This window comes from Lepidochelys olivacea (genome assembly GCF_965140295.1).
Source record: "Lepidochelys olivacea isolate rLepOli2 genome assembly, chromosome: 8".
NCBI classification, from domain to species: domain Eukaryota; kingdom Metazoa; phylum Chordata; order Testudines; family Cheloniidae; genus Lepidochelys; species Lepidochelys olivacea.
The window spans coordinates 11,686,619-11,830,797 of NC_140418.1; the positions used below are offsets into that span (position 1 = coordinate 11,686,619).

The 144,179-nt window shown below is 41.5% G+C and overlaps 1 protein-coding gene across 4 annotated transcripts; it reads left to right on the top strand.

The window, feature by feature from the left end:
- Window positions 1-10,502: 10,502 nt before the first annotated feature.
- Window positions 10,503-81,830, top strand: MACROH2A1 (macroH2A.1 histone). Of its 4 annotated transcripts, none has more exons than XM_084636755.1 (9): window positions 10,503-10,661; window positions 23,216-23,416; window positions 46,252-46,358; window positions 48,077-48,274; window positions 50,831-50,941; window positions 64,534-64,633; window positions 70,812-70,901; window positions 74,553-74,727; window positions 81,096-81,830. In XM_084636755.1, the coding sequence occupies exons 2-9, from the start codon at window positions 23,245-23,247 to the stop codon at window positions 81,259-81,261; spliced, it is 1,119 nt and encodes a 372-aa protein (XP_084492881.1). In that variant the 5' UTR covers window positions 10,503-10,661; window positions 23,216-23,244; the 3' UTR covers window positions 81,262-81,830. The 4 variants fall into 4 exon arrangements, with proteins under 4 accessions (XP_084492881.1, XP_084492883.1, XP_084492882.1 ...); XM_084636757.1 differs by lacking the exon at window positions 64,534-64,633 and adding an exon at window positions 66,231-66,321; XM_084636756.1 differs by having other exon boundaries at window positions 50,834-50,941.
- Window positions 81,831-144,179: the final 62,349 nt, after the last annotated feature.

Below are 144,179 nucleotides of genomic sequence, written 5' to 3' on the forward strand. Positions count from 1 at the left end.
CACAGATTCACCATGGTGACATTCCCCTATCTTTGTAATGGGTAGAACAGCATAGGAGTAAGTCATGGAGGATGGTAGGGTCAAAACATAGGACAATGGGCAACTTTCCGTGATGATGGACAACAAACATACTGCATTGCTGAAGAGTAGCACTGTGGCTATCCCACCCAAAGCAGGACATATAAGCACACTGCTGTCGCTAAACTTGTGGGAAAATTAACACAATCGTTGGATAGCTCCATGAGAGTAAACTCTTTTAAAACACAAGTTCTGAACGGGTAACAAGGCACCAAGGCTTTTATTCAGAAATAACTGGTTGTGGTTCTTACCCTGAGCCATCTGTTTGCTGTCTGCCCACACAGCATATTTTGAATTAACAGTGCAATTTACTGGGGCCTGCTGACCAGTTAATCAGCATTGTAGAAGTTTTAGCTGGCAAGAGAGGTTGGGCGATGCAGCACAAGTGAATTACTCAGGTAGGAGATATTTCAACCCCTGCTTTTTTCTTTTTTTATTAAACTTTTCTCATTTCCATATACTGGGGTGAGGAGGGGGAATCTGCAATCACCAGACAGACATTTCATGACATCCAGATTTTTGGAGCCAGGCCACGTACAGCACCAGAGCTTTTCATATAGATCACGTCATCTCATTTCTATTTGTTAATGCAGCTCTTTCCAGTCTTTTAATATGAAGTCTTTATATAGCATTTTAGCCCTACATAGAAGACAGCTACTTAGAGGGTGACACTGTGGATATCACTTGCCAAGCTATACGGAGGTAACAGGAGTGTACAGTACTGTGATGACCTCAGGTTTCCTTTGAACCAGTTTCAAATACCTGCTGCCACCACCAAGCTTCTCACTTGGAAATTTTATCTCAGGTCACCTCTCCCCCTGCTCCTTTGTTACAAGAACTCCGTCGCCAGGAGCAGGAGTCCTCTAATAGGCATGGTAGGTGTTCAAAGGCCACTGAAGAGATCCCCATTCACTCCAGCTCCACTCCAGACTGAATTAACTAACTTGTAATTTATTATTTACAATTTACAATTATTTACAAACCTATGAATGAACTCTGGTACTGACCATCTGGCAGTGCCCACTGGCCTTTTCAAGCCCCAGAAAGTCCTATTTCATGCCTCAAGTTCACCTTTCATATGTAATAGAGTCCGATGTTCTCCTCATCTGGTCTCACCACCGCCGTCTCCACTATTCCTCCACTCCTCAACCCCCCGCAATACCATATCCAGGAAGCACCCTCCTAAATGGTGGGGTGGCAGCTGTGCCCCTCTGAGGCAGCATGACTCAGCACTGCTGTCAACCTGAACTTGTATCTAACATGCACAATTTGGACTACAATCCTTATCTCCCGATCACAAACAAGTTCACACCCCTTTAAATTAATTCTTTCCATGCCCCTTCATCTCTCCAAAGAAAAAAAATACATCAAAACATAACAAAAGAAACAAAGAATCCTCTAGGATTTGATGAATTTATGGCACTGTTTCTAATCCCACTACATTAGCCTTCAATAAGGCTCTGTGTCCTTCGTTTTCTATGCCAGTTAGTGACATTCACGTCTACAAGAAAGGTCTTGCTTCGTTTCAAGACTGGTTTGCTAAATTCATGGGATGAATTTGAAAACCTTCCAATTTCATTGCTAGCACTTTGTTGTGGCTTACTGCAATTATCTAGACTCTCTCATGAGTTATGTTCTGTCAAACATGTGATGTCCAGCACTGATGGTTTTTTTTAATTTACTATTCCTAAGAAAGGTGATCTGATTTTGCTCTTGCAGGCAAATAAATGAGTCAGTTTTAAACAATATTTTTTTATTTGAAATGAAGTAACTCAGAGCTCACTGTGCCTTAACTAAACTCAGAGGTTCTCAAAATATTACATATCAGGAACCACATTTTAATACACATTGTCTCCTGGATGCCTCCCTTTGCATTTGCAATCACTGAGACTCTCTCCTCTCCAAGGGAACCAGGTAAAATCCCTGTGGCAACTTCAGCTATAGCTTACATGGAAAATTGTCAGGAAAGTAATATATTTTAACAGTCAGTTAATAGGATTTAGCAACTGAAATAAGAAATATCAGATAGTACCATGTGATCATCCAGCTTTCCAGAGACTACCCCCAAGTGCTTGGCAGGCCACCATGGATCCATGGGCCACAATTTGGAAACCTTTGACTTAAATTATTATTAAATGCTGGCTCTTACATTCTATACTTTTTTAGCACAACATTGGAATAGTACTGAACTTTTCCCTGCCACTTTACATTCAAAAATATTTGTATAAAGCACTGATTTTCAATACATGCCAGCACACTAATCTCTCTACTATATGTGAAACCTGATTCAGGTCATGTATGTGCGACTGAACATAAGAATGATAAATATGGAATGCCCTGCAGATGGGAGACAATTCTTTATTTTTTGTGCTCTGATCTCAGTAAGAACAGGCCTCTTTTGCATTGGCCATGAGGCCAGCAATTACGCTTCCTCGTGCCAGAGTGTCAAACTCATTGTAATATTGCCACACATGTGTATAAGAACATAAGAATGGCCATATTAGGTCAGACCAATGGTCCATCTAGACCAGTATCCTGTCCTCTGACATTGGCCAATGCCGAGTGCTTCAGAGGGAATGAACAGAACAGATAGTCATCAAGTTATCCATCCCCTGCCACGCATTCTGAACTTCTGGCAAACAGAAGAAATAGCTACTATTGAATTTTCCCCTTACTATTACTAGCTCTTATATGGAGCTTTTCATCAGTTGACTTCAAAGCACTTTACAAAAGAGATCAGTATCATTGTTTCCATTTTCAGATTTATTGCCATCCTACAGAGATCTTATTGCCAGGTACGGCATTCAAAATACCCACCAGCTGCATGAGATACCTCACTGACTTTTTTTAAAATGTGTGAAATATGTCACAGTTGTTTCCAATTTTCAGGCTACAAATGGACCCACTTTTCATTTCTGCAAAATATTTTGATTGAAAATGTTTATAAAAGGTATTATCCAAGTGGTTATCACTGTTCATTTTACCAAAACACCTGGTCTTGATAGACAAAAAATACTGATAATTATTTTGATAGTTTTTTCCAGAAAATTTTCAATAAAAATGTCATGAAAATGTTGAAAAAAATGATATGCCAAATATTTAATTTGGTGGGGGACAGGAGGGAAGAGTCCCTTTTCCAAGAGAAAAACTTAGTTCAAAATGTTTTGTTTATTTCTACTCATAACTATCTACCAAGCTGGGAAAGTAATCCTCAGTGGGAAATAAGAAGGCAACAAAATGAATGTCCTCTATAACAAACTGCATCTGAACTAAATACAATATGGCAGCTGCCTCCAGTAACAGCAGGCTACTAGAAATGTAAAGTGGAGTGCACTGTAAACCAAATTGTTGCACTTAGAGATTCATAGATTTTAAGGCCAGAACCCACCATTAAGATCACCTAGTCTGATGTCCTGCATAATACAGGCCACAGAATTCCACCCAGTGGTACCTTCATTAGCCCCAATAAACTGTGGCTAGAGCTAGAGTATATATCTTGGAGGAACAAACAGTCTTGATTTACAGGCTTCATACGATGGGGAAATCCATCACATCCGTTGGTGGTGGGTGGTAGATGACGTGGACTGAGGGAAGAACATAAACCGCTACTACAGACATATACTATGTGTGCTTGCCCACTCATCTCTGCATTCACCACTGGCCTCAGCTCCCAAAGGGAAGACTTGCCGATGCCGAGTTTAATCAGGCCCTGGTGGAACCTGTTTAAGAGTGGAAGAATCATGTGGTTCCACCTCAGGACAGGTGAAGTCAAAAGGCCTATCCCCTGAGGGTGGAGAGGGGTACACTCAGAAAGACCAGAAAAGGACACAGAGGTGCAGCTAGTCCAGAACCATGATAAAGAGTATCAGAGAAGTCATATGTATGGGGGTCTGATGAGTCCGTTCATTCTTCTTACCGTTGAACAACAGCAGAAGATGGAGGGAGAACATCAGGGAGCTGCTGGCTCTGCACATTGTATTTTGTGATGGCATTTGCAAATTACATTGGGGGCATTTGTACATGATATTTCAGCAGATTGTTGCAATGTAATAAAATCATATCAAGAACTCTTAAATTAGTATAACAAACATACACAAAAATGCAATGATGGCAAAATCCTTAAAGTTCAGAAACTGGATAAATATCCTAAAGTGCAGATCCTTATCTAAGTCTAGGGGGGCTTCCACCATACACAACACTTCCCCCACCACAACCATACCTCCATTGCCTTTTCTATCCCAGTGTAATGTTCCCATTTCTACCTCCTCATCCAGTGTTAAAGGGCTAGATGCCAATACCCTCAATTCAGGCTGAATAGCACCTTATTCCACAAATAGTCCACTGAAGTCAACAGGAGTATTTACAGAGTACTGGTGCTAAACTATTCATGGAGTAAGAGTTGGAGGTATGAGAGACTGTAGATTATAGACACTTTAAATTTATAAGCTGATAATAGCTCATCTTACTTAATTAGCCTCTTACAGTTTGTATGGCAACTTCCACCTTCTCTGTATGTATATATATATATATATATATCTTCTTACTGTATGTTCCATTCTATGCATCCATTGAAGTGGGCTGTAGCCCACGAAAGCTCATGCTCTAATAAATTTGTTAGTCTCTAAGGTGCCACAAGTACTCCTGTCCTTTTTTAAATTTATGTTAATGGACCTTAGAGCTCTGGATAGATGCCTTTTAGCAATATAAATCTAAATAAATACACAGCAAAATAAGCAGAGGGAATAAAGCAGAGGGTTAAGTCCTATATTTGGTTGATACTTGAGGCATTGCAGTGTTTCCCAAATTTTTGAAAGCTGCGTTTAGTCTCCCCCCACTCCCTGCCCTTCAGTCAAATTAAACCCATTGTGCCCCTCATGTGTTGTTAAAAGAAATATAAAAGGAATGGTCACTCAAGTAGATTGGAATGCATCCGATGAAGTGAGCTGTAGCTCACTTATGCTCACTTATGTACCTCACTTATGCTCACTTATGCTCAGATAAATTTGTTAGTCTCTAAGGTGCCACAAGTCCTCCTTTTCTTTTTGCGGATACAGACTAACGCAGCTGCTACTATGAAACCTGTCAAGTAGATTGGGTAGATCTTCAGAATATGATGATTTGTGTTTTGATGAGATAGTTAATGCTGACATTTAAATGAATATCAGTGGCCTTTGAGTTGCCATTGAAATAAATGGGGAAATTCATAACTCAGTGCTACTGTTTCAGGCTCTCTGCAAACTCAGGAAGACATCACTGCATCAGTTACACTCAGGTTATGTTTTAAAGGTTTTCTTCACACCCATAACAGCTAGAGACTCCCTTTAAGAAAATTGAAAGATGAAAACCTACAGAACAACTGAGATACCCATCTTCATCATCCTCCAAGCTAATCCTTGATGCCCATCCTAAGGCTAGGACTCTCCCTACACTTAAAATGCTGTTAGATTGATATCAACTCCCAACCGAAAGTCATCGCTCTGCTTTTTACATATTGGCAATATTAGTACTTATTTTTTAAACTAAAATTTGTGGGTCACAACAGCAGGTGGGGATGGGCAGAGAGAGGCACTGGGAGCATGAATGCTGTTCCGTGCTCTGCGTACTGTGTGAGGGAGCAGATGCTGCATGGATAGCATTATTAGTAACAAAGGGGATGAGATAGGTTCTGGTGTGGATAAGATGAGGAGATGGGAGGGAGGTGGTGGGTGTGGATTACAGTTAGGGCAAAGTATGCTGTATTCTTAGCCATATCTGCAAAGGCACTGCAGACAGTCTAGGGGTGTATCTGTGTTCTTATGGAAGTTAGGAGACAGAATACCTTTACAAATCTGGGCCAAGGTGCCTGGCTATGCACGATCGTGGTATTTTCTTTAACAGGGAGTCTTTGTCAAGAAAGACCTAATGTATCATTAGTGTTTGATTTACAGTAGCATTCAGAAAGTGCAGTCATATCAGGGTCTCCTTTGGCTGTGTTGTACATATATGCTAGAGTAATTAATCTGTGGAACTCATTGCCCCAAGTTATCATTGGAGGCCAAGCGCTTAGCAGGATTCAAAAAAGGACTAAATATTTATGAGACCATCCACAGTTATAATAGTAAAGATTTAAAAACTTCAACAGTTTGGAAAGGATTTAAATCCATACGCTTCAGGGCCTAAACCAATCTTTAACTGTGAGGGTTAGGAAGAAATTTTCTCTATGGGCCGCTATTAAGTGCCTTCTGCGGGGTTTCTTATATATTTGGTGCTGGCTAGTGTTGGATAAAGGACACTGGATTAGATGGACCACGAGTTGAAACCAGTATGAATGTTCTTGTGTGTCCTGGCCCAAAGAGCTTTCTGTTGGCTGGCAGGTGACATGTCTCTAATATGAGTCACTGAACCTTGCAGCTAGCAGTGTCTGCCTCACCTTAGTCCAGCCCCCACACCACAGCACCACGGAGAGAGGGTGGGATGGCTGCCTGCATGCTATGAACCCTGTGGGCCTGCTCCTGCTCTCACAGAAGGCAGGAGAGAGGAAATGCTCTGGTAAGATAGTGGCAGCAGCAGGAGGGTAAACTGTTTCAGCAGGCTGTCAAGTGTTGGGTATCTCATGTGACAGTCAAGGGGCTCCAACTCTCCTCCCCTTAATATCGCACTGGCCACACGCAGGCAGGGCGAATTCCACTGCAGTTACTCCTCCCCATCCTCAGGGCCATTGAGGTGCCTGCTGAGCCAGCAGCCTCTTTGCTCCCTCTACAGCAGCAGCCAGGGTGTGGGAGGGAGCACAGCCAGTGGGAGGTGGGATGCAAGCATGGGCCCCCAGGTGCTCTCAGCTCACTGCACCCAAATGCCCAGCAGCCCCAATGCCTCCCGCAGGGATGTAGCTTATTGACTCCTGCAGCCATGAAGTTATCACTCCAGCAGGGTAGCATGCGGGCCTGGCAGCGCACAGAGGGGACAGGCCCTTTTGGGAGGCCTGTGCAAGGAAGGGGGAAAGGGGTTCCTTGTATACAGCCCCCCTCCCACTGCATAAAGACCTGTCACAAGCTGGAAGAGGGGTAGGTAGCAGCAGCAGCGGGGGCTAGGCAGTAGAGAGGCAGGTGGCATCGGGAGGGGGGCATGTCGCAGGCACAGACCAGAGGGAGGATGAAGGGAACTTTGCCCTGCTCCTCTCCATGCTCCTGAGCAGCCAGGCACAACTGCAGCCCTTGTGACCCTCCCTTCCCGCCAGTGCAGCACTCCTCCCCTCCTAAACACTTCCTAGGCTTCAGGACAGCAAGGAGAGAATGAGACAGAGCCACAGCCCCACCTGCCTCTCTGCGCTGACCAGCAGAGCGGGTTGGTGATGCAGTGGGGAGCAGGCTGCACCCCAGGAAGAAGAGCAGCAGCAGGCACGCTCCCCTGGCATGACAACGGGGTACACACAGACGTGTTTGCATCTCTAAGGCAGAATTCCTCTTACGAGCTGTGTGAGGAAGCAAGGGGTGTGGGGCAGTGTGGGTGGCCATAGCCGCCCGGGGCGAGGGTATGTGTATCATGTGACTGTGTGGGAGAGAATCAGAGACACTTTCTTCTAACACTGAACAAGGAACTTTATTCATATAAGGAAACATTATCCCTCAGCTTCACTGTAGCCTTTTGCTTCCAATCTCCCCAGCCTCTTTAGTAAGGAAGCCAGACACGATTGAAAGAACCAGAGCACACTGTGCTGCAGCACAAGGCGTGGGTAGCCGCAGGGAAGAGGCAGTCGTGCGGGGAATGGTGCTGAGGCACTTTGCAGTGTGCTCCACACCATGAGTGGGGGAAATCCTCTACTGTGCTCACTGCCTGGATCTGAGTGGGAGAGGTAATGAGACGTTGTCATGAAGACTGGATTGTGCATTACATACTTTTTCAGAGGATGGAGGGGAAGAGGCAGGGAGGGCCCAGGGTGCTGGGCAACGCATGCTGAGTCGGTCACAGCAGGAGGCTGGGGGAGAATCCCTGCAAAGGGAGGCACAAGGTGCTGAGTTAGGCCCTGCCCCAGGGGAAGTGGGTATATAGGACAGGTCTGCATGGGAGAGAGCAGCAAGTGCTGCTGTGCTCGCCACCCTGGGTGAGAATCAGCAGGAGATGGGGCACTGGGGCTCTGTGTTCTGCCCACAGCGTAGGTGGCAGACAGGAAGAGAAGCAGATGGAAAGGGTGCTGGTCTCTGCGGTGTGCTGCTGCACATTCTGTGGGTAGGGGAGCTGTGGAGGGAGGGAGAGAAAAAAAGGGGGATTGGGGCCTCTAGGGTTTTGCAGTATGGGTAGGGGAGCTGCAGGGGGAGGGGGAACAGGGCTATTCCACCAATTTGATGGGCTGTGCATAGGGTGTGGGGCGATGCAGGGGCAGAGGGCTCTGTACACAGGATGGGTAAAAAAGGAGGGTCCAGTCCAGGACTCTGTGCACAATGGGGAAGAGAGGAGGCTGGCGGCTCTGTGCACAGGGTGGGGGGGGGGGGGGAAGCAGGGGAGGTTCTGTGCACACTGGGAGGAGGCAGGAGGGTACTGAGCACAGGGTGGGGGAGAGAAACGGGGGGCTCTGTGCACTGGGGGAGGGGGAAGAGGGGCTCTGCGCACAGCAGGAGGGGTAGGGGCTCTGCGCACAGGGGGGCGGGGGGGCTCTGTGCACAGGGGGGCGGGGGGGAAGCAGGGAAGGGAGGTTCTGTGCACACTGGGAGGAGGCAGGAGGGTACTGAGCACAGGGTGGGGGAGAGAAACGGGGGGCTCTGTGCACTGGGGGAGGGGGAAGAGGGGCTCTGCGCACAGCAGGAGGGGTAGGGGCTCTGCGCACAGGGGGGCGGGGGGGCTCTGTGCACAGGGGGGCGGGGGGGGAAGCAGGGAAGGGAGGTTCTGTGCACACTGGGAGGAGGCAGGAGGGTACTGAGCACAGGGTGGGGGAGAGAAACGGGGGGCTCTGTGCACTGGGGGAGGAGGAAGAGGGGCTCTGTGCACAGCAGGAAGGGTGGGGGCTCTGCGCACAGGGGGGCGGGGGGGCTCTGTGCACAGGGTGGGGGGGGAGCAGGGAAGGGAGGTTCTGTGCACACTGGGAGGAGGCAGGAGGGTACTGAGCACTGGGTGGGGGAGAGAAACGGGGGGCTCTGTGCACTGGGGGAGGGGGAAGAGGGGCTCTGCGCACAGCAGGAGGGGTGGGGGCTCTGCGCACAGGGGGGCAGGGGGGCTCTGTGCACAGGGGGGCGGGGGGGCAGGGAAGGGAGGTTCTGTGCACACTGGGAGGAGGCAGGAGGGTACTGAGCACAGGGTGGGGGAGAGAAACGGGGGGCTCTGTGCACTGGGGGAGGGGGAAGAGGGGCTCTGCGCACAGCAGGAGGGGTGGGGGCTCTGCGCACAGGGGGGCGGGGGGGCTCTGTGCACAGGGGGGTGGGGGGGCAGGGAAGGGAGGTTCTGTGCACACTGGGAGGAGGCAGGAGGGTACTGAGCACAGGGTGGGGGAGAGAAACGGGGGGCTCTGTGCACTGGGGGAGGAGGAAGAGGGGCTCTGCGCACAGCAGGAGGGGTGGGGGCTCTGCGCACAGGGGGGCGGGGGGGCTCTGCGCACAGGGGGGCGGGGGAAGGGAGGTTCTGTGCACACTGGGAGGAGGCAGGAGGGTACTGAGCACAGGGTGGGGGAGAGAAACGGGGGGCTCTGTGCACTGGGGGAGGGGGAAGAAGGGCTCTGTGCACAGCAGGAGGGGTGGGGGCTCTGCGCACAGGGGGGCGGGGGGGCTCTGTGCACAGGGGGGTGGGGGGGGAAGGGAGGTTCTGTGCACACTGGGAGGAGGCAGGAGGGTACTGAGCACAGGGTGGGGGAGAGAAACGGGGGGCTCTGTGCACTGGGGGAGGGGGAAGAGGGGCTCTGCGCACAGCAGGAGGGGTGGGGGCTCTGCGCACAGGGGGGCGGGGGGGCTCTGCGCACAGGGGGGCGGGGGAAGGGAGGTTCTGTGCACACTGGGAGGAGGCAGGAGGGTACTGAGCACAGGGTGGGGGAGAGAAACGGGGGCTCTGTGCACTGGGGGAGGGGGAAGAAGGGCTCTGTGCACAGCAGGAGGGGGGGGGGGCTCTGCGCACAGGGGGGCGGGGGGGCTCTGTGCACAGGGGGGTGGGGGGGGAAGGGAGGTTCTGTGCACACTGGGAGGAGGCAGGAGGGTACTGAGCACAGGGTGGGGGAGAGAAACGGGGGGCTCTGTGCACTGGGGGAGGGGGAAGAGGGGCTCTGCGCACAGCAGGAGGGGTGGGGGCTCTGCGCACAGGGTGGGTGAAACACGGGCTGGGGAACAGCAGAGGCGGGCGGGCAGGAGAAGCCGCGGGAGAGGGGGCCGCGCGCTCCCCTGGGCCCGCGGCCCGGCAGCGCCCGGCGGGGGCGGGGGCTCGCCCCACGTTGCGGGCGGCGGCACCAGCGCCGCCGGCCCGCCCTGGCACAGGCGGGGAGGGGATGTGACGAGGCGCTCGCGGTGCATTGTGGGAGCCCACCCCGCCGCTCTGGGGTCGACTTGTTCCAGTTCACACGGCGTCGGGCTGAGCCCAGCGAGCGGGACGGGCAGACGGGCCGGAGACATCGCGCTGCTGCCGGGAGCCGCCCGGTAAGTCGCCGGCGGGGTCGCTCCCGGGCTCCGGCCGTTGGGCTCCGCGCTGCCCGCGAGCTCGTTACCGGGCCGGGGGCGGTTGCTCTGTAACGTTCCCGTCTTGCCCCGGGTACAGCCGCCGGGCGGGCGCTCCCGGGCTACGCTGCTGCGGGGGGGGGAGAGCGGGCTGCTCGCTGAGCCCGTTGGCAGCTGGGGCTTCGGGGAAGAGAAAGGAGCTTCCTGGACCCCTTCCTGGGAGCAAATCCTCCTAAAGCCCCCATCCCCTGCTCTGCCTTTCGTAAAACCGGGACGTCAGCTCCTTGCCCCCCAGGGCGGGGACAGGGGCGTTGTGTTCGCGTTGACTCCCAAGCAGGGGGGTGGTATTCAGGCTGGAAGGAGTCCAGTTGACGCCCGGCATGACAGTGTGTTGCACAGCGATGAAAATGAATCGTGTATATGTTGAAACAAGCTCTTCCCTCCTCCCCGGTTTCCTCCTTCTCTTTCCCACCGGGTCATTGGACAGGAGAAGATAATAATGTGTAGCGGCTGCCAAAAAAGAATGGCTGAAGAACAAGTGGGAAGACATTTTTGGTACATTGCACTTCAGCCTGAGGAGACGATGGCACGAAGTTGTTTTATGATTGCAAAATGGGAAGGATGCAGCCTAGAAAGAACTAGCTGACATTTTAAAAACAGAGAGGGAACCTCCAAGTGGGAGAAGTAAATATTGTTCAAGGAATGGATACGGCACACGTTATTTTAGGACTGTCACTTCTTTTAAAGCCTGTGCAAATCTTCCTGGCAAACACATCACAATCCATGCAGTGTGGGCCTGGGTGTGGGTGTTTCTCACATGGGCTGCACCCTAAATGCATGTGCTGTATTGCATGCTGCAGGTGAATACAGGTTTCTCAGTCTCGGGAATAAGGCATAAAACAAAGTACATGGATTTAACTTGAAAACTGAAGAGTGTGTGTGTGTGTGTGTGTGTGTGAGAGAGAGAGAGAGAGAGAGGAAAATAAGAGGAGCAAATACACACAATTTGTGTGTGTTTAATCTAACAGTAGTCTTGTTTGCAATGCAGTCTTTAGAGGTAACTTTCACAATGCCTCCATTTATAGTTGTAGCAGACATTTGGGGGCCAGGTTTTGATCAGTTAAACTGGTGTAAATCTGAAGTGACTCATGGAGTTAACTCAAAAAATCAGTGTATGTTTGAATGGTAGCAGCTTATGATTTCATATTTTGACCATTAGAATGAGCGTAACAATTTTTCTTAAGATTACAGTATAACTGTCATGTAGCAACAGGTGTGTAAGGAATTTTACAGCTGAGGCTTCTCTCCCATTCCTAAAGGTTTATGAGAAATAAATGAGCCAAATAGCAAGTTAGTCTGTAATTGGAGAATGAACAACTGGGTTCTTATGCACAGAATGGAAATAAGAGATTTAGGCATAAAAACTATTACAATTTCTCTGACAAATCTATTTCTGTTATTTTAAATGCTGTTGGTTACAGTGAGAATTTATACTGAGTAGACATTACAGGACAATTTCTCTGGACTGCTGTTGTTTTTATTTTGATTTTTTAAGCAGTTGAAGGAATTACCTTTAAATATTTTAGGGCCAAATTTTAATTGCAGGGCACTTTGTTGTTATGCTAGAACATGGCAAAAATGGTGTAAAAAAAGTGAAACCTTTTAGGCCACTTAAACTCCTAAGTGAAAACTTTATTTTAAATAAAATATTCTTTTGTCTGTTGAGTTGAATGCAAACTGTACACACCAGACCAAATCCTGCTCCACCTTTACAGTGGTGTAACAGAGGAGAATTGGCCAGCTGACATTAACACTGGAGGGTACTCTCAGGTGTTCCTGATTTTAGCTTTGTGTTAACAAAATTATAACTGCTACAAACATCAGTGTTTAGAAATTAAACATTCAGACATTTACATAAAGTGAAAATAAAATTCTCTTGGTGCTGCAGGACAAATTCCACTGAATAACAGGGAGCTCCTTAAAAAGATCCATTCTCTGCAGGACAGTTGGAATATTAACACTCCAGAACAATAGTTTGGATCCAAATTTCCCTCACTCTCAAAATAAGGAAACGATGATGTACATTTCACCTTACCATTTTAAAGGCCCCAATCAGTCCCCCTGCTCTGCATGCTTACAATGTAAGTATATGACAAGTAAAACAGTTGGAGGAAAGGAGAAGGCCTCAGAATTTTAAGAGCTGTGTTAAGGAGAGGGACACTGGCCCAGTGAGAAATCTGGGCAGCATTATGCTTGAAAGCAGGCACAGTGCTTTCCAGAGGTCTAAGTTGGGGAAGGGGAGCATAGCTATTCCCCCTCTTTACCCAACCATCCCTACTGGATGTTGCTAGGGAAGAATGGGAGGGAGGGATGGTCTATGGTTCCATCTCCTTCTCCCTTCCCAGCCCACACTGGAGAGACTAATACCGGCATTCATCTTAATATAGTTCTTAACAGTCAAAGGAGTTAAGTGTGAGGATCAAATTGTGCCTGACATCTACTCAGGGGCAGGTGTTTGTACCCTCTCCTCTATTTGTGCACCTGCACAGGGCCAGGCAGTATTCTTGTCTATTTTTAAACTTATTCTACCTCAGGATTTTGGCTGGGAAACATCCACATCAACTGTTTATTGCATTTTTGCCTGCTTCCAAAATAGTGGTTGTGGTAAAGGAATTTCTGAAACATTCTTTCCCTGAAACACATTGTCTGTCTTGACATATATCCCCAGTTCTTAAATGGTTCAATGATTTAAAGTCCTTTCAGTCTTAATTTTATGCCTGCTCATGTACATACAGCATTTCTCTTACAAGAGGCTTCCTTTTTCCCCAGTGTCAGCACTTCCAAGAGTGGTCAACAGAGACAATAGTATATTTACATTAGTCTAATTATTTGCAGCAAGAAATGCCCTGCAAGGAATCATAGCACACCTCTAATACCATTCACACAGTCTCATTTATTTATTAAAAGGGAGCCGTTGCCTAAATATCTTGCAGCTTTGTAAAAAGCCCTTTTCTCAATATGCTAAAATTGTGTAACTATTTTCATTCTTGCACACAAACTTAGTGGAAATAAAACAACCATTAGCTTAAAAAAAGTAAGTTACCTTTGATTTAGACACTTTCATTTGTTATGGAACCTCCATAAAATGAACAGCCATGGGGCACTGTAGTTGAGGAGAATTTGTCTTGATAGAGTTTTTCTGTGGATGTATTCATTTTTAACTGTATATTTTGATGTAATGCTTTTAGATGAGAAATGAATGTAGTAGGGTAGTAGTAGTGTATGGGGGTTGTGGCCATTCTTGTTGTTTGATTCTTCCATACTATTGCTGCCTCTTCACAGGCCAATAATAAAAAAGTTACTGCCTCAATAGAGGACTTAGTTTCATGTGAAATCATGTTGTTCTATCAAATCATTGCTTGCCTACTTGCTGATATAACCCTATTTATTATTTGTATTACTAATAGAAGTCTTAGTCAGGGACCAGGAATCCTACTGTACTAGGCTCACATATTAGAGACCATTTTATTCATGCTTTTAGACACTGTATTTTATAAAGTATTTCTAACTAGCTTCTGATTAGCTGAAGGACAGAGCAAGTCTGCAGTCAAAGATTATCAGAATGCAGCTTTTCAAGAGTAGTACAGTGAGCAATATACATCAGATGGGATGACAGCATTTACATTGTTACTGATCTGGGATGATGGAAAGAAAATGAACAGTATTGCAACAGAATTAATCTCTGCTGGAGCAAAAAACAAACATCTCTCTTTTGCCTTGATGGTGAAAGGAGGAGGGTGGGAAAGGCAAATGCCCGTGTTTCATCTTGATGTGTACCCAGTTGCAGAAGAACATTATCCTGTAAAACGTTCCCCTTGATATGCTTATATAAGAGCTAGTGAAATCTGTCATCTTTGTTTGGTGAGTATAATTAACATGTGGATGTAAGTATCTAATCAGACTAGTCAGTGTCTCTGACCTGATTAGCACGAATGCTACTTGCTTGACTAAAATAGTCACTTAGAGTCAGCACTTGATGACTTTTAATAGCAAGTTATTAGCTTGACCCTCTTACCAGACGTTAATTTGGTATTGGCTAAACTAATGTCAAATGCAGGGTATGACAGCCACCTGTTATTATGTACCTTTTTACTAAGATGTGCACTGTGTGATATGAATTGTATGATGCTTAGGCTTTCAAACAAGGAAGACCTCCGTGTGCATCTGGAGTGTATATTAAAAGTGTGCCTTTGACTGCAATGTATGCATTCTTCACATACAGTGTTGAATTCAACCAAGAATATCCTAGCCAGTTTCAAGCATGAATTAAAGAAGTAGAGCTGAATTATCCTGACTTGCAGAGGTACAGCTGAGCATTGAGCCTATTGACCTCAGTGAACTTAAAGCTGATTCACACTGGTGTAGGTCAGAGAAGAGTAAAGCCCATAGCTTGTGTGTGTTCTTTTCTTTCTTGTTAGTTATTTTGATGGGGGATGGAATCCTCCTAAGGGCTTGCCCCACTGAAGACAATGGGAGTCTCAACATTGGTGGTTATTAGTGTAAACGTTAAGCTTTTAAGAAAATTCATGGCTGAACCACTGCCTGGTACGTTATTAGGGATCTAACTCATCTAGTCTGTCTTTATCCTTGATCCAGAAGTATCTGTAATATAAATCACATACTTTTGCTCTATGTCAGTGTGTCACAGTCAGAATAGAGTTGTATTCCCTACACATTCGCGGAAGTTTGCCAAATATTGCAATGGAAAGTCAGTGGAGAAAGAAGAGGAATGCGCCTATTACATGTGTTGTCTGATTTTTTTTTTTTTTTTTTTTTCAAATCTTGTAACAACTGTTGAGCACTCTGTGCAGTTCCTTTTGGTTAGCTTTACCTTGTGTGCAGTGACTCAGCAAACTGCCCTAGGTTTCATGAAAGTTGGCAGCATTTCGGAGTTTGTTTTACAGTCAAACTGTTTGTGAGCACCATGTAAAGTAAAATAGAATTTTCTTCAGCATCAGACCTATGGCCATTATCTTTACAACTGTATTTTCAATAAGTATGTTTATTTTGGCCATTGCAAATTAAATCCCTCCTCTGCCTCCAGCCTCTTCCAATCATGTACAAGTTATACAACCTGATACTCACAAATCCATAGTTAGAATTGAAGGGATCTTTTAAAACTTTGTCTTATTTTTATCCCTTTTATGTTAAGCAGATGCCAGAATAAAGGAGGGTATTAGAGCTTCAGCTAGGAATTCCCTAAAACTTTTTTGCATTTACAAATTGAGTAATTCCATGTATACATCAAACAAACAAACTCATCCTCTCAGCTTGCACTATATTTTTCTGATTAGGTAATCAGTTGTTGTCTGATCACCTCACAGTACACTTATTTTTTGATTCTTAGTGTAGGTCCATGGTTACAATTAATGTTAGCAGGAGCTACTTGTGGTCATGCGGGAGTAATGTTAAAGCAAGCATAGTATGGAAAAAATACTACCCATTGTGTATATATCACTAGTAGCTAAAATCCTACGCTGTCACATGGATGTGGCAGTTGGACCAAGTAGTCCACCATCTGTACATTCTCCCTCATACAGCCAATGAAACTGTTACATGCGGACTAGCTGTAGAGTAATGGTGGTGGTTGGTTGAGTTATCTCTGATATCACAGTGGTCTAGCACTCTTGGCATGGCCCAGATACACGCCTTGCACAGGTTTACATCAAAGTTAAAATGGCAGAGAATTTAAAAATTGGATGGTAAAAGACCACAGATCCCAGTGATGATCGAACTTGGTGATATTCTGAACAAAGAGAGCTCTCAACCATGCTTGTAGCCGTTTCCATCACTTCACGCTGACTCATATATTTTAGGCTTCAGAGTTACACACAGAGTGACAATCCTAGACTCAGTCTTGTTATATACATTGCATCTTGAAGGTGCTTACTATGAGCACAGAAGCCTCGAATGTTATACATTAATGGGAAGATTATTCTACTGAGCAAGAACTACAAGATGGGTTGGAAAGCACCAGCCAGGCTCTTTTCTGCTGCCTTTGCTCAAGCCCGATAATGGAAGTTGAATTTGATAACGATCGATGACAATTGGCAGTAAGTTAACGACAACCTTAGCATCACTCAAATAGACTTTCTATATCCACAGACAATGACGTAGGTACAATCTGCTTCCACATATGAGGGAATAACTTTCATAACTCACATCTCCATCTCTCATGAGTTGAGTCATTTTCTTGGTGGTAGAAATAAAAGTGTCATGCCATGTGGTCCCATTGTACTGTACATTGTGGCACTCTACCACGACGGTCCATGTAGGTCTTCAGTTTGTATTTTGAAAAATCAGATATGCTGTATTTAACACCAATTCAGTCAAAATGTCAGAAAAATGCTATTTTGCTACACGTTTTACTCTTACGAATTGGGCTCCAAGTGTTAGCCACTCAGGGCTAGATCAAACATGCACCCTCCCCTCCCCCCAGTGCACGCGCACACACACACAGTAAAATCCACAGGGGCACTAAGGGAAGGAAAACCGAGACTCTTTCAGATTCCCCTCCAACCATTCCGAAGGAGAGACTGCCCCATGGAGTAAGTTGCCAGATTGCATAAATCCAGAGACTGGGGCCACCTGTAGAGAGGCTTTGTGGAAACTGGCATCCGTTTCAGTGAAGCCACATTGCCAAAGAATGGCAGCCAAGCTACCAGGGCCTCCATGGGCATGGCTGCCCCAGCATCTCCTACACGTGGGGGTTTCTCACCTCAGACAGGACACAAAATATAGCCTAAGAAACTCCAGGGTGCTGCTGGGAGGATGTGCTCCCCTGTCCAATACCTCACTGCTGCTCATTGACCTACCCTGTTCCATGTGGGAGGGGTGAGACATGCACTGAGATCTTGGAAGTATGGTCCTACCTGAATTCTTCTTCCCCTTCTCTGGGTGTCAGAGCTATAGGAACAAATCTACAGACACAAGCATTTGGATTGTATATTTTTTCAAAAGTTTCTAGAGCAGAAGTGGGCAAACTATGGCCCGCAGGCCACATCCGGCCCGCGGGACTATCCTGCCTGGCCCCTGAGGTCTGGGCCGGGGAGGCTAGCCTCCAGCCCCTCTCCCCGCTGCTCCGCTCACCCGCCTACCTCCCAGGCTTTCCAATAAGCCAGTCCTGCTACTCTGAGCGGCATGGGGGGTGGGGGTTGGATAAGGGGCAGGAGGTTTGCGGGCGCGATCAGGAGACAGGGAGCGGGGGGGTTGGATGGGGCAGTAAGGGGACAAGGAGCAGGGGGGGTTGGATGGGGCAGGAGTTCTGAGGGGGGCAGTCGGGGTGGATGGGGCGGGGGCCAGGCTGTTTGCGGAGGCATAGCCTTCCCTACCTGGCCCTCCATACCATTTTGCAACCCCGATGTGGCCCTTGGGCCAAAACGTTTGCCCACCCCTGTTCTAGAGGTCCGACAATACTATTTGAAATTAATTGTTTGGCCAAGTATAAAAATATCCCATATGCCAGCCTTTGGAGCGGTATAGCACTCTTCAAAACATAAGTAGAGCCACTCTAAACTTCACTAATGACTAGCAGGCCCATTGCAGGTTAGAGTTTTTCAAATTGGTGAACAGGAGGCAAACTGTAACCTGCTAAGCCAGACTGGGCACTAAAGAAATACAGGCCTTGGAGCCGCTCCTCGTAAGCTGCTGTGGAGTAGCTTTGCAGAAGAAACGTTAGCCCAATGGGTGAAGTAGACTCCATGGAACATTCATATACCCCTGCCAATTGGAGGGTGAGTGGAAAGGAGAATTTATTCAGCCCCAGCATTTTTGAAAAACTGGGAAGTTCTGTTTCACAGGGGCTCTCTCTATAGCTGTGGAGGAGCCTAGATTTGCCTCTAAATGAATAATCACCATTTGGAAGCAAGGCTAATGCATCACAAGATGCATTTTTTCCACTTACTGTGACAGTTAATGTTCAGTTTTCATTTATGACCATGCTTCATTCATTAAATGTTCACTTCACTAGTAAATGTTCTGTTGTAGAGTTGGAAAAATGAAGTTCTGGTAATGTGGCATCTCATTACAGCCTCAGCTAATAAATCCTTGCTGAGAGACTGTCGGATGTTTGCATATTTTAGATTGTGTGAACAAGCAAAGTTTACTTGTATTTGTAAAATAGCTGGTATTTTGTTTTCCACCAATAGCTTTGTTTGAAAACTATGTACTGAAGATTCCAGCATAGAATAACACATGCATAAATGTTGCTTTAATTGAATTGCAAGTAGTTCAGAACATGCCATATACTTTTGGGGATTTCATATTTATAGAATCATAGGAAGGGACCGTGAGAGGTCATCTAGTCCAGTCCCCTGCACTCATGGCAGGACTAAGTATTATCTAGACCATCCCTGACAAGTGTTTGTCTAACCTGCTCTTAAAAATCTCCAATGATGGAGATTCCACAACCTTCCTTGGCAATTTATTCCAGTTTTTAACCACCCTGACAGTTAGGAAGTTATTCCTAATGTCCATCCTAAACCTCCCTTACTACAATTTAAGCCCATTGCTTCTTGCTCTATCATCAGAGGTTAAGAACAACAATTTTTCACCCTCCTCCTTGTAACAACCTTTTACATACTTGAAAACTGTTATCATGTCCCCTCTGTCTTCTCTGTTCCAGACTAAACAAACCCAATTTTTTCCATCTTCCCTCATAGGTCTTGTTTTCTAGACCTTTTATCATTTTTGTTGCTCTTCTCTGGACTTTCTCCTATTTGTCCACATCCTTCCTGAAATGTGGCACCCAGAACTGGACACAGTACTCCAGTTGAGACCTAATCAGCACAGAGTAGAGCTTCTCATGTCTTGCTTACAACACTCCCGCTAATACATCCCAGAATGATGTTTGCTTTTTGTGCAACAGCGTACACTGTTGACTTATATTTAGCTTGTGGTCCATTATGATCCCCAGACTCCTTCCTAGGCAGTCATTTCCCATTTTGTATGTGTGCAACTGATTGTTCCTTCCTAAGTGGAGTACTTTGCATTTGTCCTTATTGAATTTCATCCTATTTACTTCAGACCATTTCTCCAGTTTGTCCAGATCATTTTGAATTATAATCCTATCCTCCAAAGCACTTGCAGCTTGGTATCATCCGCAAACTTTATAAGTGTACTCTCTATGCCTTTATCTAAATCATTGATGAAGATACTGAACAGAACTGGACTCAGAACTGATCCCTGCAGGACCCCACTTGTTTTGTCCTTCCAGCATGACTCGGAACCACTGATAACTACTCTCTGGGAACGGTTTTCAAACCAGTTTTGCACCCACCTTATAGTAGCTCCATCTAGGTAGCATTTTCCTAGTTTGTTTATGAGTATGTTAGTTATATTTGTTCCTTGCTTTCAATGAAGGCCATCTTTTTTACATACCATAATTAGCCAGCTTGCAATGGAGACCTTCAGTACTTCCACACCCAGAAGAGCCCCTGTGGGGAAGAAAAATTATATATCTCTACTTCTGCTTTTCAGTTAGGAAATGAGAGAAACTAAAACCCACACTTTTTTTTTTAAACTTCCTCCCCTGCTTTTCCAATGCTTTGGTTTAGTGAAAACATGGATAATATTTTGTTAAAAGTTTGATGGAGTTAGCATCTGTAAAATTGATGGGAACCCAAATTGAGATTATTGACTGTAAAAATATTTGCTAGTAGGGCTATAGTAGGTAGAAAAATGGTTTATACAATTCCAAGTTGGAGCTGACAAAGAAACCACACCATTTTGCTAAGAGCATGCAACGAGACAGCACTTAGTAGATGGTACTGTTTTAAATAAAGTTTTAAATCTGATTTTTGCAGTCGTGGTTTTAAAAGGGGATGTAAACTAATTTGAGTAATTTCCCAAAGCAACGAGGCCAGCTTTTGCTGTCATATTCACTGATGAGCTGTTATGGCAACTGGCTCAGTTTGGTGGGAGCTAGCAGAAGTGGTTTGATTTTTTTTTCCCCCTCCAAGGTTGTCTGACTTTGTTTTTGAACAAAGTCAGTTTCATAACACTAATATAACCTGTGTCAAAGTGAATAGTCTAGAGCTAGATTTGTTTCCCTTCAGCAGGCAATAAAACACTCATTGATTTCACTCAGTCTTTCGCGCAGGTATTGAATTGTTGAGGAATACAGCCCTCCGTGCAAGTGGGAGGGAAAGAGCATGTTCATTAGATGTTTAAAATAAGGTCGTAGTCATAAGAAGTAATCCTAATTTGAGACTGATGCAATCTGGTGCTCAGTGACTAGTTGGGATTTGAAAGTCTGCAAGGTATATCAGCACACATCAGAAGCCTTATAGCCAAAGTTGCAGAATTTAAAAATATGGTTGGGTGAACCTGTTTTACCTAATTTTGAACTCAGTCATTGTGTGTTTCAAGTTTGACACACATGGTATTAGGTTTGTGTTCCACTGTAAAGAGATTGCACAGAAAAAAAAATCCAGTTGAAGAACAGAATGAAAAATGGAGCAGAGCATTAGCCGAGTGAAGAATAAACACAAACTGTGAAAAAAGGAGAGAAAAAAATTTACACTGAAAAACCTGTCTAACAGGTGCTCATTTGTGCCAGGCTGGATTTGGGGCAGGAGATGGGAGGACTAGGGGCTGTATCGCTAATAGACCATTGGTTTCCGTCTGTCTAATAAAATATTTTTTTTTAAACTCAATCTCCTTTCTGAGAAAAAAAATCTCATTACTATATGTGTATTATGGGGAGCAGTGGTGGGGAGGAGAAGAGAATCATGAACTGGTTTTACAAACCAGTAGCCCAACCCCCCAAAAATATTTTGGGAACTTGGGAGCTCTCAGGCTCTATGGGGCTTTGCCTGTTTCTGTTTAAAAGTTATACTCTGGCAAGTATCAAAAGGTAACAAGGCATTTGCCAGAAGTATCAGCAGCAGGTTTCTATACTGCAGTAAATTAAAATACGGTTATCAGACATCTGTCATGTGTATAGACTAGTCATATTAGGGGAAGAAAGGAATCAGATTGAAGTTTATCAAATTCCTGGAGTCGATGTCTCAGTGGTTTGAGCATCAGTTTGGAGACAGCTAGATTCCTATGAGTTCATCTCATCCCTCTGTCCTTCCAAAACAGCTAAACTACAGGAGTTATAGTTCACTATGCATGGGTCTTCTGCGGAACTTTAAACTGAGTACTGCTCTTCTGCAGGGACCTAGAATCATACAAGTATAGGGCTGGAAGGGACTTTGAGATTATCGAGTCCAAGGTTTCTCAAACTTCAGTGCACTGTGACCCCCACCACAAAATTGGACAACAAAAATTACTACATGACACCGGGAAGAGGGACCGATGCCTGAGCCCAACTGCCCCATACAGTGGGGTCAAAGCCCAAGCTCGACCGCCCTGGGGAGGGGCCAAACCTTGAGGGCTTCAGCCCTGGGCTGGGAAGTTGCAACCTGAGGCCCGTCGCCCAGGGGTGAAGCCAAAGCCTGACTCCTGCCACCCAAGGATGAAGCCCTGGGGCTTTAGCTTCAGCCCTGGGTGGTGGGGCTTGGACTTTGGCTTCATGCCCATGTGCCAGCAAGTCTAACGCCAGCCCTGGTGACCCCATTAACATGGGATTGTGACCCACTTTGGGTGCTGACCCACAATTTGAGAACTGCTAAGGTAGGGCCCTTTATACCTAGACATCTGTTGCTTGTATATCTGGCCTTAACAATAATTTAATCTAGATAGGCATTAGTGCAGGCTATTACCCAGTTTTGTGCACACACAGTCATGGTAATTTCACCTACACATTAGCAGCACAATTATATACTGTACTTTGAAAATGTAGCCAATGGCTTTTTCCATAAGAGTAGAGGTTTGCTCGGTGTCTTCGGTCAAAATTTTCCCTCCCTTCACTCTCAAGCCCTGTTTTACTATGACTGCCATGATTCACCTCAGAGATGGCTGCATTCAGTGATACTTATCTATGGTAAAATCCTTTAGGATCTTCAAGGATAAGAGGAAGCTCTAGATGAATGTAAATATTGAAAGGTCTGATTTCTCACCAGCCAATCTCTGGATCACACATTTTGTATTATAAACAAAGTTATGGCAAGTAAAATTCACCATTTTAAGGAGTTCAGAGTAGCAGCCGTGTTAGTCTGTATTCACAAAAAGAAAAGGAGTACTTGTGGCACCTTAGAGACTAACCAATTTATTTGAGCATAAGCTTTCGTGAGCTACAGCTCACTTCATCGGATGCATCAATGGTGTATCCACTATAGAACAACTTGTAAAACTTTATGTGGATAAGTTTTAGGCACCTTTGATACAACTCTAAAATGCCAACTTCAAAGTAACAGTTCAATATAGCTAAAATTCAGCATATGACATTTTAGCAGTCAAAAAATCTGTTGATTTTGTCACTGATGAAAAAATGAGTTGTACTCTTTCCATGGATGCAAGAATAATAGTCATCTGAAAGCATTAAGTGTTGTATTCCTTACTGGTAATCTTAATTTTTCCTTTGTTTACAGTGTGCTGTTCTAGACCCAATATAGACAAAATGTCCAGCAGGGGTGGAAAGAAGAAGTCAACCAAGACTTCCCGCTCAGCGAAGGCTGGAGTCATATTCCCTGTAGGAAGAATGCTACGTTACATTAAGAAAGGTCACCCAAAGTACAGAATTGGTGTTGGTGCCCCTGTGTACATGGCTGCTGTACTCGAATACCTGACTGGTAAGTTTGATAGAACAATGCAAAATAGCAGCAGTGAGAATTAAAAATGCATAAATAGAATTCCTACAATATGCAAGCAATCAGAAAAACTAGTTCTGCAGATTTATGAAAGGCTATAATAAGATCTAGTTCAGTTGTACCTATAGGCCCAAACTACCAGGTCCAGACCTAGATCAAAGTTTCCTTATTTTGACGGCATTCCAATCCTGAGTTTTGGTTTAGTCTGTTATAAAATCCTTATCTTGCGCATAGCTTTTCTAAGGGTTTCTCATGGACCTCAGTAAGTGTTAATTGAACTCTCAGTGCTGTACTCCTGTTTGGTCCCATTCTTGCACCTAATCTTTTTGTTCATGTTGTATTTGTCTGTTAGAATGTAAGCTCCTTTGGGCAGAGGACTTGTCATCTTCCATGTTTATACAATGCTGGGTACACTTTCAGCATTGTACGAACATGAGATGTATCTTAACTTCCAAATTCAATCCTTGTTGGAGGTGAACTGATCATTTTTGCTGATTATGAATTTGAGACATATGGCTTTACAGTTAGACTTAATCAGCAAACTTGTGCTTGTGCACTCTATCCAGCTGCACCAAATCAGCACAGCTTATTTTCATTTATAGTCTTTCTATTGCTACCATCATTGGAGTGCACAAGGACCTTAGAAGCAATTAAATTATCCTCATAATGCCTTGTTGGGGTAGGTAAGTGCTATCTTCCCCATTTTACAGATTAGGACTTTGAGTTGCACAGAGATTACATAACTTTCCTATGGTTTCATAGGATTTGGCAGAAGTGGAAATAGAATCTGGATCTCCCAAGTCCAAGTGCAGTTCCTTACCTACAAGACACTCCTCCCTGTCTTAGAAGTTTCACATTTGCTTCTAAAAACATTCTCCCTCTGGCATTAACTTGACATTAATCTTAAATGTAATGAAAAAAGAACAGGAGTACTTGTGGCACCTTAGAGACTAACAAATTTATTAGAGCATAAGCTTTCGTGGGCTACAGCCCACTTCATCGAATGCATAGATTGGAACATATAGTATGAAGATATATATATATATATATATATATATATACACACACACACATACAGATAAGTTGGAAGTTACCATACAAACTGTGAGAGGCTAATTAGTTAAGATGAGCTATTATCATCAGGAGAAAAAAACTTTTGTAGTGATAATCAAGATGGCCCATTTAGACAGTTGACAAGAAGGTGTGAGGATACTTAACTTAAGGAAATAGATTCAATATGTGTAATGACCCAGCCACTCCCCGTCTTTATTCAAACCCAAGTTAATGGTATCTAATTTGCATATTAATTCAAGCTCAGCAGTTTCTCATTGGAGTCTGTTTTTGAAGCTTTTCTGTTGCAAAATGCCACCCTTAAGTCTTTTACTGAGTGGCCAGAGAGGTTGAAGTGTTCTCCTACCGGTTTTTGAATGTTATGATTCCTGATGTCAGATTTGTGTCCATTTATTCTTTTGCGTAGAGACTGTCCGGTTTGGCCAATATACATGGCAGAGGGGCATTGCTGGCACATGATGGCATATATCACGTTGGTAGATGTGCAGGTGAACAAGTCCCTGATGGCATGGCTAATGTGATTAGGTCCAGTGATGGTGTCACTTGAATAAATATGTGGACAGAGTTGGCATCAGGCTTTGTTGGAAGGATAGGTTCCTGGGTTAGTGTGTTTGTTGTGTGGTGTGTGGTTGCTGGTGAGTATTTGTGTCAGGTTTGGGGGCTGTCTGTAAGTGAGGACTGGTCTGTCTCCCAAGATCTGTGAGAGTGATTTTTAGGGCTAATAAACTTGACCTTAAAAGGAGTACTTGTGGCACCTTAGAGAGTAACCAATTTATCTGAGCATGAGCTTTCGTGAGCTACAGCTCACTTCATCGGATGCATACCGTGGAAACTGCAGAAGACATTATATACACAGAGACCATGAAACAATACCTCCTCCCACCCCACTCTCCTGCTGGTAATAGCTTCTCTAAAGTGATCATCAAGTTGGGCCATTTCCAGTACAAATCCAGGTTTTCTCACCCTCCGCCCCCCCCCCCCCCCACAAACTCACTCTCCTGCTGGTAATAGCCCATCCAAACTGACCACTCTCCCTACAATGTGTACGATAATCAAGGTGGGCCATTTCCAGCATAAATCCAAGTTTAACCAGAACGTCGTTGGGGGGGGGGGGGGGAGAACAAGGGGAAATAGGCTACCTTGCGTAATGACTTAGCCACTCCCAGTCTCTATTTAAGCCTAAATTAATAGTATCCAATTTGCAAATGAATTCCAATTCAGCAGTTTCTCGCTGGAGTCTGGATTTGAAGTTTTTTTTGTTGTAAGATAGCGATCTTCATGTCTGATTGCGTGACCAGAGAGATTGAAGTGTTCTGGTCACGCAATCACAGACATGAAGATCGCTATCTTACAACAAAAAAAACTTCAAATCCAGACTCCAGCGAGAAACTGCTGAATTGGAATTCATTTGCAAATTGGATACTATTAATTTAGGCTTAAATAGAGACTGGGAGTGGCTATTTCCCCTTGTTCTCCCCCCCCCCCACGACGTTCTGGTTAAACTTGGATTTATGCTGGAAATGGCCCACCTTGATTATCGTACACATTGTAGGGAGAGTGGTCAGTTTGGATGGGCTATTACCAGCAGGAGAGTGAGTTTGTGGGGGGGGGGGGGGGCGGAGGGTGAGAAAACCTGGATTTGTGCTGGAAATGGCCCAACTTGATGATCACTTTAGAGAAGCTATTACCAGCAGGAGAGTGGGGTGGGAGGAGGTATTGTTTCATGGTCTCTGTTTATATAATGTCTTCTGCAGTTTCCACGGTATGCATCCGATGAAGTGAGCTGTAGCTCACGAAAGCTCATGCTCAAATAAATTGGTTACTCTCTAAGGTGCCACAAGTACTCCTTTTCTTTTTGCGAATACAGACTAACACGGCTGTTACTCTGAAACTTGACGTTATACACTGAATTTAAATAATCAGGAATAAACCATGTACTCAGATTGGTTTATGGAGCCTGTGCATATGGGTTAGAAGCTTCAACAAGAATCAAGATTCAGCAGAACCAAATTGGTGCAAGAGGTCTGAATTACTAGCAGTAAGGGCAAATGAAAAACCTGCTTTGGTTCTTATCTCTCTCTGTCAGTACTTCCACTTCGTAATTGTTTCATTTGGTCCTCTGCAAGTGGTCAACAACTGATGCTTTAGAGGAAGGTATGCCATCTCTATAATTTATTTGATCAGCTGGGCAAGGGGAGGAGGAATTAGTTTAACTGCCTTTTCATGAATGTAGCAGCATGTAGTAAAGCATGTGACTTAAGCCTGGGTTTTTTGTGTGTGTGATTTTTTTTTTTTTTTAAAGTTACATTGATGTTGCTCTCACCACCAAGACTACTCTTGCTTGCGGTGATCTCAGAGTAGCTACAGACACTGCCACAGCAGATGCTGGAGGTAGGAGACAATGAGTGCAGTCTAAAAGCATTCTCCTTCAGTGTTGTATTGTGTTTTTTTTTTTTAACAAACCTCAAAAGGAACTTACAACATATCAGATTCAAAATGAAAAGGAGTACTTGTGGCACCTTAGAGACTAACCAATTTATTTGAGCATAAGCTTTGTGAGCTGTAGCTCACAAAGCTTATGCTCAAATAAATTGGTTAGTCTCTAAGGTGCCACAAGTACTCCTTTTCTTTTAGCGAATACAGACTAACACGGCTGTTACTCTGAAACCTGTCAGATTCAAAATGTTCACTCTACACTGTTCCTCCTTCAGTGGAAGACAGCTGTTCTGAGGCATGTCTGTTGACCAAAATATCAATGGTAGATCTGACTTTTAGGCCTACCTCTTGGAGAATGTGGTCTCTCCTTAGAGCATAGTTTTCAAAACAAGAATTTAGCAGATTGATGGGTGATTTTATCAGCCAGTGGTTCATTTAATTAAGTAGCTAATAGTACAGGTTTGTTAGTTTTTTGCAATTGTTGCTGTACTTTTAAGTATAAATTTAATGTATATTTAAAAAACTGAATAGATACCACATGGGCAATGTAAATGAGTGTTAATTCATATTCAAAGGACAACATATGCTGCCAGAATCCTTCAGTTACCTGCCATTGAATGTGTGTCTATAGAATAGTTTTATAGCATTTTTTTCCTTAATTTGCCACACTTGATGCAGACTTTGCTACTGGTTACATTCCAATTGGAACAACAGGGCTATCAGGTGTCAAAACTAAATAGGTGTATAACACTGTATTTAAAGTGTTCATACTATTAGCTTGCTTTTATATGCTAAAAATAAACCCACTAAAATGTTATCTGGGTTTATATTTTAAGCTTTTTATAATATTTTGGACTACTTTAAGTAGTTCCATAGATTTTTCTTTTCATTCCTACCAGAATTTTGTATCTCTTACTGGAATCCTCCTTCAGAGAATATAGATGTAATTGTACTAGCCAGCTGTAAGTTCCTGGCTCCTGAGCGCATTCTGAGTGCTTTTTGTATCTCAGTCATTTCTTTTTAAGAATGGAGCATGATCGTACTGATGTGTCTTTTAAGTGGTGGTCGGACAATTTTCTGTGGCTTCTGTTTATTAGTACTTCCGTTCGCACAGCCCCATAGTTGTTTGCCTGTTTTTCACTGGTGAGTCATTTGGCATATTGCCTGCCAGCCTCTGAGAATTGAAGACATATAAGACTAGTAATTTAAGGGAGTAATTGGTAGTCAGCCTGATTCATGTGCGTAGAAACTATTTTAATTACCTTGTTTTTCTGTCAGCCACCAAACCTTCCCTGCCTTTCTATACTTTCTTGCAGATTGTCGTCTTTTTTGCTGGATTTCTTCTTAAACCCTGTAGATTCCCTTTGAAACAAAATCCCTCCCCCCTTCACCTGAGCACCCCCAGCTGAAATGTCTCTTAAGAAGAGAGTGCTTTGAATGTTGTCCTTTTAAGCAGAGCAATACAGGTGTGCTTGAGGTAGTGCTAAGGAGCAGCACATGTTACCATTTAAATGCTTGACTTAAAGGCTTTCCAGGGTAGGGATAGCTTAGGCAATGGAGAAGAGAGTAGAAAAGGAAAGATGTTTCTTTAACATCTGTGCCTTCTGGGAAACCTGGTTGCAGGGGATAAAAGCCCAGCTCCCAAAGAGGTGATCCTAGAAGGAGGGGGGAGAGGGAAACTGAAGTATTTTGAATTTAGGGTTTTCTTGTATGTTCATGTAAATTATCGTAACATTTTAAAAACCATATAAACATACAGGCAATAGACCAGTTTATTCCAAAGCAACTATATTCTCTACACTAAGGATTGTGCAGGCAGTGTTAGAATTCTTTTGCTGTTGTTTTGTATCTCTTCTTGCTATATGAGGTAGTTTTGTTACCTAACCTCTAACATTTCTTCTCCCCTTTGAATTGTAACAGTCCTGTTTGTGCCATTTCTATTTGTATCAGATATGGCTGTTTTTGTACTCTGTTTACTGTTCTGTGAACTCTACAAACTTTATATTATTGATATACCCCTTCTAGGTTAAAGGTAGTTAGTGTTGTCTGCTGAAAAGTATAAGAGAAATATAAAATACAAAAGTTCATTGCCACTAAAGAGCTTTTCAGTTAAATGGAATGTCTAGAAACTTTTCTGTATGCCCCATTAACTTTCAGCAAGTGGTGTTGTATAAAGAGGTCACAGAGATAGTCAAGAGAAAAGGCTAATGGAATTTTGAAATTAGGTTTTGTACATACAGATTATGGCTCTTATTTCAATTCTTTAGCACTCAGACTGGTTAAAAGCACAGTAGGCATGGGCCCAAGCTGTGAAGTCTAGTTTTGGAGTTAGATTTGAACTTGCCCAAAATTTGGGTGCTCAGATCTGAGGTTTTGGTTTGGCCTACTGCAGAGAGAGGGTTCAACTACAAAGTTCAGTCTGGGCTTTGAATTTCCTAAAGTTCACAGCTATTTAGGTTTAGAGTTCTGATTCAGGTCTGACTCTAGTTAAGAGGTTATTCTTTATCCCCTTGGCACCTTGAAGGATTTAGTTTGGCCATGTTTCATTAGCACTTCACCCCCAAACATACTGTACTGACACACTGTATTTTCATCCATTTTTTTCTCTGCCCCTTATCCTGATGCTTCCCAAGCTATATTTCGTTTTCTGCCTTTCATTACTTATACACACAAACTTTCTGAGCATTGCCACACACTGCCACTAACAAGAAAGAATATGGCCCCTACTTTGAGCTGAAAAACTTGTAATTTTGATATGCCATTTTTCAACTTGAGGAATAGAAAATGTACCATGAGTGTTCTAGCAGCTCCTTTGCAAAGGCTATCCAGTACATCGTCCCTGCAGCCTTTATTTTTCTGCAATAAAAATGACAGAGGAAAAAGGAATAATCATTAAATCTACAGTTTGGCTTCTGCTTTCAAGCTAGTAAAACAATCGTCTTTATCTCATTTTTCAGTACACTTGACATCTGAAATATCGTCAGGTCAGACAAGATCCCTTTACTGTTCTAAAAGTTGTATCACAAAATACTTGTGTTTGTCAGCACATCCAACCTACGTAGGTTTCTACGAACATCCTTAGTGCACATCTTTATTGTGCTTTTCTTTCAAGGAAATAATACGTAACATCTACAATGCCTCAGAGGCGAAAGTGTGTGGGGGAGAAGAAGGAGGCGAAGACATATATTTATTTTGCCAAAGGTTGTGAGGTACGTGGCTGTGAACACACTAGCCACACACTAAAGCTACAGAATGAAATGAGCACGTCAGTTTTACATGGATACTTCAGCATCTCACACTGTCATTTTGTAATTCATGGTTTGTGACATCCCGTCCTTCAATCCAGGCTAGTTCAGACAGTGCAGCCAAATATGCAGGGGAGCTAGGTCAGGACATCCAAAATGCTTCCTCATGCTCCAGAGCCAGTTATGTGGATTACAGACTGGTTCATGTGATAATAACATTGAGCTCCTTGAGGAGTCTCCTCACCTTATCGTGGCACTGGGGGTGGCATGTTGCTGGCTTTTCTCCCTTATCCTCTTTAGCAGGAAACTACAATCCACCATGCCCCCAATTTCCTCTGTATACGAGCACACTAGTTCTGGAATACCCATGCCTCCAGTTGTCTTGGCATAAGAGGTTACGGCAGTCCAAGAAGTCACATATTGAATCTTGGGTCTCTCAGGAAGAACCCCCATTGAAATGATGTTGTATAGGTCCTTAGTTTTGCTTAAACTGACCTGGCCATACACCCAACCACATGTCTTCCCTTTGGGCCCATAATTTGCAGGAGTTGTTACGTCTGTATATTATGAATATTTTGACAGAAAGAGAAAGACACTCCTTGACCCTCAAAAAGGAAAACAGAAATCTCCTGAGCATGCTTTAAAGGCAGGAAGAAACAGTCCTGGGTGATTTTTTTGTTAACTGGCTCCTCTACACAGAAAACAAGTTTCAGTTGCCAAAATGTCACAGCATATGAAGAGAGGGAGAAGTGTGTAAAACAGCAGGAGAACAGGAATACAGAAAAAAAAATCAGACTTTTGATTTATGTTTGTTCTGCGCTTACCGAAGTTAGGTAGGAGAAAACTTGAAATGTCTGTTTTTTCCATTAACATTTTTTTTCTTGACTGGATTTTATTGTCTGTCCATGTATTCTGTTAAAATATAAAACAAGTACCTTCTGAATTCCAGAGCTAAAATTCCATCTCTGGGGTTCTGGTGACTTGAGCTTTGTTCTCATGCATTACGACATCAGTAGAATTTCTCAGTGGAGTTTCAGGTACCCCAAGTCAGTTGCCTGCTGTTTCTTCTTGATTCGTTTTAGATGTGGAAAATTATTCCAGGCCGTTTACTGGCTGAAAAATAAGTCATGTTCAAGTCCAATACGTTTAACTGCTCTCCCCAAATGAGCACTTTTGTATGATGTCCAGATTCATTAACTCGAACTGCTGTTCACCTCTTGTGTTCTGCTTCCTGCTCAAAAACTACACAGGCTCATAAAATAGGAATACAACCTAAATATATTTTATTTTTCAAAGCAAATGCCCCAGTGAACTTTTTTCTGGGGGTAGGGAGAGTATGTGGGTAGCCTAGCATTTCACAATTAAAAAAAAAAATCCATTGGTTAGAAGCAGATTAGAGTTCCAAGTTTTCTGGGGGTTATTGTTAATTGTAGCACATGAGGGGTCAAAGGATTTTAAAAATTATCCATTGACAGTGTTCTTTTGAAACAGTTAAAACATTTTAATCTCTAGCATGATATGTTTTCTTCCATTCAAACATGCAACTTTTAAGCAATGATCCCATTTTTGGCTCTGTTTTGATCTGATTGATTCTGGCATAAGCCATGCACTCCAAGGCTGGACTTAAGTATGATCAACTTAGGAGACTTCTAGGGTCCATGTGTTTCCTTCACCACGGGAAAAACTGAGTAATCAGGGGAAACAGTGTTGCTGAGTATACACAAAGTGATGTCTAATACACAGTGCAAACAAACTGAAAAAGAAAAATACGTTCCTCTAGCTTCTTTGAGCTGCTTTTTGTATAACATCTTGAAAAGCACCATTAAAGGTTTCTCCTTTTATGATGTTTGCCCTAAAAAGGGCCATTTTGTTTGAGATGGTTGCTTTTTAGACCATGAGGCCACTGATCGGCATTCAGACACCATGTTGGTGACATGGGTCATGCTGAAGCACTTAACAGAGGATTGGATGAATGTTGCCATCTTCGTCCCTTAAATTCTAGTAACCTTAGCTGTCCCTTGTAAACATTCACAGATAGATGTGTTTTTTTAAGTTGATGGCGTATCTCTTACACTGAGTTGTACCAGTGCCAGCCATGGCCTTGCTAAAGAACCGTAGTGGCAAAGCTTCTTTGTAACATTCCACTTTCTGTGTTGGTTCTGTGCCATCCTCATAGCAGAGGTGAGACTGTTACAGTTACTTTAGACAGCTTTATACTTGTAGAATGTGCCTGTTTAACTTTAAAACTGTGTAACGTTATCAATTAAATGTTTAACAGTCTTCCCTTCCAGCCCTATAAATGCATGAATCAGAGTGCTTCCGACCTATATAAATGAAGCGTTTCCTTTCTCCTATAAGCCTTGCTGGCTTTGGCTCCGATCCTGTAAATACTTACGCACATGTTTAACTTAACACACAGGAATAATTAATTTCAGCTTCCCAGAACAGTGTGTAGTTTGGACTGTTAAGTAAGATAATGAAGGAAAAAAAAAAGGTTTCATGTACTAAACCTTCATAGCATATAATGGAAAATGCAGGTAAACAAAGCTTTAGTTCAAAGTATAAACTTAAATTAAAATCTCGTTTGTGATGGGTATCTTTTTGGAATAGTGTATGGGAAAATACATACGGTTGGCTGCCTTCTGATTTCAGTCACTGTGATTTATTTTCTACCTTCATAAATATTAGCCTTGGTTAATATTTACCTCCTTGAGTCACTAAATCTTGATATTGACAGCAGCAAAAGTTGATATTTATTTATTTTAGTGATAGCATCACCTTTATTACTTACCTTCTTTTTTTCCCCCCATAAAACTGCAACACAAAATGAAAACTGTGGTAAATTTTGCTATACATTCTTTTTGTCTGTTCTAAAACCCTGCCTGATCTTGGAAAAAGGCTCTCTCTTATTATTGAGAGAAATCAAAAACCATCTCTCTGTGCAGTTTGTGGTGCCTCTCTTCACCACTCCCCATTTGGGCCTGACATCATCCCAGGACAGAGAAGTGGGAAGAAGGAGGACATCCATTGTTGTCAACTATATAAACGTTTCCCTTATTCTACACCTCCTGCCTTTGTAAGGCAGTGCTCAGGGCTAAGCCACATGCAGGCTTTGACTTGTGACTGAGAGGACAAACTCTTTTTCTGAATCTCATTTAGTCTACCCATTTAGGGGTATGCAAAGGTGTGTACACACTTCAGCTGATGGCTAGATAGTCCTCTTCACAAATGAAATTTGACATCAGTATGACAGTTTATGCAAATGCAGATTCTTTTAAGTCAGCATGTCACTTTCCAAAATGAATTTGCTCTGAATGAGTCAATATTTAAACTCGGTCCAGGCAACATATTTTAATTTGTGACCCACATTAGGCTGCTAGAGAGAAGTGTGATCTGAACACAAGACTAGAACTTCTGAGTTTTAATCCCTCTTATGGCACACATTGAATGAAGATGTTACAGTAACCCCAGCTTCCCACCTTCTAAAATAGGGGTAATACTCACAAAGCTCTTGTTAGTATTAATTGTTAATGTTGATAAAGTATTTCTGAATCAACAAAGTCCAAAATCTGTTAGAGAAGCAAGCATATTTAATCCTTGTGTGTGTGGAGGAGTTGCCTGTACTTTTGTTCAGATGAAGTTCTTCATTGGCGCACATTGTGAAAGTTCTCAAACCTGTTGTTGTATCTCCTCCATTTCCTTGAAGGTCTGTGGTAACAAAAACTTTTTAATGGCAGATGGATTTGATCTGCAAAGTTGGAATCTGGTTGTGAATTTACCCCAAATTTGAGAGTGCCCTGTTGAGTGGTTGGGGATCCAGATCATCATAATGAGAGGACCTAACTTTAAGGTTCAGGTCAGAATGTAGGTTCAATTTATGAATCCTCCATTAAAGTTTGAGATGTTCAAACTTGGATTTTTGGTGACATCACAGGGAAAGGGGACAGTTGCATACTTTGTATCTGGATTTCTAGCCAAACTTTCTCAAAGTTTTCAGATCCAGGATTCTGGTCTTGGAAAAACTTCTAATCATTTTCCTTCTCCATCAATGTTCTCGAAGCCCCTCTGAGCTCCAGTGACCCTACCAATTCTCCCCTGGGCTTTACTCTCTACACAGTAAGAGCCTGTCTAGTCCCCTGAGTTCAGTCAGAAGACTCCAGTCTCTAGGCCTATCAATCCAGCACTTGCTTACTATGAGCACCAACTTCATTTAGAAGAAAAGAAATCACAGTGATGTACCACCAGAAAAACATCCAAAGTAGTAAAATGTGGAGGTTTGCAACTTAACTCAAATGGAGAGAGAGACCAATTGTGGCAGTGATGGCTTAAATATGCTACATCATCACCACTGCACCAATTGTATGAGATGATCAGGACAAAAAAATACTGTTAAACACATTAACATTCACTTTCAGAATAACCTACAAAGATGTACTGACTGCAAAAATTTGTGATTATTATGGCCTCCAAGAAGAGTATCTTTTGATACAGAAAAAATTTGGGGCATGGGAAGGACGATGGGATAAAATCACTTTTTTTATTATTAAAAATCAAAATATTCTCAATCATTAGATCTAGCTTCTTTTTAATCTTAGAGGCAGTGTCTAATAGAAGTGAAGCAGATACTATAGTGTGGAGAATGGTATGAAACTCGGAGAGCAAAGCAGTAAAAATATTATTAGACTTAGCTAGATAAATCTTGACTTTATAGTGGTAAGAACTCTGTTAGGTCAGTGAAATCTTGAGGGTTGGCTTCTGACCTTACTATGGACCCGTGCCTTGCTTTGCCTATATGCTTGCACATTATCTCAGCACACAGATATTCACACCCTCTGTACACAGACACATTCCATGCATCCTCTCTTTCTGCCCCCAGAATTCAGAAACTTTCCCTTTGACATAAGTTGAGCCAAAAACCAGACATTCAGTATGAGGTCATCTGCTTTTCTTTCATTACTCATGCCTTTGGCATTCGCTGTTTCCCCAAACTTAGGGCTTCAATGGGTGTTTGGCCACCTTATTTATTTATTTAATTTGTGTAAATGCAGGTTCATTACATATGCCTGCAAAGGTCAAAGGTTAAACCAAGACCAAGTCTTAAGACATTAGTAGTCTTCTGTACTATGAACCAGCTAGGCCAAAACATACTGCTGTACTCGATCAAGTAACGTCTGGCAGCGGTTAGGTTAATCATGTTTGAATACATTTTTTTAAACATATGTAAACTGTTAAGAGTGAGTGTAAACTACTATGGAGAGGACACGCCACTGCAAAAAAAAATTTTTTTTTAGTTTGAGTTAAATAGGAATATGCTAAGTTGAGGGAAAGGAACTGTGCTGTAGGCGGGATCTAAACATTGCACATCAATTTTCATTTAAGCTTGAATTTGCTGTCAAAGTGCCCTAAAAACTGAACTCCTTGTACCTTTTTCAGTGATTAACCTGGAACTTTAAAAAGCCCGACAGTTGAATGATATTGATGCTTGCAAAGAATAATGGAAAGCTTAAGAGTGTAGAAAGGAGAAAAGAGCTGAACAGAAGTTTGAGTCAGATCAGAACGGTTTAAGTGGAAGTGGCTTTTGTGGCCTCAACTTGTATTTTATGTAAACATCAGTCTGTCATCTGCCTCACAAAACTTACAATAACTTGACAGAGTTAACAGTTGTTGCTCAACAAGGCCCAGTTTTGATATAGCCCAGGCGCCAGAGCATGAAGGTTTTTATCACATTCCTAAGAGTATGATTGCCTTGTTGAGGTTAGTGGGTGAACACCAAGGCTTGCACAGAGTAAAAAAAAAAAAAAATCCCTTTAATAGATTTTCACTCCATCAAATTTCTCTGATTTTGAGTCAAGGTTTGAGAATTGTTTTATAGGAATGTGGGGGCGTGGGGGGAAAGAGTTATTAAATGATTCTACCATTGCTGTTAAGACTAGAGGTTCCATGGGGGATTGAATGGAATATGTAGGGGGAAGAATTCAGGAAACTCTTAACAATCATACTTGATTGGGGTTGATTGGGGTAAAACCTGGAACCATGTAAAACAATTCTGAACTCAGTAAAATGCTGATGGAAGGATTAATTTACAGAAATACAATAAACAGATTCCTTGTCATATACTTGGCTTCATAGCAAAGACGTGTTTTCTCAATGGGATTATACCAACATACACTCTTCTTTGATTTCTCAGTGTTGTTTTTAATTTTCCTTTGGTTAGAAGAGAGGCTTCAAACAGTTTTCAGAAGGCTCTGACTTCTTTCTTGTCGGAAGTCCTTTATTCAAAAATTGGCTTTGTCTCAACATGTCACCTGTTAGCTGTTACAAGCTGAATTTGCAAAGCTATGATTTCATCTCCCTGAAGAGAAGGTGGACAAAAGGCTTCCATACAGCAGAAATCACTTTAGTTCAAGAGACATAAACCAAACAAAGGGAAAAATCGTTCATCCAAAGAACGTGGAGAGCAGGTCCGTCAGCCATATTTGCATTTGGAAAGCAAGGCTAGAACCCTGAAAGCCCACCAAATGAAAAGGTTTTGTCATTTAGACCAGAAAAAGCTTTAAAGGAATCACATTCATTAAGGAGAAATAATATTTTGTTGAAGATGAAAATATAGAAACCACCCGCTATCTATCCAGAGGGGAGGGGAATGGAATCAAATGTGTTTTCATCCAGGTCAAACGTTGCTACTGTGCATGGTTCATTTAGCACTTCAGTGACTTGTTTTATTTTAACCTCAGAAAGTCCGTGCTTGTTCCTAAATTCTTTAGACGAGAGCAGAGCAGTGAAACACCATAGTGAAGAAAAGTGTATAAGGCATACATCTGGTTTGTGGCACACACAAATGAAACTAATTCAAGTGAGAATTTTATGAAATGCCCAAGAGGTAAGCAATGTTGAGTTTAGATGAGTGTTCAGAGGCTCATCCCAACCCTCTAGGATGAAAATTCACTCTGAAAATCACTCTAGAACATGCTTTCTGTGAAGATTTCTAATACAACTTGGTTGTGGTTCAGTAGGAAATGCTGAGAGCGCAGCTTTTCCCGTGGTCTTATCTCTGACTTAAGTGCAGAGGTGCACAACCTCTTTTGTTTTCTCTTAAAACTTTTTTTTTTCCAACTGAACTTTTAAAAACCTCAATAGGCCAAAAAATTAGTTCAAGTTTTAGGAACAGGTTCAGACCAGTTTTTGTTACCGAAATCCGTTTGCCCAGTTCTAAATTTTGCAAGGGAATTTTTTTCAGTTGATACAAATGATACAGATGCCCATGGACACAGTGTCTTAGCTGGATTGTATTTAAGAGAAATCTTTGCAACTTACAAGACTCCACTTTCTTCCATTTAATTTAAAAATCTTAATGGACAAAATATAAATATAAATCAACCAAACCAACATGTTCACATTACAACTTGTCCCCAAAGCCATTCCACTCTTTTGCTTCATAACCAACCATTAAAAACAGAGTCACATGACATCCAAACTGGTGTCTTGCATTACACTTTCCTTCCCTAACAATACATCTTTCTCAGCCTTTCTTTTACTGGAACAATGTTGTTTTTAAATCTGCAACAACAATAACATATTTTTTTAAAAAACGGGGGGTGGGAGGAGGGCGGAACAGAACTGCTAGACCAGGTGTTCTCAACCTTTTTCTTTCTGAGCCTCCCCCCTCCCAACATGCTAAAAAAATTCCACAGCCCACAACAACTGTTTTTGTGCATATCCAGTAGATTAAAAGCCAGGGCCGGTGTTAGGGGGTAGCAAGCAGGGCAATTGCCCAGAGTCTCATGTCACATGGGGCCCCGCAAAACTAATTTGCTCAGGCTTCAGCTTTGGCCCCAGATGGTGGGGCTCGGGCTTCGCCTTTCTGTCCTGGGCTCCAGAGAGTGTCATGCTGGCCCCTCTCTGGTTTATTTTGGTAGACACCCTGAAACCTGCTCACAGCCCCCCAAGGGTGCCCAGACCCCTTGTTGAAAACCAGTGTTCTAGAGATCAATTTTTTAACCTTTATGTTGGTTAACTCTCGATTTTCAGAGGGACTGTGGATGAGAGAGCTCTCCTCGGCATGTGTCCGGGTTGCAGAATCAGTCCCTTAAATGTTAAACCCCACCTGATACTTGTGTTCCTTACTGAAACTTTTTTTTCCAAAATAAATATTTTGATGTGCGATTCTTTTTAGAAGGTGTATCTCAGATGTACACAGGCTATGGCCCTTTACATAAGGGTTGCTATAGTAACTATCCATCTGGAAACAAAATGCTTGAGTAAATAAATGACTAGAATAAAGGTGTTGCACATCTAGCTAAAGCCTCAATCCTGTTTGTTTACCCTTGCTTTTGAAAACTGCTCTAAAACTCTGTTCTTCCGGTTGGGTGAATCTCTGTTTCCATCTCCTTGCCTGTTCAGAGGTTGGGGTCCTCTTTGATTTCTCTGTGTTGATATGCTGCCTTTTAAGGGAGTCCCAGCTCTCTGATATTATTCATGTACCAGCCATTAGCAGGTCTGGAAACTGTGCAAGGTGAGCACTACCTATTAATCAACACACAGTAAGTGACTGCCTTGATTGCACTGAAACCTGGGGATGCAGAACATATTTGGTCCTTTGTCCCATTGAAATCTGTGAAATTTGTTAAAAATGTTAGACTCCTTTCTAGCCTTCCCCATAAATTCTGCCTATGGCACTGTTCAAAATGACTGTATTTTTTTTTAAATGGGTATATTCTAATGGGTAGCTTAGTGGGCTGAGCATCAGGTTGGAAAGACCTAGACTCCTTGAAATACGAGGTGTGAAACTGAGCCAGCAGGTTCCACTCGGCTTTTAAGCCCTGTGAGGTGTATAAATTGAGTTTCCTGTAGTTTGTGTGTGGATCTTTCAGATAAGGCCTTAAAAACTGAGGTCATGCCTCTTTTGCATGGACACTAAGGGCTAGATTTTCAAAAAGAGGAGGTCCATCTCTACCTGTGCAATTGCATGCTTAGACTTGCACATGCATTTACCATGGACATGTGCAACACATCTTGCAGAACAACAGTTACGGAAGGTTAGTAACCATTTTTCATATGTGCAAATGGCCAGTTAGGCATCTAAAAATGCTCATTTTTATGCACAAATACCCAATTTATGTGTGTAATCATAGCTGTGCAACATTTTTACATCTTTTATTTTAAAAGTGTGTTGCTAAACATTTAGTGGCACTTTTTGAAAGAGCAGGGCTTTGCCCCAGCATGTCTGTTGAGAAATGTCCTACTTTGGTTGTTAATCTCCTAGTCCCAAAGTAGCAGCAATCCAAGCAGGGCTGTATGTAGTCTGAAGTGCCGTGGGTACACCTCAGGGAATTACGCAATTATGCGCCTGTGTAATTTCCCGCATAAAACGTCTGACTATGCATTGTCACATAATATTCCTTAGCAGATAAAGACCATGCAAAATGTTGGATCACACTGGGAGTCATGGGACCATTGATCGATTTTTTCCAGAAAATGCCATGACAAAGATCCCACATTGCAAATATACCAGCAAAAGAGAAAGTACAAGATTTTCCTGGACAGGTTTTGGAAGATAGAAGAAAAATCTTTTGCAAAATGTGCAATGTTGTTCTGGACCACCAGAGGAAATTGACAATTGCAAACCAACTCATCCAATCACAGAAGCATTTAAATAGAATGACAAAAAATGCAGCGTGCACTTTCAACACAACCACAATAGCACAACATGAGCACTTAGAGGTTGTCCGTTACTGTATCTTAACATGTGCCGCTTTTTTCCATGTTCTCTGTGTGTGCGCATATATATATATATATATATATATATATATATATATATATATATATATATATATATTGCGCATATATATCTTCCTACTGTATTTTCTACAACATGCATCTGATGAAGTGGGTTTTAGCCCATGAAAGCTTATGCTCAAATAAATTTGTTAGTCTCTAAGGTGCAACAAGTACTCCTCGTTCTTTCTGCAAACATACTGTTATCTAAGGCAGACCATCCTTTTATATTCCAATTTCTAAACACTTGAATGAAGAATAGTGGTGCAGTTCCAGGATGTTACCGGCTGCAAGAGGCATAACTTACACACGTCTACAAAACTGAGAAATAAACTTGAGGACAAAGTGAAGGATAACTACGTGTCAGTTATATTCAATGAAATGACTGATGACAAGGGCTGCTATGTACTTCACATTTTACTCGCACCTGTGGTGAAAGCCAGTACTGGGAAAGGGTCTTCCTATCTTGCTGACTTGTTTTCTGCAAGAAGTGCAAATCACAGCACTGTGTCTCAAGCAGTCATTCAAAACTGTGCAAAGTTATCAAATTGTATGTGGTTGTGTTTGACACGGATATGCCGCATACATGAAGAAAGCTTACAAAACTGTACTGTCTGTACTGTTTCCTGGTAGCATCCATGTAACATGCTTTGCTCACATAATCAATCTGGTGGGGGAACATTTTTGTAAGCCATTCAAGGATGTCAGCGCATTGGTAAAAGCTTTCTCACAAATGTTCTATGTGGCAGGGGACAGGAAAATGAGGTACTTAAATTACCTCAGGCAGAAAGTTCCCAGTATAACAATGGCACCAGACCCAGTGGCAACTAGATGGAACAGCTGGTTTGCTACTGTTCAGTACCATGAAAAGCACTTTCAATATTATCACAGCTTTGTTAAAGAAGAAATGGAGGTGTGTGACAACTCGGCACCGCATTCATTGCGGGAACTTGAAAGAGTGCTGTCAGATGAAACCCGATGTTTAATGCTGAAGATTGTTTTATCAATGAAATGCGCAAGCCAATCATTGACCTAATGGCTATATTTGAAAGCCAGAGACTGTGCACTCTTTTTGCTTTTCAGAAAATGGACGAACTGCTGTTTTTCCTTGAGAGAGACAATGGTTTCCTCCAAAAACTGAGTGTTGACAATAACCACTAATCAAAGTAGCAAGTTGGTGAACCTGTTTTGTTCAGCTGTTGACAATTCAGCTGAAAAGCTGAAGAAGTACATCAGTGATACTGAGAGTGGGCAGCCCTCAATTAAGTTCCTAAAATGCATAAGGATTTTCAACCCCAGAAGACTTCCTGTAATATCTCATGTGAAGAAGGATTACACCTCAATTCCTGGCTTCAGTGACATTTCAGCAGAGGAGTTTGCTTTGTGTATCGGGAAGGTGGCACCCGACACGATCCAGAGAACTCTACAGTCACGGGAAATTGACATCACCATGTTTTGGTCATCAACAGCCAACCATCTTCCGAGTTTGAAAACATTAGCTTTCAGATACATAAATGCCATAACAAACATAGCTGATGCTGAGTGCAGCAACTCGCTGTATAATCTTGTCTTCTCCTGTCGGAGACATTCTCTTTCAGAAGACAAACTGAAAGAGCTGATGTTCCTTAATTTCAATCTTGGAATTTAAAAAGATTTTATGTTAACAAAAAATCCATTGGTTTAGTCTTATTAATACTTTATTTTATTTTATTTTTTACTTACTGTGCTAATATTTTGGTAAGCAGTATGAGAGAAGAACCCAATATAACTGCACAATAATTTTGTTACATTGCACAGTACTTGAGGTACCTCAAGGACTCAGAATTCTTTTAATTGTTTTTTGTATTGCACTTGGACTTTGAAAAGATGTGAGAATTTGAAGTACTGCAGAAAAGGGGTAATTTTGCTGAAATTATAAAAAAAACTAACCTCAATTTAACAAGTCCTCATTTCACAACTTTAGTTTTAAAAATCACACCCACTGGGTCACATTTTTTTTTGTTCAAGGAATACAAAAGCCCTACAGTAGATTCCGTGATAGTGCACTTTTGTCAGTTACAAAATTTGAGTAATTAAAGAGATTTATTCCACTACCTCCAGGTTACCATGTGAGATAGACCTATCCTAAAAGTTCAGATGCAAACTGGATAGTTAACTTCCAACCCAGAGTTCAGAGATGTGTGTAATTTTTCCTATGGAGAGAAGACCAGATTTTTATTTCACTTAAATCATGTAAAACATTGAAACCTTACCATTTACAATTGGTGTAAAACTGATGTTAGAGGAGAATGACTCCAGCCAAATTATTAGGGTCCAAGAAAGATTTTGAACCTTCTTGACCCCAAAAGTTTGGAGGTGGTGTGATCTGGAGGGTTGATTTGGATCTGGCTTAAGTACTATCTTTACTAGATAAGTTCTGTTGCTTGTGCTGGTTACATTTATAATATTGATAATGCTTAAATTAAATGCGGGAGGGGAGGGCAGAGAGGGCATCAGTGCTTGAGAAGGAACATGTGCTTGCAGCTTACTTTTGCTGGGCTGTGGGTCATTTCGATGCACTGGCAGCTTGTTGGATTCTTGTTGGAGTGATGGCAGAGGAGTAGGGAGAAGCAAAAAGAAAAGATTTCCCCCTCTCCCTTTGTGGCCCTCTGCTCCAAAGCAAAGCTTTCTCCTTGCCTTTAGTGCCTGAAAAGGAAGTGGGTTACCTCAACTTCCCTAAAGGACCATTAGAAAACTGTAATTTCAAAATGAGTTTCCTGTCCAAGGAAGAGAGCTTAGCACTTACAAGAACAGTTCTCCACTATAGGAGGCAGACATTTTAGTTTTATGAGGAACAAATAAAACATTCCTCCATGCTTTACAGGCATAACACTTTCTTAGGCTCTTTCGTTACAAAATGACCTGTCTACATAGTTACGCTGATCAGATGCAGAGAATAACATGACACAAGTGTTAGCAGTGGCTGATGTTGTAAAGAGATGGGGGGGGGCAGGGGAAGGGAGGGCAAACAAAAAGTAGCACACTGTTACAACCAATTCCCCCCTTACCTTTCAGCCAGCACTAAACCCTCACACATAAGGATCACAATGCCTGGATTGAGGTGTTTCAGTTCTTTATTACAGTGGTGCAGTCCTCCCAAAAGCAGTGGGGATGCACTGGGTGTTACTTAGAGCAGAATCTGTCCCTTGGAACTTAACACATTTCAAACATCTACTGCGATATTAGAATTCTGTAGTGATGCTGCTAAGCATTGTATGTCTGAACTTTGGGTCATGGTGAGTGAATGACAAGAGGGTTATGCAGGTTTTAGTCTGCTCTATGGAGGTTTGGGAGATGCCTTATCCTACTAGTTCTGATTTTTTTTTAACAGATTTGTTGTTTGTATGAAATATATTAATTAATATTGAAAGACCAAACCCAAGCCCAAGGACATGAATGTTCTTTCTCTGTGCCACACTCAAGTTGTCTACCCTTTAAGAACATGAGGATATTGAAAGCTTGCTGAAGTCCTTGATGAAACTGAATTGTAATACAGACAGAAGCAGCTATGAGTTTTCCAATATGTGTCAAAATTGGCTTTTTATGGGAGTTGTGATTAAAAGTAGCCTTAGAGTCATATTAAAATCAGTATAATATAAAGCCATGGACTGTGGCTATATAGCGTTGCTTTCTCAAGATTTACAGTGTTAGAGGAAAGTGATCTGATGTGAGCTTTGATATATTTTTTAAATCATCTTTTTTTCATTTCCAGCCTACTGTCTTTATTCCCTTCCACTTGTCCATTAAAGCAAGTTTATGCATCAGCTTTCATTGTGTATTCAGTTCATTTGTTAGCAGGGTGGAATGATTTCAATTACCTGTTTTAATTTTGTTTTGCATTTGTACGTTTTAGTAATTTTCCTAAGGAAAGATTGATTCTCATTAGTTGGAGACCATAAAAACTTGTTGTTTGCAACTAAATATAGCCTTTATACTAAATTTGGTGCTTGTTTTTGCTAACCAGGAGGATACACTATATTTATATACATTTGTTTAAGCAAATGTATATCTTAACTTGCCTGTACCTTTATTCAGAGTCTTAATTTTTACATTTCGTATTATGTTAGAAAATGGTGAATGATGCATTATTTATTTACCAGGTGAAGACTTAATTTTTTTTACTTGTGATTTGTGTCCAACTCTGTGTATGGAAATACAAATTAAATTAAAATACACAAAAACAGCATTTTAATTTTTTTATTAAATAAATCTCCCTTAAAATGCTGTATACATGAGAAAAAATATCAAAGTTTATGAAAACATGTTTTGGGTTTTAAAACTAACTGATTTATTAAACAAAGGAAGTATTATCTGTACTTAATGAATTGAACTAGTTATTTCTGGTCACCACATTCTTCAAGATTTTAGTGCTAGTAGGTGTCATTCTCTTACACCTACTCTTTATTCATAGTTTTGGAAGGGGAAAACAACTTTCCTGCCTTTTCAACACCCAATTGATTTCTTAACTTTGAATGAACTAGTCATTGAGTCGAGCTAGGTGAACAAACTAAAATGAAGAAAATGTTCTCACTGTACCTGTAGAAAAGGTTACTGCTGTCAAAAACTGGTTTAGCACTTCAACAAACACTGGTTCCAGGTTAGCGATTGACTTCCACCAGTTCAGTGGTTTGACTTTATTTTACTTAAATCATTGATTTTTATCCATCTTGGTTGTTGAAAGAAAGAGTCAGGTACAGTAGCCCTGATGCTCAGACATTTTCCTTAATTTCTCCTTTTCAAAGATTACCACTCACAGGTTTGCAAAACTAATGATCCAAAAGCAGTAGAGAAATAGTGTCTTTTGTCTCCCCCTGTACAGACAATCTAAAAGTGAGCAATGGTATTTGAATGCGGAGCCAGATAAACATGAGCATGTTGCTGTAATTTCTGTATTTGTGCCCCATACTCTCTATTTTAATTACTTCTGGTTCCCTTACATTTTTTGCCTGAGGCTTGTTGAGCTGAAGATAGATAAGTTAGCGGATAAAGCACTGGCCTTTCATATTGTAGACAGTTACACAGAAACAAGTTAATCCCCCCCTAATTCAAATCAAGAAACCATCATACATGCTATAGCTAAGTACAATTTGACATGATTGGAAATCTTTTCTCAGGAGATAATCTACTAGGAGTGAACAAGCTTGACGTGTCAATTACCTCTCCTCTAGGAGGGAAACCTTTCCTTGAAGCGCCAAAAATCATTAAGTCGCTGCCGCAGCAAAGAGATTTTGCACTTTTGCCTGCTTGTCTATAACCTAACTTAAATGTCTGTATGCCTGCCTAATGGCACTACAAATGAGAAACACAGAATAAACATCTCATTCAACTATGAAAAAAATGTAGGAGGAAGAAAAGCCATCACCCAGGCTGGTGCTGAGTGCAGCAAAAAGTTCTAATTTTATGTGCATACAGTACTTTGAAGTCTGGCAATAACAAAATCCTAGAAAATGTACAAAAAGTTAGTTCTGGGAACTCAAAAAACGGTCAATCAAGGTTTCTGATTTAGGAGGACATGAAACATAAATATAGTTCAGATAGTAGGACTTCAAACAGGCATTTAATCTTCACTGGCATAAATATTAAAGGTTTCAGAGTAGCAGCCGTGTTAGTCTGTATTCGCAAAAAGAAAAGGAGTACTTGTGGCACCTTAAAGCTTATGCTCAAATTTGTTAGTCTCTAAGGTGCCATAAATATTAAGAGACAGTGAGAACTGTTGCACTTGGTTTCTCATGAGACAGTATTTTAGCACAGTTTAAAACAAGTTCGGCTTGTTCTCTCTTACATGAGTGCAAATTAGGAAAAACTCCATTGGGTTCAGTGGAATTACATGAGTGTAAAATTAAGAAAAGATCTGAATCCAGCCCTTTGAGTTTCACTAATCTCAAATCTACAGCGTACATTGCTACATGTTCACAGATCTGTAAGCGCAGTAATGGATTTTGTGAAACTTTCAATGCTGTGCCTCCAAGATTAGAGTCCATCCTCAACCATTTATATTGCATTCCCTGACCAAATGAGGCAAATAGTTCTCAAAAGGTACTACATAATGCTTTAATATTTGTTTATACGCAATGTTGTTGTAGCCATGTCGGTCCCAGGATATTAGAGAGACAAGATGGGTCAGGTAAGATCTTCTATTGGACCAACTTTTGTTTGACTGTTTGAGAATTGACATCTTATAGCCCTGTTCACCAAACACCCATTGGCTTTTAACTATCATATTTTAATTAAGAAGGGTTTATTTTCCCCCAGCGGAAATTCTTGAATTGGCTGGAAATGCAGCAAGGGACAACAAGAAGGGTCGAGTCACTCCTAGACACATCCTGTTGGCTGTAGCAAATGATGAAGAATTAAATCAGGTAAGAAAAGTCTCCATTATGTGAAGGCCAGGATTTCTTTTAGGGTTTCTTAAATTATCCTTCCATATTACTGAATTGTAATTCAAGACCTCTGCTTCTGAGCAGAGCAGGCCACTGGGAAGCAGTTCATTCATTCATTCATTATGGTAACTAGTTAAAGTACTCAGCTTAATTACATGTTTCAGGGAATAAAATGCGCAATGCATAGGCGATACAACACAACCGTTGCCTCCTCTGAGACACCAAGGTAAAGCCTCCTAGGAAACTGAGTCCGTCAATTCCTTTGAGTTGATATTCCTGTATGTATTCTGGTTATGTATATCTATCTTTTTTGTCCTAAAACTTTCTTAACCCATTGGGGCCAGACTTCAGGAGTAAGAGGGCTGGATTTTTTTAGATAGTCAAATAAATTCAGACATAACTAGTATTTGTTTGTCATTTATTTGCATTGGAATCACATCACCCAGAGCACCTGCCAGGATCACAGTTCATTGTATTAAGTCCTGTACAAACACATAATAAGAAAAATTCCCTGCTGCAGTCCAGTGTTCCACTAGCTGAAAAAACAATCTACTCCAGCCATCCTCACTACATGGTTTAGAAATCCCATAATATTGCCCTGTTCATCATTCCTTTTGTGAGTCAGGGGCCTTACCTTATAGATCCTGAGCTGTAATCAAGGAGCACTCGGCGCAGTTCAAGATGGGAAATGCAACAGGGGCTTTAAGTCACTAATTCAGGAGAAATCTTGATGCTGGTCTGGTGCAGGACACTAACTGGAGCGTGGAGTTAAGGTTGTCTTTAGAATATGCAACTGGATATATTTCCCAAGTACTTTTAGTTAATAGCATGCATGGACTCTGAGTGTATTTAAATATATATCTACCTCAGTGGTTCTCAGACTGTGGGTTGGGACCCCAGAGTGGGTTATGACCCCATTTTAATGGGGACCCTAGAGCCAGCGTTAGACTTGCTGGGACCAAAACCCGAGCTCCACCCCCACCCAGGACAGTGGGGCTTGGGTTGTGGCCCCCTCCACTCCCCCCAGGTCATGTAGTAACCTTTGGCAGAAGGGGGTCGCGGTGCAATGAAGTTTGAGAACCCCTGATTTCTACCTTCTCTTAACTGTTCTATTTCTGTGTTTTAAAGGCTTAGATTCTTTTTAACTGTAACATTTCTGGACACACACACACACACACACACACACCCCCCTTCACTTGAAGTTTCATGTCTGTTAATTTCTTTAGTTTTTAAAGATTCAAGGAAGTGCAGAGTTTAAGAGCTCCATACTCATGCCTCCCCCGGCACTCCCTGCAATGTGAAGCTTCGGGGCTCCCTCTCAAACACACACTGCCCTGCAAAGCTCCTGAGTCCACAGATATGACTATCCTATTTTTTCTCTCATCTATAGCTGAATAATTTAGTCTTCATTACACACATTTGACAGCATAGATGAAAAATTAATTGTTTGTGAGCACAAAAGACATCCGGGATGCATAGCAACATGCAAGGATCTGTGCATTTTCTGGCTAAATTGTTCAGTTTAAATTCATGTTGTGTGGAAAGGGTTTCTTTTCTTCACAGATATTTATTGAGCTATATAAAGACATAATTAGGAATAGACAATACAGAATACAGTGCATATTAATAAACACTGTTCGCTCTTTATCACTGTGTAAATGCTGGATTTCATTATTTGCTACTTTATTTGCGTTTAGCTATTGAAAGGTGTCACCATAGCCAGTGGTGGTGTATTACCAAATATTCACCCAGAGCTGCTCGCAAAGAAGCGGGGGTCTAAAGGAAAACTGGAAGCCATCATCACTCCACCCCCAGCTAAGAAGGCAAAGTCCCCATCACAGAAAAAGACTGTATCAAAGAAAGCAGGAGGCAAGAAAGGATCAAGGAAGTCCAAGGTAATCTGTATATATCAAACCTGAAACGTGCAATGCAGGAGCTGCTAAAAACTGGAGAATCGGAGAGACCTAGATGTGTGTATATATACAGTATAGACCTATATAGTAAATATCCTAAAGGATATTTTCCAGTTCAGGGTGTGATTGGGGAGCAGTTTCAATAGTAACATAAACCGTTACCAAAGTTCAAATAACAGCCCTCTCCTCAAGGTGTCTCAAAGCATGAAAGTCAGTCAAACTGGCACATCTGCTGTGAGTATTGCATCCCCTGTGTGGAGGCAGTTTCTGTATGACTGAGGAGCTGGAGGTTGTAACTGTGGCATGGCAGGATTGTGGCTAGCCTATCGATGAACCAAACAGATCCAAAAATCTCACATAGCCGCTATAGTGGCAGCTGTGCAGTGGTTGCGCGGGTGCCTGTGCTCTGCCACTGGGTGAGAGGGGCAATTTAAATTTACTTGGATTTCACATGGGGTATCCGCATGTGGCACTGAGAAAACGAGGATTTGGATAATTCTATCATAACTAAAATCACATTAGAACAATATCATTTTTCCTTCAGTTGCAAATATTAAGAAAAAGTATAACATTTTAGTTTGCTGATTTTATTAGTCAAGCATTTTTTTAAAAAGTAGATTTAATAATTTCTTCTCATTTAATAAATTTGCTGAAATTCAGCAATGGCTTTTGTTATCTCTTTGAACTGAAGACAGGATTCTACCAGAGCAGGTAGTTTGATCTCTTTCTGCATGGAGAAGTCATGATATTCAGCTTGCCTAAATACAGATTCTTCAGCAGAAGAGTGCCATAAATTTTTTTTTTTATTCCACATTTTTAGGTTGCTGTAATGAGACTCTTCTGAATTTTGAGCTGGAGACTTCTTTAATTCCTAAATACTAAATGTACTTCATTCGAAATTTGAAGAGAGAAAAAAGTGGGGGGGGGGGGGGGAATGGACGGCATCCAATCATGATAAATGTCTTGTAGTAAAATAGGGAAATTCATTTTTGAACTTTTTTTTACTAGAGTTTCCATTTATAGAGGTTAGGAATTTCTTTCTAATTCATGTGCTTACATGCAAGCTTTAGTGTGTGAAAAAAATTGTGGAAAATTACACATGCAAAATTCTGGGTGCAAAAACGTTCACAGGCATTTAATGTGCTGCATGTGAAAATGTTGCCTTTTCTGGTCAACAAAGACAATACCTTTGTCTTGAGCTCTCCATTCTGAGGTCCTAATTATTTTCCTGATTTTACAGTTACTTTTTGAACTCTTGAATTTTCTCTCTCCTTGTAGAACACATAGTAGGTGGCATTTGGAGTGCAGAACTTCTAATAACCTTGCACTAATAATTTCCCTAAATCTGGATATTTTTTTTCTTTCTTGATTACAAAAGCAGGAAGTCTGTTGTGGGGTTCTGTTTTTCTTTCACACAATAAACTTCATTGTCTGCTTATTATACTAATATTTGGCTAATAATAAACTCCAGGGGAATTGAAATAGGAGGCATGAAAATCTAATTTTCGAAACATTTGTATAATGTAAAGTATGGTTACACTTCCTAGAAACACAAATATACTCCTGCATCTTCACCACCTTATTTGTTTACTCACACGCTATGTTACCTATACTTTTGGGGGGAATATAACACAACAGTAGCTTTGCTTTAATGTCCCAAGTAGAGGTTTGATTCACAGACATGTTATTGAGGCAATACATATTTATGCTAAATGATGATTATTATTATTTTATTTTATTTCAAATTAAAATATTCCTACCTCTCAGTTGGCAGCAGTTGAGCTAGTTGCTACAGCAGTTGTTTCACTGCCATGACTGACATCCCTTCAAAATGATACAGTTCTAATTTATATCCAACAATTTGATGCAGGCCAAACCTGTGGTGTTCTAGTTAAATAATCCAGTTAAATGGATGGAATAAATTTAATTTAATTTTAATTTTACTGAGTAATGGAAGATGACTGGGGCCAGGTTTGAAAAACAGAATTTTTCAGCTAGGGCCTACAGCACCTCTATTAGGCATACAGCATAATGGAATAATTTATTTATATTATTTACAGTAACAGCCAAATTTTAAAATAGGTACCTAAAAACACAGTTGTGAAATTTGCAAGTGACCACTTTCATGCACAGATACAAGATTTTGTGTCTGAAGAAGGCTCTTAGGAATGCCAAGAATGTCCACTTGCAAATGGGTACATTGCCCCTTTGCATTTGCATTTTTAAAAAATTGTTGAAAATATTTTGGGAAATTTTAGAAGACGAGTGAATTCTCTAATGTGTGTGGTTTCATAGGCAAGAGGGGACCTCGGACATCCAAACATTGAGGTCATTTCTCCTCTGGATGTGTATGTGTAGCTGCCTTTATTAACATTAATCAGTCACATATGTGACTAAAGGTCAGACTCCAATACCATTGTTTGTATTCGTTGTTTATAGCATAATAAATATGGCTACGTGTATTGCATGTCATATTATCAGTATTATTGAACCATATTTCTCAGCCTCTGGTTAACTAATTAACTATATTTTTACAAGAAGAAGCAGGGAGAAGTCAGCAAATCAGCAAGTGCTGACAGTACAACAGAAGGAACTCCTGCAGATGGATTCACAGTCTTGTCCACCAAAAGTCTTTTCCTTGGCCAGAAGGTATGTCTAGGCATTTTATAAGCCAATACCTATCTTGAAGTTTTGCTTAAGAGATACACCCCAAAAAGGCCTGTGCTTGACTAGCATTCACCCAGTCTTGTAGTTCATCTGCACGTGCATTACAGAGCTGATTTGGATAAGTCTTTTTTAACAAAGAAATCACCTGAAACTGGTTTTGAAAACTTTATTTTTAATAAATGGGTCTTCATGTGCGTAATTAACCAAACATTCTGATGCAGTGAAATTTTGCTTGCTGTGAAACTTTCCACATTTTTTATTAGACGGCATAATTATTACAGCTAAGCTTCTCCCAGTGATGACATTTTGCTGAGGACAAAATGGCTTTACAAAAGGACAGCCTGCTCTATTGCCAATATAAATGATTTGCTGGCTTCTATCAAAACCTATTTAAAATATTTATTTCTAATAGATCTTTTTTTTTTTTTTTACAAAAACTAATAACATACAATAACGAATGACGCTTTTACAAAAAGCCATTTATCAACAGTTGTATTTACCCTGTGAGCATATTTTGAGAGTTGGGTGTGTTAGGGTTTTAATGCTAAAATAGCACTTTAAAGAGACATTGTTAATTCAAGAAATGAACCTGGTCTCTTTTCTTGAAACCAGCCTTTAACTTATGTGATATGCTATTTTGAAGTAATACTGCATCTTTCTTTTATCATTCAGTGGCTAAATCATTGTATTGTAAATTGAAAGTGACGAACCATTTTTGTCCCATCGTGGAATGTCTCCTTTAACTCATTTTTATTTCATATCGAGACTGTACTCCATTTATTGTTGCACAGCTTGTCTGCTAAGTTCATTATGCATGCAAATAACTTTATTTTATTTGCTGCAAAGGGTTTCTGTATTTTACATGCAGTTTACACTTGCAGTCAGATTGTCATTTGAAGGGGAGAGATTGGCTGCTTCCCCTGGAATCTTTCTGAAAATATTCAAATTTTAAGACACTTTGATTAGTTAAAATCCAAAGTTTATAAACTCAATATTCTCTTTACGGAGCAACCAAATTAAGGCTTTTGGAATTGATTTGGCATTCTTTTTGTTCAAAATAGGAATTAACGTCATGGTATCACAGACCTGACCCTGATGGCCACGTAGCCAGTAGGATTTTGCTATCCATTTCAATGAGAGAAAGCTCTTTGGGGCAGGGACAGGTTTTGTTTGCTGTTTGTAGAGCAACTATCACAGTGGGGTCTTGATCCAGACAGGGTCTCTTAAGTGATAACAATAATACAAATAATTAATAATAAGCAGCTCTGAGTCCTAGTTTTTCTTTGATATGAATCACAAATATAATAGGTTTACCTTGCAGAGTTTACCTTCCTTTGTCCCCTTAACAGTGAGGGATTTCTAATCTTATGTTGGTGAAAGAGTGCAACCTAGCAACACCATAGAACTCTAGACAACTGGTTCCTTATTCACGTGGAACACAGCTCCCTGAGGGGTGTATTGTCATTCAGTGTCCATGCAGCCATGCTCCTTTCTCCCTCTGAGCAGCTTTAACTCCTAGACAGAACTGCTCATTGCTACATCTTAGATTCTCCTGCCCAGTGCTACTGGTTTTAGCTCCTCTCTACCCATGCAAGTGAAAGGGAGTATCTGTTTCACTTTGTGTGCAAATCTAAGTTACATTAAAAAATCATGCCTATGTAAGGTAAACACAAATCCTGTATGAAGGAGCTGTTTCCCAGTGGCTGTATTTGATGAGGCAAATCGTGGTCACATTGATATTAGTGGGAGTTTGCTTGTCTCATATTTGTAACAGCACACGTAAAGGGGGAAAAATGCAAACGTGATGCAAATTACACCTCCTATGAAGAAAAACCCAGGTAAAATGTGCACTTCTGCTGATGTAGAGAGGATACATGTTGATATACATCACCTAGCTATTAAAGGCCATATTCTGTTTTTGCCCCATACTGGGAACTGTTGTTATAGTCAGTGAGCGCTCAGTGCAGAAATCAAGGTTATAAAATACCATATCGTTAATGAATCTAAGAATTCCCTAAATCCTACTCTCCATCTTTATTAGGTTAAAAAATAGAGAGCATTCTTACCTTACACAACGTGACAAATAATAAATCTGTTACCGTGGTAATATTTTTCCTAGAAAAAACATTTTTAAGGACTAATTTGATTTTTCATGGATTCCTTTTAAGCCTGAAAACATGGAAAGCTTAGAAGGCAAAGATCTCACTGCATTGTAGTGTATAAGAGGTGATATCTTTGAATGCGTGCATTTAATAAGAACACAGGATAAAATAGTTAGTTTGTTTTGTCAGCTCATGGTTTAGGAATATTTTCAGAAGCATTCCCCAGAAGTTATTTTTCAGCAGCTCAACATGCCTCAGTGTATTTTCCTAATGATCCAACATAGTGTATTTTTTTCTATATTGAGAAAAAACAAGGGCAGAACATTGGGCCTGATCTGTGGTTGCTGAGTACCTCAGATGAAGTGCTTAGCACCCTCAACACCCACAGATGCAGTGGGAGGTAACCACCCTTTTTGCCTCCTAGGTTATAGGCCCATTCTGCACAGGCTCGGTTGAATAAGAAAGGCTCATGGGTGTTACAGTATGTCTGTTGCTAAGATACTTACTGTACTAAAGAGGGCAAGCAGGTTAACAGACTGGAAACTAATTGTTATTGTTAATGATGTTTGTCTTGACCCATTGAAATTTTCAAACAATTCCTTTCATTATTCTGAAAATTTTACAAATTACTTATAAATTTTGAGTGCATTATCTTGGAATCAATTAAATGCTTTTAAGTCATTTCTACATGCAACTGCGGTTTAAAAGGACCTTCTTGATTTAAAACATTTATCTAAAGCATTAAGTCAGATACTGTGTTTCCGGAAAGAATCTAAAGTTTTGTTATTGGAGGTGGGGGAGGGTATGTTTGTTTTTTAAATCGGAGTCTAATGATATTAATTAAATTTTCTAGGTCTTCTTGGCACAGCAGATATTTATTTTAAATGACTAATGTAGCCCAACAATGTGATGAGCACTGTAATTCTTAGAAATTCCCACTGTACAGTATTTTCAGAGTGTGGGGGAGGGAGAAAGTGCCTTTTTTTTTTTTTTTTTTTTTTTTTTTAAGGCAGTTAAGAGTCATGGAAAGTTACTGGGAAGGAAAGGGAGGACCTGGTTTTGCTTTCTTCAGCACTACTTTGCTCTTTCAGAATTGTGGAATTTTGTGCAAAAGTTAAATTATTCATAGCTCTCAGAATGCAGTTACCCTCATACTTAGAGGAGACAATGGGTTCAGGGGGTTAGTAAAGGGGGACTGAGAGTTATGATTCCTGGGTTCTAATTCTGACTGTGCCATTGACATACTGTAAATCATTTCATCTTTTGGTATGTGTTTCCCCATCTGTAAAATGGAGATATATGCATATATTCCTCACAGAGATGATAGCAGGCTTAATGCACTAATGCTTATAAGCATTTTGTGATGGAGACCATTCTTCCTTAAATATTGATTGATTTTTTTAGTTTGTTTCAGGTTTCAGAGTAACAGCCATGTTCATCTGTATTCGCAAAAAGAAAAGGAGTACTTGTGGCACGTGAGAGACTAACCAATTTATTTGAGCATAAGCTTTCGTGAGCATCCGATGAAGTGAGCTGTAGCTCACAAAAGCTTATGCTCAAATAAATTGGTTAGTCTCTAACGTGCCACAAGTACTCCTTTTCTTTTAGTTTTTCAAGCAACCTTCCATTGCTCTGGGTGCTCTTACAAAAATGTGATGCTTTGAATGTTTATATTGCAAACAGATAACGGTTACGGCCTCTTAGATATTAATTTTATTCACTGTAATAAGAACAAGCACTATAAATAATAAATAAGAATAACAGGCCCAAAAGATAACTACTCTTCCCTAAAATAGACCTATAATCAATAACCTTCAAATGACCCTTCTCCTCCCTGAATGCCTCTACAAGCACGTTCACTAGATCTGCAAATCTGGGCTGTGGCAGACTTAAGGGGAAGCAAGGAAGTAATCCTATACTTTCTACCATGTCATCCATGATGCCTTAATGGGAAAAATCACTTTTCCTGGCTCCACTTTTGGAGGAAGGAAAGGGTTTACTTGCAAGAACTGGCTTCTGTCACTGCAATATCCCCCGAAGATTTAATTACTGAGAACGTTGTAGCACACAGAGCAGGTTTGGGTACAGTCCATTTCTAAAATGTATTGTTGATTTTTGAACAAAATCTTTAAGCAGCCGTATTAAGCTTCACTTAAATTCAGAGGTTTTGAGAAATTGTGTTGCTGCCATTTTCCATGGGGGAAATCCCCCTTCATTTATTAAAACATGTAGATACCTAGTTATTAATGTTTTACAAACCTTAATCTAATAATCTAGTTGATTTTAAAATTACTGTTGCGGTCTACAAAAGATGCCTTTGTGGCAACCGAGGATTATTAAAATATTCTATAAATTAACTAAAAGCACCTTTAGTTAATTTATAGAATATTTTAATAATCCTATTATAATATTATAATTTAATTACATAATTTAATTTAATATAATATTATAATAATTTCATAATCCTGTTAGCACCAACACTTGTTTTTCTGGAATTGTTGACCAGTTGCTGGATTGGAAAACTTTAGTGGTAAGCATCTGGGTCTGGCTTTTCAAAGAGGCTTCAACTTCGCATGAAATAGGCATCCCAGTTTTCTGTGTGCAAATTAAATTGCTAGATAATTACTCAGTCCTTACCAGGCAAAACACCAAAGAATTCAAAGGTAGTTTTGCCTGCAGTAAAGACTGAAAGGGTTGGCCAAATAATAATACTTAGCACTTCTGTGGCACTTAACATTTTCTAAGTACGCTTTAACTAATTCATCCACTTAAATGTTAACTAATTAGAGGCCTACCCAGTGTTGTACACGCAAGTGCAATTTGTGTCTCTTTTTAACAATGTGGTCCTTTAGGGATCAGTCCTCTTCTCTTGCCTGATATACAAACTTGTATAATATGATGCATGCTTGCATATTGGGCAGTAAAATCGAGCCTTTAGTCATCAGGATTTAATTCTCAATGAAAGCTTTCAATTTATATTGTAAATATGTGACAGATACATAACTGCACAATAAATGCGTAATTCAACAAAAAGTGTCTAATTGCTGCACAGTAAAAAGGCAGCACAAGACTATGGATGATGGGTCTTTTGTAGGTGGATTTTTTATAGTTAAATTGGGACATACAATAATAACTAACGTAAATGCATGAATACCAAGGGTTCCAAAACTGAAAAACCAAAATGGTCTGGAGTTAATAAAAATGAGGGGAAAACCCACAGAAATCTGGGAACTAGGGAACAAAAAGAGTTAACTTTAAAATGAAACAAATAAATATGTTCAGGCCTCTATTACAATTTAAATCCAATATGGTCAGCTTTTTATTTCAGTGCACACAAAGTTTTTTTTCAGTATTGGTTTGGTTTGATTTAAAAAGAAAAAACAGCAGTTGCTTGTAGTCAGACTCAAGACTCAAACTGGATTATGTGAAAAGTCAGTAACGAGATGTGTGAAATATTACTGGGTTCAAATTCTATTTGAAAGTCAAACTTTTCCACATTTCATTACAAAATAAAAAATGGGCCCATATTTGCACAAATGTTCAAGTATGCTAATTTTTGGAACTAAAATGGGCCCATTTTTTTGAGTGACGATTGCTTACAGGTTAATTATGCAAACAGTTATGCATTGGCAAGTTTTTAAAAGCAAAATTTCTGTTTGTGTGCATAATCACATGAAATGAAATGGTGACAATTTTTGTTGGAAACTCCACAGAAAAAATTATAAATTTTGCACATCTCTAGGAATGACCTGTTGACTTTACTAGCATCTAGATCATACATTACACAAAACCAGTTGTCCAGTGTATCGACACATTTATATTTTCTCTCAGTAAATTAACTCACACGCAGGAAGGAGATGTACAGTTAAAATTAACGTGGATTAAAATACAACAGACCAAATTTAGCAATCAGTGGAAGTAATCTCAGGGTCTCGATATACTTGATTACACTGAAATGTTATACTTCATAGGTCTGATCCAAAGCCCATTGAATTCAAAAGGAATCTTTCCATTGACTGCAGTGGGCTTTAGATCAGGGCTTACCTGAGTGAATGAAAAATTTGTCTTTCATTTTTTTATCTCTAAATATTTGATAGAAATTTAGCATTAGCTCATATACTTACTTGAGTGGCCTTCTGTACTTGCATAGTCAGACACTGAAAAAGACACTTTAGGTGCATGGATAGCACCATGCTAATCACATCTATAGGCATAATTATAATGTGTATATATCTGCTTATTCTCACTGTTGTGCTCTATAAAAGGGATTAGGGAGATTACAAGTAAAAACATTATTGAATCCTATTTTTAAAACATTTGAGTTAGTTTGGTGCTTATGATATCAAAGACTTCACAACACTGGCTACAACTAGGGAACAGTGTAGCTAAGCACAGTTTTAAACTTCTCCACACAGTTTTGTCCAAGTGCTGTCTTCACTAGACTCTTGCTGTACCGGGGTGGGTATGTCAAGAGCAGAGTCTGACATTCCATGTTCAATTGTCCCAGACTACAGAGTAGTTTGTGATATAGATTAGAGACTCCCAAACTTGCGCTCAGAAGTGAACAAACTGCACTAATAGTGTGTCACTGAGCACTTTTTTACAAATATGTTCTTACTGGTATGGTATTGTAACCTTAATTCTTCTTTGAGTAGTATACCTAGGGTGCTCTACTTCAGGTGTGCATGTGCCTCTCGAGCCCTTGATTGGAGATTTTCCATTAGCAGTATCCGATTGGTCTGTGCATTCACTCTATACTACCTCGTGCTGCACACCAAGGGTTTGTAGAGTTGCGTGGGCAAACCACCCTCAGCCCCTTCTCTACCACCTCGGCCTGAGACAAACCTTTTATAAGCTCAGCATGTTCTACAGTTGTTTTAGTTAGTTCAGTGTTTCTAGTTAGTGTAGAATTAATTAGATAGTAGTGAGGGGTTTGGGTTTTTTCACCCTTTTTCCGGGGAGCCTATTTGGCCTGGCTGGGCATGCCTGGCTCACCAGGTTTCAAATGCTGCCTCTTGCCAGGAGGCTCTCCTGGTCAGTGACAGCCACTCGAAGTGTATCCATTGCTTTGGAGAGTCCCATATCTCCCAAAAGGGTAACTTTCGCCAACCTTTCAAATTTAGCATAGAAGAATCGGGAGACCAAATGGAGGATGGAACACTCCCTTCGACCTGCTTCTGAGTCAGGTCAGAAGACACCTCCCGCCGCCTCCCGTACATCTGTGTCTGGACAGATCTAGCACCCCTTTGGCCTCAGCCCAGTCTCCCCAAAGAGGAGCTCTGTCTCTCACCAGAAGGAGTCAGCTGCCAAAAGGCCCTGATCTCCCAGTCACATTATGGTGTCAAGGACCTTGACCTCTTGGCTCGGTACCATTGTGGCAAAGGACTCTTCCTCTGCTTCTGGTGGAACTGGAAGATCCCAGAGCGCTTCAGGGAGGCATTGCTCCAGCAGGCCCCCAGTACTGTCTGTGAAGGACAGGGAGGCCCAGGAAATACTCCTCTAGAATGGCTTCATCTACGTCAGGTTTACCATCAGTGCCTTCTCACTTGGACCATAAGGACCAGGAAAATCAAAGCGCCAGACACCTTCAGGCCCAGCACCTACATGCTCCAGATCAACGGTACTGTCCACTTCAACTGTTGCATTGATACCGACTCACTTGGTACTGCAGGAATTCCATTACTCCAGGTACTTGTCAGTTTTAGATGAGCTGGAGTCCCCACTGTTTATGGGTGCCAAACAACTCTCGGTACCAAGATCCCGGTCTCCAGATTATCATTGTTCCTGGTACCACCAGATTCTCTTTTTTCTCCTGCCCCCGCCCCCTGGAGAACATTGAGGAGAATGACAGAGACATTCAGTCAGTCTCCTCTTTATCAGTGCAGGGTTCTGCTCTGTTTCCATGCAGGAACCCGTACTTTGACAAGGATCCTCAACCACAACAGGAATGGTGGGATCAGTCCTGAGTGTAATCCCCTCTTCTAGATGTCCCCCACCCCGAATGGCCATACTGGGATCTTTGGGCGGCATATTGGCAATAGTTTGCCAAGCCTCCAGCTTCATTGCACTGAGAGGTTGGGGTCTCCTATACCATGCCCACAACACAAGGAGACCTTTGAACAATAGGAGACTAAGGTGGATATGGAGGCCTCAACTCCTGTTTCAGCCTTGTCTCTGGAAAAGGCAATCATGCCTCCGCTACCATTGATGGCCAGTGATTTTCGTCAGTTCCAGGACCTCACGAAAAGGGTGTCTGACACCCTTCAGATACCTCTTGAGGAGGTTAAAGACTCACAACACAGGCTCCTGGACATTTTGCAGTTGGCAGCACCCAGACGGGTTGCACTACCTGGTAATGGAGTGCTCCTCCATCCAATGAAGACTATGTGGCAAACTCTTGTCACCATCCCTGCAACTTGCAAATAGGTGGATAAGAAATATTATGTTCCTCCTGGGGACTGAGAATTTTTGTTCCCTCACCTGTTTCCCTGGTAGTGGATGTTGTAAATTGGAGGGGCAAACTGCATTACTGTACATTACTTACAATAAGGACCAGAAGAGGTTAGATCTTTTTTGGTTGAAAGGCTTACTCATCTGCTTACACCTCCAATTTCAGATCTCAAACTGTCTGGTGATCATGGCCAAGTATGACTTCATGAATTACAAGAAGTTTGCTGCCTTTATTGAACATCTTCTATATGAGCATAGAGAACGCTTTCAGGCCATCATCAGGGAGGGTCAGTTATTAGCCAGAACCTCTCTCCAAAGGTCCTTAGATGCCACAGACACTGTCGCCAGATCCATCTCCACAGGGCTCAGGGTGTCATGGCTCCAGCTATCGAGGTTCCCGAGAGAGGATCAGAATACTTTTGAGGACGTCCCATTGCTTTTGGGGATTACAAATGAGTCCCGACACACACTGAAGGACTCCAGGGCCATGTTGAAGTCTTTGGATATATAAACCACTAAGAACAAGAGATTTTTTTAGGTCTCTAACTGCTCAGAGATCATGCTTGGGCCAGTTGTCTGGATTTCACTGGACTGCCGAACCCACTAGAAATTGAGAAAGATTCCAGAGGAAGAGAGCTCCTCACCCTCCTTCACTGAATACCCAGTCATCACAACAATTTTGACAGATCAGTCAAGGATTTAATTCTCCCTCACCTCTAGCAGGCAAGCTGCAAACTTCACTAACCTTCCCACTTTTGGAGACTGCCTTTCTCACTTCCAACAGGCTTGTCAGCATACTACAACAGACAAGTGGGCCCTGAAGGTTATAACATTTGGCTGTTCCGACCACTTTGTCTTTCCCTTCCCCGTCCATCTTCACGATCCGTCTAATGAGACTATACTGAATCAAGAAGTGCATTCTCTCCTTCATTTAGGAGCAATAGCACCAGTCCAATCCCCTCACAGGTGGAAAAGGTTTTACTGGAAGTATTTTCTTATGCTCAAGGATGAAGGGTGGAGACCGATCTTAGATCTAAGATGGCTGAACAAATTTGTGAAGTCTCAGAAGTTAAGGATGGTGACTCTGGCAGTTATAATTCCTTCTCTAGAGGCAGGAGATTGGTTTTCAGCCCTCAGCCTACAGGACACCTATTTTCATATAGTGATTCACCCATTCACAAGAAATACACATGTTTTACTGTGGGCCAGGAGCATTTTCAATACTAGGTACTTCCCTTTGCCCTCTGTTCCCGAGAACTACAAGAGTGTTCTCAAAGGTTCTAGTGGTAGTAGCTGCTTTCCTTTGGCAAGAGTCGATTTTAGTTGTCCTGTATCTCAACAGCTGGGCCAATTTTACTCAAGGGCCAATTTTACAAAGCAGTGCTGACCTCCACCCAGGCAGCTCATGGTCTCTTCCAGGACTTGGGTCTCCAGCTGAATGTAAAAAACAAACAAAAAAAAATTTATCTTTGCTCTGGTACAGATAATGCAATTTATAGGGGTATACTTCGACTCATTAGCACCCAGAACCTTCCTTTCCATGGGCAGATTCATAACCTTGGCAAATCTGGTTGTGACAATTCAAGGAAATCCCCGATCCACAGTAAGGAACTGTTTACAGTTGTCAGCTTTCACCTTGGTAACAAGATTTCACCTTTTGCTGCTTTCAGGGCTGCTTCTGAAGGATCTATTACTCAACCAGAGACAGCTTGGACAAACAGGTCATGATTCCCCTCCAAATGAAGAACTCTCTAGACTGGTAGAAAAATCAGCTCCATGTCTGTACAGCCATCCCTTTCATCCACCCAGCTCCAACAGTAACTGTGACAGACACATCACTTTAGGGTGGGGAGCACACCTCCAAACCCTCACAACTCAGGGCAGATGATCACCTAAGGAAACCAGTCCCTCTATCAACCTGTTGGAACTCAAAGCAGTCAGGAACGCCTGCCTTCAGTTGCTGCCACTCATCGGGGCAAATCAATCAGGATCGTGACAGGCAATGTGGCTTGAATGTTCTGCGTCAACAAACAAGGAGGAGTAAGATCTCCTTCCATGTTCACCAAAGCTATCAAGTTATGGAACTGGTGTATAACCCATCAGATTCAGATCTCAGCCTTTTAGCTTCCTGAAGCCCAGAATATCACAGTTGATATGCTCAGCATGTGCTTCTCCCAGGACTAAGAATGAGCATTGTACTCAAATCCTTCATGGGGTATTCCAAAGGTAGAGACTTCCAGAGGTGGACCCATTCGCCACATTCAAAACCAAGAATTATCCCATTCTGCTCCAAAGGAGGCCTTGTTCACCACGCTTTGGGGGCTGCTTTTCTCCTTCCCTGTATGAAGGGCCTGTTCTCCAGCACCACTAATACAAAGAGTGATTAACAGGATTAGACAGGACAAAGACAGGACTATCCTTATAGTACTGACCTGGTTGAGACAGGCTTGGTATCCTTCCCTGTTTCACCCATGTGTCCAACTGGCGTTCAAGCTTCTTACCATCTCTCATCTGGTCTCCCAGGATGCAGGTCACATGCTTCACCCAAACCTAGGGGTTCTCCACCTCTGAGCATGGCTTCTAGATGGTTCACAGAATTAGAATCCACCTGCTCGATGAGAGAACAAGTATGACTAAACATTAGAAGGGAGTCAACTCGAATTAGTTCCTTTCAGAAATGGAAAAGATTCAACCACTAATGTTACCATCACCATCTTGTGTCTGAATTCTCTTTGCTGTCAGCCATCTTGGATTACCTGCTGGCTTTCAAGCAATCAGTGTTATCAACTGGCTCTATTAGGGTTCATATCACTGTGATATCAGCATTTCATCACCCACTAGAGGGGTTTTCCATATTTGCTCATCGTATGTCCTCAAGATTTATTAAGGGTTTAGGGAACCTCTGCCCCCAGGTTAAGGATCCTACTCCTACTTGGGATCTCAACCTGGTACTTAGATACCTCATGCGACCAACATTTGAACCTATGGCAGCCTGCTCCTTGCTTCATTTATGAAGACAGCCTTTCTAGTAACTATCACATTGGCTAGCAGGATTGGGGAGATTGTTGCCTGGCTGGCAGACCCTCCATTTATGGTATTTTTCAAGGACCAGGTCTCTTTATGGCTGCACTCAAAATTCTCACCTACAGTGTTGTCAATTCACATCTTTACTGATCTATTCATATACCGGTATTTTCCCCAAAACTGCATAAAACTCAGCAGGAGACCTCCTTTCATTCTTCAGATGTGAGGCAGGCATTGGCCTTTTATCTAGATTGGACCAAATAATTTTAGGAATCACCTAGACTGTTTGTCTCCATCACAGACAGGCCCAAAGGGTCCATGATATCTATACAGAGGCTGGATCTCTGTGTGTATTGTCACTTGCTGCGATGAAGCTGGTGCTCTACCTCCCCAGTGGAGAACAGCACACTCTATCAGTTCAGGCAACTTCAGCAACTCTAGTCAACAACATTCCAGTGTCTGAAATATGCAGAGCTGCTACGTGGGCCTCAGTGCCTACTTTTTCTAAACACTGTTTTGGTCAACATCATCAGATCTGATGTGGTTTTTGGTTCTGCTGTACTGTCTTAAATCTTCGACTCAATTCCAAAGCTCCCTCCTCTCTGTGGTGATGCTGCTTGGGAATCACCTGAAGTGGAGCAACCATAGAGATGCTACTCTAAGAAAATGAAGAGGTTACCTTTTGCAGTAGCTGTGGTTCTTTGAGATGTGTCCGCCTCTGGGTGTTCCGCTATTGACCCACCTTCCCTTCAACATTGGATTGTCCTTTGTTGGGCATTCAGATAGAGAAGAAACCAACGGCGGTTCACCTGCACACTCTGCGGTGCGCAGCACAAGGTTGTATCAAGCTCATGTGGTGGCCGAATGGCCCTTGCTAATGGAAAATGCCCAGTCAAGGCTCAAGAGGCACATTGTGCATCGGCAGTGGAGCACCCATAGGGACTTACATCTCGAAGAACCACAGTTGTGGCACAAGGTGTATATTTCTTATTTGAGCATGATTTATGATTTATATACCTTGCTGAAAATACGGTGCTAGACATTAAAACTGTATTGCCTGAGATTCCACTTGATAGTTTCATTTTTAAAGAACTTGAGATATAAATGTGAGGTTTATCTCCCGATGCCTGTGCTAATTGATTTCCATCACCCTGATACATACCAATGATAAATCCTCCTAATACTGATGGCTGTGGGGATGTCTAAAAGACAGCCCTGTGCAGGTATAGTTCACAGGCTGCAGGCGGTTTATTTTCAGAAAAATATTTAACTAAAAGAAAAAGTAGCCTCCCTAAAACTATTCCACTGGATTGCAGCACAAGCATGCACCACAAACACTGCAAATATTCAGACAGAGCCTTATATTTACTTAGTGATGCTACTTCACCAACCCTTCTACCAATATACTGCAGTCCTGGACAAATGAAAATTTAAGCTACTAAGGTGCAGATCATGATGTCTGCTTCTGTGACTGAAAAGGAAACATGCCTTCTTTTTAAGATTGGCAGTGTCATTGGAAATAAATGCCCGTTTTCTCCAAAACATCTTCACACTTAATGGATTAAGCAGAGAAGGGGAGACCCATTAAAACCACCACGTACTCTGTTAAAATGCTTGGTCTGTCTAAAGAATTCCTCGCTCAAATTGATGCATAAGAAGTCGTGAGAGTATCTTTGAGCCAGGAGTTCAAAGGGGAATAGTTTATCCTTTATCATGTCAGGAATTTCAAACAATTCTGAACATAAAACATACACTGTATAAGAGCAGAGCTCATTAACAAGAACATTGACTTCCTTTCCATATACAGAACAATGTTTGAGTCTTGTGTTTGAAATTGATTCTTTGTTGGACCAATAACCCTTTTTATGACCTGCACTTTATTTTGCATATTTATTTGCAGTGATGCTATCTCCATCTGTGTTGCAAAGCTTACTTTTCTGCAGCTTCTCCGATTTCCCAGCTGTCCTGTTATTTCCCACCTCATGCTTTTCTTTTCAGCTGAACCTTATTCACAGTGAAATCAATAATTTAGCCGGCTTTGAGGTGGAGGCCATTATCAATCCTACCAATGCTGACATTGACCTTAAAGATGACCTAGGTAAATGGGGAATGGGTTGACGCAACTAATGGTCACATGAAAATTATGGAACCCAGAATTTATTCTCCTGGACTTCATGCATTAAAATAAAACTTCAAATTCTAAAGTGCTCAAGAAAGTAGAATCTAGAGAATTCAGTTAAGAAGCATGATTTGCAACAAATCTAAATATTTGTGTATTAATTATTAGTGATTGTCTTCAAGTTGATTGCAATTAAAATAAGAAGTCATCTAAATTCCTTTCCATAATGCTCATAATTGACTGTTAGCTACTTTGAGGGGGGGTTCTTATGTGGATTCATTAAGAATTAAAATATTCTTTGTCAGGTTACTTTCAAAATAAGCAGTTTCTCCATTCTACCTGCAATCCCTTGTTTTCAAAGTAGACACAGAAATTCATAAAGAGGGATGATCAAATAATCCCCTAAATTGGCTTTCTGCCTTGATTTCATGTTTAATTCAATCAACTGGTTTGTATGTTTTCATTAGTCTTCAATTACCCCTCTCCATCACCTTCATATTCAGTTGAAAACCAGATTTTATAGCAGCATAAAATTTGAAAATATATTCCAGTGTACGGTGTATTGCTTTTATGGCTTCCACTCTGTTTCAAATAAAATATTACCCTTCAGCAGAAGTATGCCTACTAAAAAAAATGTACTGATCTAGATGCACTTCATGCAAAACTATTTTTAATATCTGTTGTATACCTGCTCTTTTTTATTACTTTTCAGATTTCCTTAATGGAACAGTAAATTTAATTCCATTTTCACTGCATTTTATACATGAATGTATATGTGTAAATTACCAGGACAAAGATACAAGAAGGCTGAGTCTAAGTCAGTGTTCATCTAATTATATAAGTGTGTGTGTGTATATATAATATTTATACTTCACTTGTTCAAAAACTATCTTCTTTTAAAAAATAACCACACAAATAAATGGACTACCAGAGGGAAAATGTTACATCATGCACATATTTTTAAAAATATAAGAAACTTTTGAAATCTAACTTCATTAGATGGATAAAATGTGGATTTTTAAAAAAAATACTCAGTTCTATTTTAAAAAGCAAATACCAGACAACTCTGCCTGAAACAATACTATTTTCTCCCGACATGAAGGTTACTTTCTTTTTAGAAGCTGACAACATGATGAAAATTGCAAATTTAAAAGCGACAGCAATGGTGGCAAAAAATGGAGAAACTAATTATTTTGTTTGACTTGATGATCCAGAATTTCTTTTTAAACAGATACCATATTTTAGTGTCATGCTCTGTGGGGTGCTGGTATTAGAGGTTTCTGCAAAGTGAAATGGGGTTTTTAGCTGGTTTTAAAACTTTCGAAATGATCTTATGTGATTGCTCTGACTTGTCATCCAAACGTTCATTTAACCATGTCATACTCAACATTCCTCCTCCTCTTCTCCACACACCCTTCTTTACACATACTTGCACACACCACTCAGAATACTCTCTTGGCACAAGGTTTGGAGATGTAAAGGTAGGAAAACATGGACGTTGGTACATGTGTAAATGTAGAGCCTGTCCTCGGTCTCTGTCCAACGTGGTTGATATACATTTGTTTACCTGTTGTAGTTGCAAGTTGTACAGGCTGACATTGCCACGATCGACAGTGATGCTGTCGTTCACCCGACAAACTCTGACTTCTACACCGGTGGTGAAGTAGGTAATGGAAAGTTCAGTGCTGCAGAGTTTGTATGTGTGTGCATGGTCAATCAGCAGCAACAAGCTTGTCCAAGCTATGCAGATCTGCATTACTTTCTCTCTTCCAGCAGTCCTGACTGATCTTAAAAACAAGCGAGTAAGTGCAAAGTCATTGGACAGCTCTGATTTGCATAGTCAAATCAGACTTCTAAAAGCAAAGTTATAGAATGCACAACCAAAACCAAAGTGCAAGAAACAGCGGTGCAGTGCTCATGTGTGCCCAATTAAACGGTACACCAGGATTGTTTGTTTTGGCTATGTAAATACCTGGACTTGAATAAAGTTGGGCCAGACCCCTCAGATTTCTGACTTAGATCCAGTTTCCCCACTGCTCACCAAGTGTGAGGTGTTCACATCTGACATCTTGGGGGTAGCCTATCTGGAATTTCTAAGCTCATACATTCAGTCATTTGGTCACATTTTACATACAGCCCCATTGTATTTGTGGCTTTCGTGAGCTGTCTTTGTATTCTCATGTACACTTGCATAGACATGCTACACCAAAGAGAGAATGCATGGGAGGCAGAATGACTCAAGGAGTTCAGTTTAATTTTTTATTCTTAAGATTCACATGTGTAACTCAATATTTTTAATCACATAATTCCCTGATAAGCACCTTGTATCTCAATTTAAAGCATTTCTCAAATTTTAGAATAGAAATGTAGACAGAGGAGGGAGCAAAAGAGTATTAAATCTTACTGAAACTGCCTGGAAAACTTAAGGCAGAATGGAATAATCCAAACTGGAACTCTGAACATTAAGGTTGCTGCTAAGAGTAGCAACCTACCCTTTGTGACAAAGTTTCTCCTCTACCTTGGTGGGTCTTGCGCTTATTGGTGGATTTGCTCGCCTTGGAGCTTCACGACGGCCCTTAGCTTGGCCGTTTTTCTGAACCCACAGTCCAGGTCGAGTCCTCCTGTGTCTGACCAGGAGTTGGGAGGTTTGGGGGGAACCCAGGCCCGCCCTCCACTCCGGGTTCCAGCCCAGGGCCTGTGGAATGCAGCTGTCTAATGTGCCTCCTGGAACAGCTGTGCGACAGCTACAGGTCCCTGGGCTACTTCCCCATGGCCTCTTCCCAACACCTTCTTTATTCTCACCATAGGCCCTTCCTCCTGGTGTCTGATAATGCTTGTACTCCTCTGTCCTCCAACAGTCCATGTTCTCACTCTCAGCTCCTAGTGCCTCTTGCTCCCAGCTCCTCATACATACACCACAAACTGAAGTGAGCTCCTTTTTAAACCCAGGTGCCCTGATTAGCCTTCCTTAATTGATTCTAGCAGCTTCTTGATTGGCTGTAGTGTTCTAATCAGCCTGTCTGTCTTAATTGTCTCCAGAAGGTTCCTGATTGTTCTGGAACCTTCCCTATTACCTTACCCAGATAAAAGGGACCTACTTAAGCTGGGGCTAATATATCTGCCTTCTATTACTCTCCTGTAGCCATCTGGCCCAACCCTGTCACACCTTATAATAGGATCTAACAACAGGGATCACAGCCTCATTTTACCACTGAACTTAACCACATCACCACTGTCCACACAATGCCCCTTAATGCCGGGGATTTTGTTTCATTATTGGCTTGAAGGGAAGAGTGTCTCCACATGATGAGCACTTCCTGCAACACCTTGGGTTTTCCTAAAAGACCTCTCTTCCAAGCAATGTCCAGGCAAACCCAATTCTGCATAGCTTATTGGAGTAGCAGAGGCAATAGCCTGATCTGGTGCAGCTGTAGACTCGCTGGCTAAAGGAAATTACACAGAAGCCTTAAAAGTAAAATACAAGAATATTTTGTATTTGAATAATATTTTTCTAAAGACTATAAGGTTCAGCTAGCTAATGTACTCGTCTCTTACCTTTTGAAGAGATGCTTTTGAAACTAGTGGACAAAGAAACTTCTATGAAAACTGCACTGATCATGCTTTCATCTATGTTCTAATTACATCTGACTGCTGGAAGAAAGAATAAAAATGCACAAATGCTTAGCTTCCAATTATTAACTTTTACCATCCGTCTAACAATTTAAATGTACTGTGGGTTTATCCTGAAAATTTTACAAGCCTAAATTTCTGCTTAGGTTGTTTTTCAACACTGATACCCATGCCTGCTTGGAAAGCATGAGATAATGACCTTACTCTCATGGAAGTAACACATATTTATGCCTGTGAGTAAATAAGCCACTAACCTTGAAGCTGTGAAGCAAGACTTTCACCAAGAACCTTACTAATTTAGTGGAAAATGGTTGAATACAATATGCCCTTTTCTAGACACAGCTCATAATTGCATAAGAAGGTAGTGAAGTATAATGCAAAATTAAAACTTCACTATCAATTAAAAAGGCTAAATTTAATTTAGGAATAAATGCAGAAATTAGTCTTGATCTGTATGAAATACTTTTTGTTTTCACCACATCTGCAAGGAGATAAGTATTTGGATTGTTACATGAAAAGTGAAATAATAATTTTAAAGAAATTGTTTTTATAGATTTTGTTTTCACAGTAAATGAATCCACATCAGAAGGGGTGGAAGCCCCATCTCTTGACACAATTAAAACTTGATCCAGACAAAATACCATTACATGTACAACAATGCTATAATGGCAGAGTGCTGTCACTCAGTGACCTAATATCCCTTTTCTGTCTTTAGATTCTCTGTGGTTGTGCTAGAGGGTACATGGTCCATGCACAGTGTGTTCCCCAGTTCTGGCCAAATTCACCAACAGCCCCAAATGGGGTATTTCTGGGTGGAGTGAAAGCCCATTTTCCCCCATCCCTTTACACTCTGGAGTGGCTGCACAGGAGGCAGTGCTAGCTAGGCCTGTTAAATAGCAAATGGCACCCCCTCCATCCTTCCAGCCCGATCAAGATATGTTTTTCAAAGGCATATTGCTCTCAAGCACCTCTACTCAGGTGGTGCAACTCCCCTTTATCCCCAGTTGGCTCTGATTCAGGAGTCGTCCTGATTCTACAACTATAGCTATAAAAATGTGCCATTTGGAACATATGTAATGGATGTGCAGGTAACTTCTGAGATATCATAGAGGTAATCAGGAAAGTTGCACTCATTTGTGAAAATGACCCTAGACCAAGATATTTAGATGTAAAGTTGAGATGTTTACTGTGAACAGTTTAAACCCTGAACTACAGGGTCTGAGCTTGCAGTCCATACTTGGACGAAATGCCCAGTGTCAGTCAGTTATGGTGAAAGAGCATAGGATGCATATTCTCTAAAATTATTAGCATCCAAATGCAATAGAATAAGCTGTATTTAACAAAAGCAGAGTCAAAGTCAAAAAGTCAGTAGACAACAGTTATTTAACAAACTTTTAATATTAATTTTGGAAGACATCTAATGATGTCAAAGAAAAGCAGTCTGCTGCAGTGCTGTTAGCTCTTAGAATTGTAGCCCTGTTAGCAAAATGTAGCTCGTAGGAGGGTCTCTGCTTCACTGAGCATACAATATGTGCATTTCCATCAGAAAATGCAGTTTTCCCCTCCTAATCAGTAAAATGAATGGGCTTCACCAAATAAATGTGTAAATCTATTACAGTTTCTAATTCTGATTTATTTTTTTTAAATCAGTTTTCAAAGTAATGTCACAAATCAGAAACTTTGATACCACTTCTTACTTTGCCTATTTTATAATAAATGTGCACAGTGCTAAATGATTTGGGATGCTTGAGTAGTTAGGGAAATGTTTTCTTTGGCTATTTTTATATTAATATATGAAACTAGAGCTGCAAAATAAGATCTAAACCATTTCATGTTGGACTGCCTTTGTAGACTGCACCTTTTGTTGCCCTGAAACACTGCACAGCTCTCGTCCTCCCAGAGCGACAGTGTCCAGCTCCTTAGCAGTAGTTAGAGAAGTTCGTTGGAGGAGTATGTTCCTTAGAGATTCTCCTTATTTCTGAGGCTCTTCCTCTTGGTTAAAGGTGGCTCAACAAGCTGGGCAGTTGCCAACTAAAGCAGCCCGCTGCACTCACGAGACTGTTTCATTCCTGGTGCCACCTGTTGGGGTCAGGGATCAAGATCAGGTGAGTTTCAAGTTCTTATTGTGGCAAATTGCTCTTTAAAACAATTTATAAGAGAAAGGGGAACTGAATCCTAGGGGAAGAATTATGAACCATCAGTCACCATTGAAGTAGCCCATGAAGCACAGCACGGTACCAGGAACTATGTGGTATGGAGGCAACTAGGAATGTCACCACACATGTTGAGATTGAAATCAAAATATGAGTGTTAGAGAAAGGATACAAATGTGAGGTCCTGGTGGGATTTATTCTTAAATGACTAGTTAACTCCAAAGTCCCAAAAGGTTTAGATCTTACTTTGCAGTCCCCAAAAAAGATGTTTGGGCAGAAAAATCTAGGCTATGTGACCACCTAAAACAATGAATCACATGTCTGCTTTAGTAACTCAGGAACAGATGGATAAACTAAAATATGTCTTTGTTCAGGGAGCACTTTGGAGAAGAAAGGTGGCAAAGAATTTGTGGAGGCCGTCATTGAGCTTCGCAAAAAGAATGGGCCATTGGACGTAGCAGGAGGTGAGGCTTAAATCTCTGAAAATGGATGAATAGAATGTCTGCATGCATTGTGATTTCTAATTGACTTTCAGTTTGGTTTTATTCTATATTGTGTATAAGTCGGTCACAAACAGACGCATTTGAACACAACATTTGCATGGGTGTCTCTCTTCTTGCATGTTTCAGAGTAACAGCCGTGTTAGTCTGTATTCGCAAAAAGAAAAGGAGTACTTGTGGCACCTTAGAGACTAACCAATTTATTTGAGCATAAGCTTTCATGAGCTACAGCTCACTTCATCGGATGCATACTGTGCAAAGTGTAGAAGATCTTATTATATACACATAAAGCATGAAAAAATACCTCCTCCCACCCCACTCTCCTGCTGGTAATAGCTTATCTAAAGTGACCACTCTCCTTACAATGTGTATGATAATCAAGATGGGCCATTTCCAACACAAATCCAGGTTTTCTCACCCCCCGCCCCCCCACATCAACATAGTTTAAGTATTTTAGTGTTCAGAGGTAAAAAAAATCCAACACAGAATCCACCCTAAAGCGATGGTCAAGTGGTGTGGTCGTGATATCAAAAACTCAAAATTAATTATTTACAAACATATATTGATGCGTGTGATTGATAGCGTATGCCTGTATACATGTGTATCTATGTACTTAAAAGGCTCTTTAGTGCCTCAATACAGCAAAGCACTTAAGCATGTGAGAAGCACATGCTTAACTTTAAACACATTTTCAATTCCATCCTTATTCAGCAAAGCACATACTTACATCCCATTGACCTTAATGAAACTTGAGCACATGCTTAAAGTTAAGCATCTGCTTACGGGCGTTGTTGAATCGGGACCTAAGTCATCTGTATAAATGTGATTCTTTCAAACAGTTTATGAATTTTTGATGCCCAGTTATCAAGAACTTAGCAATATGAGTAAATCTCACATATGGGCAATAAAGTTTGATGAATTGCAAAACATACTATTAGGCCATCTGTAAAATTGTTGATATATGTTGTGAATAAAGAATTCTGATTCTGCCATCTGTGTTTACACTGTAAAAATAAATACAGTGCATGCAGTTTACTAAATGAATACTGACTACAACTAGGACAGAATTTATGACTTGGGGATATGACAGGAAAATTGATGACTGTTTATGTCTGCTGTTTATCTTCACTTTTTTTCTTTCAAGTTGCTCAGTTTTTATCATGTCACACTCAGTGCACTGTCCTCATTTGTCCAAACTTGAAAATGGAGACGTACATTAAAACATAATGCTTACTTTGTTACTAATGGTTCTTGTTCCATGAAAATTATAGAGTGAGCTGTTCCCATATTCTTGATTGACTACAGTACTCTACAGTATTTCTTATTACTGTATAAACCAGACCCACAAACCCAGGCACACTGTGCTCAGCATAGTATCTGAGACTGCAGGGAAAAGTGGCTCTCAGCCACAAATCCACTTCCCCAATCCTGGGCTCTGTGAGGCCAGCAAAAACTGCCACCTCCAGCTTGTGACCACCGGAGAAAAGTGGGTTCCAGTCATGCCACCAGCATCCCCTGCACATTTCCCCTATCTCTGGGGATTCCTGTTCCATAGTGGAGACTAAACCATGATTATCTTCCTGGAGTATAGCTGTAACCATAGCAGAATTCTGCACACAGACTTTGTATGTTTTATAGAAAACTGTAAAATACTTCCTCTTTCAAAGAACTTTAATTTGAAATAAGTGAAAATTGCTTTGGATAATTAACAGTTGTCCTCCAGAGTCCCCATAGTTCCATCAGAAAGCTCTCTCCATTTCAGAGACAGTAAAACTAGTCAGGCATGTCAGCACAGTATTTTCCTCTTGCAGTATGAAGGTATTACAAGTGAAGAGAGGCACTGAAGTGGTCACATCAGAGTCACATGATACATAAAATTCCACTGACTAGGGATGTGTCAGCTGGCTTTATTAGATTTTTCTTGGATTTATGATGTATTCTGAATCTGCCAACGTTCTAGAGCTAATTATGCCAAAATTGCCTCGCACTGAAGTTATTCAGTATGTTGAGGATCTGCAGGCCCCAAAGTGCACAAATGCTTGTGCTTCCATTGCCTCTTAGAATTTATCCCGCTGCAGTCAGAATTCCACATGCCAAGGTCTATTTTCTCTTTTTTGCAGCACCTACAGGATAATATCCATATGTGATAACAAGGCTCCAGGAGTTATTGCCACCATATTGTAATAACAAAGTGCTCCAAAAACATACCAGCGTGGAATAGAGAATTCTTGCCAATAAGAACATTTGCAGGTCTGATTGTTAGAAGCAAGCTCCCATTTCATACCCACAATTTTGTGGGCACAGATAGCTTCAGCCCCAGATGCAGTTAGATGTCTGTCTGACTGTGAACTGCTATTCAAGTTTGTATTGTGTGACTAACTTTGTACTTGAGCCTATGAATAGGCATTTTTTAAATAAACCAAAGTAAGTAAAATAAAATTCCTGTATTTTCCACCACTGAACTGCGTCGCAGAATAGAGACGCAATCTGGCCCTAAGCTCCCTGGTATGCACGTAGTTGGCTCCCTTCTCTGCACCCAACCAGAGGAAGGTGAGAGGTGGTGAGGCTGTAGCCTTGCTTCCTGCCCTGTCCTCTTGGGAGATTTGTGCTCCCAAGTCACAGGAACTGTCTCTCCACTCCCCGAGCCTGGAGACTGATTGTCACTAGTCCATTTGTGGGGTGTCCTTGTGTCCCTTGCACATCTGTGCCAGGGCTGGGGTGCCAAGATATAATTAGCATATAAAATGCCCTCTTCCGTTCCCTGGCGCGCACACAAGATGTCTTCTGATGTATAAATCAAATGCTGTAAATTCATAAATCCATACTGGACAGTTGTCTCATTAAATAATGAAAGTGGTAAACTAGAAAACTGCATCGTATCAGTCATCAAGGGTGAGGTTATGCATGCGACAGAGAAGTTTTAAGGTAACATCAATCCAAAACTGTCTGTTGAAATTAGACAAAATAGACTCATACTAAATCAGAAACAGACTGCCGCATTGGCAGTGAATAAAAGAAAACAGTTGCATAATTACTGTAGCTTTTCCTGTCGATATATAGATACATCATAATCTTTGCATTTGATGACATTTGGGCTGCAGTCTAATCAAAAGCTGGCTCAACAAATTGTATATTAACACCAACCTCTAAAGATCACAGAGGTAGTTAATCTGAGACTGGAACAACATTCTGGCACGTACGGTAACTTGACAGTACCATTACAATAAAACAGCGGCCCTGTAACAGTTTTATACTCCAACAGACAACCCAACTTTGTAACATATTATCTGATAAAATAAGAAGAAAGTTGCAATAAAGTGCCCACTTCAACTTTATGTGTCCTCTAAATCGCCAGTGATAGATTTTGCTCTCTAGTCATTGAGGTCTATTATAGTTGTAACTTATAAATTACTGCAACAAAACGTAGTAGCAAATGTAAAACAGTCTATGTAATCATGTTATCTCTTCAGGCTATTTGATTTGTATGATAAAGGATCCGCGGGGATTACAGCAGTGCCTGTAAGCTGTTTACTGTTTTAATTACACTTTCACATGTGTACTTTTTAATCCTGACAAGATGAAAGCAATTAAATTTCACTTTCTGTTTCTTACTAGCTGTTGTCAGTGCAGGCCATGGACTGCCTGCTAAATTTGTGATCCACTGCAATAGCCCAGGTTGGGGTTCAGACAAATGTGAGGAGCTGCTGGAAAAGACAGTTAAGAACTGCTTGGCTCTGGCAGATGAAAAGAAACTGAAGTCAATTGCATTTCCTTCAATTGGCAGTGGCAGGTAAGGTTGTCATGCAAACCTATTACCTAACTTGGTGTGGATCAGATTTTCTAATGCAACCCCACATCCTCCAGTCCTTGGGCATAACTCCCATTGCTGCAATATTGATTTATTCTTGTTCACCCACTCAATTCAGATCTCTTTAATGAAATTGCCCCTGGCTTGTAGACTCATTCAACCAGTAAATCACAATTGAAATACTCTTGTGAATCATAGTTCAGGCTTGAGCAGGTTTAACAATAATCCCTGCAGAATCATAAAGTACACAAATACGTTAAAGTGAATAAAATGTATTTTTATGAGTGCATTAAAATATTTAAAATTAACACATTTTAATAATCTAGCAAAAACTTGAAAAATAAACATGAAGAAAAGGAATCTATTTTACCAAGATTTAGTGTGTAGTTAGCCCCACCTGCCCCCACCATATGTCGTATGATAGCAACGAGACATGGCTTAGCGTTAGTCTAAGTATCGGGGTTCAAACACCTAGGGTATGTCTACATGGCAGTGAAACACCCGAGGCCTGCCCAGGCCAGCTGATTCAGGCTCCTGGGCTCAGGATGTGGGGCTATAAAATTTCATTGTAGATTTTTGGGCTTGGGCTGGAGCCCAGGCTCTGGGACACTCCCCCTTATCCCCCCGCCGCCCCCATTGAAGGGGCTCTATTTCAGTAGGGAATTGATTCCTGTATATCCTTCATACAGTATAAAGCAATGTTGGATCCTTTGAGATAATTTGCACTATAAAATGTAAATTATCCTTGTCATTTTTATTGAAACAGAAGGGACACACATCATACCAGGTTTAAAAATACAAGTTAATAGGTCATACAGAAAGACTGTTGGCATATGTCACTTTAAGAGGATGTAAGATTATGCAGCTTCAAGGAGACTTTGTGGAGAACAAGGTTTATGCAAAGTGTACTCCTTGACATGGCATTCCTTACAAAACAGAACATTTGGGTCACCAAATATGCAATAGATTTAAAACAAACAAAAGGAAGTATTTCTTCACACAGTGCACAGTTAACCTGTGGAACTCCTTGCCAGAGGATGTTGTGAAGGCCAAGACCATAACAGGGTTAAAAAAAAAAGAACTAGATAAATTAATGGAGGATAGGTCCATCAATGGCTATTAGCCAGGATGGGCAGGAATGGTGTCCCTAGCCTCTGTTTGCCAGAAGCTGGAAATGAGTGACGGGATGGATCACTTGATGATTACCTCTTCTGTTCATTCTCTCTGGGGCACCTGGCATTGGCCACTGTCAGAAGACGGGACACCGGGCTAGATGGACCCTTGGTCTGACCCAGTAGGGCCATTCTTAGGTTCTTAAGTATATTTTTTTTTCTCAACTGGATGACTTACAGAAGCCGTTGTTACAAGGAGTGTATTGCTGTTGAATAGAATGAAATCCCAAATAATCATTTCATTCATATTCAGTTGTGAGCCTGTCTGACTGACGGACAAGATTTTGGGGTATATTCTCTTGGTATATGTATGTAATTCTCACTGAAGCCAATGAGAACGTTGGGGGTTGCAACCTTTAGAACACGAGAGAGAGAAATACTTAGCTGTTTTCTTTAATTAAAGTGGGGAAGGGGAATGTAATTAATTTCTATGAAGGAGAATATATTCGTTCTGTCTCTACTGTTGTTTTGTAAAGTAAAAGGTTTTTGCTTTTTTTTAAATAAATAAAGCTTTTAAGGACAACAGACGCCAAAGGCCGCACATGCATGCAGCTGTTCTAGTACAGACATCTGCCAAACAGACATCACCCAATAAACCCACGTAAACAGCTTCATTCTCTTTTATGGCTGAGGAATGGGATTATGTGTGGGCAGTTACAATAAATCATTTTGTACTTCAGGGGGGAAATAAAATGGCTTGCTTGTAGCAGTCAGATGCTCAGCTACAGCCAGCCTCCAGAGAGCACAAGTCAGGGGGTGCTGTGCAAAGGGGCTTAAAGCTCACTGTAGCATGGCCCTGGGGAGAACCATGAGGGAGAGAAGTTCACTAGAGGTTCAGTGTGAATACAAAGTCACCCCCTCTGAATGGGGTTTTATTCCAGGGACTCTGACTTTAAATCAGTCTTGACACCAGTTTGGCAAAAATCGCAAACTGCAGGTTTACAAGAATTAATCTCAAAATACAAATAGTGCAAAGCTATACAAGTAATTCCTGTTTTCCCTGAAAGCCCCTAAGGTGGTCTCTGGTCAGCACCTCACTCCCCAGGTCTCTCTTTGCTCTTTCTAACATGTTGACCCTAAATAAACTCCCTTGCATCTAGTCAGTTTGCAGACATGAATGCCTCCCTGGTGGTTGTTATTTATTTGTATTACCACAGCACTTACAAGCTCCAGTCACGGACCCGGACTCATGCTACGTACCGCACAAACACCAAACAAAACAACAGTACCTGCCCCCAAGAGTTTGAATCTAAATAAAGTTTACAATCTAATCCTGGAGCCCTCTTAATCCTGGGAATTAAGCCCCCAGAGCTCTGCCTGTGTTCTCTTTTGGCATCTGATTGGGACACCATTGGGGTGGGGTGCAGCAGGATCCCGGGGGCATGCCAAAAATTGTACACTCTATCACACTCCTTTGCTCCTGGCGCTAGTCTGCATAAGTCCCCCTACTGTACCCCTGTAATAGAAACAGACTGAAGTCCTCTCTAATTTATATCGGTCTGAAACATCCACAAGGGACCAGAGAGGGAGCTGGGGAGTGATGGAGTACAGGGGCATACTGGCCGGATGCCTTTTTTTTTTTTTTTTTTTTTTTTTGTGAAGCCAGCATCCAGGAGGGTAAGTTGTATAAGAGCTCCCATGACAGCTTGTGCACCACCATTGGGTTGTTCCTATATAGGGATGCGCTTCACTAGGACAGCTAAACTAGCTTGAGGAAACCTGTTCTGATAAGAGGGGAACAGCATGGGCAATTTCATGTCGTCAGGTCTGAAATATCCCAGGCTTACTACAGGCAGCTTCTCCAATATCCCATTATGTACAGCACAACCACACAGTGTCGGTTAGAATATGTTTTATGATAAGGTGTTCTGTGTAATATGTAGTACGTGGCACAGGCAACTGCCTTCTGGCTTTGCTGCTGCTTCTTCCAGCATATAATAAGAGGAAGAATAAAACAGTATTATTGGCCAGATTCAATGCAGGTATAATCCAATGCTAAGAGAGGTAGCACCTGTTAATGCCAGGAGTGAATTTGGCCCTATATCTTCAAAGTGCTGGACAAACACTAACTAATTCCCAACACTGTTGTGCAGTTTGTAAGTAAGAAGTAGTATTCCCCTGTATTACTAGTAGGTGAGTATCTCAATAACTCCAATACTACGATAAGGCTAGGAAGGATTAGTTTATCGGTAAATATCGGTAACCTTCGATTTCACCCTAGACACACAAGCTGACAAAAAACATTTCCATTGATGGTAATTGAAATTTATAGATAGGCGGAATAAGAAAAATGCTGCTTGAGAACTTATTAGAGTTTGATTGAAGGCTAGTTACTTTGTTTATTTTGACACATGATGTTGACAATTTGTGTTTTAAGTTATAAAACTTAAACTGTTTGAATTTCAACATCTACCATCATTAAATAATTATTGTCTGACCATCGTCCCCCATCATTTCCTGCAACTGTGAACATTTGAATCCATAATAATTGGAAAAAAATGCCTAAAAATAAACATGGATATCATCAATTGAAACTATAAAAAAAAATCAAAATCTAATTCTGCCAAGCCTAACTATGATGTAAGCATTCTCTTTGCTTAAATGCAAGAGTGGCTTTAAAAAAAATAAAAACTTTCCTTTACTACGTAAAACTTTCTTGGGGAGAAAAAACAACCTTGTTTCCTTAGGGCCTGATCCTATTCTCATTAAAGCTAATGGCAAAATTTTTAATGGTACAGGTTTTTGACCCTTTCCTAATATTTTCCAAAAGGCAAAAGCAATTTTAAAAACCTAAATCATTGAAAGTCAACGGCTAAAATTTTCAAAATTGCCCACTGTCTTTTTCCATGTACCGAGTACTGTTGTTCCCTATAATGCATCTCTTGTACAACAGAAAGCAGCCTCTGTGGCTACTAGTCACTCACGTTCCACATTGTGCATTCTTATTTTTATTCCAGTACCGCTTAGAGGCCAGTATCCATGTCCCAAAGCTCTGATGTGCTAAGCACTATGCAGACGCAGAGCAAGAGACAAACCCTTGTCTAAATAGACCGCGATGGTTAAAGGCGGTGAAGATAAGTGGGTACAGAGAGGTGAGGTGACTTGCCCAGTGGGCACCCTGCGGGTCAGTGGCAGAACCACCCCTGATTCTCAGTCCAGTGGCCTCTCCACTACATATGCTGCCTCCCCACAATCCATCTGTCCTCTCTTAGCAACCACAGTAAATGAGGGCCTTATAACGACCAAAGTGCCTCAATCTTTAATCTGCCTGTCAGGAAAGGTAGTAATGCACCTGTAGACGCTTTTCCCAGAAGTGTCAATAACTTCACAGTGGCAGCTGTGGGGCTGACAGGAATGAGAGGAGGCCCAGATGTTTCTCGGAAACCAAACTGTCAGAATGAGGGAAACCCTAACTTTTGTGATCAAAGGCCCATGCTCCCTCCAGCAGTGTTGTGGGCCCACCCACACCTCTCCAGTGATTGGGATAGGACAGATTACCCCCATAATCACCGAGGCCCATGGCCTGCCATAATCTGTTCTGCCTCCCCCTTTTGTGGCCATGAATAGGGTTTCTTTGGCTTTACAGCTATAGGAAACTCCTGCAGTCTCTCTGGTTCCAGTGGAGAAGGGTAAAAAGATGCTGAGATAGGAGGTGGAGAGTTCTTTTTGCAAGCTCTCATTCCTCCAAAGCTGTACCCCAGCTCGAAGGTATGGTGGGGAGTTGGCTCTTTGCAACAGATCAGTGTTTCTGCAACGTGCGTTGACCTGTTGTGTAGCCAGCCTATGTAGCCTTCCAAATCTGTAGAGCCTAGAAGGTCAAAGAGACATTCTCCTGGGTTGGGTCAACTGTTTCCAGTGGAGCTTAAAATGTGAGTGGCTTTTTGTGTATATTTCCCAATAACAAGATGTGCAAAAGACTTGTCACATATTGTCAGCACAGCCAACATTCAGATCTGTTATCTGACTGCTGCAATGTAACTAGGTGGTTGCATTTTTTTTTTTTTTTTTTGAGACAGAAGATTTTACAAGATTTTTACAGAGCCAAATGGCTTTCATAAAATAGATTGGGTTGAGCTGGAATCCAGATATATGGAAGAGGACGTGACCTGGAGTGGGGCAAAACATTTGTTTGAAATCTGTAGGAAAATTCTAGTGTAAAAGTATTGAACACCTGTGGTGGGTCAGTATAATATTTACAGTTTCCTGTGTCGTGTAAATCTTTAAAAATACTTCCTCCATCCCATTCAGCTCCTTTCTTTACTTCTTCATTTCTTCTGTCACCTGTCTCATCTGATTAATCCAGCTGCTGCATAATTACTATGCACAACTGTGTTTACATTAGGAGACTGTGGACCAAATTCAACAAACTTGATGCAGAAGGTTCAAATTACCTTGGCTGCAGCCAGCCAAGCCCCTTTTGCCTATCAGAGGGTGACCCAAGTAGAGAATGGTTTTGCTGCTGTTTTCTGAAACCTGGGCATCTTCAGCCCTCCTACTACAGTAATTATAAAATTTAGGAGACGAGGTACGAGGTAATGTTTAATTTAGGTGAGCAAGTCTCTCACATTTATGCCCTTCTCCCACTATATAACTTACATGGCTTTAACTCTGAATTTCAGAGAGGCCTCATTAGGCCTCCTAGTTGGCAGGCAAAAAGTATCTTAAGTATCCTTTATACCACTTAAACATCGCTCTGTGAAATTCTCACAAGGGATCGGGAGTCACAACTACAGGGTTCTGTTCCTGGACCTGCAAATATCTTTATACACAAACAGCTTTGCTCAAGTCCTTTGGCATCTGTGTGACTTAGTGTACCCATCTGTTAAATGGAGATAATAAATAACTTTTTCACTGGGGCCTTGTGAGACTTAATTCATTAAGGATTAGGGTGTAGAGAGATTCAAGATCTTTGGATGAAAGTTCAAAGGATTATTGTTTTAGGAGTATTTTCCTCCACAAATGTTTTTTAATTACTGGTGCATTTGAGCTCTATGTCTAAATAGCTAAAAAAGTGTTAAAACCTAAATTCCATTTGGAACTCTCACACTGTTACTTTGGAGTTTTAATTACTACACTACATAAAAGAGACTTCCTAGATATTGTTTGCAAGTTGCAAGGCTAGTCTATTGAAAGCTTTCTGTGCAAGTCTCCTTTTCTTTTCTTTTTTCTTTCCCCTAGAAATGGCTTCCCGAAGCAAACTGCTGCCCAACTGATCCTGAAAGCCATCTCCAGCTACTTTGTGTCGACAATGTCCTCTTCAATCAAGACAGTGTACTTTGTGCTCTTTGACAGTGAGAGTATAGGGATTTATGTGCAGGAAATGGCCAAGCTAGATGCCAACTAAGCCTAGAAAGCTACAATACCAGCCCTCCTACCTATTCTCTCCCCCTGCCCATCCCCAGTCCTTAACTCATTGTGAGGCAGAGCTCCCCTTATTTTAAATTTCGCTCATATAGGGGAATAAAGTTTTTTTTGTTTTGTTGGTTTTCTTTGGGTGGTTTTTTACTTTCTAAACTGTTTTTCTGTTGGCACTGATGATAGTTGGCATTACTGCTGTTAATGCACTGTATTCCAGGCATCGTCTGATTTTTAGTGTAATCTAGGAGATTTTATAATTTTATTTTAATGAAGTATTGATTGATGCAGAAAGTTGTTAGCAGTCTGTAGTCTTTTACTTGTGGAAGAAACCGGCAGACCCTATTTTGTAACTGTGTTGTGGTGCTTTATCAATACATCGCGTGGCGTTCCTTTCATTTTTAAAAAAAAAGAACACATGCTACAAAACTAATTTTGTTTGTTTGTCTTAATGATGAATCTGGGGGAAAAACAAAACAAAAAAACCTCTGTTGTCCTTAATTATATTTGCAATTTGGAATTTGTGTGAATTGATTTAGTAAAATGTTTGAACTGTTACAGTTGGTGTGTTTGAATTATTTTTTAATCCTTTGTTTGATACACCTCAGCGGTTTGGGGGGATGGAATGGATGATAAAATGCACTGGGCTTCCATCCAGATTCCAAACCAGAATACTTAAAACCTGGTGCCCAGAGGTGCTGAACACCCGCAGTTCCCATTGACTTAACTGCACTGGTGAGCGTGCCGCACTTTGGAAAAGGAGGCCTTTGTAAATTGAAATAAGTGGTCTCATTTTCTGGTAGGTGCTTAGCTTGAAAGTCCATGGACATTTAGTTATCACTGATATTTCAATCAAAGCATGATGTTATAATGTTTGAAGCCCCCCCCCCCCCCACACTGTTCCCATGTGTTTTGAAGGTAGGCGGGTAATTTGTTAATCATTGGTACTTGATGATAAAAATTGATATATAGGATCCAGATTAGTTCCAGAGAGCTAATAGTAGCCTGTTTTATATAAAGGGGTTTGTGTTTCCCAAATACAAATGAATCCTTGTATTATTAGCCCAGTTTGCATTTGGTTGCCATATTGTTCTCACAGCCCAAATCAGATCTGTGTAAATACAGTCTTACTTTACAGCAGTCACTGGTTTGTACTTTGGGGGTGGGAGGGAAGTTTCAAAAGATATAGGAAACCTACACTATATTTCATAGGACTGCTATCCCTTGGTCAAAAGTTTTTCCTTTGAAACCTTGTGCTCATTTTGTCTGTCTTCTAGACAGAAAATGTATGTTTATGCTTGTTCAGCAAATTATATTTGCTGATGAAACAGATTCCTTCCTTTTGGCCCAATCTAAAAGCCCATTGATAGAATGACTGTTACTGACTTCAGCAAACTCAGAATCCAATCCTGGTCAGAATTTGATTGAGTAATTATCAGATATGTCTGATTTATAGTCACGTGACCTCTGTTGAGATTGCTTGTCACGGTGTGCTTGTAATTCCGATTATATAGAAGTGTTACAAAGTGCAGGAAAAATAGATAAGTTTTCAAATAAGAAATAATTAAGCAATAACAGCCTCAGTGGGGCTTTTTGTGATTTTTGGGGGAGGGGGTGTGGAGGGAGGGAATAAAGTAGATAATTTGAGCCAGAGAGAGAGAGAGATTTGAAAGTTTAGTTGTCTCTTATCTTTCCTTAAGAGTGTCATGCCACACATTCTTAAAGGAAAAAGATTGAAACTGGAAGTGAAAAAAATCACTTAGAATGGTATAGGATTTAAATAAAATGTTTTACTTATACTGCAGTGACATTAGTTCTAATCACTATGAATTCTAGAACTGCATTTTGCACAAACTCCACTAGATGTCACTAAAAGGATTGAAAAATAAGTAAAAGCATAAAATACATTTGATTTAGATGTTTTGCTGCAGAGAAGTAAGCTGAATTTGTCAGTGTGGTTTGCATGGACTTTAGGTATATATGTGACTTCCCTTAACACGGATGAGATGTATACATCAAAACTTGTATGCACCGTGCTATTTACAGCATCTACAGTCTTTTCTTTGCAGTTTATAATCTAGTGTAATGTTTAACACTGTAATTGTTGAATGATTTTAGAGCAAATGTCATTTCCAAAGGGTCACTGAAAAATACAAATATTTTCATTCAGCACATCCAACTTCAATTACAATTCAGATAGTTTCAAAACTGCTTAAAATACCTCTCCCCTGTCCCCCCAGCAAAAAAAAGTGTTGAACCAATATATACTATTACTTCTACAACATCAAGGCAAGTACATGTTTTTCTGTTTGTAGAACAAAGTGGAATACAATTCAAATTAAAAAGGCTAGTTTGTCTTTGGCTTAGAGTCTAATACACTTACATTGAGTACTCCACAAGCAGTCCTGTCGATTTCACTGCAACTGTTTGTGAAGTCAGGTACTTCTCATCATGAGAATGGCCATCATAATCTGGCCCCTTGTGAATTACACAGGATGTTAACGAATCACAGTGGAAAAAGTCCTTGTAGGCAAATGGCCCATCTCCATGTGAACAGAAGGTTTGTCCCTTGAAAAACATTTTTCATTGTTTTGTTTGCTTTAAAAAAAAGTCCCAGATAACATGTCTTCCACTGCTTTCCTTGGCAGACCATTCCACAGGTTGATAGATTTCCCCGCACAGGAGCTTTCTTTAGCCTAAATTTCCCCTTTTCTTTAATTCCCTCCAATTAATCCTAATTATGGACCCTGATGTTGCACTCATTGAAGTCATTAGGAATTTTGACTTCGATTTCAGAGCAGGCAGTAGTGAGCTATATGCTCCTTTGTACCAACCTAAATCTTTCCTCTTCCATGAATTTATTCTAACTCATGTCATGTCAATAAAAATGATCAACCCATTTAAAATGGGCCCAACAAACTCTAAGTAGTTAAAACTGATTTGGTAATTTTATTACTTAATATTTTAAAGGGACAGTTCTTAACCCAGCATGCGTCAGAGTTGCTGCCTTCCAGCCTCCACAGTTAGTATCCAGTGCACTCCCACTCTGTGGATGCAAATGGATTAAAATTGGCTTAACAACTGATAGGTCTCAACGTCATTGTAAATGGGAAATCATCACTACATGGATGTGTTTCCAGTGGGGTCCCACAGGGACGGGTACTCTATTTAATATTGTTATCAGTGACCTGGAAGAAAACATAAAATCATTGCTGATAAAGTTTACAGATGGCGTTATGGTGGTAAATAGCGAAGAGGACAGGTCACTGATTCAGAGCGATCTGGAACACTTGGTAAACTGGGCACAAGCAAGTAAGTATGCATTGTAATATGGCTATGTGTAAACGAATAGATCTAGGAGCAAAGAATGTAGGCCATACTTACAGGATCGGGGCTCTAGCCTGAGAAGCAATGACTCAACAGATTCAGGCAGTCATGGTGGATAATCAGCAGAAAACACGAACTCCCAGTACAATCCTGTGGCCAAAAGAGCGAATGTTATCCTGGGATGCAAAAACAATGGAATCTCAAGTAGGAGTAGAGAGGTTATCTTACCTCTATATTAGCTTGGTGCACTGACTGCAGGAATACTGTGTTCAGCTCTGGTGCCCACAATTCAAAAAGGATGTTGATAAATTGAAGAGGGCTCAAAGAAGAGCTATGATCATTATTAAAGGATTAGAAAACATGCCTTATAGTGATAGACTGAAAGAGCTCAATCTATTTATTTTAACAAAGAGACGCTTGAGTGACTGGATAACAATCTATAGATATCTACCTGGGGAACAAATATTTCACAATGGGCTCTTCAATCTAGCAGAGAAAGATATAACACAGTCCAATGGCTGGAAGTTGAAGCTAAACAAATTCAGACTGGAAATAAGGTGTACATTTTTAATGGTGAGTAATTAACCATTGGAACAAAAGTTGTGGTGGATTCTCCATCGGTGACTATTTTTAAATCAAGATGGGATGTTTTTCTAAAGAACTGCTCGCAGAATGATTTGGGGGAAGTTCTATGGCCTGTGTTATACAGGAGCTCAGACTAAATGATCACTGTGGCCCTTTCTGGCCTTGAAATCTATGAATTTGTAGATGACCATACAAAGTCCTAGATGCGCAGGCTCCTTCCTTGACCTGGTGTGGCCTCACGCCAGAAAACACTAAAGCTCCAAACCGTGCAGAACAGCTCTGTAAGGTTCCCAAATCCGGCCTCCTCTGTCAGCAAGGAATTCAGAAGTTAAGGATCCAGCAGCCATGCTACACAATCTGCAATATGACATACATTTTCAGACCCAAACTACTGTATCAGGGTACGTCTTTAAAGTAGAAAAACAGGAACAGGAAGTGCTACTACTATGTATATTGTGGCCAGGTTATCCTTGCTTCCAGAACCTTAACTTTTGCAGTTTGTTTTTCAAATTTAACTGGGCAAGCTCCATTTGCCCCTCCCTCCCCTGCCCACCTCACCCCAAAACAACCACATTCAGGGAGGACCAAGTATGGAAAGCATCAGACCCAAAAGTGAGTGTTTTCATAAGATTGTTTTTAATGTGCCTGTCACATGAATGTTTCAAAACAGGAGGTTAAAAAGGAAACTGTTTTGCAACCTTAACTATGGCACTTACTATTAATTCTGTCTGAAACCCTTTTATAATGGGTCTGATTCTTCACTCTGTTTTTACTCTGGTGTAGGTCCATGAACTTTCTACATTGTGCGAGAGAGAGCTAACTTTACTACTGTCCTTAACATGCATCAAACTATGTGACTTTAGATATTCCCTGTGCATATTATAGCCTACTGTCCTCCCAAAGGCTCACTCATTCTATGCTGTAAGCCCATATGATTTGTTTATATGATAGAACGACTCTATTGCATTCATGGTCCGGTTGCCATGCTAGGTCACAGCAGCAATTAGCTGTTGACAGAAGTGTTATTTTACCTCCCAAGAGGAAGTAAGTGAAAATGCAGTTTTTCAAGAGGAAGAGTTCACAAGTATTGTACAGATCTTCTGCCACTGGAATCCTTGTTTCCTGAAGTCCTACGGTATTCACCTGAGGGATGGAAGCAATGAATAATAACATTTATATAACTCTTTTTTGCAAAAAAACACTTTGGGAATGGAAGAGTCTTTGGAAACAGAACTGGGAATGTGTCTTATATATGCCTGACCTTGACAAACAAGTATTCTCCTGCATTCTCTGCCTATGAAATACTGCCCTCCATATCTAGGAAGCCCTAAATAATCTGCGGCCTTCCTGCCTGAAAGGTCACTTCTGTCCTTGTGCTGTACTGCTGCAGTTGTGATCAGATTTGGTCCAAAAGCTAGAGCCTCCTCGCAGTGTGATAAAGAAACATCTGCTGGCACAGTGATCTGGACAGAAACCCTCTCTTTTACCCCAACCTTTCTGGCTTGACATAGCTGGAATTTGTTCACCATGCTACCATGATGAACCTTTCCAATGGGCTTGCAAGGAGAGGGTTGATATCTGGGGGGCATGATTGGTTTTCTTTTAATTTTTTGCTTAGCTGGTTATTTCCGGTCTGTGTTGGATAGCTATTGGTCAGTATGTGTGTGTTTAAAGAAACCTGAAATGCCCCAGAGCCTGCCATTGGCATCTTTTTAACAGTGATATTATGAATTGAAACTCATGATACATCATGATGATGATATTTTCAATGTACTGAGCTATTTCAACTGTTTCCCTTCTCTCTACTCGCTGTCACCAAGCATTGATCTCTATTCATCTCACAAACTAGAGTAATTAGGCTTGGTGATTATACATGAGAGAATAATTGACAAATATTTGTGTAATCTCTGCAAATTGAGAACATACTGCAGAGACTCCTTAGTTATTTATTACATTGTGTTTATATGGTACAGCATACCCATAACCAACATGCCAATTAAGTACCATGAGGTAAGGAAACCTCTCTCTGGGGAACGTTTCACTGAATGCTTCAATATATTGGTTGAAATTTCATAATTATAATAAAATAACCCTCAAGTAGCTCACATTAGGGGCTCAGTTACCATGCTATATTAAAACTATAAATAGTATTGATCTCCATCTATAAATACTTAGGTATTCAGGAGAAAACATAAAGAAAAGGAGTACTTGTGGCACCTTAGAGACTAACCAATTTATTTGAGCATAAGCTTTTGTGAGCTACAGCTCACTTCACTGAATACATCCGATGAAGTGAGCTGTAGCTCACGAAAGCTTATGCTCAAATAAATTGGTTAGTCTCTAACGTGCCACAAGTCCTCCTTTTCTTTTTGCGAATACAGACTAACATGGCTGCTATTCTGAAACCTGTCATTATGCAAGGAGAAAGCATGTCTACAGACATACTAGATAGAAATCAGTAGAATAACTTTGTATTCACAGAAGTGAGACGGATTGGAATCTGATCCATTGTTTTGGAGCAAAGTATGTTCAGATATGATTCTCTGGTCCTAAGCACCAAAAGAAGAACATAATTTCTTTGTATGTGTCTAGAGAGCCTGAGAATTATTTTAGGAACTCAGAAGAATTTCTGCTGAAGAGAAACAGGTGAGAGAAAATAAAGGACCCTGGTATTTGCTGAAATGCTGTGGGGCTTCCTTAGTAAGCCAAATATCTAAAGATTTCAGAAAGAAGAGTTTCCATTTTCTTGCATTTGTTAACAATAGCTGATGTTATGGAGCCCCAGATTCTAGAAGCAGTAGGAGCAAGAGAACTCTGCTAGCCTGAAATATGACGTTCATATTTCATATGGGTATTGAGTACTTCTGAGGATCAGGCCCATAGTCTGCAGCAACTAGTCAGATACTCTGCCCTACAATTTCTTTACAGATGGCAATAATACCTCAAGCTGTAACAGCAAGTCAGAGGAAACAGCATAATTGATCGGCCTGAAGAGTGCAGGTAAGTAGAAGGATTGCATTTATATCCCGGTATGAAACCCAATGGGAACCAGACTAGTGCACACTGACTAAAAGATTTGAAAATTGCCACCAAGTCCTTTTTGTGTTCTGCTCTTCAGAGATTTAGTTCATTCCTCCATAGAATCCAATTTAATGCCTCCACAACTCATGTTTAACCATTATCACTAGCAACCGGCTCATCAATGCCTTTGCTCTCTACTGGATTTTACAAATAGGAATCAAGGGGAGATGATATTGCTGATTTCTAAAACAAATAGTGACATTTCACAGTGTAGCCTAAGAAATCTTCCACACTTTTGCACCAGGCTGGCTAAGAGAGGAAATTTGATATTTTTGTACCCTTGAAATGACTAGCCTTCTTAGGCTTAGGAGAATAAATTAAAGTTGAGCCAAAGTATGCCTCAGCTGCAGTGGATGGGCAGATTGATTTGCTTTCCATCTGGGAGATTAAATTCCACTTCCAAAAAAAATGGCACCAGCATAATTAGCTGTCAGTCAAGTTGCAAAGAGACAGACTAGATGGGATAATTGAAAGCCCTGCAGCTTCTCATTACGTTCTACAGTAGCACTATTTGCAAATTTCCACCTTGAGGTGCTTCTCAGAACATTGTCAGAAATTGTACGTATCCCTGCTCGCACATTCTTCTGAAGTGAAACACAAATATTGCACAAAGATTGGATTTATTTTAAGTAACTTTCACTTAACCTAACTTTGTTGTAATATATTTGTCAACGGTCATTGACAGCTTCACCAGGCTCTAATTACCAGCAGTCCAAACAACTGGAAGGACATGGTAGTTCTCCAACTATGGTTGTGTCCAGGAGGCATTCAATAGACATAAAAATCTCTTCTCTCTCTTTTTCTTTTCTTAACAGTTGCCTAGAAGTACCACTCCTTAATAGATTCACTTCTTTAGCAACTTGCAATTCACAATGAACCTGGCAGCTCGTAAGTTTCATATAAAATAATCAGTCTTCACATTTTGTGTTTTATTTTATGAAGCTAGAGCACATTTTAGATACCAATGGTAGTAAAGAAAAGTTCAGGTGAACAATACTATTCTGATGACCAAGGATCTAAGGCAAATCCTACTGAAGTCTATGAGGTATCTCCACTGATTTAGTTGGAGTTGAATCAGGTTCTGATAGAATTAAACACATTGAAATCATATTCCTCCTTAAACCATGGGGAACATGGGCAAGGCATATTTTATATGGAAGATACCTCAAATATGTGATTATGTCTCAACTGATGTGTATCTATGATAACAAATAATGTAGATGAGCTAGAAGAGATTTTTAAGTATTGTGATAGACCCAGGCCAGTTGAATACAGCAGAATAGGAGAAGGCAAATATACTGGCCACTGGATTAACAGTTTTCTGTTCCCTGACTGACCAGAGCAGGGGCTGCTCCAGGCTAATGAGAACACCTGACTCCAATTAACCTGCAAAGAGTCAGGTGAGGCCATTAAGCTAATGTGACCACCTGACTCTAATTAAGGTCCCTCTGATACTATAAAAGGGCTCACTCTAGCCTGGGAGCTAGGGGAGTGGAAGTGTGGCTGAAGGGTTGGTTAATGAAGACACCCTCAAGTCATTGGTAAGGGAGCCCCAAGGTAAGAGTGAAGAAGAGAGAAGTAGGAGAGCTGTGGGGAAGTAGCCTAGGGAAATATAGCAACTCTGGCAGTGAAAGATTGGCTGCCAATAGCTGGGCCCTGGGTCGGAACCTGGAGTAGAGGACGGGCCTGGGTTCCCCCCAACCCATCACTATAGAAACACCTTCTGGGAGGGGAAAACAGGCCCCCGTCAGGACAGGAGGCTAAACTGTTTTGGCATAAGGCCAGAGGAGCAACAGAGACTGTGAGAGTTCTCTCAGTAACCTCCTTGCTGGCTTATGATGAAAAGTGCTCAGTAAACTATCCCTGGCCCTAGAGAGAGAACAGCTACGTAGAGGGTTGCAGTGAGCCTCCGAAGCTAGCCTAAACCACCTGGAAACGCGGGACCCACGGGGACAAGGTCAGAGCTCTGCCACAGTATGTTTTTCCACTCCTGGAAGTGCCAAAGTTCTCCAAACTAGAAAAGTTACTACTTCTCACAGAAGTGGGAGCCAGGATCACAGCACCCATGCAGGAAACCTCCCCCTAAATTAGCTTGATGCTCTCGGTTAATAAAGCCTAGTGGAATATATGAATAACTCTCTTTTTTTAAAATGTAAGCTTGCATTATAAAGTACTAATTTATAACTTATATTCACCCTCAAGAGCTCCAGAGGCCTGGATCCTCTTACAGACCTGGATTTTCCTCCCTTCTACTGTTGTTCGTACACACGCTCACCCACCCAAAATCTATGGGGATAACTAGGAGCAGAATCAGGAAGGTAACAGGTGGTTTATAAAATTATTAAAGTGGGAGCAACTACCACGATGTGATGAAATGGTACAGAAGTAACATGACGAGGAACACAATGTGACAAGACAGAAAATGCAGAATAAACTGTTAAAGGCCTGTTTGATTACTGATGACACCCAGGCTGTGTCAAGGCTTCACACTATGAGCGCCCAAAACTACTTTTGAATCCAGTCAGAGTTTTGGGTAGTCCATCACTTCAGGTTTGGGTAGTGTGTTACCTGGCTTCATGTATGTCAGGAAAGGGAAAATTACCCTCTTTGTCCACATACAATGTCCCTTTATGATTTATTATACAGTCCTCATCTGTTTGCCTCAGTTACTTCAAACCTGGGTGGAAATGATACATTCCTTGCCTTAATGCTAAATGCATGTAGTCAGTAAAAAAGAAAAAAATGCTGAAAAATGTTTAAAAGGGAGGGTGCTTAAGTTATTGCAGCCCATGGGAGCATTAACATACGTGCCAACAAGTCACTCTATACGGCTTCAACATGCTTATTTATTCTGCTGTGCAATAAAACTTTGTCTTAAATAGAGCCAAAACCATTTGCCATGGCAACCCCTCATCACATATGTGCTCCAGGACTGCTTCTGAGCACCTTCTTAAAGAGAAATATACAGGATCAAATTGCCTGTGACCCTTGTGGCATTTTAAGCACCCAAAAATATTACCACAGTCTGAAATATTTCCCCTAGATTTTTAAGAATAATTTTAAATAGCGGACCAAAGCTGTTTGCTGGTTTTTTGCTCATTTCCCCTTAAGTGGCTTTCTAAAGAATCAAGAAAAAGACAGAGAATGTTTATACCTGGCAGGTCTCTGAGCTGTTGCCATTCTGTTTGGGAACACAGCGAGAATTGGCTGGTGGTCTTTAGTTTCAAGTGCACTGTAGCTGTTTCTTGTGTCATTAATCCTCCTTTGTATTTTCTTCCTCCCTCCCATCTGTGCTTAGTGTTTGTTCAGACCAGCCACTTGTCTTAAATTCTGAGCATGCCTGTGTCCACCATAAATCCACATAATGTATATCATAATAGTAATGTTAAACTTAACAAAATTACAAGTATCAAATACTGTGGAGTGTTGATTCTGGATCCTAATTCCAGTGCTTGTTTGCCTTTTTACTTAATGAAACCTTAAATGTGAGCTCATTTTTCACAATGAGGAAGTGGAGGTGTTACATTATACCTCAAGAATATATACAGTTCTGATCTCAGAACAAGGTGAGAAGCAGATCAGTTGAAAGTCTCTGAGTAAAGATCAAAGGGGGGGGCGGATTAGGGTGACATCATGGTAAAGGTCTACTAGAGACCACCAAATCAGGAAGAGGAGGTAGATGAGGCATTTCTATAACACACACAAATATCCAAAACAAAAAATTTAAATAGGGGACTTTACCCAGATATGTGTTGGAAAGTAATATGGTCCAACACAAACTTCCAGTAAGTTCTTGGAATGTACTGAGGATAACTTTTTTGTTTCAAAAAGTGGAGGAAGTAATTCTCAAGGAAACAATGTTACAGGCACAACTGCAAACTATCCCAATGTGATAGAAAGACAGTAAGAGGCCAATATGGCTCCACCAGGAGTTCTTTAATGACCTGGAAATTGAAAAGGAATCTAGAAGTGGAAACAAGGATGAATTGCTAAGGAGTACAAAAGAATAGCATACGCATGTAGGGGAAAAATCAGAAAGGCTAAGGGGGAAAAAATGAGTTGCATCTAGCAAGGGATATAAAAGGCGATGAGAAGAGGTTCTATAAATATATCAGGAGCAAGAGAAATATGAAGGAAAGTGTAGGCCCTCTACTTAGTGGGGAAGGAGAGCTAATAACAGGTTGCATCAAGTAAACTGAAGTGTTTAAGGCTTATTTTGCTTCAGTCTTCACTAAAAAAGGTTAAGATTGAGCAGATACTCAACACAATATTAACAACAAGGAGGAAGGAACTCAAGCCAAAATAGGGAGAGAACAAGTGAAATAATATTTAGATAAGTTAGATGTATTCAAAGCAGCGGGGCCTGATGAAAATCATCCTAAGGTACTTGAGGAACTAGCTGAAGCAATCTTGGAGCCATTAGCAATTATCTTTGAGAACACATGGAAGACAGGTGAGGTCCCAGAGGACTAGAGAAGGGCAAACATTGCACCAATCTTTAAAAAGGGAACAAAGAGAACCCAGGGAATTGCAGACCAGTCAGCCTAGCTTTGATACCTGGAAAGATACTGGAACAAGTTATTAAACCATCTATTTGGATGCACTTAGAGGAAAATATAAGGAATAGTCGTCATGGATTTGTCAAGAACAAATTATGCCAAACCAGCCTAATTTCCTTCTTTAGCCGGGTTACTGGCCTAGCAGGTAGGGGAGAAGCAGTAGATGTGATATATCTTGATTTTTAGTAAGACTTTTGATACAGCGCCCCCTTTGTTCTGGAGAACTCCCAATTGGAGCCACATTGCCAGGCACCAGTGGAGGCAAGAAGCCGTGGAGTCTGAACATTCTCATAAGCAAACTAGGGAAATGTGGTCTAGATGAAGTTACCATAAGGCGGGTGCACAACTGGCTGACAGATTGTACTCAACGGGTAGTTATCAATGGTTTGCTGTCCAAATGCAGGGGGCGTATCTAGTAGGGACCTGCAAGGATCAGTCCTGGGTCCAGTACTATTCAGTATTTTTGGATAAGGGAGTGGAGATTATGCTTTTAAAATTCATGGATGATACCGAACTGGGAGGGTTTGCAAGCACTTTGGAGGACAGGATTAGAGTTCAAAACTATCTCGACAAATTAGAGAATTGGTCTGAAATCAACAAGATGAAATTCAATAAAGACAAGTGCAAAGTGTCACCCTTACGAAGGAAAATTCAAATGCACAGCTTCGAAGTGGGCAATAACTGGCTCGGTGGTACTGCTGAAAAGGGTCTGGGAATTATAGCGGATGGTAGATTAAATAGGAATCAGTAATGTGATGCTTTTGCAAAAAAAGCTAATATTCTGGGATGTATTAACAGAAGTGTGGTAAATAAGACACAGGAGGTAATTGTCCCACTCAACGCGGCATTGGTGATCCCTCAGCTAGAGTACTGTGTCTAATTCTGTGTGGATAAATTGGTGAGTTTCCAGAGGAGAGCAACAAAAATGATAAGATTTAGAAAGGTTAAAAATACTGAGTGTGTTTAGTTGTGAGAAAAGAAGACTGAGGTGGGAGCTGATAACCATCTTCAAATATGGTAAGGGCTGTTATAAAGAGGACAGTGATCAGTTGTTCTCCATGTCCACTGAAGGTAAGACAAGAAGGCTTATTCTGCAACAAGGGAGATTTAGGTTTGATGTCAGGGAAAACTTTCTAATTATAAGGATAGTTATGCACTGGAACAAGCTACCAAGGGAGGCTGTGGGATCCCCATCACTGGAGGGTTTTAAGAACAGGTTGGACAAATGCCTGTCAGAGATGATCTAAGTATATTTGGACCTGCTTCAGCTCAGGGTCTGAACTAGAATACCTCTCAAAGTCCCTGCCAGCAATACATGTCTGATTCTGTGATTCTATAATGCAACAGCAGAACGTCACCATAGAACTCAGCAAAAATTGTTAGACACAATACAGGTTTGACACTTAGTGCTAACATTGCCTCAAACTGTGATTTTTTTTTTCTGTGATGAGAGAATCCCTGCTGCCCTTGGATCATGTTTGTTCCTAATTGGATGTCCATGCTTGTTCTTTGTATTTTGTAACAAACAAAATGGTCCTTTCTTACCAACAAAGGCCCAATCCTGCAGTGCTTTCAGACGGAAAACTCCCATTGATTACAATAAACTAGGCTACAGGATGATAGCTGGGTTGCTGACCCTCATTTACAGTCCCTTATTTTTTTAACACGATATTTCCTGGTGTTTGTTCTAACAATGAATCTGTTGCTGATGTTTATAAACACGCTGGGATATCATGGGTCAGATTCTCAGCTGGTGTAAACTCACCCACCCCTTTTTTTTACATTATTTTTAGATTTCTACACTGCATCCATCAACCCTTTGAGTGCATGTCCATAATTCTGGGCCTAATCTCCCTACCCTAGAGCCATATGCAGAGAATACCACTCTGCATCTGAATCACTCCTAGCAGGAAGAAGGAAAGAGTAGGTACCTCTGTCATGCTATCTCTTTCTCCCAGGGTGCCCATCTGTGTGTGGGGAGAGGGGACTGGGACATGGTAGGAATGATGCCAGGGGGTACTCACATAACCCCCTTAGCCATCAAGCAGTACAGCCCCAGAAAGCTAAAACAGACGGAGATTTCATTACCTTTGACACAGAGCCCCCTTTGTTCTGGAGAACTCCCCATTGGAGCCACGCTGCCAGGCAGCCAGCAGAGGCAAGAGGTCTTGGAGTTTAAACAGGAGAGCATGGCATTGCATGGATCTCAGGGGACCCCTGAGATTAAATTATTTGAGAGGAAAACAGTGCAGGGAATGATGGAGTTTTGAATCCCCCATGGCTCCTGTCATGAATTTCTCCACAGGAAGACTCAATCAGGCTCATAGAAATGAAACCGCTCACTGAACAGTGTCAGCCTCTAACAGACTATGCGTGCATACACACACACACACACACATATATATATACACACACATATTCACCAGCCTTCCCACCTTCCAGCAAACACCTGAGAATATAAGCTTTATGCTATGCTGTGCTGAACCAATGGGGCAGGTGGGGGAAGGGAGTTCCAGAAGCAAGCGCCCTTCACTGAGAGAGTCACATTTAAGGATTGTTAGCAAGGGTGGCCCAGGTGACCTTCAATCTCAGGGTAGTGCATAGAAGGAGAGGTGATCTCTGGGGGCGGGGGGCGGGGGGAGTGTGTGTGTTAAGCAAGACAATAAAACAGCCTGTTCATAATATCTGGTATAAATAGTACTAAATACGCTGATTACTGATGTACTGGGGAATAGAACAGGTCTGTTCTTTAAGCCTATCAGATGTAATTCAATAATAGTTCAGGGAACAATTATGCTGTTATTACAGTGTCTCTGTAACAAAGACACTCAAAGCTGCATCTTAGTAACTGACAATGTTTTATGACTTCAGTGACTTCATTGCATATATACACAGGTACACCCCTGCAAATGTGATTCACAGGGTTTCATTCACAATTTCATAATCTTCAAAAACCAGATGTTACATCTCTGTTCCTTGAAATTGATTCCTACACCTAATTTGCAGCCTGATTCTGTACCATCAAGGTTATTGGGTATTTTACTTCAATGGCAGCAGGATCAGGCCCTTGTAGAGTAACCCTGTCAAACACATCATCTCCTTGCACCAAAAATGATTTTTGAGTAACTGTGTGTGGGTTAAAAATAATGCTGAAATGTCTGATTGTGAATATTTTTGCCAATGTCTTACTATAACTGGGCACAGAATCTTTACTGCTTGGAGACTTTTGAAAATGTAGCCCTAACTGTTGTCAGTGAATGATCCCTATTAGTGCAGTCTAGCCTATCATGAGGCATCACATTACTTCATGGCATTATTATTGCTTGAAAATGGCATGAAAATCAAGTGCACTCTCCAGACTGAATTAGCATCTTACAATTTCTCACACCTAAGTGACTAATCCAAAGGAAAGGACTGTTCAGTCTAGGGTGATCATTCATTTGTCTCATTGAAACCCTACGACTCCACTTTAAGAGCTTTTTTTATAGACTCGCATAAAGGAGAGAGTGAACTTTTTAACGTGTTTGCACTCTGCTAAAGCGATGCACGTAAAAAGAAGTGCAACTGGGGTTCCTACGTACGTATATGGCCCAGCAAGTGCTAAGGCAGTAAAGAGTACAGTTACTGTAGTTAAGCAAGAGATGGGCTTTGAATTGCCTTTTCTTCACTTAGGGAGTGTCCTGTGCTGAGTTACAGGGTTCCAGCAGTCATTGTACTAATAACGGGCCAGATCTTGTTGTCCTGACTCAGGAAAAATGTCCCACTAACTTCAAAGGGCGTTCCATGCTGTACTAAATCTTTGCTCAAGCAAGGGAGGAGGGGTCTAAAAAATGACCTAAGTCTCAGACATGTACCTCACATTGCGGTCAATAGAAAGCTTGTATCTGTAATGACGGCACAACTAAGCCCTATTTCCATGCCATCGGAAATGATGTTTATAAAACAATCCCAAAGCACAGGTAATGTGCAGAGATCATATTTCCCAGCATGTTGTAAGGTCCTTTAGTCCAGCTTTAAATAAACCACAGGGAGTCCAATAAAATCCAGGATAGACTGTATTCTGAAAAGAGAGACAAAAACCAACAGAAAAATATGATTTTTGTTAATGCTGGAGAAATACAGGTTCTTTTTTTTATCATAATTTACTGAAAGGAAGGCATACTTACAGTTAGCCAATAGGATAATATTGACAGGCTTTAGATGTATATAGATGCCTCCACAAGATTAACTCCTGATATATTAACAAGCAAGGCCTAACACTGAAACTGTGACTCATGTAAGTAATTCTCACATGTGTAGTACATTTGGATTTAATGGGACTATGTGTATCAGCAAATGTTGAAGCCATTGGGATGACCTGAATAAGTAAGCAGCAAATAGACTGGCAGGTGTTTTGCACTGTGTAGTGTTGATTTGATGATTGAGGGGAAAGAATCAAATGAACACTGTGATGTTGCACTCCATATGCTTTATGGAAATATGCTTATGAATATGAGGTAACTGGAATATGCTTTATGCAAAAGGTCTCTTGTAAGGTAGCATTACAAAGCTTATAATCTACTGAGTGTGGTCATCCTATTTGTCTGCATGTATCATTCTTATATCTGAAGCTAGAAATATGAAGTATAACTCTGAGGTCCTATTGTAATTATGCAAAGTGTGGGCCATTAAAGGTGGTTTAGAATCTGGATGGCTCCCATTGACAAGGTCAATTGGTTGTAGATGGTTTATTTATGTACCTGCAAGCCTTCCTGCATATGTGTGGGCCAGCCCATGGGTAATGAAGAATGAGGTCTCACAAGACATGTGACCATGTCACATGATACTGAAATCCATCTTAAATCTGGTACTTTTCCATTTAGAAGGAGGGGTGGGGACCCAGGGAGACAAAAGATTCCTGCCTTGTTCTGTTCCACCCCCTTTTATAGCTTTGTTGCCAGTCATGAGAACACCCCTGCTTTCCACCAAAGGTGTCTGCTGGAACTAACAAGGACTGTACTGGGGGAAAGGATTGGGCCCAGACTAGGCAGGAGTCTAGTCTGTGAAAGAAGCTTATTGGAACATCTCTGAGAGTGAGATTTTACCTGTAAACAGCTTCTTAATGTATTAGGCTTAGACTTGGGTGTTTTTTCTTGGTGACTGACTTTGCTCTGATGGTTATTACTTGGAACCACTTAAATCCTACTTTTTATACTTAATAAAATCACTTTTGTTCATTAATAAACCCAGAGTAAGTGATTAATACCTGGGGGAGCAAACAGCTGTGCATATCTCTCTATCACTGTTATAGAGAGCGGACAATTTATGAGTTTATCCTGTATAAGCTTTATACAGAGCAAAATGGATTTATTTGAGGTTTGGATCCCATTGGGAACTGGGTGTCTGGGTGCTGGAGAGAGCTGGCCTGCTGAACAGTTTTTGGTTAAAATCTGCAGCTTTAGGGGCATGGGCCAGACCTGGGTCTGTGCTGCAGCATACTGGTGTGCCCGGCTCAAAAAGACAGGGTTCTGGAGTCCCAAGCTGGCAGGGGAAATGGGCTCAGAGGTAATTCCAGCAGATCAGGTGACCGTCCCAAGGGGATCTCTGTGACCGAACCCGTCACAAACACCTCCCTGAATATTATCTAAGTTTTGAAAGAGCTGGTTGGCGAGTAAAAATAATAATGTATTTGAAGGAAAATTCCCAATTCACTGGATGAATTATTCACATGAAATAATCTGACCAATTGTAGTTACTAACGTTTGGAGGCTGCTGTGATGGTACTTTTTGCATAGGTGTCTGCAGGCCAAATCCTGTGGTAAAACCAGCAGGATCTAGGCCCTTGTGCAAGGGTACATGGCAGATGTCACGTTATATTGTTTGGATGAGTACATATATTCTGCGTATGAATCCATATATCCCTATATTTATTATTACTTATTTTTAATAATAATTGTTTGTACAAGCCTAGAGGCCACAACAAAGATTTAAGTCCCCACTGTGCTAGGGGATTTATTTTCTTCAAACTCAAAATAAAAGTCAGTCCCTGATCCAAAGAGCTTATGTCGTACATAAACAATGGACAAAGGGTGGAAACAGACTTCCCCAATGTCAAACAGCAGGTGGGGATTACAACCCACGTCTCCTGAATTTGTGCCCTATCCACTTAGGCACACGCCTTCCTCCTTGTCTGGATCATTTTATAAATGATATATGTACATCAGACAGGAGTCTGTGACCATTTTCAACTACCCTGCAGATTAGGGGCATTCTCATCTGAGAAGTGAGAATTATGCACTTAACTGCTATCACCACCCCCATCGTGCGGGGCTGTGAATACCGAAACTCAGAGCAGTCGCGGAAAAGGCAAAGTGATGGATTAAGTGATCTCTCTCTCTTTATAGAAAGAAAAATAACCTCTTTGTTTTAAAATGCAAATATGTACCTTGCAAAGCCCCCTCCCAGATGGGTGCTACCTGTCAAGTTTTTAACTAGACGCCATCAGTGCAACTGCAGCTGTCAGTTGTGCTTTACCGAAAAAGTGACTGGTTTGTTTTTTATAAATGAAATTCTGTAGAAGCCTCTAGACCTGGAACATTCAAAACATTTTTTGTTTAAAGTGAAGGTTCAAAATGGTGGAGCCTTATTGCGGGCCAATGTTAGAGCAGGGTTGAGGAACAGCTGAGATGTGATTAATTATCATAAACATTTCCATCCTTGGCAGATACTTACCTGCTTCAGTTTTGAACTGGCTGGATAAAGAAGAGCAATTAGGGTCCTATATCTAAGGAAATAATAGCAGCCACCCTTTCTCCAGCTCACTTATTTTTTTCTCCGTACTGAGGGGTATATGAAACGCACACATACATTTTGATATTGATTGAGTCTGTTACCAAGTTTAACAAAGGCAATTTAATCCCAGACAGTGCTATTGTTATAAATACCATCTGGACAGTTTTTGACCAATCGGACTGCAGAGAATTTGAACGGCACTTTTAGAATCAATGAAAGCAACAGGAAAAACTCATCTTACAGCTGTTCTTTATGGGCCAAACCCTCAAGCTATGTAAATCAGCTTAGTTCAATAGACTTCAGTGGATCTGGCTTCTGGAGAGCAATTTATTCAAAGCCATCTGATGGGACTGTGCTGAAACCTGCCTATGCCTAGCCAGTAATTGGAGGTGACAATCGGAGTGATGGGTTATAATGATGATGTAGTAAAATGATGGGTTCAGGTGGAAGTTGAGGAGGAAGCCAAGGCATTCTACAAATATTAGAGCCTTTAGAATCAGCCTTCACAGCCCCTATCCCACTGCTGTCATAGGGTCGCTTGGGCACTTCCTAGTCATTGATGTGATGGTGGCCAGCACCCAGAGATAATTTTGGAGGGGGAAGTTGAGATGAGACCACTGATAGTGCATTGCAGGAGTGTACATGCAAGAAGCTGCCTAGATTGTGTATATTCAACAACTGTCAAAACAATGACGACACACTCTACAAGCCAGATCTGGATGCTGAAGGGGACTAGCTGGAAACTGCCCTTGTCAGAAAGACGCAGGTGGTACCCATTCCAGATTAACCAACTGGAGACTTTTCTATAAGGACCTCTTAATAATTATTGACTTTGCAGATGTTTGTTTCCCAACTCCCCCCGCAGAAGTTCTGTTATAAATTGAACTAATAAAATCCAGGCCCTGAGCTGTTACATCTCAATGGGTCAAAGGTAACTCTCCGCTTCACCTCATGCTGCCTGAACACCTTAGACATGCCAGTATCGATACTCTGTGCCCTGGCATTGTTCAGCTAATATATTCTATGCATCCATTCTTCTAGCTCATACTAAAACAAAACCCTCCTCCGATTTTGTGGTCCTGTGGAGATAGGCCTGAACTGGAAGATGGAATCCTAAATGCCACCCTGCTGCTGGCACCTGACCTCCCAACTCTGGCTTTTCTGTGGAATGGGCCAAGTCAAAGCTTGACTTTCAAACATACCCCTGAACCTCCTGGATGTGGATCTGACTGTGGGAGTAGGGATCCTTTCTAAATGGAATCCCTTCAATCAGAGCTAGCGGGTACGGATTGCTCTAGCTAAGGTAATTCAGAGCTCTGGGAGCAAGGGAAGATAAAGAACATGAAGGAACTGAAAATCAATGGGAGAAACAAGTGGGTGGATGAAACCTGGAGAGGAAGGGTAAAAAAGGATATGACAGGAGTGGGGCAAGGAAGAAGAGAGGTGAAAATCTCAGGAGTAAAAACAGAGAGGAAAGAATAAAAAAGCAAATGAGATGAGAAAAAGCCCTTCGTGTCAGCTCACAGAGTCAGAGGAAGCGTTCGCTGTGACTTTTGCGAAGTATGGCTTGGATGGGGTTTCAGTAAAAACCTTCCTTTGTATTGCCTCATTTTTCATTTGCTTGAAATGTGCAGGTATTAGTCAAAGCTCTCCAAAGAGTGGTGAAAAGCTCTGAGTCCCCAGCCATAGCTTCAAATGCCAAGCTAGCTGCTTTAATTCAAAGCATCTTCTTTCCTGTAAAACATTGTCCCAGGCTGTTTTATTTGACCAGAAAATCAAGATGACATTTAAACCAGTGAAAAATACAGGCTAGAGAGAACGTTTTTATTAAAACTCACCCAGAATGACATGTTTTGTTCACGGTGATGTTTATTTAGCTACAGAACAATAATTCATGTCTTCGTAGAGATTCAGGTTATACAGTCTGGCAGCACATACGGAACATATGAAATGTTTTCATACCATGAAGTTTTCTTTTCTCTCTCTTCTCCCCCCCCCCCCCCCCCGCCTCGCCCTGTTCCCTCTTGGGTTCGATGAGCATAGATTTAATTTTGTGTGTGTTTAAAATAAGTCTTATTCCATTCAGAAAGGGGTGAGTATTCTAACATCCTATCTAAGTACCTGCAAGAAATCGAGCACCCTGCTTCCCCAAAAAGTTTAAAAAAAAAAATTGTCCTTTATTCTTCCGGCAATAGTTAGTGCCTGTCTGCAGGAGGACAGGATGGCAGCAGTTCCTAGAGAAGCATTCGTGAAGCTTCTGCTTGCAAAATGAGGGGGCAGGAGGCAGTGGAACCATTGTGATTCCACCGGAAGCAGAATTGCATGCTAGAGGGGTCCCACTCGGAACACTGCAGAGATGTGCTCTCTGGAAGCTCCTTGCAGGTCACGACGGAGCAAGGGTTTCCAAGGGGGGTAGGGGGTGTGGCTGGGACCAGTGGGTCTCAACGACATGGATTCATGTATGCAGCAGCAGCAGGATGGTCCTGTGGTTAGCCTGAGAGTAGAGAGACCCAGATTGAATTTCCGGCTCCTCCACAGACTTCGTATATGACCTTAGCCTTGTCATATGTACCCAGACCCACAAAGGTATGAATATCTTTGTGGGTCTGGGCCTTAATCTCTCTCTGCCTCAGCTTCCATTGGTAAAGGGAGGATAATAGCACTTCCCTGCCTCACAGGAGTATTGTGAGGATAAATATATTAAAGCCTGTGAGATGCTCAGATATTACGGTAATGGGGGATAAGTGCCTGAAATAAATAGAGCCACTGGCTGCGCCACTCTCTGGGGGAAACTACAGGCCATAGGGGCTATTGCAGCCCTGAGGTTTCAGTCCAAGATGCTTCCCAGCCTACGGAGTAGTTACTCAGGTTATATGCTGAGCAGTGAATTTGTTGTGGAATATGTTAGATGGAGAATCCAGGACATGACAGAGCTGTCCATAGGACCGAAGTCACATGAGGAGGGGCAATGCAATCTTATCACTCTAACACAATTAGCAGTATCAAAAGCAGCTGCCCAGGGTAAAAGGATCTTCATCCTGGCTCAGGACTACTTCATCAGCCAACATAAGTAGCACAGTTTCTGTATTAAACTAGGCTGACTGATGTCAAGGGAATCTCTGGAAACCAGACATTGCCAAAGTTGCATCATCACCAACCTTCTCACCCATCTTTACCAAAAAGGAAGAAGTTTAAAACTGGTCAATGATTGGCAAGATTATCATGTGCAGGGATTGTTTTGTGTGCAAATGCCTCCTTAAGGATAGCTGTCAGCAGGCCCCCCTGCAGAGGCAGTAGCAATCGCTACCAGCAGCTGGGTCGGTACCTCAATGGCTTTCAGTTCACAGCTTCTTGAGAGAGGATTTGAAGGCGGTGAGGACAGAAGCTTTGGGGATCAGTCAGGACTGGCAAGCCACATGTAAGCAAATTGCTTAAGTTGTTCTGCTGTTATACTGCCTTTGTCCAGTGTGTTTTCTAAAATTGGTTTGATTTATGATGGGCACTTTTGTGCCAGTTTGAACTATGCAATATCAAAAATAAAATCCAGAGCACTCAGGGAGTGGTCTGTGCAACAGATGATATTTGGCTCCGATGTTATCAGATGAGAATATTGTGAAGCAGCAAAAAAAAAAGTTGGAAATGCTTGAAAATTTCTGCTTCATTACCTCACGTCAGCCCCTTGTTAATTAGGCCTAATTTTAATCGTCATCCACCTCGCCTTATTCAGCTGCAGAAGAGTATTATCTTCCCACACAAGACTGCTCATGTCAGGGAGAACTGCACTAGGTTTATTCAAGGAGCAGCATTCCTGGAGTGTTCGCCATTCTTAGTTTCAGCAACAACAGTGAGTATAATTTTATCCAGCCCTGCTGGTGGCCTTGTGATCATCTTTACCAGTGCGGCAGGTTTCTAGCATTCTCCATGCAGCTAAGAGGGAATCCCAACACCATCGGTTTTCAAGCTGTGTGCTTTGGCAGAAATACTATTACTCAAACCCTAAAGAGAGGCCAGAAAAGATGGGAAGTCATCGTGAGGATAATGCTTCAAATAGGCCATCCAATGGAGATCCCTTATGTTATGACAGTGCATAAAACTGGAGTGGAAAGAAACTACATCCATCCTGAAATTCTAACTGGCAAAGTTTTCAAGCACCCTGTCCTATTTACTTTCCTTTGTGAAGATGACCTGTTTTTAAAAAAACAAACCAAAAAAAAAAAAAAAGGCAATGCCCTGCTGAGAGAGAAACAAAAGATCAGGGGAACCAAGGTAAAGTGTCTAGGATCCACCCTCTGATATGCCGTTCGTGCATGGTTAATGGATGCTGGGCATTAATATTTCTTACCCTTTTGTCTGCGTTCACTGTAATAGAAACCCCTGTCTAGACTGAGTGGCTACTGCAAGTAATCCCAGTAATATCCAGTAAAATCACTCTGAAATGTGATAGCCATAGTTATCAAGGAGCACCAGGATTAACTTGATTGATTGAACAATGGACTTCTGGTTTTTAACATGATCTATATGTGTGTCTCAAAATCAAAAAATATAGATGGTTTGTAAACCCTTCATTGCAGGGTAACTTATCATAGTCAATAAATGTACTGACACACCCTAAAACGAGACAGCTTAGCAATGTTGCCTAAGTGAAAGGATAAACAGCAATAGCCATAAAGAAATACTTACATTTAATCAGCCACTGCTTCTGCAAGGACAGCATCCAGTAACATACTTGTTGTTGGCCAGTTAGCACAAAATGCACAGTTGGTCAAGCTTTCTGTAACAGCTCTTGTTTTGAAACATCTCATTGCTGAAGATATTCGCAGTAGGCCCCAATCAGGGCTGCCATATTCCGTCCACAAAGCAGTCTGAATTTGCCAAATTTACCAAATTTGCTGGCACACCTTATATTTAGCAAGAGTATACTAATCAGTCCAGATATACACTGAATGCACTTGCCCAATTTTTAAACTGATTATTAAATCAGCTGGGCATAGGTGTATCTGAATCCAAAGCATCGCAATTACATGCCCCATTCCTGTTAACGCTGACTGGGAGTGTGCACCTGACACATGTGAATTGAGATGACTGACATTCTCTGTTGCTCCATTTTTACCATCTGGAAAACCGGCATAATGTTTCTTTTCATGACAGAGTGGTGTTAAGTTTGGTTAATTAATGTTACCAAAGAGTTTCAAGCTCTTCAGACAAAAAGAACAAGTGCAAAGTGTTATGACTTAATAGTATAATTTTGTAGAGGACAAGTTTTTCTCACTTTAGGGTTAAGGTGGAAAAAAATGTATCCTGTAAAAGGACTTTCTTCCCAAAGAAGAACATTTATGTCCAAACCCAGCTGCCCTTCACTTCAAAGGAAACCATCCTGACACAAGAGCAGATTTTGGCTCTAAAGTTGGTGACAAGGGGATAAATTCTTGATTATCGTGAAAATACCCTAGATGAGATTCTTCCCTTAGACAGTGTCCATTGCAGTCACACTACACTGGAATTTATCCTATCAAGAGACAGGAGTTTCTTTTCACCCAGCACATATGGCAAAATGTGAGGGAAGTAATGCAGATGTGTGGTGGACACCACATTGGCATTAAGTGGGATGTCACTTGACTTGGACAAAATATTGATTGTGATGGATTCTTCCAATAGTCACACTATTCATATAACACCACATGGCACCATATAATCTCCAATGTAACTTAGCATTAGCTAATGGTCAATTTATTTTAAAGCTTTGTCACATTTCGCAGCCAAGAAAACCAGTTCTATATTTGCGTTTAAATAATTCTGTCTTGTTTTTTTTTATGATGCACCTGTGAATTGTGTTCCCTTTTGCCCTTGCGATCCAAAGACTGAACAGATGGTTAAGGTTTTATTTAAAGTGTTGGGTCTATTAAAATAACCCTCGGTGTGTTGCCTATTGGCTTGCTCATTAGACCAATGGATTTGTCCACTATGACAGGGAACATTTCATCAGGGGTTTCTCATTACCTGTGTCTTTTTAATACATACATTTTTATGAGGGAGGCAGAACCAAAATGAAAAATCCCCAGGAACATCCCTTTTATCTTTCTTGTGATGGAAACAAGTGTTTGTTCTTCAGGGTGGGACTGCAGCCGCAAGCAAGATCCTTGAATTGCTGATAAAATTCATGAGCTCAATCACCTTTTATTTTAGAACTAGAGAAACTATCCTCTCAGAGGGACAGATTCTCGTAAGATATACCTCGACCGAGCTTCATTGGCATCAACCGAGCTGTGTCAATTTACACCAGCTGAGGATGTGGCTCTTGGCATGGTTGTATATACTTTAGCTTGGCAGAAGAATTCTCTTGCTTTGACCTGACATTGACCTTTCGCCCAGCCTTCAGCAGCCCAGGAATACACTTCTTCTCTTACAGCCCTGCAGAACTCATCCGAAGCACAGACTTCCAGATTAACAGCCAACGTGTTGAGCTCATGTTAGGCTAAATTACGTGAGACCTAGGCTTGGGATTTTAGCTGCTCTTGATGTTGAAATGGCACAAGAGTTTGGGGTGGGAAATGGTTGTAACTTAAATAGTTTGTGGCATTTTGCAACTTTAGTTGGGGATTCTGTGTAAAGGGGAGTAACCCTATCCTGTGCAAAACGGATATTTGCAGAGAATTATGGAACATAAGCTCTCAGCATCCTGAGAATACTTTTTTTACAAGAAAATTCATAGGAGCTTTCTGGCAGACAAAGCAACTTTGAGTCCCTCAACTTCTGGATATGTACTCTATGGTCACAATACATGTGGGAATGAATGGCAAAACTAGAAAGTGCTGAAAGGGGTAGAAGAGGAAAAGGGGATGTAGGCAGTCAAGCTGTGGAGAGGGGTTCACGCTAGATTTCTTCTCTAGGCACAATACAGCCCCCTAGGAGTTTAGATCTGACTCTGGGAGTCCCGAAATTTGATACATGGATCTTTCTGATCTATATTGGGTCCAGACCATGCAATGACCAACAGACAAATTAAACCAACTCATACATTTGTTTTTCGTTGCATTAACATCTATTTCATTGCTTTTAGGGCCAAAAACATTGTAACCCCTAGGATTCAATAGCATTGCACGTTTTTCTCACCCAAATTTCCAAGTTATCCATGTTTTCATGCTAACTGCAAAGATAGTTGCAAATATCCTGTTTCCTTTCAGTGTTGGGCTGATATCACAGAACTTGGCTGTGAGGTATGTGATATTTCCACTACAACCCTCATGTCTCCTTGGGAGCTATATACAGTGTTATTGAATATTGTACTCTGTAAGCAATCACTGCAAACAGGAAGTTATATACTAAAAATACTGCATAGAACAGTTCCTGAATCACCAAATATAAGACCAAGATAATGACAAATGTATAACAAAAATCTAGCCTCAGAATTTTTTCCTTGTGGACGTTCTGATCAAAGTTAGTGGAGTAGGGGCTGGAGCAGCACGCAGCTGCACAGGGCACCAGGAAATGTGGTGCCCCAAATTTCCTGGTGCCCTACGCAGCTGCTTGCTTTGTGTATGGGTAAGGACGGCCCTGGGTGGATCTAGTCCTGTTTCGAAGTTCCTTGAAATACAAGGAAGTGTAGAATCAAGCAGACGTTGTAAACTTCCAAAAGTTAAACTAGCTATCTTGGAACCACTACTATTGTTCTCGTTCAAAAGGCAGATGGAGTGTGGGATGGATATTTAGCTGTCTCACGTAAGTGTCCATCTTCTGACTGCACTCGTAGGTGGCTACTCAAACCAGAGTTGTTAAAGTCCAATCCTGAGAATTTGAGTCTCCCCAGAGAATTCCACAGGCAAGAGTAATCCAGGACATACACATCTCAGCGGTATAAAACTATGACTGAAATACAGCAGGTCCAGCATAACACACCCTGGGAAGAAGTGATAAGGAAAACAATGGCAAAAACATTGGGGGGAAATAAGATAATGTGAGTTGCCACTAAAGAAATACAGAAGAATTGACAAAAATCAAGGCAAAGTTAAAACAAAAATCTGCAAAAAGTAAATAGCCTGGAAAGGGAATTTGATACATACAATTCTGCTTTAATAGCCTACGGTTAATCTATGACTTTTGCTGTGTGTTCTTGCCAGGAGAAAGAACCTCTCCCCCCCCCTTATGTCAAATTTGGGTCTGAATACACAGGATGCAAGTGGGCTTATGTAACCACCTACTGCCTCTCTGGACTATGTGATTCCCTGGCCAGAGTAGCTTGGCCAGTGTGTATGTGCGGGTGTGGGGGAATTGTAATTTGCTGCTAGTCTAGGTATAGGGAGCACTGGGCAGATGAGGAGACACTCACCATCTCCTCCTCCTCCTCCTCCAACAGCTGGCAGTCTTTCCAGTCTCTCCCCCCTTGACTTGCTCTTGCAGCCTCTCCCTGTCTTAGCAGGCCCATTATGCCCAGGTAGAGCCAGGTATCATGGACACGCATGGATAGTGTCTGGTAATGCACACAGATATGCCCAGGGCTAGTGATCACTGTTTTGGGGGGATCTTCCTCTGAGGACCTTGCAAGTTTCAAGGAGAAACGTGACTGTCCTCGCTCCTAGAAACTAGAAATGTAGCCAAAGGTGGAGGGCACAGGTGCTGGGTGGTTATGGCACCTTCAACAAAAGCAGTGCAAAAGAACATGTTTGTGACAGTTTTGAGGAACGTCCTCGCTAGAGGATTGCCGGTATCTTAACTTATTGTCCCAAACTACAAGGTAGTGCCTGGGAAACAAGTTAAAGGTACATTTAAAGTTTGCACACTAAGGCCAGCAATAACTTCAATGGACCAGGACCTTCACCCAAGAGTTTACTGCCATGCACAGGCAAAAAGACACCCTTACAGATGAGTCGCAGGCTCCGCATGCGAGGAGAGCTACCTGGGGTTGGTGGGTAATCATGGGAAAAACTCCAAGCCCTTAAATATGTCAGGGGAGGCATCACTTCTACTCCAGGTTTACAGAATTATTTTTACTTTTCTTATGATTTGTTGAGCCGAACAGCCAGCCAGGAAAAAAAAAATCACTGTAGTTCTCATTTCTCAAGCACCGTATCTGTTTTAAATCAAGGAGAAGGGAGACTTCTAATGAGGCCCATTCAAAATAATGTATTTTACAAGCAATTCCCAGCAGATTCGCTGAAATATGTCACTCTTTATGCCTCATGAGAGACACATGAACAAACAAGAGTTTGGAAGGGAAAAGGGAACTGAGATGGGGGAAAATCCGCATTTCTGACCAGTTCTGCAGCTAGTGTGTTGGACGAGAGACAAAACTGGAAGATCATCTAGAATTGTGCTTCCAAAAGATCAAGGCCCAGAGTTCAGCTGCAAAATCTACTCTAGTAAATATGAACAGTATAAGACATAAGTGTCTTAAAACTTATTTCCAAGGAAGTGTCTCATTTTATTACAACATGAATAAGAGGCTCTAAGGTAATATTTACTTTGGTTTACATTTCATAAAAACAGAAGACTGTAATTTCATGGAGGCTATAGCAGGAATTCCTCTTTCCATCCAAGCGGAAGAAATCATGTTCAGGACCTTTCCCTGAGGACTCCAGGGGAAAGCACATTAGCATGGAAACTCCCTCTCTGCTTTATTTGTGGAGCTAGACTTTCAGGCGGATAAGGCTGGAATTGAGAGAAGCTATAACTGGACTAACTGGCCAACGCCTGTGACATTAAGTGGTAGGCAAGGGGAAAGGATGCAAAGGCTGAAAGGATAATCCCAAAGGCCCAGCACTCCAGCTGATAAAAATCAGAAGAGCCATATAATCAGTAAGAGAGATTCCTACCTAGAAAGAAGATAATTGCAGAGACTTGAAGAGGTTGGTGTAGTAGTTTAGTCCAATTCAACCTGTCACGTCTTTCACAACTGAGTAGCCCAGCAATGTCTTTCAGATGCTAGAGGAGGCATTGGGGCCCTTAATGAAGGTGAAGGGCTGAGCGGGAGGCTTGTGAAGAACAGGAGTGGAGAGAGAAAGAGGAAAGACATCTGCAAAAAGCTCAGTGCATGGGGGAAAGCATGCAGGAGCTCATTCCCGATACAAGAGTATCTGAAGCACAGATGTCAATAGGTTGCACCCCACGGAATTTTGGTCGGATGACTTGAGTCCCTTCTACATGTAGCTGACAGGTTAGGCAGTGTGGTCCCTGAGGCAGCACCAGGACAGAGGTCTGAAGAAAGCAAACCAGCATGGAATTATAAGAACAGCGTCCTCATCCTCTGATTTCTTGATGAAGGCTGGCTCAGACATATCTCCTATCTCAGCTGTGACTGGTGAGTCTAGCCTTTCCTTGGCTTTTGAAACTGTCTTTTGATAATGGCATGGTTGCTAATCTTTCAGCAGCAGGTTTCCTTGCAAGTTGTAGCCCTTCTGTATTGATAGGGGCCTCAGCTTATCCCCTTTCTCACCCCACTGTAGCAACTTGCCTTCTGGCAAGGACAATTGGCTGCAGTTCCCTTGTGTCTGGCAACAGAACTCCTTCTGTTGGCCAGAGGGGATCAGTGGAGAGTGGTGCATGGTGCTTCCAACTCTGTGTGCCTGGAAATGAGAAACTAAGCTTGGAACTCAAGCACAGATCCTAGTATTTTGCTGCCATTAGTCCACAGGCTTGCCCTTTTGGTTTCCTGAAAGGCCATCTGACTTCTTTGTAGCCTCATCAGTGATCCAGTCATAACACCACCATCAGCCACCAGCTGCTGTCTATTCCCACGGTATAACCTATCCACTTCAGGGTCTTTCCCTGAATGTAATACTTGGTGCATTTGTGGCTGGTCCTGTCTTTCATTTCTGCAGTGGAAATTCTATCTCTACATGGAGAGTGCCCCTAATTCTGCGGAGGCACTTGTTCTTGAGTACACATTTCATTGCTGAAAGTCTATACTGCTTTAACAGATGCAATAAAATTGTGTACATCTAAAGTTCATTCTCCTGCCATAACTACTTACAACTGGGAAAAGTCTCCTCCGATTAGCACAATTCTTCTCGTACTTGCAAACACTTTAGAAGTAAAGGCTCTGATTGACACCGCTATGTATATTTTTTTGTGTGTGTGTGTATGTATGTATGTGTGTGTATATATATATAATTACGCGTTGAAAGTAATCATCAGGCTTCCTCAAATCAGTCCCACATTATTTGGGCTCCATGGTGGCAATTTCAAAAGCAATGTCATATGATGCCCTTCATGATGCTTCCACACCCCATGAAGCATGTCCCCATGCTGTGTAGGCCCTTGGCCAGACTAATATCAGTGGCAAGCACCCGGCCTGCACTTGGAGCCGCTCTGATAAAGTTTAATTCATCCTTAGACATGCTTAACTCCTTGTATGATGATTATGTTGCCTGGTATATTTTAAATGGGATTTCACAGTGGAACAGACTATACTGACAAGTTTCCTTGAAATAATTTTTAAAATACGGAATCTGTTTCTGCATCTCTACAAAAACCTTGGCAATATGCCCTTCGTCTAAACAAAATCAAATTCAGAGTCTCCTTTAATGTCACTTGCACCTCTGATTTAAACTAACTTGGATTAATACTCTTTCTGCCTCATCGAAGATAAGCACTATAGTCCTAGGATCTCTTCAATATAGAGGAATCATGGTCCTGTGCTATAAAAGATGGGACACTGGGGTGGACCAGTCCCCTGAGGTGGCATTGAGCATTCTCTCTCTCTCTGGTGCTTGGCTGGATGGTTCTTGCTCACATGCTCAGAGGCTAACTGATCACCATATGTGGGGTTGGGAAGGAATTTGTCCCCAAGTCAGATTGGCAGTGACACTGGAACAGAGGGATTCACCTTCCTTTGCGGCATGTGGGTGCGGATTATCTTACTGTATCTCATTTAATGTTTCCCTGCCATTGCAGGAGCCTCGCGCACTGGTGCACCTCGGTCCCTCCTATTCTCTGCCAGTGGCACATAATAGTGTGGTCTCCTGTCGGCGGCATTTCCTTTGGTCTCATTTCCTTTGTTGGGTTTAGTGTGCAGGTGCGGGGCAGTGTTGGTGGCCTCTGGTATACTGCTTGCAGGTATTTTGGGATTTGTGGTTACCGCCCCACAAAGGAATAGTTTATCTTGAACGTTAAAACTATTTGCAAATGACTCAAACGTAGCTTTCAGTTTAATGCTGCTTCCCCTTTTTAGAATTGTTTCCTAGTGTCCTTTTAGAGCACATGGGTCTTGCTTGTCCTTGTTACTGCAATGAGAGAATTGCAGGGATAATTAAGGAGCCTGAGTCAGATTCTCATTTACACCAAGGCTACTTTACGTGGTGTAAAGAGGCCTTAAAGAGTGTGTAAAATTTACTTCCACTTTAAGGCCCTGTTACATTGCTACACCATGGAGGACTATACAGTGGACACAGGTAATGTGTTGTCTGCACTAGCACCAGGTTGATGGAAGTAGGTCAACTTTGGTCCTAAGTTGTTCGAGAAGGTGATGATGTTGTGTCCATGTAACAGCGTGTCCATGTTGTCAGGAGACGAATTTAGGTGTGGATGCATGCAAAACAAGTCAGCTTAGGTCAGTATAACTTTGCAGTGTACATCAGGCCTTAGTGTAAATGAAAATCAGATCATTTTAACTTGTGATTACTTGTGAATCTAAAATCTAGATAAAGGTAATTTCACTATTTAATAAATGAGATTTAATGCAGCATTTTTAAACATGCCCATGTAAGTGATGGAAGAGGAGGAGGAAGTAGTGAGATTTAAGGGTAACAGCCCAGAACTAATTCCCATTGAAGTCTTTAGCACCAAGAGAATATTTTTACTGTGATCAGCCTAAACACACAGTCAGGATCTGAACTCCCCAAAATATAATGGAGTGAAGATGAGCTATGGAATTCAAATCAGCATGTAGATCCAGACTTCCCAGCCAGCAAAACTCTAGACCTGATCATGCAGGAATTGTGTGTGTGTGTGTGTGTGTGGTGGGGAAGAGTTTAAAAATCTGGATGTGGATCCACACTTTGCTCTTCAGGACCATCCTTCCTCTTTTAAGGGTTTTGGCTGTCTGGGATTTTTTTAGTTTAATACAGTGTCCAAAAGATACAGGAAGGGGAACTCAATTGAACTATGGCTTGGTTTCAAAAGCAACTGTGTGAGGAAAAGGAGCAAGAGACGAAACCTAAAGCAATTTCCTGCCAGAGCTTCTTCCTTGAGTCATGGTAGCTTCTTTCAAGCCATCTTCTAAAAACTGCTTCCCACACACACCAGCCAGTACAGACCACCCAGGAAGAGGCACAAAGAACTTCCTCTCCTTATTGGATTAAGGATTTGCATTCCACATGCCCATACTCACCTCTTTCAAGCCCAAAGTGAGAGATTTATTTCAATATTCTTACAAGTCAGGAGCCTGAGGGTATAACAAACATTCTGAAAAGTAGATTTCTACACTCTTATTGTACCTGAGACCTGAATGACCAGAACATCAGGTTTGAAAGGAAAGGATCCATGCATTCTGTTATCATCAGAAGTGTTTCAACCTTTGTGGCAATGATATTATTGTTAGCATGACGTTTCAGCATAATTTGTTTGTATTATGCTAATGCTGCTCACACGTGGTAAGGAGGACAACACCCATCTGACCGAGTAAAGAAAAGAATAGGAAGTCCTTAATATAGGAAGTCCAGAACAATGTTGTCTGTAGAAACAAAACTGCATGCTTACAGAAAAAGTTCAGATACAAAGAATGAGTAATCATTACCCAGATTTGGTCTAAAAACGGATTCTCAAACTTTTTCACGCTGTAGATCCCATTTTGAGAGAGAGGTTGCCTCATGGACTCCAGAGAACTATCCATTTGCAATTGAATGGACCCTCTCTTCAGCCATTCACAATAGGATAACCTCCATATGAAAGCTAGAGCACTTGCTTCCATAGAAAAGGAAAATGAGGGAAGTATTTAAAGTATGTTTCACTGTAACAGCTAGAAAGGAAGGAGAGGAGAACCAGAGCCTTTTGGCCAACAAGCTTCCTGCAGACCACCAGCAGCCCATGGGATTGGGAAATGCTGGTTTAAGAAAAATGGGTGGAGGGAGAAGACCCACTTACAGAAATTTGGACATGGGCCTCCTGAAAAAACAGGGCAAAGTATAAAGACCTGTTGTGCAACCCTGTCTCCCATGACGTTTCCAGACTTGTGCAAGCAGACACTTAAAATGGCAGAGCTGATCTCCTCCAGTGTTTCACAAAACCACTTCTCACACAAATTCCAGCTGTGACTGGTCATTCGCAGGAGGGGTTGGAGATGGAATAGTGTTTCTTCTGCCCCGTCTTCATTTTCCCAACCCCACAACATGTTGGGGATCCATCCTGCAATCTCCCCTCAGGGCCTGTGCAGTCAGCAACGCTTGTCAGGATTGTGCCTCTAAATAGCTCTCTGCAGCCTCAGATCCATTTGGTCTCTCTGGTTCCATGCAACCCCAGCCAAACACCCTGTCAAAGATTCACCAAAAACTGTATAGCCGATTCTGCTGATTCTTGTTTAGAGAAGAGCCATGTAACCAGTAAAGATACACTGATTTGTACTTGGTGCCTCATCACTGGGTAAAGAGACTGGGGGCGGGGGGGGGAAAGCATTGTAGTACCTTGATCCCCAAGACAATGAAGAGCAACATAAGGGTAAGAAAAAATAAATATGCTTAATGAGTGACGGGATATGCGCCATAATAATAAAATTGTGAAATGTACATGCAATTTATTGATAGCCATGTCTTGCACCTGTCATCTTTGAAGGGCTGTAAAGAAATCTGACCGATAATGTCTTGCAATTTGAAGAACTTGTACTAAAGCACAGGTTCAGATCTTACTTCCTTTCATCCACAACACCCTGCCTCTGCTCAGACTGCAGTTCTGACATCTTTGTCCGCTTGCAGACAAGAGCCTCACTCAGCACAAGTTTTAGGCAATATTCAGATTGCTTTCAACACTAGGAGTGCTTCATTCTTCAGCCTGTCGGAAATACATTGGCATCAGTGTTCGATAATCCCCCCCAAATCATCACATAGACCTTTTTAGTAAATCTTTCCACTTATTAGAGAGAAATTTAAACAGCCCAAATATGATTATTTTTCTAAGGAGTCCTTTAAAAACCATTCACGAGCTCATGCGCCAACATACACGCTGAAAATACAATTAATAAAATGTGACACATATTTGAGCCCAAATTAAAACTACCTACTGGCCAAAGCCTCCTCCCCCCTTGCCCAAAGCAAATAAATGGTCTTTGCCGTGCAAATCCTCTGTGCGGCTTGCTGAGTTTCTTATGGGGAAACCATACAGCAACCTTTCAGCCCACAGACTATATGAGCATCTACCCCTCCCCACAGATCCCTGCACATACACAGGTGGTTTAGACCAGCAAATTTTCAGACCCACTGGCCACACCCTAGCCCTCATCCTGCACACATCTCACAATGACCTTCCCAAGGGGTGGAGACTCAAACCCCTTGCACAACCTCGCTGTTCCCAGCCTATTCCCATGCATACACAGCAGAACCACAACAGTTCCACTGCCTTTTGGTTCATCAGAAGCTACTTGCAGGCTGTTCTGCGTAACATCTGAGAGGCAGGACTGGCTCAGAGTGGCTTCAGTTCACTTTTGCACCCTACTTCCTCAGCTGCACTGTACATTCCTTGGCCTTAGCCAAGCATCAGAGCCAGAAGATTATGCAAAGTTTTCTGGGAGGCATCAGGAACTCTGTAGGGGATTTACTGTCAAATCTCCATGAATTATAGCCTTGTGTAACTGAAAGCCCCCAGTGTTTTAAAACGAGCCTTCCTTCAAAAGCATCCTAACAGCCACACTTATGCCAACACACACGTGAAACTACCACTATCTGCAGATAAGTGGGCCTAATTCACCTCTCACTGACCCCACTTTTACGGTGGTGTAACTCCATTGATTTCGACTGAGTACCTCCAGCATACGGCAGCGTGAAAGGGATGAGAATCAGGTCCACAAAGTCTATTACACTGTGCTGAAAAGCAGACTCCTTGAGAACTGCACTGGTTTGGTCAGTGAGTTTTAAATCTCTAAGCTTTTAAAGAAACAGACTGCAAGTGTGCAATGAATTCATCGTTATTGCCAGTGTCTCTCGTCAGCATGATCCCCAGGAGGGGGACTTGAACCTTCTGCTTGACAGGTAGATAGCATGTTCTAAGATCCAGAGAGCAATCCTACCTTGTCAAATGAAACCAAAAATGAGTCAATGAACAGAAATGACAGAAGGTGGGTTTTGTGTGTGCGTTAATTTATAACCCCTCTAAGCGTTCGTGATTTCAATTCCTGCAAATCCTGTCACATTCTTTGACACTATATGAATGATGATAACCTCTGCATTTATGTGCCCGATCTTCCTTCTGCTGAAGGCAATAAGATCAGGCCTTATACTCTTAGATGTTTCAAGAGCTAGTAGCTAGCTTGTTTTTCCCCCTTTTATTTAATCCAAAAGGCGTTACGGTACATTTCTGAGCTAGCCCAACTCCAGGTTTTGGTCTACTGTCATATTTTTCATGCAGGGACTTTAATTTTACCATTCAATCAAGTAGCCTTTGTATATACATTCTTACCACTGTATTAAAAGTAAGAGATTCTGTTCTGGTTTTTACTCAGGCAAATTCCTCCCTGGAGTAAAAACTGAGTCTCAGGCTGTGACCCCATGCCAGGGCAGGTCAAAGACAAGTGAGAAAAATGTATCCAATCCAGAGCAAAATTTAGCTTGAGAATATTTTGCCAGAGTTTGTCATACTACAAAAGAGGATTTGTCTTGTTCACTACACAATTTCCAGCCTGTCAGTACACCTCATACAACCCTCACTGAACTCGAAGGGCTTGCATAAGGTGTTAATCAAAGCAGGGTTTGGCCAGGAGAGAGTGTTTATACAGGGTGTAGAAATATACTGAAATATCCAGAGATAATTAGAGTATCTAGCTAACATACTGGCCCCTTGGTTTAGAATAACAGTACTGCTGCAGAGCACTGTCACCTAGTCCTGGATTTTCCATCAATATCTCCTAACAGGAAGAGATGCAGAATGCCAACAAGTTCACTACAGGCTTCTCCCAAATGAAGACGGCTGCCTCAAAAAAGTGGGAATATAAACTAAGGGAAGTTAAAATATCAAAATCCAAACCATTTCGAAAGGAATAAATACCACCCAATTTAAATACAATATCAGCACAGCCTTGATTATCCAAATCTCCATTATCAAAATATCTCTGGTATCTAAAATGGGGTCATGTCCCCTGATATCTGTTAATTACATTGACAATTCCTTCAGCCATCCAAAACCTACATCCTAAATTATTCAGCACCCCCTGTTACATTCAGATAATACATTCAGGATTGTTCTGTATTATTTTGTTATTTGTCAAGAAACAGAGACTGTAGGTGTACATTGGACTGTAGACTGTTCATTCAAAATATTGGATTTTGTTGTTTTTCTTCCTAGTAGTTTAATTTTTTCTGTTTGACTCCCCATAACAAAAGCTAGCCTACTGACTTTACAAAGACTGAGGGTGTAACATGTACCACTCTCAATACATTACATTCATATATGCAGGCAGGGCACTGACAGCTCCAAGAATGCAATGGCATTCGGCATTCTGCATCAGCAGTCACCACGAACCCAAAGCCCTGAGCTTGTCTGTAGATGTTATGGAAGTATGTTCACTCAGAATGCCTAAAGCATGTGGTATACGTACTCAACTCTCACATAGTGCCTATGGTTCTAGAAATCAGACTTCTGCCAAATGTCCCAACTTGAAATTGATCACCAGGAACCATCCATGTGCTTCATGCTAATTCTAATCTCAGTTACTCCAGTGTAAAGCCAGCGTCACTCCAGTGAAGTCAATGGAAAACTGGTGTAAGTTAGAGGAGAATCAGGACCAGTGTCTCCTTTTTCTACACTATTCAGATATTATTTCTGTACAGATGGATATCTTGAGATATAACTAGGCCCCATGCCTGCATGCAGATATGTGGGAAAGATTTCACACGGCATTGTATGAGAAGAAACATATTTTTGTGTTCATTCGCCATCTTGAAGCCATGTCTCTTTGGCACTAACTATATGCTTTCAAATAATGTTCTGATCAACTTATGTTAGCACTGAGTAGGAAGGCAAAAGAGCCCAAATGGGCCAAAGGTGGTGATGAAGGCAGAATTCCCAGATGGACCTTTTCAGATGTTTCTTTGTCCTGAGCTTAGATGATTTACACCGGTGGGCCAATACTTTTTTTGTAGAGTTAGGGTGTAGGATAGTCCCTTTGACATAGATGCTATATCTTGGATAAAGGTTATTGAATTAAGTTTAAGTATCTTAAGAACTTAACATATAAACAGTTGAATTTTTGATATAATATCTCCTAGACAAGCTACATAGAATATGACGAATGTAAACCTTGGAAAGTGTTATGAGCTTAAAAGGATATTTTTACAAGACATAGGCTAAGACTCAACTAACAGTTCATTCTTGTATGTTTCCTAGGAAATACTTGGGAGGAAGGGCAAGCAAATGTCCATCTCCAGACCTGATATTTTGAAGCATTGCCTTGGGGAGGGGCCTTTGTCTACAAATTACCTATTCCCAGGATCAGAAGGCCCAAACAACATAAAGGAGGAAAGGATTCACAGGGGTGCTTGTTCTGAGCAGAAGATGTGATTAACTTGTAGCCACAGTAAAACTCCTGGGTGGGGTCCGTAGGAGCCCTTGTTGGCACTGGGGGTGATCACTGGTAAACTCATTAGCAGGCATGTAAGATCTTTTAGTGCTTTTAATAGGTTTTCTCTATAATGCTTTTACCTTAAGAATAAATGTGCTTGCTGAGAAAGAGTTGTGGGGTAACTTAACTGTGGCAGTTACTTTGTTTACTGTCTCTGAGGAGAAAAGCAAAGCAGGCCTGCTGAGGCAGTCTGACTTTGCTGGAGAATTCACAGGAGGGAGAGAGACATGTGTCTCCGCCCAAGAGACGTGACAGCTAGGGAAATGGAAGCCTAGAAGTGGGTGCCCTGGCTGGACCATAGAGGGGGAATACAGATGCACTTACACTGAACTGTGACAGACCCAACACAGACACAATGTAAAGCCAACTTCATTTTCCTCAGCTGAAAGTATTTTTAAATGTTTCAAATACTTCACCCCAATCCCACTCTCCCACAGGCATGACCTACTTTTGATAAGAGAGAACAGGGGTAAGAGAAAGTGGCCCGTACTGACCTATCTGACTCCAAGATGCAGTTTATTTAGCAATTTCCCTCCTCGTGACCATATCACTAAGTAGTGATAACAGTTCTTTTCTCCAGGGCCACATCAAACTGCTTCAGGGCCTGTGTCACACCAGGTTGATTGTTTTTATGTCCTCTCCTTTCATTCCATAATGCAAGGGTTTCATGTCCAAAAAAATCCTCTGTCACATCCAGTTCACTCATAATTACTCTGACAAAAATCAGTCACTGAGGAAAATCCTTGATGTCAGGGGTTTCATCAAAGGCAAACTAATAAATACTGCAGCAGCCAGCTTGTCTTTGGAGTTCTTTTGGTGTTGCCAGAAATCTCACTTACTCCTTCAACCGCAGCACAGTCAAAAGAATTACATTTGTTTCAGTTTCTTTTCCCTGTTGTTGGCTTCCCTCCCTCTCCCGGAAATTAGGAGCACATACAAGCAAGATACCGTACCATCCTTATCACTGCACCATCTGTAAATGGTTTCATTCCTCTGACAATTTCACATGCAACCTTATAAAAAGCCCCAGCAGCCTAACTCACTTATGTTGCTAACTTCAAAGATTTACATGACTGTGTTGGACCAGTCTCTGCTGCTGGGGCAGATATTAAGGGTCACGCTCACTTTCTGTGTCAAATGGCTGTTGGTTAATTGAAAGTTGCTTTCAACGGTGCAGCTGAGTGTCCTTTCAAAACTCAGGACATTGGAAAGAACTGGAAGTGGAAGATGAACCTCTGAAGAATTCTGTCTACCTTGCACACAAGACCATAGAAGCTTTCAGCAACCCCATGGACATTCCAGTTGAAGTTAATGCAGCTCTGTCTTGCCCTCAACTTGGTCTGCCTTCTACCTACTAAAGTGACTATGAGGATGCAAATATATGGCCAAAAGTGAAGGAGCCATGTTACTGGGATCAGGCAGAGGTCTTGGACAAGCAGAAAGGGGCTGGCCCCTCTACACAAAGGCTCCATATCCTGGGTTTCCCTGCACATCTCAGGATATCAATATAGTTAGTAGCTTCCTCTATCCCATCCCAGGGGCCTATAGAAACCTCTCTCCCTTGCAATGATACTTTAAATCCATGGAGTGTTCATTTAACAGTCTCTGAAGCTACTTCCCTTCTTCCCCTCTCGCCCCCAGTGGTGCTGAGCATTTCTGAGACACCCTCAGCACTTTCAATTCCCATTAAAATTGGTGTTGGAGATGTTTAGCACCTCACAGGCTCAAGCTCCATATGGGTAGTTCCTCAGGAGTAGACGATTTACAGCTTAATCTTCATGACAAATGAAGAGTATAAGACAAAGAAGACCTTTCTACTTCCACGATAAAGGAGCCTTTCTGAAACTTCCTATACTCCTCTTTTTCTTTACAGCCAAGTTGCAATCTTTACTTATTTATTCGAGCTGGTCTGGAAATTTATATTTTTTTCCTCTGTGAAAATTTTCAACAAAAAATAACCTTTTTCATCTAAATTTTTTTCTATGAACTGTTTTGCGTGTTTTCATAAAAAATTATTGAAAACTTCTGAGAAACCCTCCCCCCTCAATTTTTAGGACAGTTGAAACTTTTCCCCAAAACTTTCAGCTTTGTTGAAAAGCCATTTTTCACTGGGGGAGGGGAGTTTTAATGAAAAAAACATTAGAGCAGCTCAATTATTTGTGCAGCCTTATGCATTGAGATTCAGATGGAACTTTAGATGGAATCAGTAAAATTGGTCTCAAACAACAATCCTTTGATCAATATTTATAGATCTTCCTCATCCCTGCCTAGCACTTCTCAGGTATAAAAACGGAACATCAAGTGGAAGAAAAGGGCCTTAAATATTCTGTTTTGGCTCTGTGTTCAAACTCAAGTTTATCATTTCTTTCCATGACTGAGCTTTTTTATTTTTTTAAAAACCTTTCTCTGAAGTGAAGCCTGTTGATCTCGCCCTTCCTCTCTCCAGGGATCAGTTATAAAAAAAACAACACTGAAATGAGGAGTTTTGGTACTCAGTCCATGCTCTAGCTCGTTCTTTTGTCTTGCTGTTATCATAAGGCTTTACTTTTGCATCTCCTACACATCGCAGCCTTCCAGGCATGTATCGATATATAAATATTGATTATAATGGGGAGCATGTGATCATTCACTGGGCATTCACACGAACATGCCAGGCATTCTCACTCATTCTGCTCAGAGACATGTTCAGACCTAGCAGCTCACTTGCTCAGAATCTGCAGAGTTATTTTAGGCTATGTCTTGCCTGCAAACGTAACAGGTGATTTCAGGCTTGCCATGGAGAACATGTTTCAGCAGCTTGGAGAGGCTGCTTTTCCCTGTTTCAATTTCTTATGAACTGTTGTTTAGTACATGATTAATTTAGCATCCAGCTTTTATGCACCTGGAACAAAGCCATACAGTGTGGTCATGGACTGTTGGTGCTATAGACCCGGGCTGTCTAAGGTGGTGGTGGTGTTGTCTAATATGCACTGTTGCAATATAAAAGTGGGATTCACGAAGGTTGTTTAGACACTGAACTCCCATTGATTTCAGTGGGAGTTTGACACCTAAATACCTTTGTGAAATCCAGCCTAAGTGTCTAGAGAATTTACTGTTAACTATATAGATTCTTGCAGGGCCAAATCATGAGGTCCTGACTTCATTTTTGCTCAGTCCTCACTAAAGCAAAACTGCTATAAAAATCAGTGGGAGTTTGCCATAGTAAGGACAGCGTTCGGCAAACATAGGTGCTAACCCACAGATATTTCTCTTCCATTATTTAGTTCCAAAAAGTGCTATAAGTGTTTTGCTTTCTTCTGTAAATTGTATGAAGGATCTAATGGTATCAAGCCCAATGAATTAGGGTGGAGATTGTGACCTTCGTGTCTTTCCAATATTGCTAAATGGTAGAGGGGTCTTATGCTAGAAGTATGGGGGGTTCTGGGGCCCAAGTATGGAAAAGGTTGAGAGCTCCTGGTCTAAAAGATATATTCCAATGTTTATTGTGATAATACTCTGTGTTAATTTTCTCATACTCTTTCTTGTTGCTGAAAAGAAAAGAAAAATTCATCCTTTAATGCATTATATTCTGTTCTAGCAAAGATGCTTCTTGGATAAAGAAACCCAGGATTTGAACCCATGTTTCCACAGATCATGCTTAAGCCACTGAACCACCCACAGTAGCTCCCTTAAGCAAGCATCACTTAGCATGTCTCATTGTGAGATCTTCCATTAATTCAGTTATGAAGCCATATGGAGTATTTCGTATGATCACCAAATTCTCTGATCTCAACCAGGCCAGAATAGAAATGGGTTTAATAAGGATTAACCCCTATTGGCACAGGGGAGCAATAAATATTATATCACCACCATTTCTATCGCTATAGTTATCATTGTGTCAGCCTTTCTGTTATAAACCAGGGTTTGGGGGGGAAGAGAGGGGGAAATTAGAACTCCTCCATAAAAATTTGCTCCAGGCTAAAACTTGGCGCACACAAACAAACAACTCAGCCTGTGATTAATTTTTTTTTACCCTTTTTGAAAAAAATCTTTTCAGTCTATTTTAAGTTACAAAAGAGCAAAATATATTAGACTGTTCCCAAATTCTTGAGATCAGCCTCCAGGCCCTTGAGAACCAAGGAATACTATGTCTAGGACTACACTTCTGGCTGAGTTTTCATCAGGATATAAGAAGCTTAGTGATTTAAAATGCCTTTTGGCATTTATAGAACTCCAAAATGACTTTATCTAAGTGAAAATTTGCAGTGCATTATGCTCTCATAGAGACCACTGCTTTGGGGATGTCGTTGCAGTATTTCAGGATCCTTTTATTTATTTTATTTATTTATAAACGTCAGAAACATTAATGCCATTAAATTGCTAGGACCATATTTCTAAAGAACCTTTAAAGCTATGCACACAGTCTTGCTGTGCTTCAAACCCCAGGAAAATAATCCTGAAGGAGGTTTTCAAAGGCAGAAAAGGAGTTAGGCATCTAACTCCTATAGCTTTTCAATGGGCATTGGATACCTAATCTTTCCCTTACCCCCAAATCATTAAATCTTGTCATTGTCATGCAGAAAAAGCTCTTGTGGACTTGAGTCAAAGTTTTCCCTCCACAAGTACTATCATTCTTTAATGTTTATATTTTAGTAGTGCCTAGAGGCCCTGGATCTAGGCCCTGTTGTGATAGGTATTGTGCAAACAGAAGCAGACAGTTTCTACCTCAAAAACCTTATTTATGGTCTAAGAAGATGAGCAACCTAGGAATGGGAAGAATTAGGGAGGTGATAAAAAATACACAGCCTTTACTACATATAGGGAGAGACTTTTTAAAAGCACAAATTGGAGTTAGGTACTTAACTGGCTTTGACTTTCAATTGAATTTATATGCCTAGCTGCCCTTTTTGACAATCTCCCCACATACATTTTGTATACATTTGCCATTTATATATTCTTTCTATTTTACTGATTCGTTTTTTTTTTTTTTTTAGTATTTAAATAAGTATTGACGTTGCTCACCTGTCTAACCATTAAGCAGGGGCTTATCTGGCGTCAGTTCAAACCTAGAGTAAGCAACTCATTTTCACCCTCATCGGCATCCATGGGCAAAGACAACAGCAGAGATCATGCTGCTGAATATACATTGCCCTCCATCTTTGTGCAAAACTTCAGTCGTCATCAATGAGTGTTCCACAAGGGAGCAAGGGACAAATTAGTGTAGGAGTAATAAGCTGGCAGTTGGTTTATCCTGTGCCCAGTCCTGAGTCCACAAGCAAATCAAGAGAAGAATGGCTTTGCTTTCAGAAACCGTGCGTATGGGCAATGGGACCTGTGCAGCAAGAACACAACAGATGTTGATGGAACTGGGATGATCGAGTAGTAGCTAGAGGCTCCCCATCTGCAATTATCTGGGGCGATGTGGATCTGCAATGCTAGTTTGATGCAGCTCCAGTCTGTGGATACACCCCCTCAACTCCTGTCTCCCCCTTGGGCAGCAGGACCATACCGGTTTCACTGCTAGCAGGATATCTGCAGCCAGGGAGGAAGAGGCAGGATTTGCCCCTAGCTATAACAGTGCCTTACTGAAACAGTTCCCAAGTCTTTGCATCACCAGCAGTAGCAGAACATGAATTAATTTGTTCCCCCAAAATAAGGTTTCTTCTGGAAAAATAGAAATGTGATTTTAACATCTCTTTCATAAGGACCATGTAAGTCCAGTTTTCGTAAAGAGCTGAATTTCATCCTTCTTGTCCTAGGATGGTTTTATTTTAGTTACCAAATATTTGAGGTTAAAGTGAATAGTTCATCTTTAATGGGATTATCTCTTTCAATGTTTGCTTTCATTACAGTTTGAATAGCTCTGAGCATGAGAATCTAACCTCACCAAAAGCATATTTTTGTAATTTGATACAAACTAAATTTAACCTTTGATCTTCAGCTGTAAAGAAGTTACTTTTTTCCCTCTGAAAAAGAGAATGTCAGATTAAAGATCTGCCAGTTTCAATTTCCAGGTTGCTAACCTTGTTATTGATTGAGTTTTGAAATTTTGATACCTGTGTATTTAGCATCTGTATTAATATTAATAGTAGTATATGTACACCTAATTTTTTGGCCAGTCAAAGTGATCTGGTACCTGGTAGTTTTAATAGATCGAGGTACTCCATAGACTTTTTAAACAGAGAATAATTTAATTGAGCTGCCTCCGCATCAATAGTGTCTGACACAGTGGACCTGTTTGGGGCAGAAACATAAAAATTTTAAAAATTTCTTCAGATACATTGCCAGTTCACCTTGCTTCTTGTGTGTGTTTGTATCCTAATGTTTCAGAGTGTTAGGCTGGAGCTCAGAAATTGTTATGCTCAATTTTTCATGGGTTATCTTGTTTAAAAGTGTCATGGAAAGGAAAGAAATGTGTTTGTCTTTTTTTATCGTCATTATCAGATTTTTTTTTTTAAAACCAGATTATTTTCCTCAACAACAACCCCAACAAAAAGTTTTTTCTGCTCTTGAAAAATATCAAGGATTCCTGAGCTTGTTTTTGCTGGAAGATTCCTTCGAGGACTGAAGAACTAGACCGTTTCAGCCCAGTGGTCAGAATGAGAGCATTGAAGCTGATGTAAATTGTCATAGCTCCACTGAAGACCCGTGCAGTTGTGGCAATTTAACTCCATTGTGGCTCTGACCCCGGATACTTTCTACCGTAAAGAAACAAGCGGGGGGGGGGGGAATCTTTTTTTGTGTTAGTGAAGAAAATAAAATCTTTCAGACCTTCTTTATGCCTCAGAATGCAAAAATGAGCATGGATACATTTTTTTCCTTTGCAGGGAAATTAAGAACTTAGCATGAGCCTTGACAAACTCATTCCACCAATAGCATTTGCACCATTTCATTTTTACCCAGCTCACAAAAAAGTCATATTTAATTAACTTTGTGTATATACACACATACACTCGCTCACGCGCGCTCTCTCTCTCTCTCATGATTAATATACCAGATTGGCTCTTGTGCAATATTTGCAATTAAATCCTTTGATGTACATACTGTACAGTGTATTTATAGTCAGACAAATAAGAAAAGGAAAGAAGCCTGCCCTTTTATTTCAGCTCAGCCGACTTCAGAGAGGGATAATGCAACTAAAATTCAAATTGTAATACATACTGCGTTAATAAATGGTGAGCTTAGAAGCATTTCCTGTTTATACATTGTGTTAATGGCCATCCATCACCCATGTCATATATACTGGATACTAAATTCAAATGTCAAACAAAATGTAAGAGGTCACACATTTTCCTTTGCTAACTAAAAGTATAATTCATAAATATTATTGCTACCAAACTCTCCCTCTACAGCACTTGTTTAGAAATATGCACATGTAATATAAATTGTGATTAAGTTAAATGGGTATATTATTTCCTGTTTTAAGGGTGAACAGCAGCATGAATTATGTTTTACTCAATAGGCATTTCAATAAAAACATATAGACTAACAAGCTCCCATCATACAGTTCAGCTGCACATCTGAACATGAGAATAGATTTTATGATCCACCACTTCAAGCTATTTCTGTGTCTGTTATTTCTACTGATGCATGGAAAAGCATTTCCTTAAATTAAAATACCTTTTAATATCTCATAGAAATAAAGTCTATTAGGTAATGTTACATCTGTAAACTCAGAGCAATAACTGAACTAAGTTTCTTATCTACTCTCTTTCGAGTGGATTAGCTTTTGAAATCTACTAATTTAAGAAATGAAACTAGTGGTAAAAGAAACAATGAACTCTGTTAACATTGTCCTTGCAATAACTACATTTCGGTTTCTGTGAGTCAAACTCTTGAAGAATTAAATAAAACAATAAAGATGGAAAATGCAGAAATGTTTAAAAGAACAGAGAATCTATTATCAGTGTAGCTTGGTCAATACATTTGCTGAATTATCTGGCTATACTTTGGTCAGTTGTACTGAAATGACAATATATATTGTATTTTCAATTCTTTTAACCATTTAGGGCCTGACCCAAAACCCACTGAAGTAAACTGGAAGACTCCCATGGACTCCAATGGATTTTGAATTATGCCCTGAAAGAAAAAAGCTGCAATCAGTCGAATTATCAGTTAACTTTAAATGAGTCAATAGATAACAGACTGACAATCCATTTACAGGTTACAAAGTAGTAACCAATGACAAGAAAATGTTCTGCTCCCGAATCAAGTTAAATATTTTCCCTGCTGGCAAATAGGGTCAAAATGTAGAATGTAGCATTACCTCCACTGCCATAAAAAGCCTGCCAGAGTCACTTAGCTTCACAATCAACAATAGACGTAATGAGGGTTACTTTTAGCTAAAGAAATCTCTCACGCTGTATGCAAAGAGCTTTATTCTCACAGAGGGAGTTGCATTAGCCCAAAGTAAGCATGCCCAGTTATTAGTTGTCTTGAACAACAGCGTGCAGGACTCGGTTGCAAACACTGTCAAATCAAAGACTCTCCAGGCAAATCAGAAGGCCACACATTCCCAACTTATCTACTTTTTTAAAAGCTTTGGTAGAAATGAGATTTTACCAAGTTGCTGGAGTCTGGTGTTCTTTTAAAAGCTTGTAAAATGGGAGTCTGAATATTTTCTTTTATTAGGAGGGACGTGGTGCATAGCAAACGCATAGAAGATTACTCAAAAGGAAGGAGTGCTAAATCCTTTAAGATAGTCTAAGATGAAAATAAGTTCCATACTCTGCATATCATAGAAAAACACTGATGTGTAGAAGAATTACGCATTAATATAACTCAGACTATTTTACAATAGTCTCAACTCTTTGATGTGACTGTATTTATGAAGTGAAGGAGACTCCGAGTCAGCTTCAGCAATGAGATAAGAGGAAAATATTGTTCTGCCTTGAGGTTCTAGGGAACCAAAAAAGGGTTCTAGTCATTAAAATTCTCACAGCAATGAATAACTAATAGCACTAATTACCAACTGTTGAGCTTTGTGCAACTATACCACTGAATTTCAATAGTTACAGAGGAGGTAATTTATTATTATTGAATTGTGTTGTGTGATTTTATGATTGGATTGTGTTATTGTGGGATTTCTCTGGTATACACAGAGCTGTCGGAAAGGTACAAAGAATGGATTTGTAAATACTTTTATAAATACCAGTGCCAAGTCAGGTTTGTTGTGAGCTGTGGAGTCCTATTATTTATTCTTTGTTAGGATTTGGATGGCCCCTGGGTATTCATGACAACATTCGCAGATCCTGAAAGCTGCATACATTTTATCATTAATTTATCTGAAAGTTAATCAAGGGCCTGATTCTGCCCTTCCTCACCTTACTCTCTAGGCATCCCACTGAAGCCCAGGACTGTAAATGTGACCTCTACATTTAAGACAGTCCCTGAGGAAGCCATGGCCAAAGACGTCTTAGGCAATACACCAGGAATCAGTGTGGAGGGGACACAGGGGCTCCAGAGTTGGTCCAGAGGAGTAGGGCTTCTGCATAGATGAGCCAGGCCTCTTTGGATCTTGGGGAATCTAGGGAGTTTGTGGGCAGGCCCTGCAGCTCATTCCATGGGGACCACATCCTGCCCCCTTGACTGAATGACATGTAGGAAACTCCATATGGAAAATCTCCCCCGGGATTTACCAAGGGAGGGGGAGAGAAAGGGGAAGGGAGGGGAGATCCAGCCCCAGGTTAGGAATCTCTGAAGCCACATTCTGAATGTTCAAAGGAAACCTTTTAAGAGTAAAGACATTGTCCTTATATGAGTGAAGATCAAACCTTTCTTAATCTTCTGTTTCAATAGTCAAATGATTTAATAAACATCTGCATAGTCTCCATGTAAGCTTTTTTTAAATCTAACTGACAAAGTTAGTAGCATTGGTATCTTTGAACACCAAAAAACAGAGACTGGAATAAGTAAGAACTTTTTTTTTTAATCTCCAAGGGTCCAAATCTTTGCTTACTTTAGTTACACAACCAGTACCACTCCCTGGGAGACATGTACATTCCCCAGAAGACAAACAAGGCAAACAAAAACATGCCATGGCATATTCTTCTAACCTATAGTTCTCTATACACCACGTAGTTAATACTAAATCCTACTGATGGTGGTTCTACACTCTCTCCAAAATCTGGTCCTTTTCTCCAGGCTTATGATGAAAGCCCTAGTCAACTTCGATCTTGACTACTTCAACCACCTCCCTCTCTGCTAAAGCACCTTGGAAATCTACAGCACTATAGAATGGATTTTTACAATGAACCACTGTTGCTACCATAGATGCATACAGCACAGTGACACTTTTATGCTGGTCATTGTTCCCCCAAGAACTCTTTTAATTAAGTAGGAATCTCAGCAATCTTTTATGGGCAGTGAGAAAACATGGTGCTGTTTCAATTCATATTGACCATTGTTTAAAGCGGCTCCTTTTAAATCCCACGACAAAGGAGGTGAAAGTTCAGGACTTTGGGGTTTCCATTTTCTTTGCATTCCCTCTTGTGAACTCTTACACCTAAAAGGAGCTGACACTGCATCAAGCCACTAGGAGAGGAAGATGCATTTTTAAAGGGTACTAGATAAGGGTCTTGATGAGTGTCACTACATATGGCTCCAGTTGCAGAAAGTGGATTGGTGAGTTAGCCACCACGTAAGGCAAGGTGGCTTTTATTATATATTTATGCAATGTCTGTTCATTCGTCAGAGGTTCCATTTAAAATCACACATGAAATGGACAATATCTGACAGAAGTGAGGTTAGTTTATTTATCTCCATGCGCAAGCTGTCTGATCACTTTTCAAATGGATGTGATGGGCAAAGGTTATTGTTCTGTGTCGTCTTTTGCAAAGTGGACTGCTAGTAAATCCTCACTAAAGGGTTGATTCAGCACAGGACTTAAGCTTGTGCTTAAATCTCATCAAGTGTGATTGTGCACATGCTTAAAGTTAAGCATGTGCTCAAGTGTCAAATCAGGGTTTAAGTGAATGTATCAGACAAAAATGAGTGAAAAGGGTCATCCTCTTTGCTCCCCGTTTCCTGTTTTCAATACAAACACTTTATTTTTTATCCAGCAGGGCCTAAATGATACAAAAACATAAATAAATGAAGTGGCTTTCAACATCATGTCCAAACAGTTGTCTAAAATAAATAGTCTTCAAAAGGGTTTTTAAGAAAGCGGGAGGGGCAACCCAGTGTGTTGTGGTGTCAGGGACATCACAAAAGTGACGATCTATCATGGTAGGAAGCAGACTGACACTGAAGTGTTGGTTTAAACATACCACATAGCTGATCATTTCCAATAAATTAAGGCAAGTTGTTTAAGAACTGGCACTACCCTTCTCATTTTAATGTGAAGGAAAAAAAAATATCCGGTTGGATTACGTATTCTCTTCTAGTAGGAGATCACTTAAGAACAGATTGTGCTCAGCTGTTATATAGGTGCACATGGAAGGCAGGGCATGAAAAACTTAGTTGTAATTTACGTGGATTTCACCATCTAGGTTCCCAAGACTCTCCAGAAGGATTAGGAGAGGAGGCAAGGATACATGGCCCACCTTGCCCTACCCAGCAGACCTGGTGGGAATTTGCTTTGCCCTCTGAAGGGACGTGCCAGTGAGTGTGCTCACCCCAGGGAACTTTTCTTGAGACGGACTCTCTTCTGGAAATTTGCTGAGGTGACAGGACTCTGTACTGCCCAAACACAGGGCTAAGCATATATGGCACAAGTGAACCCTTACAAAATACTATAAGCCCTCACTCAACCTTTGATATGCACACAGTCCCTGCCTATGAAATAAATGCCAGTTCCCTGAGCAGAAGGGAGATAGAAAATGGCCTATGCAGTGTGTTTTGCAGCAGGTGCTACAGAATTTAGGAAATGAAACAAGGGTGTGGCCATCCCCATGTTGTAGTCGATTGCATGGGAAACTTGAACAGTCAAACTCTCTTAACCTTGGTTCTCTCTGGATTACAGCTCTATGGACTGCCATTGACACGCACAAAGGCTGAATTAGAGCTGTGCTCTGGAGAGAGGGGTTAAAATCAAAAATTGGTCCTCTGCAAAGATGGCGTCTCAGTAATGCCGCAGCTCCCCCGTGAGTGATGACTTCTGAAAGGAGAATGAGGAAAGAAGCACTGTGGGAAAACAGAAAAGCAGAATTTAAAATAAAAGCTAGACTCTATTTTCCTGTTTAGAGCTTCAAAGCTTTGAACATTCTCATCAACATCACAGGTACATCTTCAAGTCACTGAGCTCATGTACAAAAGGGACCTGAAGCAGCATTAAACAGCAGAGCAGCCAAATTAACACCATTGTCAGGTCACCAAAAGAGAGAAATTTTACCCGTCCATGGTCAATTAAGCTAATTTAATTTCCCAGCACCGCTGTGTATAATGCTTAACCCTTACAACCACTTGTTTTGTTCTACTGACATTTAATCACTTATTTATCTCTGTCGCCCTGGGAACGCAGGCCAAGCCTGGAAAGTATCGCAGTCTGGATTTACAGAGAATAGTTGCAGGGGGAGAGCAGTCAGTTAAGTTTCTGGTTAGTGGGCAGTACTTTTATCTATCCAGTTAACTTACAGCGACACCGTCAACTTAAAATTCACCCTTCCGTCTGCAAATGCATTCCCTGCTATTGTTGTAATAGTTCAGATCACTGGAAATGACAGATTCAAGAGAAAAAAGTTCCTCTTTATTTTTTCAGTTTGTTCCCTGTGTGCAAGCGTGGCAGCATTTGTATGAACTCAGCTTTCATGGCATAGTTAGCCTGCTAGTAAATCTGTGTGAGTCCTCCAAACAGCAATGCGGTAAATTGTTTTAGTAGGAAAATAGGGTAGTAAAATGACAAGAACTGGCAGTGAGTCCAGGGATAGATGTGGCCACAGGAACTTGACAGATACAGAATGTTTGCTTACCTTATACAATAAGACCTCAGAGGAGCAAGTATGGCTCTATATTGCACAATTCTGAGGCAGAAAAAAGGAGTGATGCTACTGACCAAGAAAAATAATATTAGAAAGACTGCATTGGTGGGCTATTTTTCGTTATTTTTGACTGTTCTGACTTGGCAGTGCAGGAGGCTAACAAAAAAAAGTTATGAATGCCTCTAGCATATACTTAACAAGTATATTGGTAAGCTTTATCAGTCAGGATATCTTATTTGTCTTGCCTTGCTTACACATGTGTTGCATGTACAGAACTACATACTGTCACCCACAGGAAAAAGTATTAGTTGTTTACTTTCTTACTTCAGGCTTATACTTCAGCAAACTAGCTAGGTCAGTGCTATTTATATTCAGCAGAGTCAGATTTTGCTGGCCTGAAAAGCCAACCGCCATGGGCCTCTCTAATTTGAGGGATCTAGAAATGTAAATTAGAATCTCAACTTTCAGTGTAAATTTAAAAGAGTTAGTTTCTCCCCGTTTTTCCTATGAAGACTGCCTGGCAAATGTAACTGACTCAGAGTGATCATTGTCACGGAAATCCTGCCACAGCTGTTTCCTTAGGTTCAGAAGTTATTCTCTGTCCCTGGCCTTTGGAGTCAAGAAAAAGCATAGCCCATAAATATCTAGATTTTTGGGATGACTCCCGATCAGTTCACAGCTGAAGGGGTCAAACTCCCTACCCTACCCAGCTATCAAAGACAGCCTGCTCCTCTGCTGAGCTGCAGAGAGAATTTTGGTCACAAGGAAGGAGACAGCTCAGCATCACGAAAGGCAGCCTGGTCTAGGGAACTGATCGAGGGACTGAGCATAAGAAACTAAACCCAGCACTGACACTGATTTTCCCTGTAACCTTTGTCAAGTCACATGGGCCACGAGACAATAGGTTGGAGCATAAACATTCAGGCTATGACTTAAACCTTAATGTGGTTTGCTCACCCAGTCAGAAGTTTGCTCTGGGCCTGTTCCTGGAATTATTGTTTGAAGACAGAAAGCCATATAACTAGGGCCAGACCAATATTTTTCTATCAAAACTGTTTTTGATGGAAAATTGGTATGTATTTTTGTTTGGGGTTTTTATTTTTTTTTAAATGTCTTTTTTCTGTGGGAAATTTTTATTTTTTTTTTTTGCCAGAAAACGGAAATATTTCAAATGGAAATTGAAAATTTTCAGGATTCAGATTTCTGCCAAAAATCCATTTTTTTCTGTGGAAAATGTAGATGAAAATGAGTTTTTTAATATCAAAATTTTCTGTTGGGGGAAAAGAAATCCACGATAAGACCTCTGCATATAACACATATAACAGTATTTCTAAAGCACCTGCTACAGCTCTTCATTTATTCCTCTGTTCTCTAAACATGATCTTTATTATATTCTCTTCTGATAAGGGAACAAAAGCGTGTGTTCAAAAATTGGAGAGGGGAGAGAAACTATTTTGTGGAGCTTGTCTTTCAAATCTATAAAGAGAAAAATGTCAGATCACACATCAAGGAGTGCTCTGTACATGGAAAATGTTTCATGGCAGCAAAAAATTATACATGCTAATAAGATATTCGTACTACATGGTAATCTGACACAGATGGAAATATAGGATTTATGATCCATAGACTAATTCTCTTAACAGTATCCAAATGAACTAAGAGAATTACATAATATGGTGTCTGTAATAGCAATCTACCTAATCTTTTCTGGAACTCATAGGATTTTGGCTCATGTCTTGATGTATTAGAACATGGCCAATCCTGCAATAAATCTTCTGGGTCATATTGTTTTACATATCATACAATTCACAGAACAAATGAACCATCCGCCAACAGCAAACACCAATGCTGATGATTTGTAAAAGAGAACAATAGTAAAGAGAATTGCCCTATCTTCTTACAGCCTTTGAGACAAAAACCAGTTATAATGTAGAACATCTGTACAACACAATGAAAGTCCTGGAAATTGGTTACAACTCAGAAAAGCTAGCTCATGGTCATTACATAATGCTGTGCCCATGATCCCAGAGCATAAGTAACATGCAATAACCAACAGCTATAGGAATCAAAAGAGAGAATATTCTCGCCCATGTGTTTTTAAGATGACAGAAATGCACTAATGCAATTCAGTGCTGAAGGTCAGATGTGGATGGGAACTCTTACTATAGAGGCTAGAGCTGAGTGAATCATTGGGGTTTTTGCAAATTGGTGGCCAAACTGAAAACTCCAAAAGAGAATTTGGTTAGTTTCAAGTTGAAACTGATCTTTTCTCACCAAAATGGAAAACCAAACCTATTTCATTCAGATCAAACAAATGTCCATTCGAAACAACATTTTTGAAATGGTTGGTGTCAAAAATGTCAAAACCAAACATTTGGACAGTCCTGGAAAAAATTCAGTTTTTTTCAGCTGAAACTATTCGCTGAATTCAACCCAAATTCTCAAATAGTTTTGGTGCCCCCCAAAAATGCATTTTTCAGGATTTTCACAGAAAAAAAAATTCATCTCGCTCTAATAGTGACCTTGCAAATTCAGCCTGTTCCCCTAGTATTGCTAAAGGGTATATATATTTGTACATTTTTAAGACCAGGAGGGACCATTTTGATCATCGAGGCTGGCCTCCTACATAACACATGCCATAGAATTACCCCTAGGAATTCCTGCCACAAAACCTATAGCATGTGGTTCGACTAGAGCATGTCTCTGAGAAAGATATCTAGTCTTAATTTAAAGACTAGAAGAGATAGAGACTCTGTCACATCCCTGGGTAAATAGTTCCAGTGGTTAATAACTTTTAGAACGTAAAAAATGTATATCTTATTTCCAGTTTGAATTTCTCTAGCTTCAGCTTTCACCCATTGCGTCTTGTTATATGTCTGTCTGGCAGCTTTCAGATATGGTTGGAGGTAAGCAATAAATGCAACTTTTCACTAATTTTTTGTGATTTTGTTCCCCCTTTTTAACTAGTGCTCGATTTGATATTGAAAATTAGCCCACTTCAAGACAGTTAGATTGTCCAAAGCCAAGCTACTCAGCTGGGAGACCCAAACAATACAATATAACAGGAGCTGTTCATAAAGGCACTTGGAAGGGAGAGGGGAAGAATGTAAAGTCCTACAAGGGACATAAACCAGAAACCAATTCCTCGGAACTGCTTGGAATGGAAATTGTTGCATTGTTAAAACTTAATGTTTGAAATCTGAGTCTCAATTTGAGTAGTAACTGCTGTTAATGCACATAATGGAGTAAACCTAGTGCAGGTGAGATACAAATAAGGCTACTTGAATCAATTTCTGCTCTCAGCTACCCCAGGAATAGAGTTACTCTGGATTTACACTAATGTAAATAACATCATCATTTGCCCCCCTAGCTCCTGATTTATCTGGATAGCACCTTGCACACTTTGGGAGCTAAATAAATATTAATGTTACTATCCTGTTATTCTTTGGATGGCCTTTATGTAACATTACTGGTTGTACTGAAGAATTTGGGATTAACTCTGAAGACATATGTTGCTGATTGGATTAGACTTCAAAGGGGTGTTGCCTAACACAGAATTTTAAAAGAGGCTTTAAAAAGTGGGCTGTGTTGATATATTGGTTCTCTTCCTTTGAACATCAACAAACAGCAGACTTTAATATTACTTAAATACGTCAAACAAATGCAAAGGGTCCCTTGCAGTGCTCCTGCTCTGTATTCAGGAAACCACATGGGGAGGTTTTCAAAAGTCAGGGGACCTTTTAGTGATCTTATGAACAGCCCCGTTTTTCAACTCCTTTCCCAATTTTCCACTGTAAAGACAGCCACCCCCGTTACACAACCATAAGGTACTTACCAAAAGAGGGCAAGCCATGTAGAAGAAACTGTAATGTACTGTCCTCCAAAGGGCACAGTACAAATATTAAAAAGCAGGATCAAACTTACACAGGAATCAACCACATTAACCTCTTACTAAGCCAAAGCCATGATGCGGATACTCAACGATTACAGAGCATCTTCCTTAAACACCATCTTCTATTAAAAGTTATTACTTCTATGCTGGGCCAAGGCCAAGTACCAAATGGGTGGTTACTATTGCAACTCTTAGTAGACCTTACTCATGAGATTAGATCATTCAGAACTGGGCCCCAAAGGAATGTAGGATACCAAAGCATGGGCATTCCCATTCTCTGGCCATGGTAACAAGAACATTGGCCAGGTAGCTACGTACACCTTAATTAATGTGTTCATCTGCTGTGGCAGGTATTTTGGCAGTACTGCCAGCTGTTGTAAGGGGAGAATGAGAGGCACTTTATTCTTTGTGTCCCCTCTTGCAACCAGATGGAACTGATCGGCTGTGGGCAAACAGACATCAGCTGCATCTCCTCCCCTCTGAAAAGACTTTGCATGCTATTGTGCTGTGTTGCCCCCAGCCTGATTGGACACTCAGTTTCACATCCCAGTGCAAAAGTGCTGTAGATAAGAGTTTAACCATGACTGCTAGTTTTTCTGCATAATATTGGGGAGGTTTTCTTTTCTTGCGGCAGATCAATGTGAAAGAAGTGAAGCAGATCAATGGAAAAGCAAGCAAAGCACTTCCATTGTTACAGATTAATGTGAAATTTTGTTTTCCTTACCATAGATATTTAATCCTCACCTCCACTAGCCTTACACGATTGCTATTCACATTTATAGATTCAGTTATGCCTGCAAGAGAGAGTCCTACGGTGCTCTTTCCAGAGCTCCCCAGTGCCTGCTGTTACATCGCTTTACAGGGGCAGCTTGCTCCAACCTGCTAACCAGTGCTGCACTGCAGGCTGAGATAGGGCTCCCAAGGGACTAGAGAATAAGTCACTGTCTTCCCCTAAGCAACTCTGCCTGGATCGTATACATGCTGCACAACAGGGAGTGTTTCCTTTGCTCATCCTTCCTCTTTTCACATTGTGCACCTCTCTAAGGGCCAGACACAATCAGGCCCTATACGAATTATATTTGGGACAGAAATCCATGCTCAGTACCAGTTGAAATAGAAGAATATTATGCAATTTATAAAAACTCTGAAACTTAGTTGGAAGAAATTTGCTTCCCTTCCATGTGTGAAAATACCTCTCCTTGGTAATCCATTCCTTTCAGTTTGTGGGTAATGACTTATTCGGGGTCTGGAAAATGAATAGGGATGTGGTGAATGCGTCTGACCACTTTGGAAAGTGAAGCTCTGAAGTCACGGGGCAGGTTCAACATAGTGAAGAAGATTCAAATCATGAGTTGGTTAATTTCAGTTCAGCCCCTGCTGGGCTGTAGCATCTCCCACAAAACCACCACCTATGCTCCAGCAGAAAGTAATTAAGCACATATAGAAACTTCACATGCAAATTACTTCACATGCACATGCCAGATGTTATGCTCCTGGCATTCACACAGCAAAGTTAGGTCAAAACACAAAATACTGTTGCTGGAAGGCTGCTCTGTAACACTACTTTATTTCTTAGACGTCAGAATGATAATACACAATGACTCAAATACAGAAAGAGACAAAGCAGGCTGCTCCCTAAAAGAGTGAGGCACAGCTAAATCTGCCGTTCTGCAGGGTAACTAACTGCACCCTTCTCCAAAGCGCCCATTACCCTGCAAGCAAGTCTAGTGAACCCCTGAGCATCTAAAGTGATAGCATACAATTTTAATAAAGTTTTCTATATACCATCCCAAGGAACTGTGCATTAAATCTGATATGCTGGCACATCCTTCCCTTCTGCTGCTTTCTGTTAACTCAGGGCTCCACCATTACAGGAAAGGGGAAGGTGCAGCTCAAGTTAATTATCATAAAATTATCCATAAGGCATTTATCATCTGCATTTTCCAAATGAATATTTGCAAATTGTTACTGAGTTGATGTAGCTGCTGGCCAGACCCCACCCTCCTGCAATAATCTTCTACTATGAAGCTCTATATCCATGCTGGATAGATGTGTGGACCCTCCCATTAACAAATATCCTCTCAGGCAATAGGTGTCAAATGTTCTCCCCCTTACCTGGCTGACATCATTCCCCTTCCATACCCACACAGCCCTTAGTTTTATCAACTTTAATTCGTGGTCCAGCCATCAGAGCAGGAACTGGCAGTCAAGTCTCCTGGGTTCAGTGTCTGGATAAGCCAATGTCCTTCTGTTGCTATCCATCTATTTTTAATGTACCCATCACTGGGGGAAATGCAGAGCATAGCAGCTGTCCTAGCTTCTGTTCCAAAGTCAGTGTTTCCTTCATTTATGAGTGCAATCCCTAAATGTGTCCGTGCCTTGATATGGGCACCACTTCCCCCACCACCGCAGCCTCAGGCAATTTAATTAACCTCTCTGTGCCTCTGTTTACCCATCAGTAAAATGAGCATAGCGATAATCACTTAACAGGGCTGTGTGAAGCTTATTTAGTGATTTGTGAAGGGCACAGGCCCCTCGAATGAAAAGCACTATAGAAGTGCAGCATACTGTTAGTCTATAGGTCCTGGCCTACTATATATAGACTTTCTACTGGGCAGGGTAAGTACAGAGGGTAAAATGTCAGTGTTTGTTTCTTTCCTGAAAAGTTTGGGAATTTCAAGCAACTTGGAGTCGTTTTGCTGGACAAAAATGTTATCGCAAACATGCCAAAAACATTATGAACTAGATTGTGCCCTTGTAGCTCAGCCCTGCATTGGGGACAGTTTGAGGATCACAGCACCATGGTGCGTGCTGGGGTGGGATTGTGATTCCAGAGATAATCTGTTAACTTTACGGTACCTTAGTTTCCCTGTTTGTAAAATGGCAAGTAATAACACCCATGTTTGAAAAGTCCATTGAGACCAGCAAAAAGGCACCATAGCGCGACCAAGTTATTGATACACTTTCCTTTCAGGCTTGTGCATTTACCTTATCCCTGCAGCACACAGATTTAAACGTAGCTACACTGCAAATCAGTTTGCTTTCCTTTTTGTATACAATTATGCCCACGTTGGAATACAGGTCGTCTCTTGATAAGTGTGATTCTGGAGTGCATATGGATTCGGACAGGTGGAGTGGCATAACAGAATGAGTGTGGAGGACCAGATTCTCTCCTGTGGACAGCTTTAAAATCCAAACAGGTCTCCCTAAGATCCCTGCCAGGGAAAACTGCCAAGGAGTAATGCTGCATCAGTGACCTTCCCGGCTGGCCTGCCCCCACCTAATTTTATTACTGGATGAAAGTTACAATTTGAAGCCAGGGTCAATTCTTATAAATCTGTAAATTGACCAAAAAAACCCCACTGTGCTGAATTTGCTCCAAACTACCCAGAACGTCTCTCATTTCCCTTCTAAGCGAATCTTGCAATTCTTCAGGCCAAAATGAATTTCCCAAGATAAAGTTATAGGGGAAGCTGTTTGAGACCATACTGCCTCTCCAAAACTGAGCACTTCTTTCCGCGCTTGTGCATTGGTGTGGTATTTGCAGGAGAATTCCAAGCTTGCGGCTGGCTTTCTTTTCTTTCTTCTCTCTTAGTTAACAGTATGTTTGAACAAAAAGAGAGATCAAGGGGAGAGCTGGGTAAAGGATTGTGACTTCGGTTAGGGTGCCAGGTGTGTCTCATTTTTTTACAGTTGTGTGAATAGGAAAATTACTTAAGTGCATGACCAGTTGAAAAAAAAACGTCCAGCTTCTATCCCGCAGAATCCTGCTGCAAGACCAGGGAAGCGCCAAAAAATCAGTTTTCCACAGCCTCTTCAAAAGCCAGGATTTATTTTATAAATGTCTGCCATTTTATCAGCTGTTTTAGATCAAATATCCACTTGTATCCAGATGGGTGGTGGCTACTTCTTAACCTCTCCCTTTCTGAATCATAAAAAGCAGGCGTCATTAATTAGCAATGGTCGCTAGGTACAAGATGCTGGTCAAAATCCGGCCCAAGATGTTAGTTGTGACCAATAAAAGCAAGTAAACATCAACCTTTTCCCTTTCTTTGGTAAACAGATCTTATAACACATTATGGTCAACACAGCATATGTACACATTGATCTAAACTCAGGTCAGACCTTTGTGATTGTGAATTTCAGGAGGATTTTCAGCCCTAACTTTCAAAATCCTGGCTTTTATGGTTCATGGCACAATTACAATATTACTTACACACAGGGAGTTGTTATTTTTACTCTGGGCCAAAATTCTGAATTGTAGGGCTGAGGTTTGGAAAGGCACCTCTGTGATTTAGATTCACAGTTCCCTTTTGCTTTCATGAATTGGATGGCAGATTTGGCAAGTCTCAACCTAGATGCCTAAAATACATGAAGCCATTTTAAGGATTAAAGTGGCCTGATTTTCAGAGGTGCTGAGCATGGAGGGAAATGCAAAGGAGCATTGCGAGCAGATGGCTTCCTCACCCTGTTCCAAAACACAGTTCACACACACTGTATAGAGCAGTGGTTTCCAACCTGTGATCCCTGGGGATCCACAGACTATGTCTAAGATTTTCAAAGGGGTCCGCACCTCCATTCAAAATTTTTAGGGGTCCGCAAATGAAAATATGTTGAAAACCACTGGTATAGAGTCATAACTCACCACTCCCTAGAGTCAGGCTTCATTTGCATACACTAATAACAATCTAACACTAATAACATCTCATCTCGTCTCCCTAAAGTTGGCTGCTGCTAGGCTTCCTCCCTGAGAACCATTCAGTCGAGACTATTTCTGTCCAGAAATCCACTCCCACCTCCTTTACATCCAGGATGGAATTGTTGGGCCACCTGCAACAGTGCATAAGAAGGGTTCACTTAACATCTCCCAAGAGACCCCGGTGCCTCTACATGGTGGGCTTTCAGAAACCATGTCACAGCTACATATACATGAAATGTTCCCATTAGCACTGAGGGTAATTACATTCCCTTTCTGTATTGTAGAGAGACTAGGTCCGTAAATGTTCTAAACGGGGCAAAATCTTCTCCTAGCATTAGAAAGGATGGAAAGGAAAGACAAAGCTGTCAATCTGGAGTCTCCTCCACCCTGGTACTTTGGGTCAGTATTTTCAAAAGTATTTTTGAAGATGCAGGTAGGCATCTAAAAGAATTTCCAGAAGTGCCCAGGCATCTAACTCCCATTGATTTTTAATGGATTAGATAGTATTAAAGTTGAAAATAACTGTCATTTTGGGGGAAAAGAGAAGCAGGTTGTGATGGGCTGGAGCTGTCATTGTCGCTGTTAAAATCCAATCCTGTTTCCAAGAAGGCAAAACAAGACAAACACACACACAGGGGGAGAGAAAACAGCAGCAAACATAGAAAATGTAGCTTCTGTCTCTGGTGTTGATTCTCATTTGCAACCTCACTGCTGGAAAAACACAGGCCCATCGCACAGTCTTACCAGCCACTCTGAGACCTGGAAAACTTGTACCAGCATTGAGCTGTTTAGGGCATTGTTTTTTAGTTGCCTCTGGTTAGAGGCTTACAGAAGGGTTGTAAAAAATGCAGTCTTGGCCAGCTAAGCCAGACTCTTATTAGACAGAAAGCAAAAGAAGAGGGATAGGAAAGGGTAGAAATAAGGTTTGGAAGGAAAAAGACACCTGGCTTGGGGACAAAGAAGGGGAAGAGGGAAAGGAAAGGGGAAGAGGAGGGAGAATCAAAGTTTCACATCCCAAGTGGTGTTTGGGATGCAGCCAGACCTGGGAGAGGTGGCAATATCATCTGGGTCCCTCTCTCTGGCCCCCTCTGGTCAAGACTTCTCTCAGGAGCAGGCTGATGAAGGCCTAGAGACCCAGGAGATAGTTGGGGTGGCATCCAGGATGAGGATGCTTGCTCCAGTAGCCACTTTTTCTCCCACCGTAGGACCCCAAATGGGAGTAGAAGAGCCCATCCCCTCATTATTTTGTCCACCAATTAGGCCTAATCTCCAACACACCAATTTTGGTCCATTGACTGCCACTCCCAAACTTCTTTTGTTTACCAAGCATGACCTAAACTCAGTCCTTGAGTTATATCAGCAATTGGAGTTATTCAGTCTTTCTGTCTCCTTTTTGCACACTTTCCCATCAACAGTTGTTCTTATAAGTTATTGCGACACTTCATGAACTTCACTCACGTCTTACAGTTGAGCTCACAATTAGGGTAATTTTTGTAGGCCCATTTATCACAACAGGCCCCTCTGATTGGTGGAGCTGTGGAAGGGGAATTACTGCCACTTAAGGCAGCAATGATTTATGTGGCAATGTGCAAATTGTATCTTAACATATGCTGCCCTAAAAGAGGAAAAATTCTGAGTAGAGCAGCTGATCTCCCAATTCCTCCCATCTTCCCCCAGCTAGGTCCTTTTGAGTTCCATTAGAGCCTCAAAATTCATGCAAGGGACTTGCACAAGCTGGAGGGATTGCGAGGAGCATGCAGCATAGCTGATACCCATGCGGCCCATTCTCTCCCATCCCATGGGTTCCCTTCCATGGTGTGCAGCAGAAAGGGCCATCAAGGTCATTCATGAAGACAGAATTTTCCTGGCCTTTGACCAGGCTGTTTTGTGTATAGCCTAGGTCAACCTGAAAGGAGGAAATCCGAGGTGAGCCTAGGCACAAAGTTCAACTACAGAGCCACAACATACACAGGGCTTAAAGTGATCTGAAAAAATGGGAGCTCCATTGTAATCTGGGACCAGCTTCTATAAGAGAATGCTGGACACGCCCCTCAGCAACTTGATTTTTAAATGTTGTGACAAAGTTCCTCCTCTACCTTGATGGGTCCTGAGCTTATTGGCGGATTTGCTCGCCTCTGAGAGTCACGGCCGCCCTCAGTTTGACCGTTTTCGTGAATCCAAAGTCCAGGTCAACTCCTCCAGTATCAAGTAGAGAGTTGTGGGGATGGAGGGAACCCAGGCCCTCTACTCCGGGTTCCAGCCCAGGGCCCTGTGGATTGCAGCTGTCTACAGTGGCTCCTGTAATAGCTGCGTGACAGCTACAACTCCCTGGGCTACGTCCCTATGGCCTCCTCCCAACACCTTCTTTATTCTCACCACAAGACCTTCCTCCTGATGTCTGATAATGCTTGTACTTCTCAGTCTTCCAGTAGTACGCCTTCTCACTCTCAGCTTCTTGCGCCTCTTGCTCCCAGCTCCTTGCACGCACACACACCACAAACTGAAGTGAGCTCCCTTTTTAAACCTAGGTGCCCTGATTAGCCTGCCTGTCTTAATTGATTCTGGCAGCTTCTTGATTGGCTGCAGGTGTTCTAATCAGTCAGTCTGCCTTAATTGTTTCCAGAAAGTTCCTGAGTGTTCTGGAATAGTCCCTGTTATTTTACCCAGGGAAAAGGGACCTGCTTAACCTGGAATTAATGTATCTACCTTTGACCACTCTTTTTTGTAGCTCCGCAGAGTGTCTGGTCAGGCTCAACTGGAACCTGACCGAACTGGTCAGCTTCGGGTGAGGAGTACGGCACGGGTGCCCCCTCTTGGGCCAGCTGTACGCTCTGGCAATTGAGCCCTTCCTCTGTCTCCTCCGAAGGAGGTTGACAGGGTTGGTGCTGCGGGAGCTGGAGCTGCGGCTGGTCCTGTCGGTGTACGCTGATGACGTGATCCTCATGGTCCAGGACCCCGGGCGACTTGGTGCGGGTGGAGGCTTGCCAGGCCATCTATTCGGCAGCCTCCTCCGCCCGGGTCAACTGGGTCAAGAGCTCTGGCCTGGTGGTCGGGGACGGCTGGCAGGCGAGCTCCCTTCCACCCTCACTTCAGGCCATCTGGTGGAGCACAGGTCCGCTGCTCTATCTCAGCGTTTACCTTTCTGCCACGCATCCCTCTCCATCGGAGAACTGGCAAAATTTAGAGGGCGGGGTGATAGAGCGGCTCCGGAAATGGACAGGACTATTCCGGTGCCTCTCCCTTTGAGGGAGAGCGCTGGTGCATAATCAACTAGTCCTGTCCACTCTCTGGTACCAGCTCAACACCCTGGTCCCGGCCCCGGGTTTCCTGGCCAACCTCCAGACATCGATTCTGGAGTTCTTTTGGTCAGGACTGCACTGGGTCCCTGCAGGGGTTCTCCATCTACCACTGGAGGAGGGAGGGCAGGGCCTGAAATGTCTGCACACTCAGGTCCATGTCTTCCGCCTCCAGGCCCTGCAGAGGCTCCTTTATGGTGCAGGTAGTCTGGTGTGGAGCACACTGGCACACGCCTTCTTGCGCCGCTTCCGAGGGCTCCAGTACAACCGGCAGCTCCTTTCTCTCCATCCGAGAGCTCTTCCGTGAGACCTCTCCGGGCTGCCGGTCTTCTAGCAAGACCTCCTCCGGACCTGGAAACCGTTTTCAACGACCAGGTCCGTGGCAGCCACCGAGGGGGCAGATCTCCTCGCGGAGCCCCTGCTACACAACCCCCAGCTCCGCGTGCAGGTGGCGGAGTCCCACTCGGTGCGCCAGAGGTTGGTCCTGGCAGAAGTCACAAGAGTCAGAGACCTCCTGGACTACGACCAGGGAGACTGGCTGGATCCCCTGATGCTTGCTCAGCGCATGGGGCTCTTCAGACCTCATACTCCCCAGCGCGTACTTCAGGAGGTGAAGGCCGCTTTGCCATCCGCTGCTCGGGTTTATCTCGACTGGGTCCTGCATGAGGGCGCTCCCCACCCACCCTCTACCCCAGGCCCGCCAGACCTTTTCATTGGGCCCCTACCCCGTGGACCCAACCGGCCCCCTCAGCCCTTCACCGTGAGCTGGCTGCACAAGATGCAGCCGGTCTGCTTCCAGGAAACATCTGGAAAACATCTATACATGCTTGTGCTCCACACCCTTCATGCCCTCACCCTCCTGTCCGGCCCTGATACAAAATGGCGGGACCTCCTGCCACCTTTGGAGAGTGAGGAGCCCCCGTGGGCCAACCTATATTTCACCTTGGTCCCGAGGCCTGCCAGGGATATCAGTTGGCGGCTCCTTCACGGAGCCGTGAGCACGGGTGTGTTCTTGACGTGGTTCACCTCCATCCCAGACACCTCCCCCTT

What these genes read in the sequence shown, in the direction of transcription:
- MACROH2A1 (XM_084636755.1), top strand. Translation starts at nt 23,245, where the DNA reads ATGTCCAGCAGGGGTGGAAAGAAGAAGTCAACCAAGACTTCCCGCTCA. An exon ending in ATGATGAAGAATTAAATCAG is followed by an intron (nt 46,359 to 48,076) that starts GTAAGAAAAGTC and finishes ATTTGCGTTTAG; the next exon opens with CTATTGAAAGGTGTCACCAT. An exon ending in CCTTCAATTGGCAGTGGCAG is followed by an intron (nt 74,728 to 81,095) that starts GTAAGGTTGTCA and finishes TCTTTCCCCTAG; the next exon opens with AAATGGCTTCCCGAAGCAAA.